The sequence below is a fragment of the Manacus vitellinus genome, unplaced genomic scaffold (genome assembly GCF_001715985.3).
Source record: "Manacus vitellinus isolate BGI_N305 unplaced genomic scaffold, ASM171598v3 scaffold_18_pilon, whole genome shotgun sequence".
Lineage (NCBI taxonomy): Eukaryota > Metazoa > Chordata > Aves > Passeriformes > Pipridae > Manacus > Manacus vitellinus.
In genome coordinates, this window is record NW_021939324.1 from 10115529 (window position 1) to 10259707 (window position 144179).

At 38.6% G+C, this 144179-nt stretch overlaps 1 protein-coding gene across 1 annotated transcript; it reads left to right on the plus strand.

Annotated features, from left to right (window-relative positions):
- The first annotated feature begins 40706 nt into the window (after nt 1–40706).
- Nucleotides 40707–119116, plus strand: SV2C (synaptic vesicle glycoprotein 2C). The gene is made up of 12 exons (XM_018070487.2): nt 40707–41403; nt 63352–63532; nt 74912–75063; nt 95299–95432; nt 95556–95645; nt 101118–101228; nt 102805–102893; nt 103144–103308; nt 106011–106144; nt 107365–107568; nt 108437–108596; nt 118543–119116. Exons 1-12 carry the CDS (start codon nt 40824–40826, stop codon nt 118724–118726), a joined length of 2184 nt encoding a protein of 727 aa, XP_017925976.1. The 5' UTR covers nt 40707–40823; the 3' UTR covers nt 118727–119116.
- The last annotated feature ends 25063 nt before the right edge of the window (nt 119117–144179 follow it).

Here is a 144179-nt window from a genome sequence, read left to right on the forward strand (position 1 = left end):
ACTCTGACATCATTGTCTGGGTGATGTACAAAAATATAAGACCACAGCAACTTGAACACGCGGGGTTTGTACCTTGCTGCAACTACTTTTGTTCAGTTCTATAAATACTGTTAGTTGCAATACAGGGTAAGAGACCTGTTTCAAGGATTCATTTTATGCTTATAGATTGAAATCTTAAACCAAATCTTATATTCTTTTCTGTTTCTTTCAGCTACCACAGTTTTTTGGAATACTTCCCTTCAAAGTGAACAATGAGAGGTCTTTGCCCATATGCTGAAGGAATTGCCTCCAATTTCAGGTGATAATTAATCTAAAGAAAGTAAGATTTGATTAATATATTTGATTCCTTTGAACTCAATTATTTAATAAAAGCAGCATTCAAAAAATCTATGCACTACAGCAGGAGAGGTTCGTAGAGGTTTGGTTCGGTTCGGTTCAGTTTGGTTTGGATCGGTTTGGAGAGGAGAGGTTCAGAGAGGTTTGGAGAGGAGAGGTTCCGAGAGGAGAGATTTTTGAAGTGCTTTATACTCAGACTGTTAAAACATTAAGGAAAGACTCCTGGAGTTGCTGAGCTGATGAGAACAATTCCAGGAAAATCAGATTCTTTTAATTAACTTAATCTAGAATGAGCAATGCTAGTGCAAAGCACGCTTGATGTGTTTAATGATGCTTGTTTTCTTCCACTTCTCACAAAAAGCTCTATTGTAGACCACAGTGAATCATCCATTTGCACTGCTGTGTATTTTATGTAGATCTACTTCATAACTCCTGTTATTGTTTTAGCTTCAGAATTGGAGTTTATTCTGGCTTGATTCTTTTCTCTGATTTGATTATACATACCTTCAAAGAATGGAAATGTAATACCTTCAAATGTAATGGAAAGAACCCCAAAGCTTTCTGTGGAATTTCTATTGATTACAGGATTAATTTGTTTTCTCTTGGAAATTCTTTAGGACAAATACATTTGTTTCATTTGTTTATTTGGGAAAAAAATCAGAAAGCAATCAATGAATGCGTAACACTGTTCAAATGTAGCCTATTACACTTGTTATATTTCCACATACTTTGTGAAACTAACATATCAACGAATGTTTCAGCTGTGTGATATGTTTCAGCTTCATACTACAAACAGAGCTTTCAAGTCTTCAGATGCTTGTACAGGCCACAGGGAAATTTCAGTCAACTGAATTGTGATTTATGTAGTTTTTTATTATTCCTTAAATATATATGCAAGAATCAACACTCTGGGGCACCATATGCATGACTGAGATATCTGCAGGAAGAATAAGCATTCATGATTGAACAATCAGATTATTTATATGATTTGCTTTCAGATTTTAAATTATAAAGTATAGTGTTCATTTAAAAGGTAGTCCTGGCATAATTTCATTGTATCTTCATGGCATTTACCTAGTCTCAGAGAATACACCTCAAAGGACGCAGGTGCAAATACCTGCAGTATAAAAATATCGGTTCTTTGCACAGCCTCTGAATACTTCAGCACCAGCTGTGGGGAATATGAAAAGGCATTTTACAATTTTTATTTAGATGGAAGGGGCATAATCTATATGCCATGCTATAGGTGAAAGAGCTTTAAAACTGCTTGTACTGCTCAGTCATGTCACAATAGAAACAGATTTCTGTTTGTCTATTTAAAAAAAACCCCAGATATATTTAAAAAAATAAAACTGAAGTTATCTGTATAAGATACTTGATATAACATATAAAAATGTAAGTTGCACTGTATCAGGGTTTACTATTCTGGATCATCCCACTGTGCACATAGAAGACATTATTTTTGCAATGCACGTTGAATTGTATTCATCAACTTTCACATTCATCTACCTTTTTTTTAGAAATTATTTTATTTTAATTATTTAATTATCAAACTGAATATCCTGAGATACTTTGTATTTGTTGCAACCCTCTTTCACTTTTATTGCTTTGAATAACTCCCCGTTCTCTGGATTAAGTTAATGTCTGTGTTCTTTGATCAGTAACTTTTCTTACCAGTATCTGCACACTGTCCCAGTATTGGGAACACTACATAACAATATAGACTGTGCTGTAGAATGATATAGGCTCTAATACTTTGTAAACATTAAAGAATAAGCCTCTCCAAACAATACCAGAAAGTATCAGAAATCACTTTAACAAGAGTAACCAAACACAGAAGTAAGACAATATTTGAAAGAGAAGTAAATTTCAAATTATGCTACATATGACTCAGAACTCATCTTAGGTTCAATATATGAAGCAAATCAGGATTTGCCTTGTTTCAAATTTAGGCCTTGATGCAGTAAATATCTCCAGCATTGAATAAAACTCCTTTTTACAAGGAGCATTCTCCAGGAGTTCAGCTGAATATAGTGCTTAGTTTAAGATCACGCTCTGGTCCTTGAGGAAGTAAGGCCTATGTCTTTTATACTTAAGAGACAGCAGTGTGTGAATTAAAAATAAATTACAATACTAACTGTGGCAGCAGTTATATATGTAGTTGTTGTGATACAACTCCTCCTTGGGCTGCTCTGTGATCTCAGGAATTCTTGTTAGGCCTTGGCTTTGATTAATGGCTCCCAGATGATAGAGCTCCCCTTGAACTTATCAGAGGTACTGTCCACAGTACCGACCTTCTGTTTCTTAACCAAGAAGGGGAATGAGAGATAATCAGCCACCCCAATAGCCTTGAGACATTACTTACCTGAATCATAGCTCAAGTAGAATAGTATTATTGTTATTGGACTCCAGAAAAATTCCAGTAATTACCATCTGGGATCAGTCAGGATGAAGACTGACTGATAACTAAAGTCAAACATCTTGTGACCCTATAAATGGTCTTTTTAGGTCTCCTGAGCCACAGCAGGCTGACTGGCATCTCCCTCTGAGTGGAACACCTTTCAGAGCTCACAAACTCTCATGTTTGAAATACTAGTAGGATCATTGCCAAAATCTGATAATGAGGCCTGGGCTGATACCTGTCCCCACTCCTTGAGTTTCAATGCTCACACCCTGAGAAATGCAGAGCATTCGATGTGAACCAAACCTAAGGGGGATTTTTTAATGTTATATATTTGTACATTTGTATGTAAATGTCTTTGTGTCTCTGTGTGAGTGTACAAATTGATTTAGAGACCTTAAAGCTAGTATAGGATGTTGGGCCTATATTTAAGCCACTCTTGTAATTGCAGTAAATCCCATTGAATTGCTCTGTAAATCTTAAATTAATCAATAATTAGGCACTGCTAAATACTTTAGACATAAACCATGACCATGTCTAGAATAAGATTCGACTCAGCCACACCTAGGCTCTGTCAGGAGTTTAGAAAGAGGATCCTCTCTGAACCTTGTGACTCAAGAGAAGGATCTCCTTTACCCTTTTGCATCCTTATCCTTTTCCATCTCTAGTCTCTGTGTAAATCATTCTAACTTGTGAACCTCACCATCAAACTTTGTCATGCTTTCTCAAATTTGTGTTAACCCTGCTTTTTAAGTACCTGTGATGATGATTCTGTAAGTGACCTAAATGACTCATTCATGACAGCACTGTGACCATATTATTCTTCACGTGTAGAGACAAAAAAATCTTAAATAAGTAAAGCACCAAAGAACACGAAAGGAAACAGTGGCTTGAGGAAATTATCTGTTTGAGGTCAGTGCAGCACGTCAGCAGACGACCTTAAACTAGGATTTAGGAGATGTATGTTTAATGTTCCTTCTTGTCCAGAAAGTCACTCACTTATGCAAATCAGATTTTGAAATTTAGACAGCATGAGACAAAAGGAAACAAATACAAGAAGGACCAAAAGGATTTAGATATTAATAGTCCTCCTGTTGACAGAGTACTTAGCTGATAAGGTTGCTCCTGCTTACATTAGATGAAGATTTATTTAGTGATTCTTCACCTTTAATTTTGGAAGAGGTAGAGGATCTTTTGATCAAAGGCAGCTTTAATCTGTCATGGTTTTTTGGTTGTTTTATGAGGCCACAGGAAAACACGGTCTGATATATATTTCTTATGTATATGAATCAGTACCATATAAACTGATTTTAAAAGTGATCTTCATTTCACAGTAAAGAAGTATCAGATTTTTCCCTTTCATTCAGTACTGTTTATATTTGTATATTTTTAATTGGACCCCCACTGCACGCAGCGCGGGGGCTGCCGGGGACCCCGGCCCCCAGGCACGGCCATGGTCGGCCGCCGCCCTAGTCCTGGTGGGTAAAAGGAGAGAAAGAGGGGGAGCCTCGCTGGTGAGTACTGCACCCCCGTGGAAGAGGAGAGGGGAGCTTCAGAGCACACAGAGGTTTGCCGTTCCAGGTTTGGGGGAGGGGAAGGATGTTGAGCGGGCGGTTGGGGTCCTCCGACTGGTGGGAGGGCGAGCAGGGCAATCCTGTATGAAATGTTGCAGGTGAGCAGTGTGCCTGTAGATATGTGGTAACACAGTGGGGGAAGGATAAGGTCAGGGTGGATAATGGGTTCTTTTAGAATGTTGGGGGTCCCGGTCTGGCTGGGGTCTTGAAAGGCACCCCAGCCTTGGATGGGCACAGGGGCCAGAACGGTTGGTTTGTCTGTCTGTTTTTGGTTCACCTGCGGCTACTGCCCAGGTTTGGCATGTTCTAGATATATTTGCTTTGCTCTGCTACATCCTGAAAGGGTGGACAGGACAAAGGGCTGTTCCTGGGTATTTCCTTGAGATTGTATATAGATAGGTGATAGCAAAGTAGGAAATGACAGACTTGCCCAAATCATTCCAATAAAAATGAAACCTGTGTACCCCTATGTTGTTGCGAGCTACGCTGGCGATGGTACATGCCTTCAGTAGGGTCACCCATGCCAGACAGGTCAAAACCATAGGGCCAGATACAATACATTCTTGGGCAGGATGAGCTTGTTAGCCTTCTGGCAGTCATCCTAGGAGAAGGACAACTCTCATCCCAAACCTGAGCAGATGAAGCTCGCTTAGCCCTGTAAGGCCATCCATCTAAGAGAAGGTCACTCTAATTAAACTTACGTCCTGAGGATCTCACTTCCTCCATCCAAGCTCGCTTGGCCCTGGCAGATGAACCTCAGGATTAAAGGGTGGGTTCAGTTCTGCACATAATGCGTCTCACCTAAAAAATTCATTGCGCAGGCTCGAAGGCTTTACCCACATGCAAAAAGCCTTGTAGCAACGGGCGAGGGTCGAAACGGCAGGCGAAAGGTGCACTGGAAGCTGCAGACCCAACCCTGCATGCAGGTGGTTCAGGATATTGGTCATTTCAGACTGACCGGAGATAACAGTCTCTTGGGGCAGCACCCTGAACGACCAAGCAGCCTTTTCAAGGACAGCACTGCTTGCTCCACTCGGAGAGGGGCCTAGAAAAGATGGCCTAGACAAAGCTCATCTCCACCTTTACCCGGTTAGCTAACCGCAGGCCAACAGGCATCTTCCTCCAATGCGGTTGCACAAAGATCAAGAGACAAAAGCATACACCTGCCTCCAAAGGTGTACCTAAATTAACTCTAGCATGTTGGAATATCAGAACCATGCTCGATTCTGTGGATAGTAGACGTCCTGAGTGCTGTTCTGCCCTAATTGCCCATGAGCTGACTCGTCTCAACATCGACATTGCCGCTCTCAGTGAAGTTCGCCTTCAAGAGGAAGGCAGCCTCAGAGAACATGGTGTCAGTTACACACTCTTTTCGTCAGGTAAGCCCAGAACTGAAAAACATCTCTCAGGAGTCGGCTTCATGATCAAAAACTCTATTGTTCCTAAACTCAAAAATCTGCCGACAGGTCACTCTGACTGCATTATCTCCCTACGCCTTCCACTCCACAACAAGCAACACGTTGTGGTCTTTAGTATATATGCCCCAACTCTCCAAGCTGACCCTGCTGAAAAAGATAAATTTTATGCTGACCTGCGTCGCCTTACCCAAAAGGTGCCTGCAGATGATAAGATCATTATCCTTGGTGATTTCAACGCCAGAGTAGGTAAGAATTTTGAAGCCTGGAAAGGAATATTAGGCAAGCATGGTGTTGGAAACTGCAACAATAATGGTCGACTTCTGCTAGAATTCTGTGCGGAGCAACAGCTCACCATCACTATCTTTCAGCAGAAAAATAGTCTGAAGACAACCTGGATGCACCCCAGATCTAAGCATTGGCACCTCATTGATTATGTCTTGGTGCAACGGAGAGATGTCCACAATGTCCACCATACCTGTGTGATGCCCAGTGCAGAATGCCAAACAGACCATCGGCTTGTGCACTGTAAACTCAATTTCAATCTCAAATTCAAACCTAAAAGGGGCAGTATCCCAAGGAGAAGACTCCAAGTTAATGATCTCCAATCACCCACAGTAAGAGACAGATTCCAGGCAAACCTTCAAACTAGGCTCAAAAACCATTCCACAAATTCTGCAGATTCCTCTCCTGAAACAATTTGGCACCATATTAAAAACCGCATCCTGCAATCCTCTGAAGAATCCTTAGGGTTCTCCCTCAAGAAGAACAAGGACTGGTTTGATGAAAACAATCAAGAGATCCAGGAATTGTTGAGGAAGAAGAGAACCACCCACCAAGCACACCTTGCACTGCCATCCTGTCACGCAAGAAAAATAGCCTTTTGCCTTGCATGTAGCAAGCTCCAAAAGAAACTCCGTGACATCCAAAATAGGTGGTGGATCGATCTAGCTGAAAAAAACCTCAATTATGTGCAGATACTGGTGATCACAGAGGATTCTACGAAGCCCTGAAAACAGCATATAGGCCTACATAGCAAGTCCAAAGCTCTCAGCGCTGATGGTCAAAAGCTTCTAACAGATAAAACCTCCATTCTGAATCAATGGTCTGAACACTTTCAGACTCTTTTCAGTACCAACCGTGTAGTTCAAGACTCAGCTATTCAGTCCATCACACAACAACCGGTGAAATACGAATTGGATGCTGCCCCAACTTTAGGAGAAACCCTCAAGGCCATACAGCAGGTGAAAATCAGCAAGGCAGCTGGAGTTGATGGAATTCCACCTGAAGTCTGGAAACATGGGGGCCTTGCACTCCATGCTAAATTTCACGAGTCTGTGGTGTGCTGTTGGGAACCAGGTGAACTACCATTAGACCTTCGTGATGCAGTCATCATCACTTTGTATGAGAAGAAAGGTATTAAATCAGACTGTTCAAATTACTGTGGTATTACTCTGCTATCCATTGCTGGCAAAAATCCTGGCAAAAATACTCTTGAACAGACTAATACCCGCTACAATAGAAGGAATTCTACCTGTAAGCCAATGTGGTTTCAGAGTCAACAGGAGCACCAGAGACGTGGTATTTGTTCTCAGACAACTGCAAGAGGAGTGTAGGGAACAGAACAAAGGTCTCTATGTAACCTTTGTTGACCTCACCAAGGCTTTTGATACTGTGAGTCGAAAAGGTCTGTGGCAGATTTTGAAACATTTAGGTTGTCCCCCAAGTTCCTTAAAATGATCATCTCACTCCATGAGGATCAACACGGCCAAGTCAGATATGGCAATATATTTTCTGAGCCCTTTCTAATATCTAACGGTGTGAAACAAGGCTGTGTTCTATCACCAACCCTATTCACAGTCTTTTTCAGCATGATGCTCCAAAGGGCCACGGCAGACCTCGATGATCAGGGCGGTATCTACATCCGATACCGTACTGATGGAAGTCTATTCAACCTAAGGCGACTGAAGGCCCACACTAAGACCTTAAATCATCTTGTCTGGGAGCTGCTTTATGCTGATGATGCTGCCCTTGTTGCCCACACAGAAGCAGCTCTGCAGCGACTAACCTCCTGTTTTGCAGACGCTGCTGAGCTCTTTGGGCTGGAAGTCAGCTTAAAGAAGACAGAAGTTCTCCATCAACCAGCACCTCAGGAAGTCTTCCTTCATCCCCATATCAACATTGGCAAACCAGAGCTCAAATCAGTCCAGCAGTTTAATTACCTAGGTAACCTCATCTCCTTGGATGGTAAGATTGACGGAGAGAGAGACAACAGGTTAGCGAAGGCATATAGTGCTTTTGGAAAGCTTCATAAAAGAGTTTGGCAAAATAAACACCTGAAGAAAAGCACCAAGATCAGTGTTGACAGAGCCATTGTGCTGTCTACTCTCTTATACGGATCTGAATCATGGGTCATCTACCACCTGTGTCTCCTAGAACGCTTCCATCAATGCTGCCTCCACACAATTCTAAACATCCACTGGTCAGATTATGTGACCAATACATCTGTTCTAGAACAAGCAGGAGTCACAAGTATTGATGCCAGTTGCTGAGAACTACCAGCTGTGCTGGGCCAGGGCACGTCCAAGGATGAAGGACCACCGCCTCCCTAAGATCTTGCTTTATGGTGAACTTGCCACCGGCTGCCACAAGAAAGGAGCCCCAAAGAGAAGATACAAAGACTCCCTGAAACAACATCTCAGCCTTGGCCATATTGATCAACATCACTGGTCTACTCTGGCCTCCAATTGGGTGGTCTGGAGACATACCATCTATAATGCTGCTGATGCTTTTGAGAAAGCACTCAGGGTCACTCTCGAGGAGAAAAGACAGCACAGAAAGAATCGTGCCTTGCAGAATACACCATCTAAGGAGTCTTTCTGCTGTGCCCTTTGCAACCGGACATACCTGTCTCGTATTGGCCTTTTTAGCCACCAACGCACTTGCAACAAACCTGGGTAGAGCCCTTCCCAAATCTTTGTTCGCGAAGCCTAACCATGAGATGAGATTTCTAATTGCATGTGGCTAAATGTGATGGTGCACAATCTTTAGGGTCAAATTCAGGCAAGTATCTCATGTCTAACTAAAGAAAACTGAATTATTTTTCTTTTCTTTTAGACAAACTACAGATCATTTTTCTGTCTTTGTCACCTGAAACCATAATGAATTCCATCTGTACATTTAGGTGGCATTTTCCTGCTGTTACTTATACCAAATGAAGAGGAGTCCAAATGTCTCTTTCAGGACTCTTGTGGTACGTCACTGTGCATAGATGTGGTCTGAATTGTTTATATACTGCACACAATAGAATCCTGAAGTGCTTTGGTGTTTGAAGAAAGCTGTTTACCACAGCAGTTCAGAGGATTCCTGCGGGTCCTTTACCCCTTACAGAAAATTAACCTTAAATGTTTCTATGCACTTTATATCTACATTCTATTCATTTTCCATTGCCCCATTTAAGTAAAGGAAATTTTTTGTATGATTACATCAGTGATAAAGGTGGCACTTGTACAAAAGAAACGTGGTGTAAGATTCTGGTTCTATGAAGGATTTAACTTTGTTTTCAAGTAAAATAATATAAATCTTTGCTGGTTTCTATTTTAAGTCATTATTCTATAGCCAGATATTGCTGTATTTATACCCTGAAAAGCAAATAATGGAGAAAAAAACTAATATACCACCGACAAGCATTTAAGGAACAAGTTAAAATAAATAGAAATAGGAATAACAGCAAACTGTCTACAGTATTTTAACACAGACATTTGTTTGCCATGTACTTTTAAAGACAGTATGGAATAAATAATTTCGAAGAATCACAGGGTCTGCATTTTTCGATTCCTTTACAAAATAATGTTACTAAGGTTTAGTTGCTTTTCAACCAGCTAGAAACAACATCTTTGGTTTTCTCCTGTTGGAGGAGGAATGCAATATGCATGTGGTCATATTCTAGAGTAGTCCACTAGCCATAAATACATATTGTGTTTTTGAGTCTATGATAGGTGTAAATGAAAAAGCCTAGATGTGTCATGTAGTCTGTACAGAAAAAGGACAGAGCAGCAGATATGAGCTTAATCAAATGTGTATAATGATAAAATTTTATGTTTGATATGAAAGAGTAGTCTTGAGAGCAAATTTCAGAAAGGTATAAATCATCAGATCCAGTAGCAGGGAAGACAGAGGTATTCTGTGTAAAATTCTCAAACTCGAGAGATATTTTTTCCATCGAAGTTGCTGGTGTGCAGACAATTAACCTCAGTATGCATTTCCTGGTGGTAGGAATGAGACCTGCTTCCTGCCAGGGGGAAGTTTGGGGTGGAATAAATTTTTTCCTTTCATATATAGATAGAAAACAGAGCAAGAAAATATTATACAGTTTTACTTCAATGATGCTACATATTCCCATAACAACCTATCTGAGCTGGCACAATCAGTCCTGTACGTGTGCTGAAGGTTCAAGATCAGCTTAACTCAGCCTGAGACAAGTGAGTCTGTCACTGGTCTAGCTGAAAACCTATCACACTTTGATATACTTCCCTTTGGTTTCCAGTTTTATTCTGCAGGCAGATCTACTCACCGACTCATTTTACCCAGAAACCACACAAACAATAAAGCTGATGGTAAGAAAGTGACAGAATGAAGAACAAATGGAAGAACTGATCTCTGCAGTAGAAGCACAATGTTAAAATCAGTTTAATCTAACTACAAAACCACACACTTATTACTTCTGTGGACAAAATTCTCTGTCTAATCCTTTAGTCTATCTGCCTGTTTGCTACAAAATGCCTACAAATCTATGTCATGAACGTCCCTGTCCCAAACACAGTAGGTGAGGAGGGAGGTGGCTGCTGTAGTGGTCCTTTCTCAGTGAAATCTGAAGGTAAGGTTAAAAAAACTCCTGAGTCCATCCATTGTGATTTTATCACAGTGATCTATTTTTCTTAGCATTTCAGTCCTGTGTGCTCAAAACCTAAATGTGGTGGTGTTTTTTTCTTTCGTAGTTGTTATATTTGCTTAAAAGCTCACAAGGAGTGTGCCTTTGTCCTAACCATTTTATTTCAGCAAAATACAGTAGGGTTGGATTAAGATGCATTTTATATACATACATGTTCCTTTTAGATAGTCAATAGTAAATGGATGGAAATTACATTTTACCACCATTCTTATTTTTGTAGCACAGATAGCCTTTTCTTTTACTGCCATAGGAAAATTTTGGAATCTTTTTTATTCTTCTATATCGTTCGTGACAAGTTTAGTCTATTTACAGGGAGGTGCTGTTTTGTAACACCAGGTGCAATTTTCTAATGCTAGGATTACTGAAAGGGACAGAAAAGTAATAGGTATTTTTATTCTGCTTCTCTACTTGTGTTTCACACTTGACAGCACTCCATGCATAGTTCATTCAATTTTCCCCTGGGTAGCCAATCAATAAGCCGATTTCCTTTGATGTTTGAGTCTTCTGCTCAACAACAGAGGAAAAGAAAAATATTTCAATACATAGGAAAACATGCATATAAGCTCACAAATATTGACAGGAAGACTCAAAGGCAGATGGGGGATCAAAAATTACAACTCTGTAGAAGACACACACTAGGCATGTGCAGGGACAATGATGGTAACTGCCCATTATCCTACCTTTCTACTTATAGGTATTAATCATGGTTTAACATATTTTGGAAAGATGAATCCAAGTCCCATGTTTGTTAATAGAACTGGTTGAATATTTTTGCTGGTTTTCAAAAGTAGTTTAATATGGAATCCTACCTGCTCTTTTCACTTTCTCTCATGTCTTCATTTTGGCAATACCACTGTGTTTGTCACATTACACGCTTTGCCAGTGAAATTGCAGGCAAATGTACATAAACAAAAATGAGCATTAAATCCATATTCTTTGCTCTACAGTGGATATTAACACCTAGTGTGACAAAGTTATGATATAGCTTTCAGTCTTTGATACCACTGCATTAAAAATATGTTGATCATGGTAATAAACATAACAACATCCTGCTCTCTAAAAAAAGACTTCTAGTCTATCCATTTGTGCCAATATGAAAAATTGCCTATACACATGTATTTTTCCAATGTTTTCTTAAAAAGCCATGTATAATATGGATCCACCATCACTCTGGGCAATCAGTTCTAATGCTTCCCTCTCCTTCTGGTCAGGAATTTTTTCACTCAGGAGGGTGAATATTGCTCCTGGGACTTCCTACACCACTTATTTTCACCCTGATCTTCAGTCTCAATCTTTGCATGTGGAGTGCAGACAGCTGTACACTGTTGCCGCAAAGTGTTCACAGCCCGCTCCCTGGGACAAGAGTAAGGAGGGATGCAGTGATCTCCGGGTGTTCATCGGGCCTGTTGCAACCTGTTCTGAAACAAGCAATTTCATATTCTCTCCCTTGTCCTCAGCTCTCATAAAACACTATCTTCTGAAATAAAGTGCATGCGTGAGAGTCACTATTTCTATTTTTCCCTTCCAGGGGGAAAAAGAGCCCTGTTGTGCGGAGGCTTCCTAGCCTTGCCTGCGGCGGGGGGGTGGTTCCGTGCCTCCCCTCCTCCGGCTTCGGCCGCTGCGTGCGGCGGGGATCGCCCTCCCCGCACCCCACGCCTCCGGTTATTGATGGTGGCGGCCGCCGCCCGCCCCGCGCCTCCTGCCGCCGCGCCCGCTCCCCCCTCTCTCCCCGGCACTGCCGCAGAGGCTCCACCGCAACGCGAAGCCCACACAGCCGCTCCGGTCCGCCCCTTCTCTGGTCTGTCACGCTCGGCGGCTCCTCCGGGAGGCTCCTCGCTCCCTCCCGCAGCCTCACGCCGCGAGAAGGAGGCAGCGGCAGCGGAGGGAAGTGCCGCGGCTCTCCGCTGCCTGCCCCCGGTAAGTGATGCTCCGGGCACTCGGGCTGCCGCGGCTGCTTCCCCGCAACTTTTCCTCTTTTTTTTTTTTTCCCCCTTCTTTTTTGCATGCTTGCTTTCAACTTTTCCACGGAACTTAACAAGGGGCTTGCTCACCGGGGGGCGCGGGGGCAAAGCTCTCTTCGGGGCAGGTCGAGCGCTGGACGGGAGCGCGGGGTTCCCGTTCATCTCCGCGGTGAGCGTGAGCAGTTTGTGCTCGGCTGCTGCTCACTCCAGCTCCATCCAGATCTCGCTCGCTCTTTGCACAGAGAGAGCAGGTTGCACAGATCCGAGGAGGTGTGAGCGTCTGATCTCTGCTTTAGAAGCTGACTGGCATATTAAAGCTGGCAGAACTTTTGCACGCTAGGGGAGCAAAAACAAGGGGTGTCGAGGTTCGCAGACTCCAGATGCTTGAAGAAAACAAGTTTGCAGATGTCCTAGCAGTAAGGATGGCGAGGAAAATCAAAGGTACACAAAGGTTGTCAATTCCAGCTCCTCAAGGAACCAACACTTTCTAAGATCTGTTAAGAAGGGAACAGGCAGGGTTTCATACCTTGCAACAAAAAAGGAAGGGGGGAAAAAAAGGAACGAACGAACGAAAGAAAACAAATTTAAGGCTTTTTGAAAACACCGTTGGTTTTGTCACTGTGGGTTTCCTTCAAGGATTGTAGCTCACATTGACTGCGTTGGGAGAATAGTTCAGCATTCGTGACCCGTGACGGGGAGCGGGGGACTCCCTCCCCTGCAGCTTCAGGAGAGGACTTTTCCAAAACACACCAAGTTCCTACTTTGCAGGGTGCTTTGGGAATTTAGGTCCCCAGACGCCTCCGATAGTATATGGGGAGGGGAGTGTGGAGAAGTCACAGTCAAGAAAAGTATAATCCAAGTCCCAGGGTTAGGAAGAGCTATTGGATGGTGAGTTCTTTTGAGGCAACCCCCGCCTCATTTAAACAGTGTTGCAGGGTAGAGGAGGCATACGAGCTGGTCTGGCAGTGCTGAGGGGAGGCAGGACACCGCAGGGACTGGAGGGCTGGGTAACATGGAGGTAATTGAACATGGAGGTCACTGATTAGTCTTGGGACCCTAATCTTGCAAAGCAGTGTGGATGCAGTGTGAGTAGGGGGCGAGGGTGGGAGCTGAGTCATGCTTGCTGGGGCGGCCATGGCACATCTGTAGAGAAAGGAGGGGGCTGAGGAAAGAAGGAAGAAATAAGGAAGAAGCACATAAAGACAGGTGGAGAGAAGGAAGAACGTCTCATGGAAAGATGCTGAGATCACCCAAAGGCTCCCCTGTGATTGACGGTATCCTTCTCTCCTTTCTGTAAAGGATTAGGACGCTGATGAGTGTATCTCTGATGTAGGGGGGGCTGGATTGCAGAGGTTAGTACAACACAAGAGAAACCTATTCAGATAAACACACTTGGTACTGCTGGTACTTCGGCTGCATTGCACTGCAGTGCAGGGAGCTAAGAGCAACTTCTGCCTTAGGAGAGAGAGGGAGCTGCTGAATTGAACTGTAAAGGTGGCACAAACAATGCCAAAAATTACTGCTTCACAAGGGAATTGCAGATAGAATTGGAAGTAGAGCTGTAACGAGAAATTGGAAGGACCTTCCTGATGAATTTACAATTAACCAAGAGGGGTTTTAGAAAAAAAAGAAAACAACACTCAGACCAAATAAAGGTCTCTGATTAGATTCATTGTAAATAGTATACTTCTGTTGGAAGTTGTTTTCCTCCAAGTGCTCCATGTGAAAGAGTCTCATTTTAACTGTGCCATATATCCTCCCAAATAGAAGTTTTACAGTGATCGTTCTTTTCATGGACTGAAGTGAGAACAAAAACTACCATTTTGCTGTTTTGTTCAGTATTCATAGTTTTCCCTGTAACTGATCTTTTATCCAGTATTTTTGTAGAGAACAAGGCACCATGGTAAACCAGAGACCCCATTCTTTCCCTTTCACCTAGAATTTTCTGCAATTTACCTAAATTTTCTTTAGTGTTTTGGTGGGTTTTTTTATCTGTTTCCACAATGTGGAAGCTAGAAGAATTGCTTTTCTGTATTACAGAAAATGGAGAATCCACGAAGAAATAACCATAGTAAATTCCAAGTGCAATTTTATTTAAATTTGGAGGAAGGCTTTTCATAGGCCAAATATTGAGAAAAAGACAGTCTGTCAATTAAGACTATTGACACACATCGAGCCTTCAAACATTTTGAAATGCTACTTGAAGAAAAAGAAGAAACAATCAAGTAATGCCTTCATTTCTGAAGCTGTATTCCTACTGCTTTTTCAATAAAGATGACTCTGAATATCAGTGGCACAGACTAGACACAGACTTTCTCTGATGGCAACTTGATGTTAAATTACATGTCATTGCTTTCTGGAAAAACAGATTTGAATTTGGCCAAAAGAGATAAAATCAACTGTTTTCAGATTTTATACCTGAGAAATCTAATTTATTTTCAATAATAAAGAAAAAGTGTTAGTTCTGAGCAACATGCAAGAAAGATGTTTGCAACAAAGAAAAATCACATGAAGAATTGTTATATTTGCAAAATATGATGTTACCTCAGGTGATAATATGAAACCTGTAATTCAGTTTATGTCTGCATGAGCGCATAAGATTGTGTAAGTTGCTTACAGTAATGGAAGATTTCAAATTAGTTTTTTTTAATTATGTGTTCCAAAGCACAGAGGATAAGTATTTATTCACACTGGTTCTGATCATTCTATTAAAATCAGTGTGAATTGAATTGTAGGTTTCAATGGGAACTGGAGTGAGCACAGCTATATAATAATTAAGGGACTTTGGTTAGGGGTTTTTTACTGTTTTTATTGTTTTGTTGTTGCTTTTTTATTTGTAAAAGTACATTAATAAAGATATTTTGCATTCTCAGTCATATAAAAGTTGTTTTAACATCACAGGCAGATCACTTGGGCTGTATATTGCTCTGAATCCTTGAAACCATATGCGTCACAGGATGCATATCAATGAATGTTTAAACAAAAGCTCATCAATTAGATTAGATGTGTTTGCAAACCTGTGATAGGGAACCCACAGCTGCTACCACCACTTTTGTATTATGTAGTGCATAACATTTTCCTATCAAAACAGAATGGCATCCCTTATAAAATGATTTAGAGGACTAGATTTACAACTTGTCTTCTTTTAAGTGTTTGTAAGCAGTATAATGGAAAAAATTAATTGGAATTGTGCTCAAAGTATTGACACTGGGAAGAAAATGTAGTTAAATTTCTCTTTTAAATTAGCAGACTGTTTCAGTTTTAAATTAAATATTATATATTCTCTAGTATCTACATTACAAAACGTGGTGGGCCTTTTTTTCCTTAAAACAATGGCTGAAAACCTAAAAAGCTTTTATTCATCTTTGATTTTGTGTATTGCTACATGAGCTTCTAGAGACAGTTTAAACATGCAGAGTACCTATTCTTGTGTAAATATATATGATGCAGGTCAGTGATACATTAGTCATGTTTTTTTTCAAATTACCGTTGTTATGTCAACAAAAGATAAATAAGTTGGATTAAATATAATCAAATGCAGATGTTTTCAGCATGACTATGATTGAAGCTGTTGTCCTCTTGTTAAAAAAGAAAGGGCGTAATGCAACACCGAGCGCATCCTTTCCTTCTCTGTGGTTCCAACTCTCAGTCATTTTCGCACTCAGAGAGGCTAATAGAAGTTTAAATGTTGCATACACGACGAATGAAATTGCTTAAAGCTAAAGTGTAATACACTGTAATACAATTAACATCTTTTAATTTTTAAGACTAAATTCTTACCTCTGTTTATCTGTATTTCTGCTGACCAACTGCTGACAGTAAAGACTTACCATGCGTCAACAAAATGATTAGGTGGGCATTTCATCCACATATTTCTAATTGAACTAAAGATGAACCATATTAAAAATAGAAACGACATCTACCACATAATATAGCTGGTTCAGTGCACAAGGCATATAGCTTTATATTGATCTGGGACTCATGAAAAATATGGTGTTGTTGTAGCTTCATGTTTCCTTGCCAGCTGAAATGTTTGGGTTTTTGTTTTTGGTTTGGTTTTGTTTGTTTTTTGTTTTATTTGTTTGTTTGTTTGTTTGTTGTTATTTGGATTTTTTTAAGATAAAGCAGCATCCCTGTATCTGTCTCTCTCTGCAGGTTATCTTTGTGGTCATGGCTGTGTGGGTCTAGTTATGTACTTTGTTCTGAAATGGTAATCTGTGTCTCACAAGCGTGTCTTGAATTTTGACTGAATATCCATGTTACAATTAATACAGTTGGTAGCAGCATTAAAGCATCCTGCAGGATTTTTTCCCCCTTTAATGATCATTTGAGGGTTTGTGTACGAAAAAGCTTCATGAAATACATCATGCATACTAATTATTCAATCACTATTTTACCATTTAACCATGGTAACCATGGAATGGAGAGATGACTTTGCTTATAGCAGCTTATAGGGCCTCTGGGTCTTTAAATGGCACCATATTCATTCCCTGTAGAGCTGGAGGATAAACTTCCCTTTCTGAAAGTGTAGCAGTGCTTACCCCAAGAAGGTGGTTTCAGAAACTGGATCCACCACCCCCACCTCCCTTGATGATGTGTAGGTTTTGCTTTTATCTGGGAATCCCAGCCATTGCTGCAGCCTTAAAAATGAAGTGGTACTGTACTGTTCCTAAGGCTGAGAAATGAGCAGAACTTTCCATGAGCCAACAGTGTGCTCTTGTGGCCAAGAATGTCAATATTATCCTGGAGTGCCTTAGGAAGAGCACTGCCAGCAGATTGTGAGAAATGATCCTTCCCCCCTATTCAACCTCAGCGAGGCCACATATGGAGTACTGTGTCCAGTTCTAGTTTTAAGAGAGACATGGAGCCCCTGGATTGGGTCCAGCAGAGGGCTACAAAGATGATTAGGGGACAGGAGCACCTCTCTTACGAGGAGAGGCTGAGAGAGTTGGGCCTGTTCAGCCTGGAGAAGAGATGGCTGAACATCAGAGTCTATTAGTACCTGAAGGGGCGGTGCCAAGAGGATGGATCCAGCCTCTTCTTGGTGGTGCTGAACTGTAGGAAAAGAGGCAATGGGCAGAAACTGCTGCACAAGAAGATCCACCTGAATATGAGGAAGAACTTCTTTATTATGTGTGTGATCATGAACAGGAACAGATTTCCCAGAGAGGTTGTGGAGTCTCCCTCACTGGAGATATTCAAGAACTGTCTGGACACAATCCTGTGCCACGTTCTCTAGGGTGAATCTGCTTGAGCTGGGAGGTTGGACCAGATGACCCACTGTGGTCCCTTCCAACTTGACTCATTCTGTGATTCTGTGATTCCAGTTGGAAGTCACTGCTCTCTATCATGTAGCTTTGTGTTGTTTCTTTTTTATCTCTGTGAATTCTTTAAATTCTGCCTTTTGGACAGCTGATGGTATAAAAATGCTGTCTATAATAATGGGGTAAAGTATTTATTTATTTCCATTAAAAAGAAATGAACTTGAAAATTCCATCACAAAATATATCCAAGTACCAAACAATAAAGATAAGATCATCAATGTATTTTTCTATTTCCTGATCATGCTGAAAGCTCTCTGCAATGTACTTAGGATATCTTCTTTGTACAGATATGAAGGCCTAGATACTAATTGGCATTTCCCATTTTAACTCTCAAGCAAACAGAGTAAATTTCTTGGTACAGAGTATGAAAGGTCCTATAGTGGTGGCTTGTTAGTGCTTCTCGAGGGAATTTATGTAACCGTGAATGTTCTTCATAACTCATACGAGGCCGATCCTGAAAGAAAAGGTAAGACCAAGGATTCCCATGGTCTCCTATGAGTTTAGAATATGTATATTCTTGATGTTACAGTGCAAATTTATCAGTTTTTACTGAGTTATTTTTGACCTGATTTTGATCAACAAGTCAAAAGAAGATAATTCTAAATGCATTAGATGAAGGTACCAAATATTAGCATTTCACGTTAGCTTGCTCTCCTGCTTTTCATATCAGCACATAGCTGTGCAATTTATGTTGGCTTTTCTTTGGGGCAGTATTCTTAGTGTCTAGACATCACTTCTTGTGAGTAGAATCACTGATTCACTTCCTGTGTAGCTGGTGCACAGTCTGCCGCTGACACTGGATTCACTTACCCTTTGAACATCCTTTCTCAGCATGTATGCAGCGCCTCAGCTTCAAACAACTCAACTTTATTTCCTGTCAGCTTTGTTAAATAAATCAATTTCTGGAAATAGAGCATTAGATGAAAATGCACTTAGTGATGTAAGACACATAACTAAAAACCTCCTTACTGTGCCTGGAAATTTTGCAAGGATGATCTGTTGGGGGGAGGGGGTAGGAAAAAAAAGAAAAAAAGGAGTACTAGGGCTCGTGGGAGTCTCCGCTATGCAGATGTAATCTGTTCTTTTCCTTGGTATGCCATCTCATCACTGGCTGCAGTATACTGCAGACATAATGAAGATGTTTAAAATAGCTACTTTCTGTTGCAGTCTAGTACACCAGTATGATGCTCTAAATGAACTACAGACATGCTTGAGATTATCCTACAGTGTGAATCATGATGCTTATAGATTGTCCTCCATTCATCTTCCTTGAGGCTGTATACCTCCCTCATAAAACCTTATAAAGGTTAGAAAAGTATAACTTCACCTTTAAAGATAAAAAAATGTATTTTCTGTATGTACCTTTTAATGCTTTTGTAGACTCTACATTCGCCTATTGAAAAGGTAGTCTCTATGGGTGACAGCAAGCATACACTTACAAGTTCGTTCTTTGCTGTTCTAAACTAACAAATGGATTACCAAGTTTAACATATTTCATAGGGCTTTCTAAGTTGGGTAGGCCGAGATTGTTGTAGCAATTGGGAAAACTGGAAAAACATTTCTGTTAGTCTTTGATAATTTCTTTAGTCCATTTCCCTGGAATACTAATTCCTTTCCAATGCTCTTCTTGCCTTCAAATGAAATCCTGAAAAGAAAAAAAGGAACAACTTGGACATGGAGATGTGAGGATGCTTTTCCTAAAACTCATTAAAAGGTGATATAAATCTATATGGTTAGACACCATATAGAAACATCTAGCAGTTGCCTACTTAAATGAATTAAATTTTGCTTAATTTTTGTCTCTTCAGATGAAATTCCGTATTCAGTTCACATCTGAACTTGGGAGAGTCTCAGTCCTTATTAATTGCAAAGGTCTTAAAAGTTTTGCTTAGTACATGATATTAAGGATCTGAGCCATCTTCTACTCCATAAGTGAACTCCTTAAACTTTGAATATCTAAATAGAGACATTTAGGCCCCTGTTTATAATCATTCTCACTGGAAGACATATTCCAGTTGAATGCAGTAGACACCTGTATTCAAAATATAATTAAGATACCAGTTCTTGTACACCTTGAACAACCAAGCACAAACTCCCAGACGTTAAAAGATAATGGCATCGTGATAGTTCTGTGTATTTGCTTATAAAAATTAGAAGGCAGGAAAGGAAAAAAACCTCTAAACAATTGGTCAAACACATCTTAAGAAATAGATGTTTAGAAAATGAGTGTTAATTAGCTAAAACGAGTTATTTTTAGGTTCTGTATTGAACAGAGCAAAACTTGCTCCTACCTTAAGAACTTTAGCAGCTAAAATCCAAATTAATAAAACATAAACATCTCATGTGGTATTTACTGGAATTATGCCTTGGCTGTCCACTGTCTGTCCCTGACAATGTCTGTCCATGAAGAGCTGTCCAAGATGGGACACTACTCATTAGTAGTCTGGAAGCAACCTTAATGCCTTAGTCCTGGACACCTTACCTCCTCAAGACAGTTTTGGGTGAAGTGCTGCTTGTTTTCGACTAACTTCATTTGTAGGAATAAGGTGACACTGGAAATTCTGTTTCAGTCACATTTGTTCAATGGTTAAAACAATGAGCACACTGCTGCCATTCTACTTAATCATTTAGCAGACAGGAAAACTGTTTCTTCCTAGGAAAGAAGTTATTTCTCAGAACAGGTTATCACTGGAGAAATTGCTCGCTAATTTCTGTATTACAGTAACAAATGAATATGGAGACTCCCTGCTCCCCTAGTCCAAAGGAAGAAAATGCATTTTCCAGTATCTGGAAAACTATTGCAAACCAACTTCTTTCAGTTATGTTGACTGCTCTCTAAAGTAGATTTTGTTCATAGAAATCACCAAAGAGTCATTTTATTGTGTATATTTCCTGAAATATTAGCAACTCAAGGGTATGACCTGAAATGTGCTTAACATTCCACTTGGTTTTTTAAGGGATGAGTGTTGTTGTGGCAGGGATAGGAATAAAATGTTTCCTAAATAGGCTTCTCTAGGCTTCTCTGTGTTTGCTCCAGGTACAGTTTTCCAGAATAGAACAACTACAGTTACCAACCTGTGAAGAAAGACACTGCCAGACTGACAGTCTAGCAGGCGGTTGGGGCATACAATGCTTGAGGAGGGGCTGTGTGTTTGCTCAGCTGGGAAGAGAAGGCCAAAGGAAGATAGGCAAATCTAATTGCTGTCTTCCATCATCTAATGAACGATTAGTACGAAGATGGAGTCAGGAAACAGAATGGAAATTTGAATAAGACAGAAGGAAGAAATTCTTAACTGTGTGGGTATTGAAGTACCGGAGTTGATGCACGGGGATGCTGTGGACATCTCTGTCTTTGGATATGTGCAGAATTTTCCTGGACTTGGTTCTGAGCAACCTGATCCAATTTTGAGGCTAACCTGGCTTTCAGCAGAAGTAGAGTAGATCTCCAGAAATTCCTTCACACTTTCATTTTTCTTTAACTCTACTGATATAGGAGACTACTGGTATAAAAACCATATATTACTAGAAGTTAATAAATCCTCTAACTTAGTATCCCTCCTCTGTGAGCCCTTCTACTCACATCAGAATAGTATCTGCCTAAGATCAGGGCTTCTTTTTACAAGTTGTATACAAATTCAGAAGATGCACAACTGGGAGTGAAGAATTTACAATTTGAGAGGAAATTTGATTACTAACAGCAAAATACTCCATCCTGTTAATCTGTATTCTGTCAATTTTCTCTTATTTGGCTAGAAATTCTTATACTGGCACAGACTGAGATGCAAAATCTAGATGATAATCTTAATCAAAAAATGACTTCAGCTGATGAATGACATTATTTGTTCTACGGTTAAAAGACCAAATTGTAGAACTGCAGAATAATATAATTATCTATTTATTTATGGAGATGTTGTGGCTTATAGTGGCCATGATTTAACTGTCTGGATACTTTACTCTTCTTAGGGAACTGTACTTTGGAATACAGGGGGAGAATCTGAATAGAAATTACCAGACTTCATAGTAAAATACAGTTATTCTAAGATGAAAACAATATATTGAATAAGTCTCCTCACATGAGATCAGAAATCATGAAGGCTGTAGTTTGAGGTTTTTTTACCAGCCTAAGTTGCTTTGTGCTAGTGGTTGCTCATGAGATAGAAAGTTTACTTGCAGTATCCAAGTTCACATCCGACAGCCATAGTTAATTCTTTCCTTCTCTGAAAAATGCATAAGGGTTTCTGCATCCTGGGCTAAATGGTTTTCCCTGATTGTAGTGGCACAAGAAGTTTGGCATATTTTCTTTCAAATTTTCTTATATGATTAGTTTTAGAACTAATGCAATCAGATGCACTAGTTAATTTTCACCAACATTCACTTTTACTAGCTCTATGGCCAGTGTTGTACAGAAGTAGATTGTGAGAATTAAAAACAAGAAATGTCATTTCCAAAGAAACATCTAGTGGAGATGTTCCCCGTATATGTACACATATACATTTACATACACAAACATATATATACGTAATATATGTAATCTTGTTTATTGCTATAGGGTTGTTTACATGGATTTTTTACTCAAGAGAATAGGTTCTTGCAGAAAAAGGTCTCTTGGCTGATAAAGTGGAAGTCTTGTGGCAAGTAAGTGTTGACAAAGTCTCTGCCAGCAGATTGGTAGGAAATAGAGCTAAATTATTGATTAAAAATTTTCAGTCAAATGTTGATGATTCTTTATTAAATATAATGTGATTTAGGTCACTTTTATTTGTGGTTATAAGGTAGAGAAGTATTTTTCCCTAGATGTGAGAAGCTCTTTTATATTGTACCTCTTATGTGTGAAATAAATGGAAGCCTTTATGTATGTCTGTGTTTCAATATGTAAGAATAGTATGAGCTACAGGTTCCAATACACTGCACTCCTCCACTCCTGTGATTGGGAAAATAAATTTCTGTGAGAAGTATCATAATGTCTGTGCAGAAGTATTCTTTCATTGGCTGAATTTTATGCTAGCAATTTTCTTTAAATTATTGCTTTTTTTAGAACATTAAATAAACTTGAATTCATCTTTATTTAATATTCTGAAATACTGGAAGTGGAAATTCTATGATGTCTTCTGTCTTTGATTATTTTAGTAAGGTATGTTTTTAATTAGGAAGATATTTTTAATCAACGAAAGTTTTTGAGAAAGTGGATGGCATAACTGGAATAGAATTGATACAAAAGGAACCGTTGCTGTACACCATAAAGGATCCATAAACATGTAGAGGTTTTTAAAAAGATCTAGGAAAATGTTAAAAATACTATTAAGAAAAAAACCTGTTACTTGATGATCTAACAGTGCTACAACAGCATAGAACACAAGGGTTATGTACTGAGTGTGTGAACTGTACCACTGAAACCTGTGGAGAGGTCAGGAGAGCAAGAGCACATGCAGTGGACAGAAAAGATATACAGATTCAAATTCCTGGAAATTTTTTTAAATTAAAACCTGAATTTCCTTAATGGGAAGGTCCCTTGCTTTAATGGTGCAAGCACTGAATGTTGCATCAACTGTACAATTTGCAAAACTGTTTTCAATGAAACCAATGCCCACACATTCAAGGAACTAAGCACTTAATCAATATGATGTATATCCTGAAGCCACCACAGTGTGATACTTTTAAAAGCTAATTGTGAGCTATAATCAAGAACTAATTGGCTGATGAAGCAAGAATTTCTTTTCTAAAATTGCTTTGCTTATTAAATTTAAAAATGTATGACATCTGGGGTTTTTTATTTTTTTTTTCCCTAGAAAAAAAAAAATATTTTTAGAGCATGTCTGCTATGGTATACTGGGCCTTAATTTGAACTTAATTTGCTGTTTATTTGGCCAGCTTTGGACCTATACCTCTACACACACATGAGTGGGTTGCTCCTTCTTATACTCTCTTCAGATTTCCCAGCCATGGAGTAGTCAAGAGACCTGCTTAGAGTATAACGCTAAGTTCCTTCATTAGTCAGCTGGCACTGGTGGCATACAGATCATTTTCTGTCTTTGAACCAAAAATATAGTCTGATTTGAGTCATCCAGGGCCTCCACTGTTAGTGAGTAAGGGAGGAGTCTTAATGTTTCTTTCAAATAAAAAAAAGGGATAATAATAGACCAAGTCTGAAGAGGAGAAAAATGGAAATTCTTATAAATGCCTATTAGTAATGTAAAACATTTAAATAGTGCATGGCCAAGCATGAAGATAAATGAGAACCCACTGAAGGAGCCATCCAAGTGCAAATACTGGTTCTTCAACATGGTCTGTGAGTGTGTGTATTTGAGGTGCTAATAAGGGTATGATCCATGTCGTCTGTGGCATTCAAGGGACGTTATTGATGTGGCATTGCTTCCCTGATTCACTAACAGTAGCAATATCTTCAGTTAAACAAAAAGCACATGTGAATATGTACCACCGTAGTGGCTTTTGTACTTGATTACCTGTTGAAGAACCATGATTGGTTTTGTTTGAGGGCAGTATCAGTAAAAAGCCAGGGTGCAAAAGAAAGATAATGATTAATCTGTTGGAGACAGAAATTCAAGGGAAATTACTTCAGAACACAACCAGGCTGGGTTGCTACCTTATTGACTTTTGCACTGTCAGAGAGTAAGAACACTGTTGCTATAAGTCTAGCAAAGCTAAAACTAAGTTGGTGACAAACTTAAGCAATTCGTACCTCTTGGAGAATGTATGTTTTTTAGGGATTGAACCAGTGTGAGTTTTGGCTTCAGGAAATTGCCTGATACTTTTTTATTTTGTAATATATACTTTTGACATATTTTTTACCTTTCCAACTACCAGATTTAAATATTGACAATGTTCCACATTTTAAAACGTGGAAATAACTTGAAAAATTAAATAAGGTGTCTGTGTACACTCTCTTTTAATGGATTGATTTATTAAATTATACTGAACTGTGGGGGTTAGAAGAAAACCATTAATATGACTGTCCATATTGCTGTAACAAACAAGTAACACTTTTAGCCAATAAGAAGGAGAGATTTTTTCATTATTAAGCAGCTATTACTGATTTTGGCTCTTTTCCCCCCCCATGTTTTTATTCCAGTTTCTTTTAATGAAAACCCCTCTAATGTGAACCAAGAAAGCAGAGGAATTCATGCATTCATTCTTAGCAGCTGGCAGAGGTACTTGTTATCCACCCTTCAGAACTATGAGGTTAAGTTTTTCTCAGTGTGCTCCATACCAAAGACTCAACCAAATTTTTGACACCACCCCCTCCAGAAAATGTCTAATAACTCTTACTCTGCTCTTTATATATGACAGAATAGATCCTACTACAATAGTATTTCTAATATGCTATTTGAATAGCAGCACAGGAAATCAAACCCATGGCCCCCAGTACTGCAGTGTCACAGAGATCCTGCTGTTTCAACCTTTGTCCTTTTAGGGGTTTCTTTCAATTACATTTTTCTCATTGAGTATTCATTCACTATTTAAAAAATGCTGAACTGCTATAAATTCATAATCCCAGTCAATGTTAGAAGTTGTCCAGAATTTTGACTTGTTTCTTGTATATTTTTAGCATGCACTCCTAGCAAACTGAAGATAATCATTCTATAAAAGGTGGTACTTGTTCACTCCAAGTCTCACTGGCTTCAGTGCAAGCATTTTAATTATTTCTAATCTAGTCCTAAACATGCTCCTTGCAAAAAGCTTTTCAGACTTGAGGGTAGCATTGCTGCTTCATGTGACAGAACATAAAAATGAGATCACAGATGGGTAACAGAGGCTTGATGCTCAAAAGGGCAGTTCAGTAGCTGAAATGCGGTGTGTGTTCTCCTTGCCAGAAAGGAGAAATAAGCCAATGGCTATTTGTAGACTACACTCACCACGTATGTCAAAAGTGAGGTTTCTACTAGACACTGTGGTAACAGCTATAGTCAGTGATTGCTAATGAAAAATACTTCCACATTTTCCAGCGCATATCTTTGGCTATTTCTGGTGCTCTTCCAGATCATAGTTTTGGTCCCAACAGGCTTCCTATTTTTGGTTATACGATTCTGTATGCATTAAACAGTTTTCAAACTTTTGATGTTCAGAGATGGCTTTAGATTTTTCAGTGAAGGGAAGAACCTATGTGTTAAGAATTTCAGCCTGCTGACAGTAGTCTCACTGTCAGCTTTTAGTGAGGTTTCATGGTCCTAAGGGTAGTCTGCAAAGCAGGTACATACCCTCATTGTCTGTGAGAACCCTGAGTGACCAAACAGGCCTTGTTTGCCCCGATGAGTCTCACCAGGACCCCTCCCACAAGCACCCTCTGCCTGCTGGTTCAGGACCTCTTGTTAAGCTCAGGCTTCAGCCTTTGTGAGAGCTTCCAGGGAGTAGCAACCATGAGACTGCTCCAGGAGGGAAGAGAAGACAGAATCTGAGAGGGACCACAGTGCAGCCAGGGCAGTGCCTTCACTGATAAAGCAAGGCATGGTCCTCAGACGGAGTGTACAGAGATAGTGAGAGCAACAATTTGTCAACACTCTGATGCTCATCAGACAAGGTGGGGCAGTGTTACTCCAAGATCAGTCAGGAAAATCCAGTCTGGGATTCAAAAACATGTCGATAGGAGACAGAAACCCTACAGAGAAGCTCAGGCAGATGTGGGTTGGCCAGATCTGAGTTCAAAAGGGAAGCTGAGCTCAGATTCCTTCCAGGATCTGAGTGCCTGGAAGGGGTCCCAGGTGAGGCTGGGCAGGTGGTTTAGACCTACTGAGGCACTTGGAGCCCTCACAGTCAATTAAAACTCTATAAGAGAGGAAGGACAATCAATTTCAAAGCAGGGAACCTCAACAAGATGGTAAACTTCACTGGTGGGTGTCAAGCATTTCAAGAACCAGGCTAAGAATTAGGCTAAGAATAAGCTGGAATACTGATGATCTCAGTGAACCAGAGTTGTCCATGTTCATAAAGCATACACAGAAAAAAGGCTGCCAGGTGCCTTTCTGCTTTAAAATAAAACAGAAAATGTTCTGTATGACAGGATTTACTTCTGAGACGTTTCATCTCACCACACCGTTTTGCTGTGCAAATTCAAACACAAGGAACAAAACATTTTTTCATATTGGCAGGTGGGTTGCTTCCAGAATAAGTTGCAGGAAGCTTACTGGAATTGAAAAAAAAATATTTACCAGCTCTTCTATCTTCATTTTGCTGCCTTTTCTGTGCTTTCAATGGCAGAGCACTGCGCTTATTCAGTTGTGCCATCCACTTCTACATATTCTACCCAAGGGAAGAAAGAAACACTGAGGTAGTGCTCAGATTGCATAATGTACTCTGAGATACAGATAAATCCTGTCTTGTCAGAATCTAAGTTACTGAATCTGAAAAAGTAGGGACTGCTGCATTTTTAGCACAGACTCTTCATAGGCCCATTATTTTCATCTCTTTTCGTGATACCTTCTCACCCACGTTATCAAACCTACAAAATAAAGACTTAAGCAGTTTAGTGAACCAAGCAGCAATGTAAAATATAAACTGCTAAAATATTAAATTTGTGTTTTAATGGGAGCCATACACCTGCAGGCACTTAGATTAATTTACTTGAGGAGAGAAGTTTTCTTACACTTGCTGAAAAACTGCATGCACTAGGGCACATATCATCATCATGGCCAGTCTTCGCGAATGAAGATTTGGGAAAGGTCTTTACCCACCTTTGTTACAAGCGCGCTGGTGATACAGGGCTTTGCAAATGCAGGTAAGGCCTTCGAGCCTGCGCAGTGGATTTTTTAGGTGAGACACAGTGTGCGCTGAACTGAGCCCACCCTTTAATCCTGAGGTTCATCTGCTGGGGACGAGCGAGCTCGGACAGTGGCAGTGAGGTCCTCAGGACGTAGGTTTGTTTAGAGTGACCTTCTCTTAGATGGATGGCCTTACAGGGCTGACGAGCTCCATCTGCCCGGGAGGGCACATATGCACTGAAGATGTGTTGTCAGCATATGATGCAGTTTGAATGTAGCTAAAGCATGAGTTTATGGTAATCTTTACAAAGTCTTTTTTTTCCAGTGTGGAATAAAATTATGTAAACAATTTGTACAATAAAAGTGAGTGCAACCTTAAAAAAGTGCAGTCAGGTTTTTATCAGCAGCTTTGTATTTGGGGAGGTTAGACCACTCGTGATTTCCTTTCTTACCTAGTTAAGACCTGGTAGACAATGAGTCAGCCATAATTGTGCAAAAAGTAATTTCCATCTGAAACTGTGACATTTTCCCCCAGGGACATGGAAGATTTTATGAGTGTGCAGAATCACTTTTTTTAGTGCTGCAGAACTAGCACTTTATTTGAATATCAGATTCCATAATCTTTAATAGCTCAGGCATATTTGAAGCGGAGCAATACATTTCTGTGATCACAGGCCTCTAGTAAAAACACTGCACAGTGCACAGTGCAGGAAACAGTCCTAGGAAAATCCTAAAGTAATGGGATGACATAGTAAAGTACATCATTTGGAATATCCACAGTATAGATTTTTTCAGCCAAATAATTTAGAATATACTCTGTTCTTTAAGAAGAATAGAGAAAATGTGGATGTAAAAACAAATCACTTTTCGAGAAGAAATCTAGCAATCTTGGTTGCACTCACACAAAAAAGAAAATAATGTAGGACTGCAGGCTACTTCCAAAGAAATCTGTACATTAACCTCCCCTTTCCTTCATATGAGATACCAAGATGTTTGGAGAGAGATCATAAACTTTTAATTATTTCAGAATGAAAAATAAAGTAAAACTATATAAGGTTTTTAAGTTCAATCCCTATTTAAACTTGGAGGAATTTTTTTTTTTTTTTGCTATTTATAAATCTATTTTGAAAACACTGAAAATATGTTTTGCCTAGGTATCTGTTATCTGCATATTACCAGGCTGTTTTTCTTACCGCGCTCTATGGATGCTCTTTCTGTCATTTTTGATTATAGTTGAGTTCCTATATTGATGAATTTCCATGTCACAGACTCTGAAAGTCATTGTTATTTCTTATGTGCAAGTATACTTCTTATCAACTTTGTTATGGTCTTATTCTCTGTAATGATCTGTACCTAACACAACTTTTACTTCTGTAGTTATGCAGCTTTCTATTTTTAGTTCAGATTTTTCTGAGTTGTTTTACTCTCAGATGTAGTAATTTTATGGAAAAATACAGTTCAAAGGACAGTATGTTGAAATTACGGAATACTAATTTAAAGACATATTTTGATGCCTGCCTATGTCAAGATGGGCAAGTGACCTAACTGTAGAAACCACCTCTCTTCTACAGTCCACTGAGGTGTCCCTTACTCTCCCTCTAGTTTTCCAGTCTTGATTCTAAACCTTTTTTGTTATTCTGTGAAAGATATATTTGTACACTGACATATCCATCACTTCATGCTTAATTTTCATTTATAAAAAAAAGAGCTCTTCATTTAATGTAGGAGAATGGATTAATTTTTTTTAATGTGTTAGAATGATAGAGTAATTTGGGTGGAGAAGGACCTCCGGAGGTCATCTAGTCTCAGACCTGGACTTAAGTAGCTCAGAGTCTTGTCTAGTTGTGTTTTGAATACCTCCCAGGCTGGGATCCCCAGGGCTCATCTCTGTAGCCATGCAGGTCTGGAGCCTTACCGTGAAGAATTTCTTCCTTGGAACTGGTGGGAATTTCCCTTGCTGCAGCTTGCAGCTGTTTCCTCTTTTCCTTTTGTTCCTTACCTCTGGAAAAGGGCCTGTCCCCATTTATAAGCACTCATTAGTTGACTGGCATTGGTTCTTTTGGACATGGGGGAAGCTTCTGGAAGCTTCTCACAGAAGTCACCCCTGTAGCTGTTCTGTTACCAAAACCTTTCCATACAAACCCAATACACCCACCAAGAACAAGTATTTATTTTTTGTCTGAACTTGTGATTTTTTTCTGCCCAGAGTTAGTTGTTGCTAATGATTTATTACTAAACACTAAGTATAGCTGATTCCAGCGGACCATATGACATCATGCTCATTATAAAAAGTAGGGGGAAGAAGGAGGAATGGGGAAGATGTTTGAAGTGATGACATTTGTCTTCCCCAGTGTCACGGTTTGAGATAGCCCCAAAATCCAATTCCCTAGCTCCATTCCCCCTCCCACATCTCAACCTAATGTGAGATGGGTTTTTCCAGACAAAACACACCAGACTCAAAGTGGGGGAAAGGGAATATATTACAATGACTGCACAAATAAATACCATATCACATTACATTATACACATGATCACAAACTATCTCTACCATGACATATGTATTTACAGTGGATCAGATCTCTTCTCTCCTCCAAATAAAAGTCCAGGAGGGAAAGAAGGACAGATCCCTTCCAGTCTCTTAAGCAGCAGCATCTTCTGAGGCAGCAGTCTGTCTTCTTCACATGCATGCAGCAACTGTAGCTGGCTTTCTGCCAGCACTCACGAGGGAGGTATTCAAGCCTCTCTCGGCCCCATCGCCTCCAACCGAGGGGTCTTCCGTGGGCTTCGTAACCCCAGACAAGGTCGTATCACCACGTCATATCACGAAGACACAGGGGGGTCTTCGTGACGGTCTGGTATCTCCAGGAGACTCAGCTCCTTGCAGGGCCTCTGTGCCCTGTCTCTCAGGCTGCCACCGTGGCAGCAGTGCAAGGGGGGGGGGAGCCAAGGTCAACTCCCCCCGCATTCCTCTGGCCGTCCCAGTCCAGGCTCCGGGACGCTCTGAGCTTCTTAGCTCCTCTCTCACTCCGGTGCTGCATGTCTAAAACTCTTCTCCTTAATAGGAGTCCATCTCCCTCTTCTCCAAGAGGGTCTCAAAGGAGTTTTGGGGGGCTGGTACAGTCTTACCCCCAGAACTCTGTCTCTCAGGCTGCTGGCTCTCTTTTTCCCGGCTCTCCTTCCAGGAGTCCTTCTCTGCGGTGCTGCATGTTGCTTCTGCTGCTCCTGCAGTTCAGGTCTTATCTCTGGCTCTCTGCCACCGTTTCTCTGGTCAGTGCCGGCTGCTGCTCTGTGCCCATGGAGAAAACATCTCCTGGCATAACTACAGGCACCTAGCCCAGCTTTATGCTGTTCCAGGTCCCTGCAGCCCCCCAGCCAGGGGCTGGGAGGCCCCAGAGGGCCCAAGGGGCTCAGAGCCCCTTCCTCGTGGCTCTACAACATGGCCACCTCTCCAACAACAACCAAAAAACAACTCATCTCTTCCGGTGAGATTGTGGAATGTTGACATTTTTGCAGGAGCGCCCATTGGCTAGAACTCCAAAACTTCCAGGGGTTTCCACCCCTTGGGGTCTACCACTTTTCTTAGCCTCTGGGGGAAAACAAGATTCAAACCATAACACCCAGTAACTGTTACATGCGATGGGGCCCTGTTTGCCTGGGGATGGCTGAAGACCTGCCTGCCCATGGGAAGCAGTGAATTAATTCCTTGTTTTGCTTTGCTTTTGTGCATGGGTTTTGCTTTCCCTATTAAACTCTGTTTATCTCAACCTACAAGTTTTCTGGCTTTTACCCTACTGATTCTCTCCCTGATCCTGCCGGTAGGGGAGTGAGCAAGTGGCTGTGTGGTGCTTGGTTACTGGCTGGGGTTAAACCACACTGATGTAGTAGGGGGAACAAGCAGGAGTGTGCAGTCACAGGGCTTTGATCTTATTGCAATTGCAGAGACATGGTGGGACAGCTCATGTGACTGGCACATTGTCAGGAAGGGCTACATGCTGCTTAGGAAAGACAGACCAAGGGGGCACAGTGGTTGTCCTCTAAATGCTTGGAATGTATTGAACTCTGGGAGGAGTGGCTGATACCCCAGAGGGCTGTGCAGCCCTTCAGAAGGACCTCAACAGATTGGAGAGATGGGCAGACAGGAACTGTCTGAAATTCAACACGGGCAAATGGAGTCCTGCAGCCAGGAAAAAATAACTCCAGGCACAAGTACAATTTGTGAGCTGAGATGAAGGAAAGGAGCTCTGCAGAGAATGACCTGGGGGTCCTGGTGGGCAACAAACTGTCCATGAGCCACTAGTGCGCCCTTGTGGCCAGGAAGGCCAGTGGTATCCTGGGGTGCGTTAAGAAGAGCATTGCCAACAGGTCGAAAGCGATGGTCCTGCCACTCTGTTCAGCCTTGGTGAGGCCTCATCTGGAGTGTTGTGTCCAGTTCTGGGCTCCTCATGACAAGAGAGACACGGAGCTCCTGGAGCGAGTTCAGCAGAGGGCTACAAAGGGGATTAAGGGACTGGAACATTTACTGATGGAACTGGGCCTCTTTAGCCTGGAGATGACTGAGAGGGGATCTCATAAATATATATCAGTATCTGAAGACTCAGTGCTAGGAGGATGGAGCCAGGCTCCTCTCAGTGGTGCTGAGCAATAGGACAAGAGGCAAGGGTCAGAAACCGATGCACAGAAAGTGCCACCTGAATATGAAGAAGAACTTTTTTACTGTGCAGGTGACCATACATTGGAACGGATTTCCCAGAGAGGTTGTGGAGTCTCCCTCAGTGGAGATATTCAAGAACCACCTGAATGCAATCCTATGTCACGTTCTCTAGGATGACCCTGCTTGAACTGGAAGGTTTGACCAGATGCCCCACTGTGGTCCCTTCCAACCTTAACCATTACATGATTCTGTGATTTCATTACATTCCTAAAATATTAATTATATATGCATATTAAAAGAGTTATACATAGCTTTGACTATATACCTTTTTTTTTTTTTTAAGCTAGAATCACTGGTGTATTTCATGTTTTCCACTCAGGCTCATTTAATTTTAATATTCTCCTGGAATTATTCCACTTTTTGCCTTACTTTTTAGGTCAAATTGATGAATGCTCAGTTTCTTCTCAGATTTCCATAACCGAAACAGTCCCTCACCAGAAAAGCTTACTAAGTCATTCTTGCTCTTAGTATTTATCTATTTTCACAACATATTTTGATAAGGATTTTGGCTGAAGTTCAATGGGAAAATGGGCTTTCACTCACAAAAATCACTGGATATAGTTCATCACTGTTTGCTCAAGAGAGGCAGTCTTTCACTGAAGGAGAAGCAGGTCCACATGAGTGCTTGGGATTCTTATATCTACCATCAGTCTGCTGTCAAGCTTGTGAAACAAAACAATAAAATTGAAGTAGCAAGTTCAGCAGTTGCCATACTGAAAAGGTAGGAAACCAAAACATTTAGGAAATGAGAACTATGGAATTCTAAAAAAGGATTTATTTTTTCCAACTTTTCACATCCAGTTACAAACAATAAAAAGTAACAGATGTTAAAGAAAAAATAGTATCTGCTTTGAGTGAATAGCAAAGTGTCTGGAAGGCAGCATGGATTAAAAAAACTAGGATCTTGAAGTACCTTTCAACATTGTGCCAAGAAATCACTGCTTTCTTACCAAGGTTTATTGACTGCAACAGCTGATCCCCCATGAGGAGGCCACTGTAAACCAGCATCAGAGAAAGATGGAATTGGCAGAGCTGAGAAGAGTCTTGGGATTTTCATTCTGCAGGTGTGGGGATGATGTACCCCAGAAGAAAGCCAGCAGAAAGGGAATCTGATTCTTCTCAGAAAGTTTTTCCCAGTGGGATCTGAGACTGTAACCCTGTATTTCCTCCTAAAATGTAGAGAACACTTGCCCTTTTTATTTCAGGAAGAAAAGAAAGATGCTTAATTCCAGCTCATAATACAGCTTGCTCTGTAAGATGTCCTTCAACCTTACCGAGTTCTCCAAAGCTCCAGCGCTATTCTGTGGCATCTGTCAGTCTAGTATTTGTACAGTAGCTGTTTCATAGTACCTTCACAGAAATGGCTGCTTCAGTGGTTGAGGCTTGTCCTACTGCGTTTGCAGACTTTATTCCTTGGAGACTTTCTACAATGCCTTGTTTTTCTAACTTTTCTTCCAGGGTAGGACTCCTTGGCCATTTTTCTTAGAACTTCACTTCAGTCTAACTTCAGTTAAAAAGCATTTTTTTGTATGCCTATCCCCTGGTTTTTATCTGTCTTCTTCATTGGGAGGGGAATTATTTTTCTGCCTACTTTTGACCTTGAGCCATTCATGACAGCTGATGGGCCTTTACTTTCAGAGAAGACTCTTATCTGCTTTCTGTACAGCAGCAAACCTGACCATGGCAGATACAAGACAGAAATTGTTGTGGGGTGTGGCTTTGATGGTGGGGGTTTTTTTGTTTGCCAGTATTGTGCAATGAAAACTTGCTTGTGCAACTGCTTTGTGCTATTCCCTCATTACATGCAGAATGATTGTTTTCACTGTGATTCTGACAACTGAAAAGTACAAAACATATTGGAAACACGTATCCTAAATTCCCTAAAGGGAATTTTCCAGAGAAGTAGATATGAGAAGAGGCATAGCTCTTGGCTCGAGAGGGAAATACAATTTTCTTTTACTGAGGCAGCCTTAAAAGTGCAGAGATATATTTAAATATGTTTGGTTAAAAATAAAGTTTTAAAAATAACGAAATTTCAACTTTTCTAAGATTTGTGTAGTCACTGTTGGTGGTGTGGGTACAGTCTGAAATCTCATTAACTTTTACTGAATAGACATAGTTTATGTCATCCAGTCTGGATGAAATTTCTCCTTGCTTGATTCTTGTCAATACTTATTGAATAAGCTGATGCATTTCAGTAACCACCAGTCAACACAAATTCTGAAAATGCTCATTTAAGGGGTCCACAGGAAGTATGGTAGAATATTCAAAGTGCAAATTAAAACCACAATATTGGAGGAACATTCCAATCAGCCTTCCTTGTCTTTAATGAGAATGAATTTTTTAGTATTTGCAAGGTAAAAACAACATGTAGAAACTTCAAGAAGTTAGATAGTGAGGAGACATATTGCAAAACTGACAAAAGCAATCAAAACTCTAGTATTTACATACAATAAGGCAAAATAAGTAACAAGCATTGGATTAAAAAAAAAACAAAACCAACTCAATAATACTTATTTTCTTTGAATGTGCTGCTCTCTGTTATTAGTTTACTCTGTGAAAGACAGCAAGAAATTTCAAAGTATGTCCTGTGTTTTGTTCAGTCGCCTTTTCCTAGAAAAATAAGCTTTTATTAAAAAAAAAAAATGAAGGAAAGGATCACTCTTCTGTAGAGTCTTTACAGTTTTGCTGCTATAATTTAATTAGTTGATATGGCTATTTCAGTTTTGTAACATTATCTAGCCTTAGTGTTAGGGGTGCATTGAGCTGAGTCTAATTCTAAGGAATTAGATGATATAACAACCCGAGAGTAGATAACGTCTTCCCTTGCTGCCAGTAATAAAGCTATTTTGTAGGTCAAAAGAAAATGTGAAGAAAGCTTAACAGGAGAGGGTGAACCATAGATGAATCTTCAGTCCAGACTGTGACCTTAGGTGCAACTGTGGATCAGAGGGGTTTAGAAGACTGAGTGTATCTGGATGACAATCAGCTGAATTAGACATGTCTATGTAACTGTTAGAAGGATGGTGGTCCTCATAAAACTTACGAGCATTGTGGCACCCTTCTTCAGGATATTCTTTGAAAGATATTTCGAGCATAGAAGTAATGTAAGGTAGGACTAATATAGTGGAAGTAAAAAGCGAGAATATCCCACCTCCTAACTTTGTACCTACAATTTTCTACTCTGGCTCCCTCAGAGAATTAATTTTTACAATATTATTGAATTTTTATAACAGGCCATTCAGCTAAGATTTCCTGATTTTCACTGGACAGAATTTATAGTTTTTGTCCTACATATGCATTTGGTCTGACTTCACTGTAGTATTAGATTTTTGGTTTGTACTATCTTAAGCAGAGCCTTTGCAGATCCTGGTTTCATGCTTATATATCCAGCTCTAAGTGAGGAAGAATTAGGTCTGCAATCAAAAGCACTGTGAGAAAAGAATTAGGAGAAATATTTGCGGTTGCTGGTACTTTAAGGCTCTAAGAGTCAGTTAGAGTTAGTATTTTTTGTTAACAGCTGATGTCTACGTATATTTTGCTTTCAGGTAAATACACAATTTTTTTCTGATGAAGGTTATCCTATTTCAAGTAAAAACAAGCTAAAAACAATTCCTCCTGTTTTATTCTAATTAGATAAATCAGTTAGATATTTTGAGAGGAATGGGGCAGGTAGAGCAGAAACGCAGAAAGTTATCTTTGCTGGTTTAATGAGGAAGGAAAGTAATAAATTGGGAAGAGTATGATTGTGGTATACTATGAAACCCTGGTCTCTTCTGAGCTCAGGATCTTTGATGTGTACTATAATAATGAATTCCCATGCTCATCTTTTGTACATGTTTTGTGGTTGCAGTGAGGATGCAGTGACAAATGCTGGTACAGGACAAGTGATGAGAATGCTGTCCAAATGAGGAGAGAGTTGAGGACTGCTACTGCTGGTGGCACAGCAGCCTTGCAGTAACTTACACAGCTTTGACAACTGCAACCTGAGCTAAAAGCATTGCAGCCTGGGTGTGTGACTCTCAACGTGAGAGAAAGAAAATTTGCTTAAAATATAGAAACTTGTATTTTAATCTGTTAACATTACCCAAAATTAATCTCATTCACACCAGCTTTGGTGACAGCTCTTATGTATTTTAAAAAAAAAGTGAATACCTCTACAAAAAAATACACTTTATTGAGGAATCTACTCTTTATTGAGTCATACTGAAGCAAGTACTAACCTGCAAAAATCAAAGAATGCCTCTTCTGGAACAGCTTTGTGCATGAAGAGATTGGGGGGGAGGTTTGCAGGTATACCAGTAAGTTCAAGAGTGGGTTGTAACTCTGTCTATATAATTCAGGTCTGCCGTCACTTGTAGGATTACATCCTTTATGTTCTTTGGACTGTACCACGTAAACATTGTTGGAGAAATTTAGTAATTTTTTCTATATCACAGTATGTATGGTATGTTTCTATTGTTTTATTTTTCTTCATCTCTTTACCTCTTTTTTTTTTTTTTTTTTTTTTTTTTTTTACTGAGAGGATTTTCAAGACAATAGCATTTTCTGGTTTTGAGTTAACACAGTTCAGGTGCCTATATTTAACCTGGGTTATAAAATCGTTTGACACGTCAAGGCAGTATAATTTGAAGTCGTTATGATCTAATCAAGGATTATACCCTCACATGATGACTAATTCGGAGCAACTGATAAACTCAGAAAACAAAAAACATCTGTATCCATGATAGTTGATAATAAAAAATGACAATAGAAAACCAGAAATTAAACCAGAATAAAAATGCCAAGAAAAACCTGCATTGGAACTTTGTATCAATGTGCAAAATGTGCATCAACTTTGATTAGAAAAGAATTTTACTATTTTTTTTCTTTGAAAATCAATTACAGATTCAAAAGAAAAGCAGGAAAGATGCTATACTAAGTCCCCAACAGTATGTGAAGGGCTCTATATGCATATAGTTAATATCACTGGTAGTGCTCAGTGAGTCCTCTTACAGCAGTGATGTAAGCCTTGGTGGGAATGAGTTTTCTGAAACATCATAGATGTATATCTTCGTGGGATCTCACTGATTTAGTTTGTAATGTCCAACCCTTATTTCAGATATATCACAATATATATGAAATGCTATATATACTGAAATTTGTGCAAGTAATAGAATTGAAAAGAATAAATATCAGAGCAAAAGAACAATTTGGTTTTAGGATTTTTTTTTTGGTGTATGCATATATGAGTGTTTGGAAAAACATGTTTTGTGGGTATTTCTTGAAGTAGTATTTCCATTTCAGGTTGAATCACTGCTTTCCTGGGATTTTTTTTTTTTTAATTAAAAGAATTGAATAGGAATGTGGTGTTTAGTTTAGTGAAAGCCAGCAAACATGTATAAGGAGACAGTTGGTACAAACGAGTATATGTCTAGGCTATCATCTGTGCTTTTGCTGCTTTATGCTACTCAGGTAGTCATTAATCCTCACTCTTTCAGACTTTGCAGTTACTTACTTGTAGTCAATCAGTTCAACATAATTAAAAGGGTGGGGAGCTATCATGCATGGGTGGTAAATTATTCCACTTTGTAGTTATCACCTTAAGGCAGGGATTTCAGTTCGTTGAGAGAGTAAAGCTGTTTAAAAGAACAGTGTTCAGATTAGGTATTCTGCTTGGAAACTTCGGCATGATAAAGAGAAATTTCTGATTTCTGCCCTGACATAAATTTTCCTTGGTCTATGTGCAGGTTTTTTGCTGGCAGAGCTATGCTTTTAATGAGTTTGAACAGGTGTAGTTGCTTGTTGACATACCTGGTCTATCATAAGCTATGATGTAAATTCAGTTACTTTTGCAAATTTGTGTTTTTAGGCTGAACTGCTGAACTCATGAGGTAGGTGTTCTACAGAAGAGCGAAGTGTGGTTATACCAGCACTGGCATTTAGACTTCTTGTTCATTGGGTATTACTAAATTCCTACTGTCTTCCATATATATATATATATATATCTATGTGTATCTATATATACACACACCCTGCAGTAATAGGAAATTTGACAAATAAAAATCCTTAAAGGAAGACTGAACTCACTGGGAAAACAAAACAAACAACTCCCCCCCCCGCCAAACATCAGTCTAAGAATTAGAGGAATTCAGAGGTCAGGTTAAATAGGTTGTGTGGACACTGTAAAATAATCTAAAAGTATCAAAATCTGGGAACACACTGTAATCATTAACCCTCAGAAAAGTGCCTGTTAGAAGTTCTTTAAGTTCTTGAAAGTGTTTGCAGAAGGCTTCAGCAAACCTAATGATTGTTTTGATGCAATGCATGTTCATTAACATCTAGTAGGTACTGCAGATGCATATAGGTAAGGATAAGATACCTAATTCAGTACAAAAATTGCACCTTGAAAACTGAAAAGCTGTAATTAGAGAAACTGCCTTAGCATAAAAGTTTCACCAGGATGACCTACTTAGAAGGATCATCATGTATCTAAAATCAGGCTACAGTTTGCAGTCATAAATATTACATCATGTCTTTCTTTAAGGCTGCATTTCTCTTCCAGTGAATGCTTCAGTTCACATTAAAAGTTGAATATTGCCATCACGTCTGATTTCTCTGAGAAATATTCAAAGTGTATGAAATTAATCTAGAGGAAGAGACTAAAAATAAAGACATTTTCCACCATAGGTGAACTTCTATTTTTAAAAAGCTGGGAAATACCTTTCAGCTTCTAATATTATGTCTGTGTGATTTTAAGTTTCGTTTTCTTCTATCAGAAGTACATCATGCCATTAGTTTTTCTAATGCAGTCTATAACTCTTCCTATTCCTCAAAACAGTATCAGTCTTAAAACTGATATCTGGAATATACTTCTGGAGACAGTGTCTACAACACAATGAATAAAGGACAGCTTCTTAAAGCATTACCCTTGTCTTCTCCCATGGAGTTCAGAGTGCAGCTCACACTACTTTAGAAAGGGAAATAGGATTTGCTTCAGAAATTTCCAGCCACTTTTACTACTGCATTGTGTCTCAGCCTCCTTAGCTGTATTAATGCAGTTTTTCTGAGGTAATGCTGGAAAATAGATCATTAAAATGATCATGGTTAAAAATAACCTTTTCCCCAAGATGGAAGGAGACATTGTTTTCTTAGGAGCACTGCTACAGAAATTTTAGCCTGCTTTCTCTGAGAGGGGAGGCTTCTGCAATCTATTGCAGTGCCCAGATTCACACACATACACAAACACACACACACAGAGCCTTAACTTTAGACACAAGTAATGATGCAGTTTTCTAATTGATTTTAGCTCTTCTAACTACTGTTGCCAAAGAAGGATCCTGCATTTCTTCCTTCCCTTTGGCTGCATGCTGCTGCCATTTCTTTCTCCTGCCCCTAATGATAGTGCAGGTGTGTGATGAGCAAATTGCCTTACAGATATGCCTGAAAACTGCACAGAGAAGAAGGGAATGGTTAGTCTTCAGTCTAATAAGCAAACTGCTCTTGACTCATTCTGTCTGCATTTGTGACCTTGGGGCTGCACAAGATAGGAAGGTGCAGCAGGGGAGCAGGGAGGGGAACTGGGGCAAAATATCTTGGTGCTTTCATGCAGATAGATTAGCAGGAACTCATGCTGGACTTACCCACTCTGGGATGAATTAGCTGGTGACATACAGTTGTTCCAGTCTGCCTCTACTGTCACTATGGACAGGGAAGAAAGGAATGCGTCTGTCCACAGTTTAGGTACTGGAAATCTTTAAAGTGTGAAAGTGCCACCACTTTTGTCCATACAGCTCCCTGCACTGAATTTTTTAGGGTGGGACTTCGTATTGCTAAGACTCTGTGTGAATGCAATGGTCAAATCCAGTCAGCTTTGAGACACTGGTGCAGATGTGAGGAATATTAGCTTCCTATAGGATTTGTATTAAGCAGCAGGCTGGACAGAGGACAGATATTTTATGGTCAGTCATTGAGAGAAAAGTTAGTATTTGTAGCCCTTTCTTACAAAACAGGGAGTTCACATGGGGAAGGACACTAAAGATAGAGTCAATATGATGTGTGGTGCATGGAATTGATTGGTTTCTTTCAGAATAAAACCTGGTATCCAAGACTAGAGGGTAATAAATTGAATTCTGAAAACCATAGAGAGATTAAATTTATCTTCAGCATATTTTCCTTGTAACCTGGGGTATTTGTGTCTCTGAAGAAAACACAGGTTTGTATATTGAAAAACCCTGTACTTTGGTGTCCAGTGTTTAAATGAAGATTCGTATGGTACTGTATCACTGTGAAGAAACACCTAAAAAGGAGTAAACTTTTTTCTCTTATATTTTGCAGGTTGAATATTACAGCTTCACATGTACTTGGGCTTTTTCTACTGATGTCCAACACAAAATAGATATTCCAAAAAGTATTCAGCCGGTACCTCTGTGACATAACAACAGTCTTTCTTTGATACAAGATGGAGGACACATACAAAGATAGGACTTCACTAGTGAAAGGAGCCAAAGATATTGCCAAAGAGGTGAAGAGACAAGCAGTTAAAAAAGTAAATAAAGCTGTTGACAAAGCCCAGGATGGTTACACACAGAGGTCCTACAATCGATTCCAGGATGAGGAAGATGACGATGATTACTATGTCCAAGGAGGAAATTATGGTGTAGAAGCTAATGATGATGAAGGATCAAGTGAAGCAACTGAAGGACATGATGAAGATGATGAAATTTATGAAGGGGAGTATCAGGGAATCCCCAGCATGGGGCAGGAAAAGGATGACGTGGTGGCCTTAGGTCAACCTATGCATGATGAATATAAGGATCGCCATGAACTGGAAACAGAGAGAAAAGCTGATGAAGAAGAGCTAGCACAGCAATATGAATTAATAATACAAGAATGTGGCCATGGTCGTTTCCAGTGGGCCCTCTTCTTTGTGTTGGGAATGGCCCTGATGGCTGATGGGGTGGAAGTTTTCGTAGTTGGATTTGTGTTGCCAAGTGCAGAAACAGATATGTGTATACCGAATTCTGGATCAGGATGGCTTGGTAAGTAAAGTCTTTTTGCTATTACAAGAGTTGATTACAGTAAACCTAAATATGTATTTGTCAACACCAATGCTTATATAAAAACATGTTTGTATTGAATATAAATAAGAAATCCACAAAGTGCAGTAACATTAACTAACATTAATTATGGATTCAGTGAAGATTATAATTTCATTTTTTAGATGGTTGTTTTCTTATTCAGTCAGTAAATAAATCACCGAAGAGGAAGTCTGCACAGTAACGCTTAAGAGGAGAAGGACACAGTTTGTTCTCATTTACAAGACAAAAAAAACCCAAAACACAAAACCAGCCCAAGGTGGAGTACTACAGTTCTGCTGGATTTATACAAGCGTGATAAAGAGCAGATAATACAACTGTCCAGCAACATTGTCATACTGTATGGGAACTTTCCCCTTGTGAGGTGGAATGCAATGTGGAAAACAAGAATTCCAGAGAAAATGCTGTATAGTACAGCCTTTCCCTCTTTTTGTCTTTAGTCCTTTTATACCAATGACTGTTCTCTAGGCATCCAAAAAGAAAAATGTTTACTTTGGGACAAATGACCAAAGGTGAGCCTGGGCTATGCCTTTTGTGTTCATTTTGTTGATGGGGATGGGCTGTGTCTCATCCTCTTGCCTATTCCGTCCTGTGGTGTGGCAAACAGGCAGGCTGAGCCAGCCTTGTGTGACTTGCTGAGAGCAGCAGTGCTGCAAGCAGATCCGTGCTTGCCCTTCCTGGTCATGACTGGGCACAATAGGTTAAAGAAGGCTCTCATGGGGCATGGCAGTGGAGAAAAGGTGTAGAAATGGTTCCACAAGGAAGAGGGGAGGGACATGCTTTTTATAATATGATTTTTTTATTCATTCCTTGGCGGTTGAGGACAACTCTACTCATCAATTTTTATAGTTTTTGCAATTTTTATATTGCTTGAACAAAAATTATTGATCTCAATTCCATTTTTTGATTACTTGTAAAGTTGTTTGTTTTACCATTTTCTCAAGACCCTCTGAACAAATGGTATGGTCAAAGTTTTCTTTATTCTCCAAGATGATAACAATATAAGGGTAACCACCAAATCGGTCTCCAATTAATTTGTATTACATTGTATTTCTAAAATATAGTGTTTTATTTAAACAGCTGCAGTAAGCATTACAGAGGTGTCTGGAATTAGGAATGGGGAGTATTGTCCCCACAGTAGCAGAGGCAATGGGAATTCACATCCACCTGTTGAGGTCTGACCCATGTCAAGAAGACTGTTGAGAATTTCCCTGTCACTAGACCCTTCATGATGCTGACTTGAGATATATTGGAATGACTCTGTCAATGTTTAACTAAAATTCAGTACAGAAGCTGTTAAATATCTCATAGTTATAAATATGCGTGTGTGTATGTATGTATATACATGATGATTGTTGACAAAATTAACAGCTATGGAAAGCTTAGGTGTACAAGCAATGTATTTTCATACCTAAAGTATAGAAATTGTAGTGTATCTTTTTTTTGTAATAATATAACGCTAGCCTCTGTGTTGTGGTGTTAACAAACAAATGTATGGCCAGTCTTCGCGAACAAAGATTTTGGGAAAGGTCATTACCCTTCGAGCCTGCGCAGTGGATTTTTTAGATGAGACACAGTGTGCGCTGAACTGAGCCCACCCTTTAATCCTGAGGTTCATCTGCCGGAGCCGAGTGAGCTTGGACAGTGGCAGCGAGGTCCTCAGGACGTAGGTTTGTTTAGAGTGACCTTCTCTTAGATGGATGGCCTTACAGGGCTGACGAGCTCCATCTACCCGGGGGAGTTCCCTGACCGGGAATCGAACCCGGGCCGCGGCGGTGAGAGTGCTGCATCCTAACCACTAGACCACCAGGGGGCCCCTTAACAAACAAATAATTCTGTGCTAAAAGATTAACATACAAAAGCAGGAGATAACAGAGATAAGCAATTTCTGTCCCAGTGTGTGTTGAAGGCATTGCAACACATGGTCATTTTATCAGTAATTTCACCAAAAAAATATATTACTTTTCCATTGGTAATAGAAATATATCATTAACTGCAATTCGTCAGTACACTGACATACATGTTGCTTATAAAGAAAGTAGATACGCTGCTTGCAGACAGCATAATCTTAATTCCATTGATACAAAATATTCATTGTATCAGTGAATGCTTAGTGAAAGCATTCTTATATTGTCATAACTAGGCCCTCACAGCCATGCATTTTAATTATTTTGCTGTTGTGATTTCACATCATAATTACATCCTAACTGGGGTCTTCCAGATATACAGGAAGACCAGGCATAATTTTTTTTCATGATTATAATTCCATGATCCAGAGGGCTTAATGTTGTTAGAATACTAAAGTCATAGGACCAGTGCTAGGATTTATTAGGTAGAATTGTCACAAATACTAGAATTGTCACAAATACAAAATATCCGTTTTTCAGGCAATTTTCTAATCTGTTAAAATATACTAAGAAAGTGTTAATTTGTCTTTGAAACAGCATCATTGACTCCATTGTAAAAAATGGTTTCTCATATATCATGCCATGATAGTTTACTAGGGAACATGAGCTGACTAAAACCATGGGACAAAATTCACTGAGCCTCTTGGTTGCATTTTTTTATTTTTTAAAAATTTACTTGCACGACAACAGTTTCCTAGATTTCTTTCCTATTAACCCTTGTATGAACTTGAGGCCTCTGTTGATTATCACTAGCAGCATTTCAGAGCCTATAAAGTCACATGATGACTATGCTGATCAGAGTCATGAACTAGCTTCTGATTGGCTTTTAAGTTAAATAGTAAAATAATAGGGTTTCCATCTCCAAGAAGTTGCTTCACTAAAAATAGGGAAGCTGACTTGCTAAAATTCTCCAATATTATAGTGACATGTCACTAAGCATGAGGGAAAGGTGCAGTTCAACCTGGCTGTACTTGCCAACTCCTGCATGTGGGTGGATTCACACTGACCTCTTGGGTTCTGACATGACTCTACCTTCATGAGACAGGGTGTAGGCTCAGGTCTAAAGACGGCATTTCAACTCTTTTCCTGCTTACATCTTCTCTTTGCTTTTACATGCAGCTCAGAAGTGGACTGGTATTAGGTTAATTCTCTGGCCTCTGATTATACTTTTCTACATAACTTTTTCTCTATGTTTTTGCATTCAAATTGTTCTTAAGTTTTATTGTGGAGGTTTTTTTTTTCTATTCTGTAAAATTCAAATTATGGTCTTTACTTTCCTCAGCATCTCTGTATCTGAAATACTGAAATATTGTTTTCTCTAAGCTAGGCAAAGCTAGACCTTCCCAGCATATCTGTTCTGGATACCATACCACTTCCGAGCACCTTCTCACTGGTTCTCCCGTGGGACCTGTAAGTGTTCACTCTCATGTGTAAGATCCTTGGCAGCTGCACTGCTGTCACCATTGCTAGCAGTATATACAGGCTGACTCCTTCTTGACTGACCCATGATGACACTTTTCATAGCACCAGTTGGCACATTTTTCAGACAGATATCTCCATCTCTTTTTCATACCTTGTCAGAATCCTAGAATCATATAACAGTTGGAGTTGGAAGGAACCTCGTAAAAGTCATCTAGTCCAACCTCTTTGCAATAAACAGGGATGTCTTCAACTACGTCAGGTTGCTCAGACGCCCATCCACCTCAGTACTGAGAAATATCAGGATCCCAGGCTTAAGTTATAATCTTTAATTTTTTTTATTTTTTTTTCATTCATACCAACAAAACCTGACAACTGATTAGCCACTCATATTTGCTGATTGCCATCCTTTCCAGAGGCCAATTGTTCCTCAATGATTTCTGATAGTCTCTCTGATCTGTTTTGAATCCTTATATGATCCTCTGTATGAAGTTTAGCCTAAATGATCTCTTGAGGGTGAATAGTCTTCTATTTTGTTCTGTTTTGCTTACCATTGTGTGAAGCAATGTGTTTGCCAAGACTTTGATACAGTTTCACAGACGGGACAGTAACAAACCCAGAAATAATCTTTATATGTTAAAAATATTCTTAGCTGATGATTCATACTGGCAGTTTCTTCCATCTAAAAAAACTCAAGTATTGTGGTAAATCACTGGACTGATAATGCAGGTATTGTGAATAGGAATAGCAAGGAACAGCTTGCTTTGGAAGTCAGATTATTTTCTGAAAATGCACATTTAGTGTCTAATAATGCCTTGGTGTAAGGTTTTTTCCTGATATTATCTGGATTTAATATTCGAATTTTGTGTAATATTTGTAGAAAGAAGAGTATCAGAGGCATATCTAGGTCTTTTGGGCCAAAGTAGTTTTCAGTCTAGGACAACAGCCTCCAATTCTGCAATTCTGCATTGGGCAGCTGATGCAACACGCTTCTAAGCTCTGCTAAGGATACCAGATGGTCACTGAATTTTTCCCCTCCCTAGTTTAAAAAAGTACTGACTTGCCAGATCCTTTCTACTTAACTTGATTCTGGTTTTGCACTGATCGTTTTCAACAACTTTATACTCAACCAATACCTTCCTAGGAACTTATCAATGACAAATGCAAGGCCTTCACCTGGGATGGAATAACCCAAATCACTGGTACAGGCTAGACAGTGAACTGCTGGGCAGCAAGCAGCTCTGCAGAAGATCTAGGATTTTTGGTAGCAAGCAAGTTAACATGTAACAGCAGTACCTTGAAGCTGCATTGGCAAGGATGGCCACTAGGAAGAGAGGAGTGATTATTTTCCATTCTGAACACAGGGAGCCGAGATGTTGGATTTTCTGTCCTGTTGTGGAGGCACCTGAAAATAAGAGATTAACAAATTTGGGGGAAATTCAGTAGGGGCCCAGTAAGGTGATTAGAGGATTGGAATATATGGTGTGTAAGAAGAGGCAAAAGGACCTGGTGTTGTTTAGCTTGGAGGAAGGATGTCTAGGAGGGGAATCTGTCTGTACTATTTGGTGAAGTAATTGAGGGAAGCTACAATGAAGGTGTGCAAGAGGTCGGAATTTATACCAGGGATCATCTGGTATAATGAAGGAAGTTAACATTGTGGTGGTCAGCCACTGGGAGATGTTGCATAGAGAAGATGTGGGATATTCTGGAAATTTTCTAAAGAATACCTGAAGCAATGTAATCTTGTTCTGAAGGTAACCTTGCTTTTAGAAGAGGTCAGACTAGAGCTCTCCAAACGTCCCTCCCAGCCCAAGCTTTTCTGACTTCATAAACCAAAAAATAGCTGTCTGCAAATATATAACACTTCCACTATCCTATAACTAAAATGGATGCTGCAAATGTTACACCTGAGTAAACTTCTAAAGGAAAGGAATATTCTGAATTAATGGGTACACAGGCTTGCTGTTTCAAACACAAATTGGAGTCCAAATTCATTTAGGCAAAATCATATAACTGTTCTCTTCAATATCTTCAAAAATTACTTGGATACAGGACTGGGAGGAACACTAAGCAAGTTTGCAGACAATACAAAACTGGGAGGAGCTGTTGATTCCCTCAAAGGCAGGGAGGCCCTGCAGAGAGGGGATCTGGAGGCCTGGACTGGACAATCATCAACCATATGAAGTTCAAAAAGGGAAAGGGATGGATTCTGCCCCTGGGCCGGAGCAAGCTTGGATATATGTAAAACTGGGGAATGAAAGGCTGGAAAGCGGTGCTGCAGAAAGGGACTTGGGGGTCCTGGCTAATGGCAATATTATCAGTCAGCAGTGACCAAAACTGCCACAATATTCAAGGTGAGGCAGGCCCAGTGCAGAGCAGAGTGGGACAATCCCCTCTCTTGAGTGGCTCGTGATGCTTTCCCAGATGCCCCCAGGACACAGTTGACCCTCCTGGCTGCCACGGCACTGCTGATTCATATTCAACTTCCATATCCCTTTCCAAGAGGCTGTTCTCCAGCCTCTCATACCTTTTATTTAAGTTAAATAGTTACGTGCTTGTAGTTATCTTCAAATCTCTGTCTCAGAGATTAATTGTGTCTAAAATAGTTAAAAATCTTTGGGCTGCTATTTTGCTTATTATGAGTTATTTTATATCTCTGCCTATCCCTTCACAGATCAGCAGTTTTACCATTTATGTCACACAAATTTGTAGTCTTACAAAAATGGCAAAAAGAAGAAAATGCCTCCCAAAGGAAAAGCCTGAGGGCTATGTTGATTTCACACATTTAATTTGGCTGTCGCTTTCACTTTTTCCTCTCTGTATCAACTGCCTAGGGATCTCTGACTGACAATACATCACTTCTTAAATCAATATGTCAAATGGAGTTTTTTAACCAAACTGAATATTTAAAATATGATGGTGCACTCTTTTCCAAGTCTCTGTTTGGTTAGTTCTGCAGCACAGTTTAGTTATCATCCGCAAGCTTTTGCCTTTCTTGTGCGCTTGTAGCTCTGAATTTTGTATCTTGCATAAAATACTGAGCCATGAAACAAGACAATGCATAAGTTCCTTGTCAAGAAGAAGAAATATTTTCACAAAGAAAGTGTTAATGAACTACATTAAGACGTATAGCAAACATAATTTAATGGCTCTTCATCACAGCTGAATAAATTTCTTCCTATTTCTTGCCCACAGCGCCGAGGGTGTTGGGTGGGTGCAGAGAAGAGAGGAGTCACGGGCACATCGTCCCGGCAGGGAGGCGGGGAGGGAGACGGGCGGCGGTGCCCATCTGGCGCATGCCGCCACTCTCCGCGCGGTAATACGGAGTTACCGATAGAATAGATACATGAATACAACATGTGTAATTTTTTTAAATTCTTCATGCAAAACTTGTTTAGTGGCAGCTATAATGATGGTTAACAGTTTGTCCAGGATACTGTTATTTACTGACATTCATAGTAGAGTCTTTTTTTTCATTTATTCCTATCCATTTTTCAGTGCTTTGTCAGCCCTGTAGAGAATGGGAGGGCTTGATATGAGGGAAAATACAAGTGCCAGTTTTTGTAGTTTGACATGCTACAGAAGAACCTGACAGCAGCCTGGGAGGAGTTACTCATGGATTTGTTATGTGAGCAGAACTATGGGTGACTTAGGGGAGTTCTGGCCATTTTTTTTTTCATTAAAGAATCTCAGATATTACCCCCAGGCCAACTCTACTTACTAGTTACTCCACTTATTTACTGCTAGATGTGCACTTCCCTACTGCTAACTGGAAAATGTTGTTCATTGGCTCTGATAAAACTATGGCACATTTACCCAGCATCTATCAGTCTTTATTCCAGCTAATGGAAACAAAACCTAGTGGTTTTGATGACACATTACTTATATTAAGTTATTCTAGCATTTCTTAACAAGTAAGCTTTTCTCGTGATAAATATGTAATGGACAAAGTGTTTTCGAAGACTCACAGAAACCTGTTTAACAGACAGACTGATGTTTTGACTTCTTGAGAAGATTGTAGAAAGTCGGGAGAGTACTGTAATGTAGAAAAATCAAGCAAGTTGTGTAAAGTGATAGTGGCTGTACATCCATAGTATTAAAAAAGATCTGAATTCTCAACGATAAGTGAAGGTGGTCCATTTGCAAATTTCTTTATGTCATGCTATCTGGACTGAAATTGTTTGCTTTATACTGGTTAGCAGTGGAGAGTCTCATATGAATTCGAGGGAATATGGGTGAATATAACCTATGTGATGTGTAATTCTGTTGTGGCGTGTATTGCTTTTGTCTGGCATTTGTCAGACCTGCTCATTTTCACAGAGCACAAATATTTTCCTAATCCACTAGAGTTCAGGGAAATTTTCAAGGTTGGTTCTGAAGCTGCCACTAGCAAGTCTTGTTAAATGGATATCATAAACCGATAGATGTAGTCATCTAAACAAGTTTCCATCTAGACATTATAACAGCGCCTCTTGGTACTATTGTAAATGCATAATTAAAAAGCCTGTTTAGCTTCACCAGCACCTGCAGGTGTATTGGCACCACACAGAAGATTATTCTGATCTGTTATTCTTAATTCTGACATTGGATTGTTCTGTCTGTTTCACTGACTCTTAATGGGAAAGCAGAAACATGGGATCAGTAGCAATGGAAGTTTCCTTTTTCACCTGCATGCAGCTGTGTAATAGGTGAGGTAGACTAGGTATCTTATCAGGCGTGTTGGGAGATATGTGACTTTCATCACAACATGTGTGACTATCAGTTTTTGTAACCAGTTCCTAAATAAGTTAGGCCTAGTTCAGTGTCTCTTTCTGAAAGCAAGAGTTTTGGTTTGGGTTTGATTTTGTTTCTTTTATTTTTGTATGATTTTGTTCTGATTTGGGTTTTTTTTAGTATAATTTCTCTTCCCCTACCCTTTCACTTCACTGGAACAGTGGTAGTAACAGCCATTGTATGGATGAAACAAAATAAAAAAGAACCTATTTCCTCCCATTTACAAGGAAAGAACTTTAAACAGTATTGGAATATAGTTACACAAAAGAGAGTTAATGGCTGATTAAACACTGAAGAAATAGTCAACTGTTAGCTTTAATATTGAATAGAAACCTTCACTAGAAGCATAGTTTTATTAATTAGATCTTAATATCAAGTGCTTTGATTTGCTGAGTTGGAGGCATCTCTTATAAATTTAAATCTGTATATGTTGGGATTTTTGTTTCAATTCAACATTAATTAAAAGTTAGTGATATTCATGGGCTGGGCCTTGCTTTGAGTCAGAAGCAGGACTAATTGAATAAGAAATTAACATTCAGGCAATAAAACATGGCAAAAATGAACAGTTTTGATATGTAATGAGATGATTAATGTAGATGACTGCATGGGCATTTTAAAGCTTTAGTGAAATATATTTTTAGGCTTTGAAATTTAATTAATCCTAGCTCATTGCCCAGTGCTTTGCACTGTTCAATGATATGCAGCATTTATAATCATTCTGATTCTCAGGATTGCCATTGAAGTGCATTTCAAATTGCAGAGTTGCAGCAATTTCTGCCATGACAGGGTCAATTCAGAGATGGACAAAGTGTTCATTGAATTTAGCATCTAAATCTGAAAGCAGAAAAATCCAGAGGAACCTCTGCAGTTGCAATGGGATAAAATAGGAATTAGGGGGGTTAGGACAGCTTAACTAGGTGTGTTTTATCCAAAGGTTGCCTGTTAGGATTTTCTTGATGATGCCAGAGGGAATTGTTGGATCAAAGGAAAAGAGTGTGAAAATAGTGTCTTCAGCAGTAACACTTAGGGAATCTGTCAACAGCTTCATGTCATCACCTGGGATTACCTGAGTATATGTTAATATCTGTGCTCTATATATTGTGTATTGGTAACTACCACCTTGTAAACTATTGTTTGTATGGGAAGAAAAATACTGAAAATTGTCTAGTTTTTACAGTTCCATGCTATTAAATTTGAATGCTGATTGATTATTTCTGTTGTGATTATCATGGAAACCGTGCTTTAGTTTTTTTCTCTGTAATGCATTGTCGATTTATCTAACCAAGCAATAGCTGTATGAAATAGCAGAGTGCTGCTATCTGCTGAAATAATTACTATTAGTGTTCCATCTGTAAATTATTCCAATGAAGAAATGGAATAAATCTGATAATTTTTTTTTATTCTGTTTTGGAATAAATAAAAATGATGCTAGCTTCTGGTATTAGATGACACTTTTTTAAAAGACTAGTTATTGACATGATAACATTTTTAAAGCAGAAGTGATGATGACAATGTACTGCTGCCTTATCAGAAAATACAGCTGTGAAGAAAATTCCTCATCCTAGCAAGTAATCTATTACCTGTCACAATCTCTGCAGCTACTGAGCTTCTTCTATTAATTTATTAATTTATCTGATTAGGATATAAGGATAAGCAGAAGCAGTTATTCCTTTTGTTATCACAGTGTTTCAGTTAAAATAGTATCTAAAAAGTGTATGTTACCAATGAATGATATTCTGAAATCAGCACATCTGCTTGTGTAAATTTTAGATATACTGTAAGGTAAATGCCACCGGAAATGTAAGGAGAGTTAACAGCATATGGAAACTGAGAGCTAGAAAATATTATGTTTTTCAAAATTAACAGATAATGTAAAGGTCTAAGTATATAAAGCAGAATTAGTCTCATTAGCCCAAAGAGAGGAAACATGGTGGCAAAATGCCAATTTTTTTCCTGCTGGAGTTAAATTGAGCCTTACACCACAAACACCTCAGGTTGTAAATCTCACAACTGAGGTACAGGAAGCAAATTGAAATTAGGCATATGAGGCACATAAATTTAATACAAGCATACCAGAGGAAACAAAAAAAAATATCACTAATACTTGAATGAAATTTCTGTGAATGATTGTTGTGTGACCCATGTCAGTCCTGTGGACAGTATTTCTTTTTAGCACTGGAAAAGCTTTGATCAAACCTTTCCAGCCATAAGTTTTCCTCTCTGGAATTTCCTTCAGGGTGGACTCACACTGCAATAGACTCCTGATTTGGAACTATATGCAACTATATGTTTTTCTGTGAAAAAAAAAGAATAAGTGTTTTCTGGGCTTTTTTCTTTATTTCATGGAGAAGACAGAACTGGTCTCAATTCTTCTTTCCTTCCAAGAAAAAAAAATTTCTTGGTTTGTCTTTGACCTTTAGAAGAGCACAGCAAGGTGATGAGTTTGGGTAGCCATGCCATGAGACCATTTTTATTTTAGTCTCAATGTTAAATCAAAGTAAATAAATGGTAGGTATTTGTTCGTCTAAAATTTTTGTGGCCTAAAATCTTATATAGCCTAATTTTGTCTTGCATTAGGTGTTTTCTGCTTTCTAAATATGCTGGAAGACCCATTCACTTTATTTCAGTTGCTTTCCAACTATCTCCAAGGCTCTATACTGACTTCAACATCTAGTTCCCTTTTTGAGTTACGTTCTCTGGAAAATTTGGACTTGATTCTTTTGAAAAGGAAAAAATATGGAATAAGCCCCCAGTTTTGTATTCTTTTTAATTTCCATTAAATGTGTTGTTGTTTTTAAGGCTCTGTATTTGTTTTGTATTTGTGAGACTTCTCTTTAGAAGTATGGTACTTGGCTACCTCACAACAGTTTTTCTTTTACTAAGTCATCAAATTATACCTGTCACAATATTACAGACCTGTATTGTTTGAGTTACTTGTGCTGCAGATAATGTTTTTCTCATTAGCTTAAAGATTGTAAATAGGTTTGAATGAAGAACTCTTGAGTTACTTACTCCTTCCTTTTCCTGTCTATGCTGGCCAACTGAATATGATACTACTTTTGCTCAGCTTTGCTTTAAGTTCCATCTTCCTGATTTTCATGTTCCTCTATAGTAGTTCAACAGTATTGTTTGAGAACAGGATCATTTTGTTTGAACACCAGATAGAGTTAACTTGATTTTTATTTTTGTGGAGCTTCTAGGTTGGTATCCGACCTAGAATGAATGTCATCTGGTGTTTTGTAGGCATGTTTGAAATTGGTGCTTGGGTTTGATGGAGGTGTTTCTTGTTTGTTTGGGGTTTTTTTCCTGTTGATGGAGCAGAGGGGCTATTTCTTGTATTAGTTAAAATTGATTGATGTGAGCTATGAATTGTACAACATGTATTTTTTATAGCATTTACATCAGAGAATATCCCTGATTTGTTTTTAGTAAATACTAAAAACCCAGAATTATATAAATTCTGTAATGAATTAATATTTTAAAATATTTGTTTTGAATTGAAATGATATGTTTTGTTTTCTTGCCTTCATGAAAATGCTAATGTTTTAGTATTGCTCAACATGTTTCAGAAGAGGAGATTGTCTTTATTTTTCCGCTGATCTCATTGGAATGTGGTATTTTCCTTTGTGTGAATTCATATCTTTCTCTAACTATTACAGAGATAATGTTGTCATTTTTTTACTGACTGTGAAGGATATCCAGAATGTCTTGTGCACTAAGCAGCTAAAAAACTTTGCAAAAGAGAAATGATCTGTCATGTGGAGGCTTGTCACTTTGGAATTCTTACTATCAGAGAACTAAGCATACAGGTTACTCAGGTGGAAGTCGCACTGCAAGACTCAAGAATCACTGCAGTGAGATAGACATTGCGCAAACTTTTATATCAATACTTTGATACCTTTCAGGTATTTAAACAGATAAATCCTATTACTGTGTTTTCTAAAAATAATTCTAATAATCCAAGTAGAACTTGACTGTTTGTAAATATATATTAAGCCAAAGAGCAAAAAGTTTCAAAACAAGATTAGGCAACTGTGCTAAAGAGTATGAAATTTCTTACTGAAGCCTGTCTGCAGCTGTCCTGAAGGTGAAAGCGGGAGGAATGGATTAGTCTGAAGAGTAGTAATAGAAAAAGAGCCTGATATGCTGTGCCATTTGGGGATTTGCATACATTGCATATAATTAGGCAAAAAGAGTCATTTAACATCTGAAGTTAAGACACAAAATGATTGCTGTGAGAAACAGCTAGCATTTAGATAAAGGAAATTCATGGCTTGAGAAGGCTTGAACTTGCAAAGACTCATGTACAATTTTAATTTCAGTTAATATGGTGGCTGTCACACACATTTGTTGGGAAGCAGTACTTATCAACTTTTTCATATGGCTGAACAACTAGTATTTTGCTTTAACCACTTAGATCTACACCTTAAAAATTTACCATTGCGTAAATATAGAGCTTGCTGTTCCACTGCTACAAGCACCATTTAGAGAAATGAAGAAATAGTTATTACAGAGGAATATTAGATTGTGGCAGTTCTTTATGTACAAATATCACAGTGGTGGTACATCTGAGGAGATGAATAGCATAATATAACAAATAAGAACTGAAGATCTAATATGCTGAATATATAGACGGTTTTAAAGACATCCAGTGACAGGATCTGTAGAAAATTTGAGTCCTGTCAATTCTGGAGTTATTATAGCTTTCTTATATTTGTTGTCTTAATGGAAAAGTATTTGCTTTAATTACCTCCTGTTACAAACAGTTAATTGGAGGTTATGGTCAACGGTTGCTGCATGGGTTGCGATTATTTTCAAAGTCTTTTCTGATCAAAGAAACTATTAATGGATTATAATTAAGTATAGGTCTGAAAGATTATCATCTTTGAAGTCCAAATATACTGTTTATCAGTGTTAAAATAAAGACAAATCTGGATATTCTTATTCTTACGTTCAGTATGCTACTTATAAGCATTGGAGTCCTTCACTATGGATTGTTATATTCTAAACAATAGCGTATGGGAAGATCCTAATACAAGTAAATAAAACACTGATTACAATACAATTCTTATGAAAGGTGTTTTTCTCCTCATGGAGCTGGCTTAGGACCACGTTTATAATCATGTTTTCCAAAATATAAGCAGTATTTTAATCTTATTTTTAAAATATTTTTTGTAATGAGATTACTCTTTTCAGCTGTATGAAATACATTTCTCATTCAGACAAATGACCTGAACAATGCAACAAGTAAAAAACCACTTCATGCTATTTGCGCTAACGCAAAAAAACCACCACCAAAAAAAATTCCACAGCCTCTGAGTCTCTTTGTTGCAAGGAAGCCTGACTTTACTTTCATTGCAGTATTTTTTCCTGGTGAAGTATACTTACAAACTAATTTCTTAGAAGGTTATGTCATCATTTAGATACCAGGCTGTGAATTACAAGAGATATCAGCAAGTAATGAAGTTAGGCAGCACAAAGAGTAAAACACTGTTTAACTGAACCTCAGTGACTGATCATGGATGTAATGTTATGTTATTGTTTAGGTTGTCCATAACTAGCATTTTAATACTTAATAACTTCTTGGTCAACTGCTTTGTAAGGCTAAACTACTGCTAGCAGTCTGAAAGATGCTGTGTGCACATCCATTTAAAAAATACTCAACCACCTAGTAGCCTAAGTGTGTGCATAGTGGAAAACAATTCCAAACTCACATTCCCTCATCTGAAGAGGATGCAAGCATACATTCTGTACATGTGTGCAATGGGGCAAAATTGGTGAAGTATGTAGAATTTCTGCTGTGGAGAGAAAATACAGGTTGTTAAAACCTTGCAAAAGAACAATAGAAGAGAATATCTTAGCATGGCATAAGTTTCTTTTCAGCTGCCATTTGCAGTGCTCTTCCATTCTCAGTGCTTTTCCATCAGTTAACACAGTTTTAGGTTACACGAGATTTTACCTTGTGGAAAAAATCAAAGACATATGTTACAGATATCATTAGAAGTCTTTGTATTTTGAAATAAATTTTAATTTTTAAGAGTATGTTCTAGCATCAGGCTGGATGTCAAATCAGTGTGTCTCTTGTGCTGAATTAGCTAATTTCTTTAGAGGCACAAGTGTGCTGTACCAAAAAGAAAAAAGAAAAGCAGCCAGTCTTGTGTTCAGTAGTAGCTGCTCAGAAAGGGAGTACTACCTTCAGGATGACACGTTAGGTGGAAATCTAGATACATATACTTACACCCATACAATAAATTTTTTTTGTGATCAGTGTTTAAAGACAAATAGAAAAGGGAGCAAGGTCTGACCAACAACAGGGTATTTAATTTTTATATATGTGAATTTATGCAAAATATAATATGTGATTTATGAAAGGTGTACAAAAAATTTAGTGTTATTCTCAAGAGATTTATGTTCTGACCAGTGGAAAGCATAGTAAACAAGAGCTGCAAAGGTTGGAAAGGACGGGCTTATGATAATTTAATGATAATAAAGCGATAATCTGATCTCATTGGTTATTTGCATTTGTTGTGTGGTTGTTCAGGCCGGAAGCCCCGCACTGTGCATGCGCAGCCCCGGGCTTGCCCGGAATCCCTGTGCCACGCACGCGGAGCCCTGGGTGTGGTACAGCCCCTGGGCGCGGCCGTGGCGGGAGAAAGGAGAGAGAGGGGGAGCCTTGCCAGCAGGTACTGCACCCCAGTGGAAGAGGAGAGGGGAGCTTTGGAGCACTCAGAGGTTTGCTGTTCCAGGTTTGGGGAAGCGGGGGGAAGGAGAGGGGAAGGGTGTCGAGTGGGCCGAGGGGGTCCTCCGACTGGCGGGAGGGAAAGTGGGACAATCCTGTATGAAATGTCGCAGGTGAGCAGTGCACCTGAAGATACGTGGTAACACAGTGGGGGAAGGATAAGGTCAGGGTGGATGGTGGGGCCTTGAAAGGCACCCCAGCCTTGGATGGGTACAGGGGCCAGAACGGTTGGTTTGTTTGTTTGTCTGCCTGTTTTTGGTTCACCTGCGGCTACTGCCCAGGTTCGGCATGTTCTAGATATATTTGCTTTGCTCTGTTACATCCTGAAAAGGTGGACAGGACAAAGGGTTGTTCCTGGGTATTTCCTTGAGACTGTATATAGATAGGTGATAGTAAAGTAGGAAATGACAGACTTGCCCAAATCGTTCTAATAGGAACGTAGCCTGTGTACCCCTATGTTGTTGCGAGCTATGCTGGCGATGGTACATGCCTTCAGTAGGGTCGCCCATGCCAGACAGGTCAAAACCATAGGGCCAGATACAATACATTCTTGGGCAGGATGAGCTCGTTAGCCTTCTGGCAGTCATCCTAGGAGGACAACTCTCATCCCAAACCTGGGCAGATGGAGTTCGCTTAGCCCTGTAACACCATCCATCTAAGAGAGGGACCTAGAAAAGGTGGCCTAAACAAAGCTCATCTCCACCTTCACCCGGTTGGTTAACCACAGGCCAACGGGCGTCTTCTTCCAATGCAGTTGCACAAAGATCAAGAGACAAAAGCATACACCTGCCTTCAAAGGTGTACCTAAATTAACTCTAGCATGTTGGAATATCAGAACCATGCTCGATTCTGTGGATAGTGGACATCCTGAGTACTGTTCTGCCCTAATTGCCCATGAGCTGACTCGTCTCAACATCGACATTGCCGCTCTCAGTGAAGTTCGCCTTCAAGAGGAAGGCAGCCTCAGAGAACATGGTGCTAGTTACACACTCTTTTGGTCAGGTAAACCCAGAACTGAAAAACATCTCTCAGGAGTCGGCTTCATGATCAAAAACTCTATTGTTCCTAAACTCAAAAATCTGCCGACAGGTCACTCTGACCGCATTATCTCCCTACGCCTTCCACTCCACAACAAGCAACACGTTGTGGTCTTTAGTATATATGCCCCAACTCTCCAAGCTGACCCTGCTGAAAAAGATAAATTTTATGCTGACCTGCGTCGCCTTACCCAAAAGGTGCCTGCAGATGATAAGATCATTATCCTTGGTGATTTCAACGCCAGAGTAGGTAAGAATTTTGAAGCCTGGAAAGGAATATTAGGCAAGCATGGTGTTGGAAACTGCAACAATAATGGTCGACTTCTGCTAGAATTCTGTGCGGAGCAACAGCTCACCATCACTATCTTTCAGCAGAAAAATAGTCTGAAGACAACCTGGATGCACCCCAGATCTAAGCATTGGCACCTCATTGATTATGTCTTGGTGCAACGGAGAGATGTCCACAATGTCCACCATACCTGTGTGATGCCCAGTGCAGAATGCCAAACAGACCATCGGCTTTTGCACTGTAAACTCAATTTCAATCTCAAATTCAAACCTAAAAGGGGCAGTATCCCAAGGAGAAGACTCCAAGTTAATGATCTCCAATCACCCACAGTAAGAGACAGATTCCAGGCAAACCTTCAAACTAGGCTCAAAAACCATTCCACAAATTCTGCAGATTCCTCTCCTGAAACAATTTGGCACCATATTAAAAACCGCATCCTGCAATCCTCTGAAGAATCCTTAGGGTTCTCCCTCAAGAAGAACAAGGACTGGTTTGATGAAAACAATCAAGAGATCCAGGAATTGTTGAGGAAGAAGAGAACCACCCACCAAGCACACCTTGCACTGCCAGTGTGGTTTCAGAGCCAACAGGAGCACTAGAGACGTGGTATTTGTTCTCAGACAACTGCAAGAGAAGTGTAGGGAACAGAACAAAGGTCTCTATGTAACCTTTGTTGACCTCACCAAGGCTTTTGATACTGTGAGCAGAAAAGGTCTATGGGAGATTTTGGAACGTTTAGGTTGTCCCCCCAAGTTCCTTAAAATGATCATCTCGCTCCATGAGGATCAGCATGGCCAAGTCAGATATGGCAATGCACTTTCTGAGCCCTTTCTAATAACTAATGGTGTGAAACAAGTCTGCATTCTATCACCAACCCTATTCACAGTCTTTTTCAGTGTGATGCTCCAAAGGGCCACAGCAGACCTCGATGATCAGGACGGTATCTACATCCGATACTGTACTGATGGAAGCCTTTTCAACCTAAGGCGACTGAAGGCCCACACCAAGACCTTAAATCATCTTGTCCGGGAGCTGCTTTATGCTGATGACGCCACCCTTGTTGCCCACACAGAAGTAGCTCTGCAGTGTTTAACATCCTGCTTTGCAGACGCTGCTGAGCTCTTTTGGCTGGAAGTCAGTTTAAAGAAGACAGAAGTTCTCCATCAACCAGCACCTCAGGAAGTCTTCCTTCATCCCCATATCAACATTGGTGAATCAGAGCTCAAATCAGTCCAGCAGTTTAATTACCTAGGTAGCCTCATCTCCTCGGATGGTAAGATTGATGGAGGGATAGACAATAGGTTAGCAAAGGCATATAGTGCTTTTGGAAAGCTTCATAAAAGAGTTTGGCAAAATAAACACCTGAAGAAAAGCACCAAGATCAGTGTTGACAGAGCCATTGTGCTGTCTACTCTCTTATACGGATCTGAATCATGGGTCATCTACCACCACCACCTGTGACTCCTAGAATGCTTCCATCAATGCTGTCTCCGCACAATCCTGAACATCCACTGGTCAGATTATGTGACCAATACATCTGTTCTAGAACAAGCAGGAGTCACAAGTATTGAGGCCATGTTGCTGAGAACACAGCTGCATTGGGCAGTGCACGTCTCAAGGGCACCTCTCAAGGATGAAGGACCACCACCTCCCTAAGATCCTGCTTTATGGTGAACTTGCCACCAGCTGCTGCAAGAGAGGAGCCCGAAAGAGAAGATACAAGGACTCCCTGAAACAACATCTCAGCCTTGACCATATTGATCACCATAACTGGTCTACTCTGGCCTCCAATCGGGAGGCCTGCAGACACACCATCTATAACACTGCTGATGCTTTTGAGAAAGCACGCAGGATCACCCTTGAGAAGAAAAGACAACACAGAAAGAATCGTGCCTTGCAGAATACACCATCTAAGGAGTCTTTCTGCTGTGCCTTTTGCGACTGATCATGCCTATCTCGTATTGGCCTTTTTAGCCACCAATGTGCTTGCAACAAACCTGGGCAGAGCCCTTCCCAAATTTTCATTCATGAAGCCCAACCATGATGTGGTTGTTCAGCTGTTTTAACTGTTCGTAGTTCTCCTTTGCGTTTGTCGCTTTTATGACTTCTTGTGAATATTGCTGCAGGGGAAAAAGGTCTTAAGGAATGACTTGAAACGGGGCTTCCTTTACAGGCTGCAGACAGGGTTTAAACTAGAATTTACAGGGGAGGGGAACCTCAATCTATTCCACTCCTAACAATTTGATACCGGTGCTAACAAGAGATGCCCAGAGTTTGGAAAAGGTTCAGAAGCCATCAGGTTTAGATAAGGAAGAAATTCTTCACTATGAGTGTAGTGAGGCACTGGAAGAGGTTGACCAGAGAGGTTGTGGATCCCCCATCCCTGGGAATGTTCAAGGCCAGGTTGGATGGGACTCTGAGCAATCTGGTCTTATGGAAGTTACCTTTGCCCATGATGGGGATGTTGGAACACGATGAGCTTTATGGTCCCTTCCAACTCAAACCATTCTATGATTCTATGATGTTCTGTATAAAGAAAGACAGAAAATACGAAAAAGAAAAAAGGCAGGAAAAAGCATTGAAATAAGTGTCATTGGTAGCTACAGTAGGTTCAGGATGGAAGAGATACAGATCTTTGGTCAGGGAGATGGATTGCGCAGGGTCTGCAAGGGAATTAGAAAAAAATTCAAAGTTAATATAATGGGAAAGAATAAGTTAATGCTGCAGCTCAGAGAGCAGCCTATTTATAGCAGTTTATTGACAGGATGAGAATATTATTTTTAGCAACATCTTTTGAATGCTCTTTAGGAGAATTACACCAACGTAAGAGTCCAAAGCACAGTAAAATGACCAAAGGATTTGTCATCTAAAAGGAAGGTTAATGTTTTTAAACTCTCAAGACTTGGAAACATTTTTCTTTCATCATTCATAGTGTTTTGATATTTCTGTGCGTTGCAAGGAAAGAAATTACTTGGTAAAATTTAGATTATTTGCATAAAAATATTTCAAAGTTATGTATATTGTCCTAGTCAGAACAGCTGAGACCAGTTCATCATTATGGGTGTAACCCAAAACTGTATTCTATAGCCTTCCATACCATTTCCCAGAAACTGTTATCAATGAACCATTTACACCCTCTGCCCATAGAGCCTGACTCCTCAGGCTATAAACTGGGTGTTAAGAGGCCTGTGAGATTAGGAGGGTGCTCTTGTCCTCACACCCATTGGGGAACCCCCTGCCCTGAGGGAGGTACTGGGCATTCCTGTCTGAACTGGAGGATATATAATCTTGGAGTCTTGGGACTTTTTTAACCACTTGTGGGATCCAGAGGAAGACTGCAGATCACCACTCTCAACCAGACTGCAGACCACCACTCTCGACCGGACTGCAATCACCACTTTTGGCCAGACTGCAACAGCACTCTCACCAACTGGTTTTTTCCCCCTCTCCCTTTACTTTGGACTCAGGGGGCCCAACAAACACCACTGTGTTCATACCCCAGGGTGCTGAGTTATACATTTGGGTTTTGTGGGTTAAAACCAATTGTTTGTCTGTATAATCGTACTTATTGTATTATTTTATTAAATTGTTATTCTGACTTATAATCTCTCTTTTGGATTGAGTTCATTTTCCCCTGCTGGTTTACCTTTAAACCAATACAATATAAAGACATATTTGATTGGCTTTCTCTATTTCTTATATTAGAGTGATGATTGAAAAAGCCCAGTGACATTTATATATGAAAGAATATAAGGAATTTCACTTAAAGAGTAAAAATCAACCATTTTCTTTGCTTTTTTGAAATTGGTCTGCTGGCAATGCAGCTGTTTAACTATATTTTTTTTTATGTTCTTTGAACTGCTACTGACAACAGGATCTTGTGGGATGGAGTTTCCAAACTGCTAAAAAGCAGTGATCCACCTGCAGCATGGTACAGTAACCTTGACCTCAGGAGGGATTTTAAAGCAGTTGAGTGAATATGCTACCTGAGTCATCAGTCTTTTTCTTTTTAGGACTAGTAAATGCATGAGCTGTGTGCATTCTCATGAAAATCTCAACTAGTGAAATAAAAATTTCTGATCAGAATGGAGGAACTACTTGATAAATGTCTGCTCCTAAATGCCTCTAAAACAAAAAAATTATTGTAATATCTGTGTCCTTCTTGGGCTAAGAGAAAAGTAAACAGAGATGTCTTAGTAATTCTGCAGATTTTGGATTTACCCACATTCTCATCAGCATTCTTTGGTGAAAGACTGAGAACCCAGCAACACCCAGAAAATGTCCATTGACAAAAGTTATTTTGAGAAGAGACTTAGCTGTTGTTCTTAAGGAGTTTGCTGCTTTCGCAATTCTCTTGTGATGAGCAGCAATGGATCTGTTATCCTGTGCTGAGATTAGATGGAGTTTTGAACAATCTGGTCCAGTGGAAGGTGTCTTTACCCATGGGAGAGGAATTGAAACTGGATGATCTCTGAGAAGCCTTTTAACCTAAGCAATTTTATGATTCTATGATCTTGCTAATATACATTTAACACGTGTGTTTTATGAAATAGTTTTAAATTATGTCTCATAAGGAGCAGTGAAAACTACTTGTACAAAACACAAGGGGAAACAGGGACAATTTGGGGTGCATGAGGCTTCGCAGATGCCAGCACTTCAGATGTTATCATCTGGAATTCCAAGCATGGAAATACTGATGATTAACCTCTACATTAATAAGTCTTTAACCAAGTCCAGGTATTTAAATGTTTTATTTCAGCTTCCTTTCCCATCCAACCACCTTCTTCAGGGCAGAGCTGATTCTTTGGAAGGCCAGAATTTTAGACAACAGCAATTAAAGTTCAGCAGAGATGCTGGAGAATTTGTCCATTCTTGAGACTTATCAAAAAGAGACACAAAGCAAGGATTACTAGTATTTTAAGTGCTTCCAGCACCTTTATAGTTAATGTCTGCTCTCTAGTAGATGTATAAGATGGTAGCAATATGCTAGGTGTATAAAACCCAACCTGGGAAGTTCAATAAGAAAGTAGACAAAAAAAGAATTACATATATCAAACAAATTTGATGGTGCTATCGAAAATTTGGCAATTGTTTTTTCCTTCTGACAGCCTGCTCAATGTGTTGTGTATCTTTGTCGAGTGTTCCACTGGGAGTTTGTCCTTGAAAAGGAAATAATGTACAATATGCTATAATGTGAATGGTCAAAATGTTAAATATTTCAAGAAAGTACTTCATGTGGAAAACATCATTAATGTTAAAAAAAAATCTCAAAATTATTTTTACATATGTCATTTTAATATATATAGCTAAACTGTAATGTACTTGTTCAGAATTCTTTGGGGGGAAAACACAAAAGAAAAACCCAAAATAATGAATCAAGAACAGTAGAGTGCTTTTGCTTATAAAGGACATCGCCTTTTTAAATAAAGTAATACCCTGAAGAAGGACTGAGAAAAAGACTGTCAAGCTGGACGTTTTCAGTTCTGTAGATCTCAAGTGGAAAGTGTGTGTTTCACAATCATCTTTCTTTAGATTTAGACATGTTACTCCTAATGATTAATCTCCTACAAGACTACTTATTTTCTGGAATTTCTATGCAGTGAGAAAGGATAAAATAATTTGTATACTATTTTTTTCATAAATATAGAAGATTAACTGGTTTTGGTGTCATCAATTGTGGTCAAGTTATGATGCTCACAAAATAATATCTTTTTTTGTGTATTACAGGTAGCATAGTGTACCTTGGGATGATGGTGGGGGCATTCTTCTGGGGAGGCTTGGCAGACAAGGTGGGAAGGAGACAGTCACTCCTGATATGTATGTCTGTCAATGGATTCTTTGCCTTCCTTTCATCATTTGTCCAGGGCTATGGCTTCTTCCTCTTCTGTCGCTTGTTTTCTGGATTTGGGTAAGCTACTCTGGTTTTGTTCATTTCCACAATTCCAAATGTTAATAAAACTTTCCTGTTTGCAAATGTATTTAATGTATAAATACAGTCTGTGTCAGGGGTGAGAGAATTAAACAACTACTGTGTTGCTACTACACTGCTAAATCACAACTGGAAGGGGAAGAATAATGATTTTAGGGGAAAGACACAGACTGAAAACTGTGAGATTAGGTTTGTTCTTTTTTGCAAAGGATTTGCTTTGTATATTTGATCAACTTGCTTAACTCTTTTATGCCTCAGCTTCTCTACATACAGTATCTTTTTCAGTCAGCAAAATAATACCCTTCCCACAGGTGTACTCTATGATCCAGACAAAGTCCAGAAGCTTATTGTAATATCGCTCACCCTTCTTAATTCACTGGGACAGTACCTTGTGCTACTAAGCTTTGCCTTTTGGCTGACAGTTTTGTGACACTGTTGCCTTTCGCCTAGATTGTCCCTATTGGGACATACAGCAAAATAGGTATTTTCTGTGCCTCATAACAAACTTACCTGCAGGGTCTCCTCCTTGCTTTTACAGTAATGATCAGTGTCTGTAGCTCTCCTTGTGATAGATGTACATCTTGAGTTGGGAATTGTGTTCTATTGTGTACACAGCTTATGATTAATGCTTTGAAGGAGCATGCCCTTCGTATCTGTATCCTGTATCTCTTTGTGTGTCCCCACTCTGTCCAAAGTTCTCCTATGCCATCTTTGAGAGCTACATGAACAGGTCATAGATAATTTATCACCATGTACTACATTTTAAATGGACCCTCCAAACCAAAACCAAAACCAGCCACAACAAAAAAGACAGGATGACCTGCAGAGTCATTCCTCATAGCAGTTACTGCAGAGAAAGATGCATGGCTGGCTCACATTCGCTGTGTTATTCGAAGGTTGGATTTTTCCTCAGAATAATCTCCTTCAGCTGATATCAGAGCTGCAGGAGGTTTCTAGAAAAGAGAAAAAGCCACTGGGTTTCTAGAAAAGAATCTGTTCCTCATTACCTCAAGATGAGAGAAGGCACATCTTAATGAGATGTTTCTCCTTTTCCAGTCAATGGGAACTTCACCAGACTGTCACAATTTCTCAAGTATGGTGGATAGTGGCTTAGAAACTTCATCTTCCAGTTCCCTCATGACCCACCGATGTTTCTCATCAGGTCCCATCAACTTGTGCACCTTCAGGTTTCTTAGATGTTCCCTAATCTGATCTTCTCCTACAGTGCAATGTTGTCATTCTCCCAGCCCCTGCCTTGTCTTCTGCAACCAGTGTGGCTGGAGCACTCAGTGATGAAGACTGAGGCAAAAAAACAGCCCTCATTTTTCCTAGTCTTCCTTTTCTTAATAACGTGCCACTGTGCCTTTGTTAGCAAGAGAGGAGGCTTTGCTCCAGTAATTTTGTGTGAATCAAAGAGCCCAAATATGAAATTGGAATAATTTTAAGCAAATAACTGAATGATATGTTTTAAAGGCAAAATAGTATTATTACTCAGATAGGAGAAGAGTTTTTTAAAGGGGCAGAGAGTTATCAGGACAATTTCATTAAATTAAAAATCAATAAAATATTAAGAACTATTCAAATTAAATAAAATCATTGAAGTATATAGAGTTTAAACTGGTCTGTTGGTTTCTAGATAATCAAAAAAAAAAAAAGTTAAGAAACATGAAAAAATAAACCCGGTATCTGATAGAAGATTGTACTTATTTTAAAAATACTATGAAATATTCCCTTTGTAGTCAAAATGTGTTTACAGAAGTAAACAGCCCAAGGAAAGAAAATATGCCTTCACATATTTTTTTAAAAGTTTTATTTTTTCATCTGAAAAAACCTAAAACTAGTAAAACTTTTGCAAGAAAACACAAGATATTTTGAATACAAACCAGTATAAATAATATTAAGATGTTGCTGTGTAAAGGGCATTGATATGTATGAAAGTCTGAAAGATAAACTTAAGCTAGAGAAAAGAATAAAGAAATGTTAGAAAATCTTCAAGATCATTTCCTGTTACAGAAAATAATATTATAACTGTGATTCTTCCATTGATTAATCCAAAATCAAAACTGAAAAGGAAATTGAATCCAAAAGCCTGATAAAGGTCTAGGAGGGTTTTAGACCTGTTTTCCTACAAGGTAAAAAGACCTAGATGAGAAACTGTGAGCTGTATTCATCATTAGCCATTGGAGGGAGGTGCAAAGATTTTTCATGAAAACACACCTTGTTATATCTGTTGCAAATTGTCAAAGAAAGGTTTCTCTGATACAGAACATGACTCACAGCATTGCTGTTAACCTGAATGGAGCTGGAGTTGTCTATTCAACACTACTGGTGTGAAATATTCTTCTCAGCTATAGAGTTTTATCTAATTTCTATTACAAAAAAGTAATCTAAGCTATTAGTTTGTTAGTTGTGATACAGATAATTTTAGTTGCAGCCTTTTTAAGTACAACAACTCAGTTTAGGATAAAGTGATTAAAAGTGCACTACAGTGCCCTTTTGTCTTAGCCCCGCAGGTTTCATTTTGGTTGCTTTGGAATAGCCAGAGATGATACAATTTGGAAAAATGTATCATGCTTATCCAGCCCAACTGTTACTTCTAAAAGTAATCAAAGTTTCCATGCAGCAAAAAGCTAGCTGAAATAAATATCCTGAGATGAACCAGAGTTTAGAAATTTTTCAGAACAACCTCATACGTTTGCTCCTGGAAGAAACTTACTATTTTTCATGAACAAAGAAAAAAATGCTAAATAAATATGTCCTATTTTTAAACCACACATTATTCCCGGAGTCCGTATAATAAAGTCCTTTCAATTGCTGTATATCCTTTTCTGCTCCTGAAACCGCTCCCATCCTGATTCTTGCTCCTTCACACTACAGAGATTTCTTTCAATTTGCCAGAATTTCCAGACTGACCTTCAGACAGCTTTCTTCATCCTTCCTCAGACAATACCTCTAAATCTTCCTGCAGTACTCCTTCCACATAATTGGAATCTACCACAGAGTCCTTGTGTCACTGTAGTAGCACTAAAACCGTAATTCAGGTATTTTCTCAAATTATTCACACTTCTGTGGGAATCAAAAGTTAGCAATAATGGATGTAGTTTCTTGTAATTTACAATTTTGAGGTGATTGTCTGTGCAAGTCCACACACATTGCCCTTTACCACCAGTTTCGTATATTATATGTAATGGCAAGAAACTCTTAGAGGCCATGACAAGGAAGGATGTGCAAGAAGTCTATATACATAACAACTGTAAAAATGTTCCAAGAGAGATATAGACAATGTGGACACAGGACAAAATGGTTGGTCTACACAAGCAGTTGCCTTCAGGAACTTCAGATCTAGACCAACAGCCTGCCTTTATAATTGTATGTCATCAGTACTTTGTATCATGTTGTTTTTATCTTTTACCACTTCATACCCACTCGTTCCACTTCTTTTTCATGAAGCATCTTGTGTCCTCTCACCCTGAAAAGGTCATAATCTTTCTGCCTTTAATTTCTCTCCAGCATCCAGCTGTCTCCCACTCAGGGCTATCAGTGTTTTTACACTGCAAGCTAATGAATAGCTCTGCTGGTGTTTGGCTTCAAAGCTAATAGCCTATGCCAAAAGGGATATATGCTTCTCAATGAAGCCAAGGAAGCAGCTGGCAAGGTCTGAGCTTTCCAAATAGCTTAGATTCCACCCTTGCAGCTTCAGATGTGGCTAAAAGTTGACTAATCTAAACCTTGGATAGCCAGGTGAGAAATGGTCTTCCCCTTGCTTTTGAGAGAACAGGACAGTGTTCTTATGAGGAAAGGAAGATCATACAAAAGGGAGAGAAAGGCTAGACAAGGGAAATATATAAATAATATAGAGAGACGACATGACAGAAAAAAATCAAAAGAAATGTAATAGAGTCATAGAATCATTTAGTTTGGAAAGGACCTTTAAAATCACTGAGGCCAACTATCAACCCAACACTGCCAAGTCTACCATTAAACCATGTTCCTAAGCCCCTCACCTACACATCTTTTAAATCCCTCCAGAGATGGAGACTCCACACTTCCCTGGTCAGCTTGTTTCAATGTTTTGCAAATGTTTCTGTGAACAAATTTTTCCTACTATACAATCAAAACTACCCTGGCAAAAATTAAAGCTGTTTCATCTGTCCTACTGTTACTTGGAAAAGGAGACACTGATCACCACCTGCCCACAACCTCTGTTCAGGTGACTGTAGGGAGTAATAAGGTCCTGCCCTAAGCCTTCTTTTTTCCAGCCTAGACACCCCCAGCTCCTTCAGCCACTCCTCATAGTAATTGTGCTCCAGATGCTTTGCCAACTTCATTGCCTTCTCTGGACACATTTCACCACCTCAATGTCCATCTTGTAGTGAGAGGCCCAAGACCAGACACAGCACTTAAGGTGCAGTATCACCAGTGCTGAGTACAGAGAGACAATCACTATCCTGGTCCTGCTGGTCACACTATTTCTGATACAAGCCCGGATGCCACCTGGGTCTTCTTTGCCACCTGGTCACACTGTGGCTTCTGTTCAGCTGCTTTTGACCAGCACCTGTGGGGGTGTCCTTTTCTGCTGGGCAGCTTTCCAGCCACTCTTCTACCAGCCTGTGGTACTGCCTGGGGTTGTTGTGACCCAAGGGCAGGACCCAGCACTTGGTCTTGTTGAAACTTATACTGTTGGTCTCAGCCCATCAACTCAGCCTGTCCAGATCCCTCTGCAGAACCTTCTTAGACTCCAGCATGTTCCCATTCTTGCCCAGCTTTGTGTCATCTGCAAACAGACTGAGTGGGCTGGGCCTGATCCCCTGGTTGTCCTATATATGCTGTGTGATGGCACTCAGGATGATCTGCTCCGTGACCTTCCCCTGCACTGAGTTCAGGCCTGTAGTTTCCCAGATTCTCCTCCAGGCCCTTCTTTTAAATGGGTGCCATTTTTCACAACCTCCAGTTGACTGGGACCTCCCCAATTAGTCAGAACTGACAACAAATGATGGAAAGTGGCTCGGTGAGCACTTTCACCTCCCTCAGGACCCTTGGATGGATCCTATCCAGCCCCATAAACTTGAGAATGTCTAAGTGGTGTAGTGGGTCACTGACCATTTCTCCTTGGATTATGAGGGCTTTGTTCTCTTCCTTCTCTTTGTCTTACAGATCAGGAGGCTGGCTACCTGAAAACAACTGGTCTGACTATTTATGTCCCCTCATGTAATAAAGGCTGGATGTTCTCCTTGGCCTGTCTTTGTTGTTAACATATTTATAGAAACTTTTTTTTTTTTGCCTTTTACACCAGTAGGTAAATTAGTTTCTATTGAGCTTTGGCCTTTCTGATTTTCTCCCTACATAAACTTATGACATTCTTGTAGTCCTTCTGAATGGCCTGCCTGTTTTTTCGAAGGTTATAAACTCCTGGATTTTTTCTTGAGTATGACTCTCTCTGTTCAGCCAGGCTGGTCTTCTTTCCTGCTAGCTCAATTTTCAGCACATGGGAACAGCTTGCTCCTGCACCATTAGGTTTTTTTTCTTTAAGAATGTCCAGTGTTCTTGGACTCATTTGCCCATCAAGACTGCCTCCCAAGTGACTCTCTCAACCAGTTCTCCTAAAGACGTCAGTCAGCCCTCCAGAAGTCCAGGGTACCAATTCTCCTTGACACCTCTCCTTACTTCTCTGAGAATCAAAAACTGTCATTTTCTGATCACTGTGCCCCAGACAGCCTCCAACCATCCTATCACACCACCCTTCTCTGTTCAAACAACAAGTCCAGTGGCATCTGGCAACTCCTTGATGGCATCTTGACCAGCTGTGTCAGGATATTGTCTTTCACACATTCCAGCTGTCTCCTGAACTGTTTCTCTTTGCTACGATGCTTTTCCAGCAGACATCTGATAAGTTGAAGTCCCCTGCAAGAACAACAGCTAGTGATTGTGAGACTTCTCCCAGCTGCTTATAGACTATTTCATCCACTTTTTCTTCCTGGTTGGCCTAGGTGGTCTATAACAGACACCAACCATGGTATCTGTTTTTTAAGTAAAAACTTGAAAAGATGAATGAAACAGAAGAAGAAAATCTGCAAAAGAATGCATTAATAAACAATGATTTTGTGATTACCAATACTGACAGATGTGGAAGTAATTTATCTGACATATCTAGCAAATTGTTTGCAATTATTCTTTGCAGTATGCTTGAATTTGACATCATATTAGACTTGATTTTTCTTAATAGTGTGGGGCAAATTTAGGGAAAGAATTATTTACTCATCAGTTCAGCTTTTATCAGAACTGACAGTACGGTAGAGTTCAGTAAATAATCACATGAATCTTTTTTACAAGGACTCTCTTGCTATTAATAGCATACAGGCCCCTTATGTACCTGCAAGGCAACTTCTTTAGCATGCATAGTCCAAGGAAACACTTGTATTTAAACATGGATAGAATGATCAGCAAAGCTTAGTCTATAGTGTGCTGCAGTTTTCTTGGGTTTTATCCAGCAGTTCTCCAGGAGAACTTGTCAGTCTGGCTGCTCACCCTTAGATACTTTGCCAGTCTGATACTTTGGCAGTTCTGAAAGGAAAACAGTGAGACTTCTGGTAGGGGGGTATTGAACTGTTAATAGGAAGAGAGAAGAGTAGATGCAATTGAATGGAAGGACAAGGGGTGATAGGTTGTTTCCAAATCTCTGAGTCTGTGTCTTGAGGTCTATCACTTTTTAACAAATTGCAAATAACAAGGTGACAAGTTGCAAATGCAATCTCACACAGACACAATCTTTATTTTTAGTCTGGAAATTGTCCAGCTTTGAAAGAGAAGACAAGGTATTTCAGAAAAGCACCATCCTACCTTGTGCACTTAGCATTCTGTACAGGTTTGGGGTTTTTTTCTAATTATCTCTAGTCCTTGTATGCTTTTGCATGTCAAGCCCCTTTGGCTAGTGAATCTGCAAATAAAAAAAAGCTTCTATCTGAAGCCAGAGGTTCCTAAATGCCTCACGGACATGTTTTCATTACAGCTGTCACACTGTGCAGTTGCCAAAGTCTGTTGTGACAAATCATAGCTCTGAAGGTAGATTAGCAGACATTTATCATCTTTATTTGTGACAAAGAAAATGCAAATGTATCTTAGCTGATTGTTTGTTTCACTGAATCCTACCGTCCTAACTTGCATCACTTAAATCTCCTTTTGGTTTCTCCTTCCCCATAATTTTCCAGAACAAGCGTGAACTGAAAGTGTACATAAATATATAATTATGCATTCTCTCTTGCCCTGCCTACTTCTGATGGGGTTTATCATGTAAGATGAAAAATAAGTGGAAAATGTTGTAGCTGACATTTGTAATTTTTTTGACTGAAATTTATGCTATTCTCTCACATATGGAGCAATATATGCAGGAGCAAAAGGTTCTTGCTCTTTATTAGGTGTTGTTCTTCTATATATTCTCATATAGTTACAGAAAAAGCAAGGCTGAAGGCATGCATCCTGATGTTCTAGGTGCAGAGACTGACCCTTATAGTGAGAGAGTTTATTTTATGATCTTGAGCCAACCTCGACAAAGTTTTGCCTCTTGCTGCTATTGGGCTACAGAATCTGTTATTCTGGAGACACTTAATCACTCATGATCATCAACCCTGAGGTTTACATTAGTGGGTTTTTTTAATCTTTTTAAAAAATGTTCAGATTCCACACGATTTATCTGTGGAGGTGTAAAAAATGCACGTATTCACAATATGTTTGCACCTTGTAGACATTTCTTGTGACCCTTTAGGAAGTAATGCATGGACTCCCACTGTGATCTATGGATAACAAGTTTATGTCCCCTGCTTTGGCTATGATGACTGAAGAAATAACATACATGAATAAATAGCAGATGAGATGTACAAATTTCAGCTTGCTTGAAAAATTTATATTTAGGAAAGTTAAACTTCTTCCTATTTTTAGAATGAACATTCTTCTCAAGTCAACACAGTTCTCACAGGCTTTTCATCTGCACATGCAGACATATCAAGAGAGGAATATAGTTTGATGTATCAAATTATTTTCTACAAATGAGGATGAGCCATATAATTTATAAACACACTAACAGCAGACAGCCCACTGTATCAAACCAATTCATTGCCAGAAGCAGACTTGATACTGTGTCATGTGGGAAAATAGCATTTTCATTTCCCTTAAAACAGAAGATGAAGTCTTCCTACATAAAAAATTAGTAGTAATTCTGCTTTCAGTTTTATTCAGAATTCCCTCTGTGCGTGCCACCATCCATTCCACACAATGTTGGTAGGCAACAAAGAAGAAGTCTGCTTTTAAACTTACAGTACAAAAATGTTGAAAATCGGATTCTGTTCCTTCCATGGATTTTTTTTTTCCTTTTTTTATAATTAAAAGTGCGTTTTTCCTTGCAGTTATTGGGTGATATTGGGTGATATTTTTAATATGAACATTTGATAAATTAATTCATATTGTGCAATAGCTGATGAAGTATCTGAAAGATCCTCACAAGACAGTGATGGAAGATTTCAGAGATGCTCCTATCCTCCCTTGCCCAAGTCTTTGAGAGGTAGTTTATGCTTCTGCTAGCAATGTTTAGTATACCAGATACCATATTAGTTCTATAATGGAAAATGACTGTAGTACCCAGCACATATTAAAATTTTTGCAAGAGTCAGGCAGAAATTTCTTTGCTCCCTAAATGAAAGTTCTTTAGGTCCATTCAGTTTTTAAGGAGTTTTCTCATTGTTGTTTGGTGTGATTACAGTTGTAGCTGTTCCTGCTCTACCTTTCTGCTATCACCTGATCTGAATTTAGGAGCAGGTTTTAGGGAATGGAGACATGGCAACTGCAACCTTGAGATTGTCCAGCATAAGAGCAAAAGAACCGGCTTCTGCATTTGGATGCCTCCTCTCCATCTCCCTCCTCACTCCTCCCATTTCACTGTTGATTAACCTCCCTAAGATTTTCATAGCAGTTTTTTAGTCCTTGTAGTAGATTTGTGACATAGGAAGAGCTTTCTTGGTACTGGTATCCTAAAAGCTTGTAGCAGTATCATTCTGCATTTACATGAAGAAGAGTTTAACAAGCTGAGAAGCAAATTTTCTGTTCACAGACTCAAAGAATCACAGAATATTCTGAGTTGGAAGGGACCCATAAGGATCATTGAGTCCAACTCTTAAATGAATGGCCCATACAGGGACTGAACATACAACCTTGGTGTTATTAGCACCGTACTCTAACCAACTGAACTAATCTCAGGGTTTAAGGTGCAAAGAAGGAAACAACATGCTTTACTACACTATTGCTATGAAACAAAGACCTTCAACTCTAAATAGCAGCACTTGCCTATGTGATGGAAGTGCATCCTTTATTTCTTATTTAAACAGTAGACAGATTGTTTTCACTGTTCAGTCAATATGAATGTAGTATCTGAACTTTAAGCTTTTCTTAGCCTCTTGATGTACTCACTGGAAATGCCAACTTAACCACATCAGTTAAAACAGAAAAATTGTGAGTTTTCAAAGCTGATTTTTTTTCTTGGTTATTTGCATATCCAAAATAACATTTTAGTTTGTTGGCTCCAAAATTTCTCTTACATGTCCAAAAGGTCTACTTGGTAGAAATGTCATTCCATTAATTTGGTCAGTCCAGACAATGCTTCTGAAATCTTGGAGAACCCTTAGGATGTAGGATATATGTCAACCCCCCTGGAACAGTCTTAACTGCTAAAGCAGCATCAACCTCCCATCCTTCATGGTACCATTGGTTCATGCTGAAAGGTAAGAGATGCCTTTTTTGCTGCTTTTGATCAGGTTCTCTGTGCATTTTATGTCATTGAGACAGGGTAGGTTCTTTCCACTTGAAGCATCCACCCAATGGATTCCATACGCAACCTATTAAATTAGATCTTCTTGAAATAGAGCACCTGTAACTACTCTTTAGCACTTTCCAGCTTTGGCAGGAAAGAAGAAGATTGTTTCTTGTTCTACTAGTGAATTTTCAACATTAGAGAAGGAACTCTAATTAAGTGCACAAATAGTCTATTTGGGCATTATTGTGGGAGTGCAAATCAAAACTGTGTCTGAGGCCTGGAGGGTAAGACATCATAACTGTAATCCATTTATATTTTAGGAACTGAAGAGCCCTGAATCCATAGTAGCACTGAGACAGCAGGTCTTCCCCGTCACAGAAAAATGACCTGTGATTTCACCCTTGGCCATGTCCCTTCCACCATCCCTCACTCGGAATATCCAGGAGAACCTCTGAGAACAATGTCTCTTGTTGCCTGTGACAGGGCAGTTTGCAAGGGAAGGCTTTCAGTATTTTCAGTCATGAGAAGAAACAGGATACAGCCCTTGTTAGCTTCATATGTAGCAAGAATTCCTGGAAGTGTAAACCTGCATTATTGGCAGAGCCTGTAAGAGCTAGCAGGCTCAACTATGAGAAACATTCATTGAAAGACTAAATAAATAGACTAAATACCAGCAGTATATGATAAGATGATAAGGCTTCAGGATGACCTAGTTGGACTTTCACTACCTGAAGGGAGACTACAAGAAAAATGGAGAGAGACTTTTTACAAGAGCATGTTTTTAAATGAACAGAGAGTAGGTTTAGGTTGGATATTAGGAAGAAGTTCTTTCCTGTGAGGGTGGTGAGGGGCTGGGACACATTTCCCAGAGAAGTTGTTGATGCCCCATTCCTTGAAGTGTTGAAGATGAGGTTGAATGGGGCTCTGAGCAACCTGGCCTGGTTAAAGGTGTCTTTTTTTTTGTCCACCTGACCTTCAGAGAGTGCTTATTTTGCCATGTGAAAAAATGAATATTATATGAATGCATAGGCTTTTTGTAAAAAGTTAAGTAAAAAACCAGCATGAGCTTAGCCAGACATGAAGTGCAACTGAATAGAAAATGCTTTTAAATATGTATGAAAAAAACATTGACATTTAGTTACTTCCTGATTACCTAAATAATGGGAGGCAAGACTTAAATACCAATTACTCTTTGGGAAAATTATTATTTTACCATTAATAGCAATGTATTTTGGCACCTGTCAGTAGGCTGCCGTGATTTTGTAATGGTGAAATTCAGGACTTTGTAATGGTTTCTGTTCCAGTGACTGACACACTGACAATTCCCTTGAAACACTGAATGCAACAAATAGTACATAGAATTTTCAAGGAAATATTTGACAAAATTTGTGTCCAAACTGACAAAAGTTTCCTCTAATGTTCTCCAACACATGGTGCAATTTTAGAAAAAACACTTGTGCCAGAGAAGCTGTTTTTAGTTGATTTTTAGAGGACTGCAGCTTGTTCAAACTTCATCTGGCTGTTACTCTCCTGCTTAATCCATGATCTGTATCTACTTTTAGGATCGGTGGAGCACTGCCAACAGTCTTCGCCTATTTTTCGGAAGTGCTTGCTCGGGAGAAACGAGGTGAACACCTGAGCTGGCTCTGTATGTTTTGGATGATTGGTGGTATTTACGCTTCTGCAATGGCTTGGGCAATAATTCCTCATTATGGTAAGAAAACAGCACCTTGTGATTTGTAGTTCTTCTAGTGTGAAAGTAAAGCTCTTGAGGTATATCTTAAAAGGGGGTATTCATGTCTGTTCTCAAAATACTGACCCCACTTTTGGTGAATATAGTAAGAATAGGTTGTACCCTAAATAAGAAGTAATTTATTAAAAGAGACAAAAATTAGCCAATATCCATGTTTAGTCAGATTCTTTAAATTACTGAAAACCTGAACACATGAAAATATAATTGGTTTTACTGCTGAATCTGGGGAAAATAGATCATGTGGAGACTTGCATCAGAGAAAATAAATTTTAAATTGCTGTATGTCAAATTGGTGCTTATTTTGATACAGAGATAAATTGTCAATTATACATTATTGAGAAGAAGAGTGAGAAATTTCTTAATGTTTGCAGTGCTGAAATCTGAAATTAGTCTGAAAAGAAAACTGTGCAGAATGTTTCTTAGTAGATCTTTTTAGTGGTGTAAAAAAAGGTATATGGAACCGAGTGCACTTAAATGTGGTAAGGATGCATAAGGGCAATGGCTGAAGTTATACACACACACAATATAAGCTACATTGTGAAAGAGCTCTTTAATTGCCCTGACATGGTTAAACATAATATGGAGGTACAGATTCAATTCTGAGTCTCTTGGGCTTGCCTTTCAGAAGAGTTAAGTGCTCAAAGGTCTCCAGTGTTGCTGAGACTGCTCAGGGGTTCTTAAAAATCAGCTTCTCAAGCACTTCTCCCTGGCAGTCCTCAAGTGAGTAAAGCAGCACACTGAGTTAGCTGGCATCCAGAGCAACTTTCTTTAGCCAAGCAGTGCAGTTTATCACAGTTAGATTGTGAAACAGAGGACAACTTCATAAGGTTTGCCCAAAGTCATTTAAACATTTAGCAAGTGGTAATGTCCAGAAACAAATTACAATAATGCGGACTAATCAAATACTTAGACTGTTGCATTAAAATTAATTTTAGAGTCCAGTACACTCAACCTGAATCTATATCTTCAACCTTGCCTTTGACTTTGAATAGTTGGAATCAAAGAGAGGAATTTTTGCTGATAAGGCACCATGCGGATTCTTTTTTTCCAATTAGTAAATTGCTTTGGTTGCCAAGTATGGTTTTGCTTTCCTATGGATTTTTATTTTCTTTATCTTTCAGTTGAAAATGCAAACATTATGACAGACTGATTTACAGAGGTTGTTTAAATATAAAATTGTAGATTTTATAAATAACTCAATATCCTCTACTGAGGTACTTCTAAAACATCACATGGCAGTATATCTCAATGAATAATACAATTCCTTCTACCAAAGCAGTGGTACTAGAGAGAAAAATTTTCTTCTTTCTTTAGCAGTGGAAGAATATCAACAACAAAAAACAATGCTGCACAGATTTTTTTTTTTGGTGTTGTTTTTTCCTCATGTGAAAATATTTGTTAAATAACATAAGAGAAAAGCTAGCCATATAAGTCACTTTTGCAGTTTATTAAGGAAAGTTGTAATAGTCAAGAGGAGGGCAAAAAAACCAAGCTGTAGACAAGAGAAACAATCCTTTCTCACAGTAAAAGAAGTTCATACATCATTTTGATGGCAAAATTGTTTATGGGTTCTGATGAAGTCTTAAAGTTGTCTTTACTTATAAACCAGATTTTTTTTTTTTTTATGTTGTAAAGTTTAAGACTAGTGTCTTAGTTCCTAGTGTAAATGCGAAACCATTCCAGTTCATGCATAATGTGTTGTTGTCATGCTACTGTGCTGAGCTCGGCCACTGCCAAGTGCTCGCAGAGCAAACCCTGCTCCAGCATTTGGAGGGTGTGGTCACACATTCCTATATCCTCCTGGAAACACTCCACGACAGAGGAATACCCGTGCAGATCTCTGCACCCTTTGTACAATATGCATTTAGGAGGCTCGTACGGTATTTTGTCTTTTACAACTTCTTCATTGTTTCTATGGATTTATTTTGCCAGAATTAATCAAAGATAAAGATTTTTCTCCAAATCACTTCCAGTCCATCATTTACATTTTCACTGACCAGGAAGCAAAACATAATTATAAACAAAACACCTGCTTCTAAACCTCTTTTATATAGTGTGTAGGGATTTCTGAGCTCTCTGCTTCTCTTTTGAGGAGTAAACCATGTTGATTTTTCTCAGATGGACTCAGAAGTTACTCAACAACAGTGAATGAAGTTGCATGAAGTTGAAAAGAGGTAAACTATCATTGAGCATAGTGGAATTATTCTTAAATTAATAGAAAGACTTCAGGTCGACACAGTAGAATAATTTCAAATATTCTTTTCTTCCCTCTTTTACAAATGTATACCTTTCATTTTTACTGCTTTTTATATAAACCACTTCAAAAAGTCCTAGATTCAGAAATATACATTATGTAGCCAAGGCAGTCATGGAAGCTATGCATGCAAGTTTACTAGTTGAACATTCAGCTGTATCTTTCAGTGAGAAAACAAATATTGGGTTCTCTGTATGTAATAGTTTACCTCTGTTGTTAAAGCAGAGCAGGAGTGTGTGAAATATGGGGAGAGAAGAGGCTCTGAAACACAAAATAAAGTGTAGCTAACAGTTGTCTTGGCATCAGCATGTCGTTAAGTGAGGAATTAGCATGATATACTGCTGCAGTGACCACATATTGAAAGGCTAATATTATCTGGAGGACAAGCATCACTGTAGTAGGACTTTTGATTACTGTATCTGTTGGGTGTTGTTTAAAAATTGAAAATGGATATAGACTTGTTCAGGGTCTCCTAAACCAGAGCTCAGGCCACAGAGAAGATATTAGAAGAAACATCTGCAGAGAAATGCTTCTAATTGCAGCTAATTAACAAAGCCCAGGTTAGGCTGCTACAAAGAAATTGTTTTATGCATACTTATATCAGGCTGGATAGGAAGAAGAATAATAATTTGATAAATACTTTTACAAATGCAACTTTAAATTTAGCATTATGTTTCAAGGTTACATTAGTTCAAAGATCTACTTGGTCTTACAATAGTCTTTAAAATGTTCATTTTCCAAATAATGAAGAATCCTAAGACTCAGAATTTCCATTTAAAATCTAGACAGTGATATCTTAAATTTTTTATACCAGATTTATGTGTTAGTCTGAAAATAGAAATAAAAAAGAACTATGAAAGTTGTTTTATCAGTTAAAAATAAACAAACAAACAAAAGTTGTGTGCCATACCCTATGTATTTTTGTAAAAATCAGTCTCAATTTTTATTGTAACATATCTCCAAACTAATAATAGGAATCTGGATAAGGATTTCTTTTATTAACTTCTTTTATTCTTAAATCTTATTCCTCAATAAGAAGGGGAGTACTTGTCCAAAAAGAAATTAAATTGCAAGGCAGACAACAGGATGGTGCAGGTGCCCAGGCTGCTACAGTGCAAGCTGCATGTGAGTTCTGAAGCTTTTCCCACACTCTAACACGCCACTTCTGGTAGGTACCAGAGGAAAGAGGAGATAGCCATGTCAGATTACTGTACTGAACGAGTCTCCAAAGTATGATCAGAAACAGAGACATTAATTCCATATATATGCACCGAATTCCAATTAAATTAGGCTGGATTATTCCCTAAAAGACTGTAAATTTAATAATACAGAATCAAGGAAATAGGAAAAATACTTCTTTCTGACACACTCAATGCAAAAAGCAGATACAAGTGTAAATATTTATTCAGACCAGTGTAATCACATTGCATAACAGATCTTCATCTAAAGCATTCATTTTTCATCACTTGAGTCTTTTTTCCCACTGAATTGAGGACCACTTACTTGTGTTCATAAGAGAGGTATTTAACACCATTAAGGAAACAAATTTGGAGTAGAAAGAACTGGAATAAAAAACCTAAGGGAAAAGCATTCAATTTCAGAAGTGAAGATTTCTTGCCTGGCTGCAATGTGTCTCTCTAGGTGTAAGTAGGAATGTATTAATATGTTCTCTTTTCCAGCAGATTTTTCCATTACATCAGCATACAACTGATGTTTTATTCTGTGACTGAAAGAAGACTAGTTACAAATTATATTTCTACTTCAGTCATCAGAATTTTACTAAACTAAAAAAAAACACTTTTTTCTGATTTTTTTTTCTTTTTGAGACAATAACTTCTTTACAGTAACATAGAACTTAAAAACGCAGACATAAAGGTGTCCAAAAGATGCATTAACAGTTGATTTGCAAAATGCTATATTTAAAATATTAACAATAACTTCTATTTTTAAAATGTATCATTATGTCTCCCACTTTCCTTACTTCTCCCATTCTTTTCCTGGTCTGCAAAATACCTTATTTCTACTTTTCTCTGAACATCTTTGCCTATTACTTTTCTCCAATCAATATAATTAGATGAGTTTAATGGACAGAAACTGGAGTTTAGTTTAGATAAGAGAGAAATTAAGTTTTATATACAGATGTAATATAGTACTGACATAAACTGACAAATACATTTACAGAATCTCCATCACTGGAGGTTGTTAAGGGCACATCAATTCACAGTCTGTTCTCAGTAGTTTAGAATCACATTAAATTCACCAGACCTACCGCTGGAGACCTGTTCTTAATTTTACTTTCCATAAGTAGATAGGTCCTTCCATAGGCACAGGAGTCCATAAATGGCTTCTATTTCTATCTAAGTGTAAATGTGATGAGAGTGGACCAATCTGTTTTTCTTTCTACTAGGAAGTGGCTTGCAGAGTTGCCTGAAAAACATTTCTCATTTTGTAGCAGAAGATTGTTGAGGTGAAGCAGATCAGTTCACCTGAAGAAAATAACTTCACTGACAATGAAAACAATCTTTTCTAATTAACTTTTTGGGTAGGTTGCTTGAGAATAGCTTTTGTAGTGTTTTACATGTCATGTTTGCTCTGTTCTTGTGTCATCCAGCTGGAGACAAAAAAGAAAAATATATCTTCAAAACTACAATAAAACCCCCTTCTGTATGAAACTGTCGTGTACTTTACTGTAGTAAAATAAGCAAGGAGGTAAGCAGAGCTGCTTGGAGCAACTATGCAAATGAGGAGATGGGAGCTACTGGCTCACTGTGCAACTCACAGCATGTACAGCACCAGGCGATGTTAATGGAGGAATTAATCTCTCAACCTGATGCAGATTTAACTGAGAACATGATGGCCTAAAACTGTGGAGTAGCAATGAAGTCAGTAAACCTTTTAATTCCCTTATTCTGTCTTGGATTTTGTTGCGTTAGATGGTTTCTCAGTGGCACATGGCAGCAGCAGTATCAGGGCAAAACATCCTATGCCAATGGTACCTAATATCAGTGTGTTTATAGCTGTAGGGCATAGTGAGTACTAGTACTTGATGAGTAATAAAAACAGAATATCTTAGGAGCCACCCATCTTCCAGCACTTCTGATGAGCAGAACTGGATCCTTTTGAGTGATGGGAGCTCTAAGTGTGAATTTACAGATTTCAGTTTAGCCTGCTGGTCTCCTCCCATTATAAGCAAAGTGGAGTCAAAAGGTGAACTATTGCGGTGATGATTATTCCAAGATGAATGCCCTGAAAAAATTGTTCCCCAGTACATAAATGCTAACGAGATATGTTTCAGATAATATGAGGAAGAAGTGTAGCTTTTTACATTTGTCAGGCTTTATTTTTATAGAAATTTAAAGGTTGAGGAATTATTACTAAGATGAAGGACTAGAAGCCAGATGCTTTGCTAGCTGCCTGTATAGGCTACATTTTTTTCAACAGTAACCCATAAACTTGGGTATCTCAAGGTCTAGTTCAGAATTGTACCTGGATGAGTATAGAAAATTCTTGACTACTTTGAAAAATTAGGGTCTTAACCTCATTATTACTTGTCTGTAAAAAAAAAACCCAAAACCACTCTTTACTTTTTTGCTGAAGTTGCACAGATTGGTATCTGGAAAGCTTCTCTGGACACAGTTTGCTCAAGTTTATCAACTTCAAAGCGTCAAAGTTGATGGTAATGTTGTAGATAACTGACTGTTACTTTTACAGTAGTCACCGTATTTCAGGTATTTATTGTAGAGCTTCTGAATTTTCAGCTGTGCATTAGAGGTGGGTCTGAGCATCACAGGAACAAGTTGATTTCATTCATGACTATTTAATCAGCTGCTCCCAGCATTTCCTCAACAGTGAGGTGCCCAACATCCTATAAATGTTTTATGAACCATAGTTTAGTCTTAGGGAAAGGACGACCAAATTCTTCCTTCTACCTATCCTTTACTGTAGTCCCCAGAGGGGAATCTGACTCTCTCTGATGCCATGTATCCATCCAATCAAAAGACAGGATGCACCTATGTGATTTATAATTTAAAAAATCACACTTGCCTGCTTTCATATTGCTGCATCCCTGCAGTTACTGTGACAAAAATAACCAGTGAAAGAAACTATACTCAGTAGTCATATCTACAGAGGTGACTTACTGTTGTTCTTTGGATGTCAACTCCTGATTAATGTGAGTTAGAAACAGGAAAAACAGTTATGTTTGGTTTCTTTGTTCAAAGTTGGAGTGTGCTGAAATAGGATGCCATGAATGATTTAGGCATGCAAGAGGTGCATCAGTGATGTCTTCTTTAATCTTGCAGAAAGCAAATGAGAGAAAAGTGTGATTAGCTGCAAAAGGAAAAGGAATAAACTGCTTATTGATGATAAGACAAACTGTAATGAGCTGAAATTTCTGTCAAGGGGAGGTAGTACAGATAATGAGAAGAACTTTATGATGGTGCATTGGTTAAGCATCTGAATAAAACTGCTATGGAAGTCATGAACTCTGTCATTGAAATTCTTTAAGAACATATTTCAATAATATTGCACGGGCCATTGTTGATTCTGATGGAACAAGTCGATACACTGGATGCTCCCTCAAAGTCCTCTCACCTCTGTTCTATTAAAGAGCTACTGTTGCTTCAGAGTGTGTTGGGGTAGGCCAGAAAAGAGCAAATGAAGAAAAAAAAAAGACAAAAGAAGGAGAGAAATTAATAAATTAGAATTAAAAAATAAACAAAACAAACAAATAAAAGTAATCCCCAGCCAACGTTAGACATTCCCAGCACACGTAGGAAAACACCTGTCTTTATCAAACTATTCTAGCTGGTAACTCCAGAAGGAAGACAGAAGGCTTCTCAGCCAAACAACCCTTCACTCATAGAAATAGGAATTTACAAGTTGACCCTTCTTTAATTTTTAAAATTCTGGACTCTCAATTAAAAAAAAAAAACCCAAACCAAAACCCAAAACACAGAAACAAACAAACAAATGAAAGCCGAAGACATTGTTTTTCTTACTTTCCTCAAACATTTCTCTAAAAATATGCCTTTTCATGGTAGTTCGGAACAAATTCAAGCCAAAGCAAAAGCCGTTTGGGAAAAAGCTGATCCCAGGGCTTCATTTTCTATTATATGGTAGTTTCTGTTCTTTGCAGAAGATAATCTGAATTTTATCAGTTGTCCAGAACAAAGAGAAACACCAAAGAAGATGGCCTGAGGAAGAGCTCCACGTTTCTTTTCTCAGTTGTAAAAAGCCCATGAATGCGTGAATCTGTAGAATTCAAAATCAATATTATGTCCTTTTTTTAGACTTGGACGAAACACGTGATCCAAATTTTAAAACCAAGAGCAGATCTTCATATTTTCTTTCTTATACAATTGCCTTTCTGATACATTTTCTGTCTTCGGAATCAACCTTAACCACTGAAAAATACCATTTGAGATTTTAAAAGTTGAAGCTTTGTTAAGGTAGAATCTGCATTTGCTATGAGACTGTCCTAGGCTGAATAAATGGAATAGATCAGACATAAAGGCATCTACTACATAATGCAACATCCGTTGATCTGTTTTGCATTCCTCTAAGAGACAAAATGATCCTCAATGTGCTGTGCTTCCACTCTGCAAATACTTAATGCACTTCCATTAATCTGGTATTCTGCAGATGAAGCTATATCTATACTTTTTAAATCTGAATTAATTGAAGTGTGTACAAGGCGGTTTTAAAGTTAACTTGAGTTATCAACTTCTATTCATGAATTGTTCTTCATTTGAAATGATCCTATGAATTAGATTACACTGAATGTGTACTTTAAAAAAATCTTCATCTTTAGAAACAAGACTGATAGAACATAGCATAATTTAGAACAACTGCTTATGCAAATCTAGCCAGGAAAGCAAAACAAATCACTTTATCAGTTTGCTATTTTCTGTGCCCTAGTGCAGGGTTTGATATGGTCATTTCAATGTTTATATTTGCAAATGTTAGAAGCTTAAGTAGCTTTTAGCACATCTACTTAATGAGCACTAAAGATGCTCATTAGTGAACTTCAAATATAACCTTTTCCTGAGCACTTCAGATTGAGGGCGAGAGAAAAAAATTGTTTATTGAGAGGTTCAGTAAAAATCTAGCAAATTACTTTGTGAGCAAAGACATTACGAGGCCCAGTGTCCAAGGGTTCCTGTCAATGACCCTGTGATCCTGGCAAACTCCTTTTTCTCCTTTGTTCCCCCATATTTCTTACAAGGCACTATGACAGTACTTCGAGTATGTCCTTGCTTTTTCAAGATCCCTTTCTGCTATAGTCTCTACAGTTACCCTTTCTTTTCCTCAGAACTGTGCTGTAAGAAACATTCAGATTCACGCACTCTCACCATACTCATGGCTGCATTACAGCCCTGCTCTGGTGTCAGGGAGAAAGCCACATGTTTTGACTTAGTCAGACCAGTGCCAAAGCTGATGGATGGTGTGGCTATGTTGTGGTCCCATTCCCCAGTTTGGCTGCAGCATCCCTGAAAGACCACTGACATCTCCTGCCTTTTCCTCCATCTTCTGATGGGTTCTCTCTCCTCCACCTGGGCACTACGTTTTACAACACTTTGGAGAATGTGTATTATCTTTGAGACTATTTTTTCCTGTGCTTTTTGATTGAAGTAGGTTAATAGCTTTAAAGGATGCTGGTGGAGGAACTGACAGTCAGGTGAATAGACTGTTTCTATAAACACCACTGTTCAATGCCATAAACATAATTTTCCACAGAAACCATTGTAGTAGTCAACCATTCTTATGACAATGAAAAAATGTCAGCTTCTCAGCCTCGGTTTTAATGAAAATTCAGTTTCACACAATGAATTGGTTTTGAGTATACTTTAAGGAAAATTATACCCAAGTTAACGAACCTGCCTTAGAAGCCTGGCCAACAGAAATATCTGCAGTCTCAGGCATTAACCTTGCTTTTCACTTTCAGAAATAAATAGGATGCTAATCTGATAAGATTTCTTTGTTAAAATTTTTTGTGTTAGAATGACAAAAAAAATTTGGTTTTGTGGTTGGTCTACAACACATAAAAAATTCATGTGATTATTTATATACAAAAAATATATTAATTTTCTCTGGAACTTAATATGGCAGTATAAATTTGTCAATCATACTTCCGTATTGTTTCTGTGACTTATAAAACTATCTGCTTTGAAGAAGTTAGTTATTGTTCTTTTAGAAACTGTTTCTTTTCACTTTAATAATATATTCTGTCTATGGATTGGTGGATATACAACTGGAACATAATTTGGATATCTCAAGGTCTAGTTCAGAATTGTACCCAGATGGGTATAGAAAATTCTTGACTACTCTGAAAAACTGCAGTGCAGTTGCCTTCAAAATAAAATTAACAAAATCAATTGCAGAATGACATTAGATTTTTTTTTCCCCAGGAATTTTTTTCATTCTTTTCCTCAAAGAAAATATTTTATGTTAGTTTTGAAAACCATTCCACCAAGGTGGAATTACTGTTCAAATATCCCTGCCTACCAGAGTATCTGAATACAGTATCTGACAACATTATTCTTTCTGCTTATAGTTATAGGGAGGAACCTGAACAAATATATGAAAAAACCCTTACAGTGTTGTGTGCTTAGTATTTTCAAGACAGCTGTGTTTTTACACAGTACAAAGATGGCAGCAGAAAACAGTATGAAATCAGCAATGAGAAACATCAAGATTTCATTAGTGAGGACTCTGGGCTGGGCTTTCCCTTCCTGGTATCCTCAGCTTTGATGATGGTCTAGGTGAGGAGGTGCTTCTTTCTACTTGCTCTCTGTTCCTTCCTTGCTGTTTGAGTCAGTATTATCTCGTTTCTGTGGCTGTCTGTCCATAGGCAAAATCCACCTCCCCACTGCCAACCTTTGGATATCTATGACAGACTATTACTGAGGATCATTAGTACTTGGTTTGTGAGTGCAAATAATATTTTGTTGGAAGTGTTTGACCAAAGTTTGAATTCAAGGCTTCTGAACCATGGTTCACAGTATGTACAGAAAAGCTCCACATATTCAGCTAACCAGGTTTGCTTAATTGACTGCTGTTAGATTAGAAGATAATTCTTAGAATGAATATTTGGTCTAATTGTTAGATCACATATAGTGCCTGTTCAGTCTGTCTCTCTTGCAGTGATAGGATATTATTCCTTTTCGTTTAAAATTTTTAAAAAAGAGAGAAAAAGAGGCAAATGAAATAGGAAAAAAGGAAACAAGACTTTAATCACAGCACTGAAATCCTCATTAAAAAAAGATTTTTCTTGAAACATCTTTCAAACAAATAAAATACAATAAAGTTAAATTTTGGCAGGGTTTCTTGAATTGCAGAGATGTTCTGTTGTTACACTGCAGCAGCACACAAAAGGTAAAATGTGTACACTAGTAAAAGACATGTCCTCTCTGTATTCTTCAAAAATTGTTTCAGCATTTCAATTAATGTTTTGTTCCTAAGTTAAGCTAGATAAGGAGGCCCCATTTTCTTTTCATAAGCAGCAGTGCCTGTTTCTGATTGTCTTTTTTGATTAATTGCATCTCTTTTCTTCTTCTCCATGAGCCCATCCTTTAAATACCCTTAGTGAGGATGCACATAAATCATGGGGAGTCCTGGACCAGGACAAGAACGCATTTTCAATTAGTTTCCACAGCTAATGGCTGCTATTAGTGGTGTCTACAGCAACTCACCACATCAAACATAGCACAATTTGTGAACTCAGAGTATGGTTAGGCTGTGGAGGCACCACACTAAATACATAGATATCATTGTATTGGTATTTTTCATATAGGTAGGACAACAATATGAAGTGATTTTCTTGCAGACAAGTGTTTCCTTTCAGACTCTGTTCATAATGTCTGCTGCACAGGGCATTTGACAATTTTACATTGTCTACTTACAAAAGCAGAGTTTGTCTGCTCTTGGCGATTTACTCTTATTGTACTCTTCAGCACTGTCCAAACAGATGCCCAAAATTCATGCACAAGTAATTTTCCAATTCTTAAATAAAGTAGTGGAAAACACTAAGTACATGCAGGAGACTACAAGTAGAAATGTTAACAACAAATCAAAAGTAAGGTCATAGAAACGAGGTTTGAAACACAGTTTAGTGACATTTGATTGCACGATCTCAGTGCTGACACTGGCCATGATATTTTGAAGCTCTGACAGCAGCATCTTTTAACATGTGGTCTCCTCCATTTCTTCTGAAATTAATTGCATCTCTTTGAAGCATCATTTCTGAAAAGCTTGACATGACCTTTTCTTCCTAGACTGACAAGCCTCTAAGTTATGATGTTGTCAGAGTTGTGACCAGCAGATTTTACCTCTTTGTTTTGCAGATTATGAAGTGCCTTCACTGAACAGCTGCACAGAGCCAGACCCAAGCCAGGACTTTGCAAAAATGCATGAGTACATAAATCTCTGGGGCCACTGACTCAGTCAGCCAAACAGTCAGATCAATTATATGCCTCAGCCCTTGTAATGAGATTTTCAGTAGTATCAAATAAATATTAACCCTTGGTGGCCTATTCTTGATAGGGTGATTTGTGCATGGTTTTGGTTGGGGTTTTTTTGTTTGGTTGGTTTTTTTGTTTTGATTTGGTTTTTGTTGGGTTTTTGGTTTGGTTTGGTTTATTTGGGATTTTGTTTTGGTTTTGGTTTTGTTTGTTTCTGGGTTTGGGTTTGTTTTTTTTTTTAATATCTGAGTACTTAGAACACCCTTTTTGTAGCTGTTAAGCTTCCATTGTAAGCTCAGAGTAGTTACTGAATAGATTTTGTTCGTATTGGAAAAACACGTTTCAGTTTTTAAGCTCACTCTTTATCTGGTTGTGAAGCTAAGAAAATTCAGCTACTGCTGTGGTTTTTGATAGCAGGGATTTCATAGAATGCTTTTAGATCATATAACCATAAAAAATTAAAACAAATAAATCTTTTATCCAGAGGTCTTAGTTAGCCACTTTACAGATCCATTTGAAAAATGTCTAATGGTCATTTAATTCAGGAAGGTCATAAACCACTGACCTATTGCATCCCAGCACTACTTTTGATTTTTTTTCTGACTCAGTGGTATTACAAAGGCATTGGGAAGTTTGCAACTGTATATATAAAAGTCTTACATCAGAGCACTTACAGCAAGTGTTGGTTTCCATAGGACTGAGAATGGTGCCATATGATGTAGCTTTATATCAGATCTTTGACAAAAAGGAGAAAATTTTCCAAATCCAATTTAGGTGCAGAATGTGGCAAAAGCAGACATTTAAAGGAAAATTAAATATTTGAGCTTTTGATTACATATCACAGCTGTTTTCATGTTTGGCATCTGAACCTTGGACAAAAGTTGGCTTGTGTCCATCTCCATAAATTTCTAGTCATCTTGGGCAGTTTTCTCTGAATAAGGGTCATGAGTGCCTATAAGGGAAGTGCAGAACCTTCTAGCCTGTAATATGCATATTTACTTAATTTATACTACAACATGGTGTTTCTGATTTTAAATTTCAGGAACATGCAATTTACATAAGTTTTAGGAGAGTTTTTGTCCTGATTTTTATTTTATAAACTGTGAGGTAGAGAGGAAGAAAGATATTTTGAGGATGCATGAAGCAGAATATTTTAGAAACACATATTTAAGATCTAAGCAGAAAATTGCAGATTTCCCCTGGCAAGCTTTCAAAATCTATGCTCATTATCCAGAGACTGTAATGAGTGAGGATATACCCACTTCTCAAGGAGTATAACGATGTTTGCATTCAGAATGAAGCCATGTTGAAGTTATTCAGACTTGATTCCTGGTAATAGGTGTCTGAAGTCTGGCAAAATTACTCAGGACAGAGGCAAAACTCTTAAAGGTGATCAAAGCAAAGATGTTGCATGATGTGTTGAAGTGCTTTGAGATTTGACAGATTTTCAGTCCTATAGGATAGTTACATTGCAACTGTGTTCAGAATTCCCAAAATACAAAATTTGAAAAATGGAAAATTCTCAGTGGCCAAACTTTAACAAACAGAAGTAGAGGCCTGCAGAGCTGTCTCCACTCCTTGTCAGTGATGTCCTTTGTTCCTTTCCTGTAAGTGAAACGTATTACTCAGCCTTATTTTCATGCACAGTCATACTAGTGGGTGCAATGAATAGTTCGAGTCAGGAGATCAATCTAGGAAAGGCTCACAAAGCTTTGATGATAATCACTCATCAGCCAAGTACATCTCCAGGGTCAAAAGTGTATTGGAGAACAACCCTAATGCTCTTAGAAGTGAGGTACAGGTGTAAAAAGAGACCATGCAGAAGGTTTTGTACAAATTTGATGTCCATCTCTTTCTACTCCCCTTAGGGGTGATGGTTCTGCATTTCATTTCCATGTCTTCCTTTATGGACTTTAACAGTACAGTCTTCTCCCAAACTCTGTCTTTTGGCTTTGAGTTTTCTCTTATTTTCACACCTCTTCAGTGTTACTGGTGTCTTCTAGCACTGAATTAGGAGTTAACCTGTGTATGTATTACTGTTACTGCTTTATAGATAAAAATACAGCACATAAATACACAGAAAACCATAATAAAACACTACCAATAACTTACCATGTAATTAGATGATGCTTGGGAGAGTGGTGTTTTCGACATGAATTAAAGTGAATAAACAAACATGTATACCTCTGTGTAAGATAAATAACTTAAGGAATGAAGAGGAATCTTCATCTCCTGTCAACTGTTTTGTCGTCAGCTGATTATTACAGCTGCTGTTCAAACCAGAATGTTTCCTGCAAAGTTTACTTAGCCAACACCACCTTTTTTGTTCCTTTTAACATGCTTTGTATATATAGAGGTAATGATTAAAATTTATTTGTTTCAGTGATACTTTACATGAGTAAAAAGAGAATTTGTCTAGTTCTGTGAACTGTACCTGAATCCTCCTGTTATCCTACCTTTCCTAGTTGTAGAGTAAGAGCGAAAGAGCCAAAACCAACTCTGAAAATGTCACAAGCTGCCTCTTGTGAAAGCTTTTTACTCCTTTGCCGCTGTTTGCTATAACTTGGGAATAGCTGGAATAGTCCACTGAGGAGGAGAATGTAGGGTAAATACATAGAAAATTTGTAATGGTCAATTTAGTTTGCAAGTCCTGTCTCTCTGGTTCTGTGTAGCTTCTCTTCTGCCCTATTAGACTTCATAAAATGTGAACAGATAATGAGAGATTTTGTCATACTCATATCTCTGTTTCATTTAGTTGGTCCAGTATCCTTGCCAGTAAAGAAAATTGAAGAGAAAGAACAGCTTCCTTTGTTCAAGTGAAATATTGACGTGCCATTTCCATTAGGATCTGTACTGGCAACAGCCTGCTTAAGACCTTACATATTTTAATGTTTATCATTAAAATGTGAGATTCTGATTTCATTATCATAAATAGACCACTAATTAGACATCCTTTTCCACCTCTAGCATCTGTGAAAATCAGACAGACACTATGGCCAGACTATTGTGTACCTGCAGTTCTCTTATTATGAATCACTGCTTTAATTCTCTTATATGATTACATCTGTTCATCTGCCATTTTAAAGATTAATTTCTTGACTATATTGGCTACTGTGAGTCACAGCACCCCGATACAGCTATACTTCAGGACCATACAAAAGTCAGATTTCAAATAGACCATTTTAAACCATTCAGACAATGACTTACAAGTTTCCCTTGCCTTGTCCCTACACCCACCTCCAGCCCAGCATTTCTAAATATTCTGATTTGAAACTAATTTTTATGCCTTTTTTTCCCTATCACACCTCACACCCTAGCATTTCCATGGTAAGGAAGCAAACCTAGCATCTCTGTATTCTGCAGACTATATGTAAAGTGAAAGGCTGACATATCATTTGGGCATGTATCATAACATGTAATTGTCTGAAGTATGGGTATACACAAATTCCCTCCTTAATGAAAAGTAAAACTAGGCAGTACTACAGCAGGTATTAGAAACATTTAAAAAGTGGATTGTTGATGTCACTGTTCAGAGGTACTACAGCTGGACTACAGTGCTGTGTTTTATGGTATTAGAGAGCAAACTATTTTCTACACAAGATCTGTCCTGTTTGCAGATGTCTTGTGGACTATCTGAATGAAAGATACTGTTGCTGGGGTGACCACAGACCTGATAATCTCAGGCCTTCAGATAAATACCAATTCCAGCACAGAGAAGTGGTCAGTGTCTGTGGCTACAGACACTCCTCTGTGGCAAAGGAAATGCATTTTTAGAAAATACCTTTTAATTACAGTTTTAAGTATCAGCAGACCAAGTCTGAGTCTAAGTGCATCTGTTGAACATTATTACTTACTTTTTTCATTGAACTTGTGATCCTCAAGGCTCCCAGGGACTAATAGCATCAGCTACAGAGCCATGCACCTTTTTTACGTTACCTCCATCATCACCTGTCACGCTTCAGCTATTTCATTTCCAAATTCCTTTTGCAGAAATTAACAGCAGCTGACCTGCTGAGACAGTGGGTTTGTAGACTATCTATCTATCTGTATAGGCTAAAAATAACACTTCTTTTCCCATATGATATTAATAATTTAATCACAGTAAAGACAAGTGTTCTACTTTGTGTTACTGGAATTTCCCATTAATACAACAGAGAATAATTCTGAAAACACATTATTTCTGCAATTGTTTGAAACCATGTTTTTCATCCAGTTTTGTAAAAATGTCTAACAGAACTTCCTCAGTTACATAACTTACTTTAATTTTTTTTTAATTTTTTTTTTAAGTTTCAGTGATGTTTTACCATTATTCTGATAAGTAGCACTAAAACGTGTATGGGCTCAAATCCTAGATGACTCTCACAGTTACACTTGGTAATGCCAGGACAGACAAAATATAAATGCAATAACAAAATATTAAAGTGCTGCAAGCTTCAAAATATTTCTAATCCTCCTTTTAATTTTGATCTAGATTAGGTTTGGGGAATTCTCAAAACAAGAACGTTTGGTAGTAAAAGTCTTCCTGCAAACATTCTTAAACGTGATATGTATTAAGTGCAGTAACAGTGCCACCGAGTGACAATTTAGAGCAATTACGCTTTTTAGGTACTGGAAGTGTTTCAAACAGAAACATTAAAAATGGAGGCCAGAAAGCTGACTTCGGACCAAAGATTTTGTGTAAAACAGAAATAAGAAAAGCTATAAAGTCATATTAAAGATTCTTCAGAAGAATCTATCGAGTTCATGAGTTCCTGTAAATTCCTTTGTTATCTTTCTCCTTCATCCTTAATTTTTAGGTGTATTCCTGCATCTACTCCTTCCTTTGATCTACTAAAAAACAGAAATTTGTAAAAATTTGGCTTTTGAAAATTTCTGAAACTGCCATGAAACTGGTTCCTCTTATTCCTATTGAATGACTAACAAAAATTGTCACGATCCTCAGTCTTTATCTAACCATGTCATAAAATCCCAGTATTTGATTGGACTTTCTTTGCCAACTTTAGTGTCTTAAAAAGGTGTTCACAGTTTTATTCCTCTGGTATTTATAAACCAATCCACTTGCTGCCCAGTATTTATACAGAGCCTGTAGGCACCCATGTTTTTCACTGACCACACTGCACTTTAGTGTAACACTCCACTTTGTGGAGATCTATCATGTTTCTTTTCAGCCCTTATTTTGGAAAGTGAAGCAAATAATTGCCATAAATCTGCTCTCTAGTAACTTATCTACTGTAGAGGATGTCCCTTGTGCTTGAAGATATTTGCTGCTTATCAGGTATTATACATTTATAAAATTCATCCTAGTGTGAACAGGTTTACCTCTATGAGATAAATGTTCTTTTCTGTCCTTTGTAGCAAAAACTTTATAATATCATGTTAATATAGTAATATAATGGAGTAGATGAAATGCCATGTTGAAGAGCGAAGATTTTGTTGACATTGAATTCAACTTATAAATTGGTGATTTTATATATATATATATATATATATATATATATATATATATAGGTTAACATCTTGAACATTTTGGTTTTGGTCTGCTGTGTGCTCCTGTGTTTCTGTAATCAGTAATTGCCATGTCTGATTCACCTGGCCTTTTCCAGCAGTCAGGAAAGCAGGAGGGTAGTACTCAGCAGAAAGGTTCTTGCAGCAGTTTCAGACTCAGTCATTACAGGGTTTGGGTTGGTCTACAGTACATTATTCCAAAGATGCATTTGGGCCAAGTGTTTTGCAATTCATAAAACATTGGGACTCGCCTCCATTTTCAAGATTAATGACTCAAGTACAGCATAGCCAGGGAGCAAGGCTGAACAGTGCACTGAAAACAACCATGTAGAGCTGCTCTGTCTTTGCTCTTGTGTCATAAATCAGGGAAGGGAGAAGGAGATTGAGTTACAGCCAAGAACACACTTCCATTTAGTTTCAAGACTTATATACACTAGGAATGAAAGCCACTTTGTGAGCTAAATTCAGAGCTACTCTAATGGCTCCATTTTCCAGATTAGCTCATGACCCAGGGAAAAAAAAAAAAAAAGGATGTGTTAAACGTAAGAATAAATCTAAACTTGCTCTGCATTTGAAATATATGTTTATTTTGCTGATCCAGTGCTGGTGCTGGAAGAGATGGGAGGAGCAGCCTCAAGAAAGCTGTGTTACTGCTGGCTCTTTTTTCTAGAAATTTCTTCTTATAATCCTGACATTCTCTTTTGTCGTTAATTTATCAGATAAATTAAATTACAAGATAAATTGCAGCAGCTAATACTGCACATAAAAAAAAAGATGAAATAAGAGCAGTAAAAGTTGTAATGAACCTTTCACTTGACATGTCCCTCAGATACTTTGAGGAGCTTTTGTAGGTTGACAGGATGACAGTAGGTTGAACAGTGCACTCATTCTTTTAGTTATATGTAGTATCATTCATTTACACCTAAAAATAAGTTACCACCAGCATTTTCCAGGACTGGCTACAGAGCACACAATGTTGCTGTTGCTTTATAACAGGTATAAAGCAAGGTTGGCTTCATTTACTGCAAACTGCCCTTTGTACAGCTCAATCTCACAAAACATAAACTAGTGCAGTGAAAGGCAGATTGCCTAACTATACCAGCGTTTCTGTGTATTTCTAGAACAGTTTCCAATAACAACAAAGGCCAGTACTTTGATACTGAAAGTTCTGAGAGATGAAAACCCTCATCCTGTGCTGCCCTCCCTGAAGTACTGGCAGTTGCACAGCTGTCCAGAGAGGCAGGTCAACTCACTGCTCTGACCAAATATTACCTTCATCAAAAGGAAATAATTTTGCAAATTCTTCATCAAGGAATTTTGTTCTATATTTTCAATTATGTAATGAAGAATATGATTCTAATTATTAGAATAAAATGTGTACACAATACCCAAAACACAGGAATGGTTTCTACTTGCCTCATTAACTCACTGTAAACCTTTCCTTCTTTATTTCCTTCCCTTAACAATTTAGATGTAATGTATGCCCGTATTATTTAGAACTTGAAATTCCATAAGATCAAAAATTGGCATTATTCAAAAATCAATAAAGAGTAAGTTTTAGTATACTTTTACACCTTTTCTTAAAAAAAGTTTATTCTTAAATTTAAATTCCAAGTTCTAGTTTGGAGTAAAATTTAACATTCAATTTTAGACAGCCTTGACTTGTTGGTGGGAAGTTTAGAGGGGTAAGGTATGTCTTTTTAAGCCTTACTTAAAAAAAAGTAATATGGCATACCAAGATCATTACCAACACTGTTATTGATTTTGCCCCTTTTTCCTGAGGTAAAGATGGCAGTGCTAAATGAGACTGTAGAGCAAGATGATATAATTTCAGAAATGCAGAAAGTTTACAGGAGACTAAAAAAAAAAAACTGGTCTGCTGATCAAAACATTTCGTGGAACTGTTGATAAAGAACAAAAATAAATCATGTATTGACTGTATTTTTCATATGGTAACACGTAAGTAGTTTAATGTGAGAAACAATTTTTTTTCCCAACAGTTTATTTATGGTCCACAGCATAGGATCTTTACATTCCAAAATATACTTTATATTTCACAGATAAATGCTACCTTTGAAGAACTACTTAATAGGCCATTTGGTACCATGTTGTGCAGTTATTTACCAACATTCAAACAGATTTAATTAACTATGTCTTTTGTCTAGAAAAATCAGTTAGCAAAGAAATATATCAGATTAATGTAGCATCAGCTCTTTCATTAGCCAGGATTCCATTTTCTTCTGATAACCTCTTCTGTCCTTTACCATTATTTTTATCTTACACTCATCTTTTAATAAGTTATCCTTGAAATTTTTACTTGAAAATTTCTACTGTATTGAAACCAGAATAAAAGGCCAGGTAGCCGCACAAATAATATTTTTCTCTTTCTTAAGGTAAATTCTTAGGTTTCTTACAATTGTAACATTTTAATAGTCCAGTCACAATATACTGAACAGTCAGATATTTTATGAAAAAGCTAAACCATCAGCCTTCCAGTTTCACACAGGAAACTGCTAATAAAAGTATTGAAATGAATTCTGTAGAAAAAGTTAATAATAAAGAAAGCTATACAATTCCATAAAAAACATAATTAGAGTGTAGATTTTTAAGTCTCCCTTCTTCTAGTCCTCACAGAAGACAATTTCTTTGTATGTGTACTCTTATGTGTGGTGATGATGTCCCTGTTTGATTCATGTAACTACCTTCATATAGATTTTGCTAAGAAAATTGAAATTCATCCCTGCGTAAGGAAGTCTCTTACCCTGCATAATACTGCTGTTTTCCAGCATGACTAGTCACATGCAAGAGGCTGAAATTCATAGTGCAGTTTTATTTGTTAGATGATGGATATTTGTGAAAATATATAAATCAGGCTTCATTTAAATATAGGCATCGTTTTGCATCTCCAAGAAGCTGCAGCATAACAAGTATAATACTCCATATTTCTCTACATTTTGTGAATTTCTTCTTTCACAGGATGGAGTTTCAGCATGGGATCTGCCTACCAGTTCCACAGCTGGCGAGTATTTGTGATTGTCTGTGCACTGCCCTGTGTCTCTTCTGTGGTAGCCCTGACCTTTATGCCGGAAAGCCCACGGTTCCTGCTGGAGGTATGACTTTCCAAAAGGCTTTTAGATTCCAGTCAAAATAACAGGCATTTAGATTGTTCAGAAACTACAGTGAGTATCTTAATTTGTACATATGTTGCACTTACATTTTGGTCTAACATTTAGGTTGGAAAACATGATGAAGCTTGGATGATACTCAAGCAAATTCATGACACAAACATGCGTGCTCGTGGTCAGCCTGAGAAAGTCTTCACAGTGAGTATTGCTTTTAAAGCTAATTACCTAACACGTCAGCAAGCCTTCTGACTGTCAAAGTGGAAGGCTTAAGCAATCAATATTAACACTCTGCATGGCAAAGCCAATTATTTGCATTCTAAATACCTAAATAAAAGATACTGTGAATTCCTACAGAAATTATTGTATATACAATAGATGTTAAGGTATCAGCCTTTGGCCAGCATATTCTTGGGTATATGAACCCACAGTGTGATAATTTTATCTGGTGTAGCAAGATTCCATCTGTGTTTTATTTATTTGTCAAGTTTACTTTGCCCTTAGTAATAATAGTTGGCACATAGGAGTCTGAATTAGTTAGCTATTGTACCTTAAAAGCTTTGGATTTTTTTTCTCTTTTTATCAAGTAAAACAATATTTTTTAAAAATGCATTTTCACTTCTGTGACATAGTAATTTCAGATATTTAGTATTCTTAAAATATCTTGGAAGCTCAGTTGCATCTTTTTAAGGTCTAATGATGAGGCCCTTTTTAAAGTGTTGATCTGTTTCAATTGGAGGAGAAATTGGAAATTAAGAAGTGGCACTTTTTTATGGCATCTTTATGAAGACTATACACAACGATCTTGTCTTCTTGGATACAGTAGGACCAAACAGCACCTCCTTGCTTTGAAATCCAGTCTGCCTTTCAAGCTCATGCTGTGCTGTGGCAGTACAAGCACTCAGCTCCCTCTTGGAGCCATGTGTGGGATGCTTTTCCTCTACCAGAGGCTTTCTTCTTATTATGATGCACATATAACTCAATTAAGAAATCCTCTTAAAGCTTCTGCATTTGCAGGCAATCTTGAGGAATGACCCTCTGACTCTATAACTTCATAACTTTATTCCATTGAGACTTGCAGTTTGTTGTCTTGGATGCAGTTTCCATTGCTTCCATTTAAATCTTTCCACAAAGAAGCTCAAGAATTCCTATATTTAGCTTGAAAGAAGGCTGGCTAGCACTTACCATGTTTAATCCACCTTTACTGGTACACCAGTGACCTACCACTAATCCCATCTAGCTTAATATTTTATTTTCTGATTTAATTTGTGAGTGAAGGGATTTGCCTAACACCATACAGGTACGGTGTAATTTCACAATTGGCTCTTGGTGATCTGAGCTGCTTTCAGACAGAATATGCCTGCTACTAGTAGCTCTGGGAGTTTTTTTCTACTCTCGTTGGTATTCATTGGCTGATTGCACAGTTAACCATAGCACAGATCCCGTGCCCCTTCAGTGCTAGCTTAGGCACAAGGAAAAAGACAGAAATGTGCTGGGAGAAAATGTGAGAGGAAGGATAAGCCTCTCACGTCACTTTGACGTAATTGTAATCACATCCTAAAGCAGCTGTGGAGATGAAAACAAACCGCATGCCTGTTGTATCCAGTTCTTGTGATCTAATAAGTCTTTCTACAATTGTTAAAATGTGAGACTCAACCACTTTATTTATAGTTAGTTTTGTTAATTGGTCAGCCATTAATTTTGCCAGTTTCTGTCTTGAATATTAGGAAAACTCAATTCCAGACATCAAAGAATTGAAAGATTAGAAATACTGTACTGTATGTCAAGGTTAGACATATATAGAATTCCCTATTTTTAGCTTGCATTAGTATGATTAGAAAATGCATCATTCTCTTCTTATTGTACAACATCAGCACTTCATTTTGTAAAACACAGAGAGCAAAGAACTTGTACGTAATTTGTTTGGCACATCCTTTTAGTAGCTTCCTTTTTTTTTTTTTAAATTAGTCCTAGATATTGTGACATTTTGTCTCAGTATTTTATTCACATACCTCTCCCAAACCCCTTTGCTTATTCAATACCATTCAATGACTTAGGCTCTACAATTTTCCTCCACTTCATATTACTAGTTACAACAGACATGCTTTGATAGTATGTTTTCTAATTCTACAGATGATATAATTTTTCCTTCACTACTCCTATGCTTTAAGTGTGATTTCCTTTTATATGTTTTCCTGTATTATATTGACTTAATCTTTTTCTAGAAGCTTTTTCTCACAAGTCATGTTTATTCTTGTTACTCACATTATCGAAGGGATTATCTTCAAACCTTCCAAAAAAGAAGTCATCCACTGATAAACAGTTGCTTTTAGAATTAGAAACCCCAAAATGGAATTCTGGTTACTGAATTGATGGGAGTTGATGGCACTTCATACTTTTGAGAATCTCTCCTGAAAGCAGTGATAGTAACAGAGATGGTAATAAATTAATAGTATCTTCTAACATGGCACCACCCAAGTGTAGTGGTTTGAATTTTGTTTTCCCCCAGAGGCTAAGAAAAGTGGTAGACCCCAAGGGGTGGAAACCCCTGGAAGTTTTGGAGTTGTGTCCAATGGGCGCTCCTGCAAAAATGTAAACATTCCACAACCAGACCGGAAGAGACAAGTTGTAGTTTGGTGGTTGAGGAGAGGTGGCCATGTTGTAGAGCCACGAGGAAGGGGTTCTGAGCCCCTTGGGGCCTCTGGGGCCCCCCAGCCCCTGGCTGGGGGGGACTGCAAAGACCTGGAACAGTGCTAGACTGGACTAAGTGTCTGTAGTTATGCCGGGAGATGTTTTCTCCATGGGCGCAGAGCAGCAGCCAACACTGACCAGAGAAACGGTGGCAGAGAGCCAGGATAGATAAGACCTGAACCGGAGGAGCAGCAGAAGCAACATGCAGCACCGCAGAGAAGACTCCTGGAAGGAGAGCTGAGGAAAAGAGAGCCAGCAGCTGAGAGACAGAGTTCTGGGGGTGAGAACTGATACCAGACCCCCCAAAAAACTCCCTTGAGACCCCTCTTGGAGAAGAGGGACATGGACTCCTATTTTGGAGAGCAGTTTTGGACATGCAGCACCAGAGAGAGAGAGGAGCTAAGAAGCTCAAAAGACGTCCCAGAGCTGGACTGGGACGGCCAGAGGAATGCAGAGGGGGTGACCTTGGCTCCCCCCTCGCACTGCTGCCAAGGCGGCAGCCTGAAGCAGGGCACAGAGGCCCTGCAAGGGGCTGAGTCCCCTGGAGATACCAGACCGTCACGAAGACCCCTGTGCTCGTGATATGACATGATGAAATGACCTTGTCTGGGGTTACGAAGCCCACGGAAGACCCCTCGGTTGGAGGCGATGGGGCCGAGAGAGGTTGGATACCTCCCTCCTGAGTGCTGGCAGAAATCCAGCTATCAGCTGCTGCACGTGGAGAAGACAGACAGACTGCTGCCTCAGAAGATGCTGCTGTTCAGAGACTGAAAGGGATCTGTCCTTCTTTCCTTCCTGGACTTTTATTTGGAGGGGAGAAGAGATCTGGTCCATTGTAAATACATATGTCATGGTAAAGATAGTTGTGATCGTGTGTATAATGTGTTATAGTATTTATTTGTACAGTCATTGTAATATATTCCCTTTCCCCCACTTTGAGTCTGGTGCGTTTTGTCTGGAAAAACCCATCTCACATTAGGTTGAGATGTGGGAGGGGGAATGGAGCTAGGGGATTGGATTTTGGGGCTATCTCAAACCATGACACCAAGTTAAATGTTTATGTATGTGCTTAATTAACTTCCTGGGCTCTTAAAATACATATTCATTAGATGTCTTGGTTCAAATAATAATAATAATAAAAAAAAAATTGTATCCTTAAACCCAAAATTTTCTCCACTCTTTCATTGTCATGTGTTAATTATTTTTTTCCGTGCAAATATTTTCCTATGAAGCAAGTCTTGATTTTGTAAAATTTAAAATATTGCATGTTTCTAGTAATTGCTTTTAAACAAAAGTGTTATTTTCATTAAAATAGGTATTCTTTTTTTTTTTCTTTCATTCTTCATATACTGGCAGCTGAATTTGCATGGTCCAGATGCAAATTCCTGATTCAATAAGATTTTTCATATGTTAAAGAACATCAAGGCCTGGGAACTTTTGTGCCCAATCACATACAGTGGTCCTAAGATATAAATAGTCCCCCAGCCTCCATGTCTCCAAATGAGTCAGGTGCCCAGTGTGGGGAAAAGGCTGCTCCTGAGCCTACAGGAGTGGTACTGGTTTACAAAGTGTAATACAAAAGGCATGCCCTTTCTGCTCAGAGGTGTAGTATGTAAGGATTTCTGCATGTAGGAGATCTCAGATAATCTTTGAGGACTCGAGTCAGTCTTTTCTATAACACATTTCATAAAAGCAGTTAGAATAATGTGAGCAGGATTATTGGAAGAGTCATGACAAGAAGGTTACAGGCTTTGGATAAAGTCATGATCTGGCAAGACAGTGAGCTGTAGTACTTCAGAAATGAGAGTGGTTATAGCTAAAACTGTTTAGTGGGCTTTTCTTTTTTCTTGTTCATGGGATGAGGCTGCTGGTGCATCTGTAAAAGCAATGGGCTCAAAACTAGAACTTCACCATCAATAGTGCTATTACCCAATGTCCTGTAATCCACTATGATACACTTGGAGGTTGAGAGGGGGGGCGTCCTCATTCTGTTAAGAAGAAACACAAGTTATGGCTACTTTCAGAAACTGCAGCCAAACACTGAACAGTCAGTCTCTTGGTCTCTCCTTCCTTCTATGTCAGTCCCTTTCCCCATTTTATTGATTTTCTTTCCAATCTCTATTTGCCTTCTTTGAAAATAAACTGTGGACGAATACACCACCTTTTGTGATACCGCTATTAAGCTGGGACCAGAGCAGAAGCCAAAACCAGAACCATACAATGCTACAAGTTTGTCAGGTCCTGTGTCTGGAAAGGCCATGTAACACATTCTTGTTCTGCTACCCAAGGGACTGCAAGCAAAAATTAGCATTATAGACAACATCACATTCTCTGTCACTGGTGATTCTGTATTTTTCTCTGATGTCTGTTTATCTTATTTCACTTTTGATGAAGTAGATGATTGTTCATAACAGCAATACCATGGTGGTTCCAGATCATTTCATCTCACTTTTTCTCTCTTCATTAAGTTCTCTGTTTAACACTACACAAAATAAAAACAAAATAAAGGGGGGTTTCAACAATTACTTCATGACATTTTGAATACTTCTCTTTTCATTGCTCTCTCTTTAATCAGTAGACTTGCAGCAACATTGTGATAGCAAGTCAGAAGCAATTTGATAGCAAACTCTGAACATGCTTAACTATTTGATGGTTTAAATCATGTTTTAAACTTTGTGCCAGTAGGGGAATATACAACACTCTAGAAGAATCTGACAGCAATAGCTTATTGTAGCCAGCGGAAATTTAATTCCTACATCCTTTGAAAGCAGAGCTTTTCTGGTACAGTTGCATCCATAATAACCTTTGTCATTACAGTGTGCTACTATTTCTTTACACATTTAAAGCATTTCTAGTGTAGACACAAGTTTAATATCTGCTCGTTTTTAGTAGATGGGATTTAATAAACCCTGCCAATACTCCTCTATAGGCAGCTAATGATTCAAGGAAATACAAATATTTGTGTTCTGTTTTTATTTCTAGGTTACCAGAATCAAAACACCAAAGCAGATAGATGAGCTCATAGAAATAGAGAGTGATACTGGAACTTGGTACAGGAGGTGTTTTGTAAGAATCCGCACAGAGCTGTATGGTGTAAGTATCAACATCTCTGTTCACTCTGTAATTACCTTTTTTTTGTTGATTAGCTTTCTGAAGTGGAAAGGATTCACTGAGCTCATGCTGTTGATACCTGCAATACAACTGATGCATTCAGGAACCAGTGTAAAGTTTTGGTTTCCTGACCCAGAAAAGATGCAGGTGAATCACAGAGGTTGGTCTCAGCTTCTGAAAATGAAAACGCTGCCTTGGTCCTTACACAAGTGATAGCTAATAATTACATAGTCATATGCACAAGCACCCCAAAATAAATATGTAGTGGGAATGCATATCAATATATACCTATGGAAATAGGTTACAAATGATGAGACGAAAAATTATTCAAGAAGAACTTGTGACAGCCACATTATTTACAAATGGTAAATTCATGAATAAATTTTGTAAATGTATGTCAATAAAACAAGAGAGCATTGTATCTGCATGAATTTTGTAGGCATGTCAAATGTTTTACCAGAAACTATGGTATCATATATATATATGTATCTAACATATCAAAACTATGTTAGAGATATTTCAGACTTTAATACAAACTTGTGGGACTGTGCTCCTTATACTTTTGTTACTTTTTTTGTAAAACCAAAATTACATTGTATCTTTGAATCTTATAATAAAAATTGAAAAATTAGCCTCATTGATTAATTTGAAAAAAAATCAAAACTGATTTTTCACAGCTGTTAAAAGTCTGACATCTTAAAGCTCTTCAGAACTACGATGACGTGTTGCAAACTAAGGTTTGTCACAAAATTATTTTGCTATGAAAAGTCACATTTTCCCCATGGAAAAAAAAAAATTGGGCAAGTTTTTATAGTTGTTGACCAAAAATGGAGTAGTTGGAGACTGAAATATTATGTGCTAAACCAGCTTTAAAGGAGTTGCAGCTTCATTGTCTCACATTCTTGTTGTCTCACTAGACTAGATCCTCAGTCAGAGAACTTTCCTTTTTGCATGAGGCGTGTTGGGACCTCTTAGAACAGTCTGTCTGTTCTCTTTTTTTAAAGGAGATCATCTTGAGATGAGAGAGAGAGAAATGAGAACACCATTCTCAGTCAGCTCTGCTACGGTGTCTCTGATTTGGGGGTAGTCCCACATTTTCCTCATATAGTTCAGGTGTCGATTTCTAGCCATGGTAGGTTATGATAGATCAAACTCTGGTTGTATCACTGTTGAATCATGGAACATATTTTGCCTAAATTTAAAGTACTGTAATACTGGGAAGTGAGAAGAAAACCTTTCTGAGAAGATAATTTTTTTATTTGAGATAGTGAAATGAAGCTGTCTAACTTTAAGAAAGTTTGAGTTGATCACAGCAGCGTGAATTAATGGGTGCAGTCCACACTGGTTACAGCAAAATTGATATGAGCCTGCAACATGTGCTTGCAGCTGAGACAGTGAATCATATCCTGGGCTGCATCAAAAAAAGTGTGGCCAAAGATCTGATCTGCTCTCTCTCATGCCCTAAAGAGGCAAGCAAATCAGGGAAAAAAAACTTCTATCATTTAAGAAAATTGTTCAAAAAAATATGTAAATAAATGTGTTTCCTAATGATTTGCAGATTTGGTTGACGTTTATGAGATGCTTCAACTACCCGGTGAAGGATAATACGATCAAACTTACGGCTGTATGGTTCACCCTGTCTTTTGGGTAAGAGTGTTGAGATTAAACCATTTTTTATACTCTTGACAGACAGAAGAGTCATCTGCATATAAATTTCTGTCACTATGATTATCTGTTTTATTCAGAATCTTTCCACAAAATGTTACATTTGTCAGTTAGTCTATTCTTGGTTGCAAGCCTGGCTCATAAGAAATATCTGCTTCAGAAAAACTGGAATCTTCTAGTGTGATTTCTGAAGGAGTGAGATTGGTGCCTGATGTTTTTCTGTTTTTCACAGCTACTATGGCTTATCTGTCTGGTTTCCTGATGTCATTAAACATCTGCAGTCGGATGAGTATGCATCCCGAGTGAAACATTTCCGCAATGAGGAGGTTTCACACTTTGTCTTCAACTTCACACTGGAAAATCAGATTCACAGCAATGGAGAATACATCAATGACAGGTTTAGAGATTTCCTTATATCCTGGCTTAACTGGAATAAACAGATACATATTTTAAATCACATCCTAATCACATTTTTTTTTCCCTTTAGGCTTTAGGTAATGATACAATGTTTTTGTTGGTTTTTTTGACAGTTTATTTCTGTTCTTGATTTCTTATGGTTCATGAGCATGGGGAGAAACAGACTTTTACATGGTTCCTGTGTGAGGATCCACCATGGAAACCCAGCTTCCTTGTCATGCTGAAAAACAGACCAAAAAGCCTAAGTCAATGGTGTTTCCTTTCACAGTGGGATTCAAAGGTTTTCAGATCCAACACATGCAACATATTGTAGAGGTTTGCGGAAGGATGTACTTTCATCTCTGTTGCTGGTTCTTTTTTTGTATTGATGAAAGACACTTCTGTGAAAATGCTGAACATTGAGAGGCTAGGATCTTATCACAGAAAAATGAAAGCTAAACATTACTGTAAACCAATAAAAAGCATGAACAGCTCCGAAATGGGAAACAACACTCTGGCAGTGCCTTTTGTGATTTTTTTAGCTGAAGCCAGATATATTAAGGCTTTATCTGGGCTTGACAGATAACTAGATAACTTGGGGGAAAATTAAACACAGCTGTTTTAGGTATCTGGTTTCTGTTAAGAAATATACAGAACAACCATGTGAATGGTCTCCTGGAAGTCATGGTGATAAGTAATTATTATTTCCATAGGAAAATCTATATCTAAGCGAATAAAATTAATGATTTTTTAATACTTTTTATTATTATAATTTTTTATAAGAACTTGAGTTTTGACAGAGTTAAAGGTTTATGCATTGCAGAAAAAAATAATAGTTATTTAATTGATCAATTTAAACAATATATTCTTGTAAAATGCTAAATTTAACATTAATCTATGCTAAATCACTAATTTACTCTTCCAAATGTGCAATTTTAATATGCTTCTGACAGTTATTTGAGATTCACAAAGCATTTTCCAAGAAGTATGAACTCATTTGATACCCTTCCTTCCCATATGTTTCAGTACTCTACTCACCCTCATTCTCAGCATTCTCTTCTTGTTCTTCCTTAACTAGAAAATCCATCAATACTTGACTTTTTACTACATTACATTCCTGTTGGGTTTTAATTAAAATCATAGCGACACAAATTTTAATGTAGTCACATGTTTCCTGTCCAAGGGTAAAAAGTGCATTAGAAGAACATGTAGTCTGTCATTTCTGTTCCAACTGACTAATCTAATCACTGATGTTTTTTGTTCTCCTCTGAAATTAGGCTACAAATTTGAATGGAAAGAGCTATATGAAAAATGATAATGAGTTGACACTGAACTCTAACCTAATTTTAATCAGTCTGTCAAAATGAGAAATGATATAGTAACTAAATCTAATGGACTGAAAACACCATTATTCTGACCAATGCAAAAAAGAAAATTCATTAGTTAATAAGTTGCTTACTGTAATAAACACTATTAGCTTTTCCCTCCTTTCTCATAAAGATGTGATTTCAACAACTTTATTTTGTTGAGTTTAATTCCCACTACTTTGTAGGTAGCATATATTTTTTTTGTTGCTTTTCCTACTATTACTCTTGTAATAATACAAATACTTAGGTAATCACACCAGGTCTAATTAGAGCAGAGACAGGTCTGTCTTGGGAAGACTTTGGGAAGACAGATCTTTCTACTGTATAACAATTAAAGCTCTACTTTCCAAACCGTTGCCACTTAGCGTGAAGTCTGCCACTAAAACTGCCCCTTTTCCACACCTTCATGTGAAATAAAAGACATCTCAAAAATAATGATGTACAACAACATCTTGTTTTTGTTGTTAGCATGATTTGTTTTTTACTAAAGAAGTCTTACAGCATTGTTTTAGTGTAATGACATATAGGTAGAAAGTTACAGTAATATATTTTGTGATTGATTTTTTCTATTAATATCTCAATTGATGGTCATAATCAAAGACCTATGTGTTAAATGAAAGTCAGTAGGAAGGAGGATATTCAGAAAAAAAGAAAGTCACCAACAAATCATTCACATCTGTTTTATGTGCATAGTAATTGTAATTGCATCCCCAGGCACAGGAGTAATGAAGACATACTTACAGTTAGATATCTAGTTGTATAACTGGCAATGTAATTTTTAATTCATGTTTTATTTTAACCATTTTGCAAAAACATTTTTTAAAATTTAGACCAGTATGTTTTGCATTTGAGCTTAACATGGTAACCAGTGTGTTCATCTGGAGAAATAAACATTTTCTGAAAAATTCTTTATTTTCAGCTTGTTGGTATTAGCAGGTGCTTGTTTATTCCAAGGGACTGAGTTTCTGAAGCATCTCCTAATTTCCAACTGTAATGTCAAATTAAAAGCAATAATGATTTTACAAGGCTGTTCCATGAACGTCATGACATCAGTTTCTGTTGATGATTAGGGACAAGTAAGAATAGAAATACTATCAAAGAAATTATATTACCAGTTAGGGCCAGTAACTATGTAGAACAATTTGTCTTACTAATTCTTTTTCTAAACAATAGTATTCTAGAATGAGCTAATCATTAATAACATCTGCAAAATGCATCTAAGGAATCGTTTTTACTGGGGTTGAGATTTTTTAGAACTAAATAGCTGCATCACCTTGATCTGTTGCTCCTTCTAAACCATGAAGGTAGACTGACAAGAATTATTTGTATTGGGCAGGTTTATTATGATGAAGTTTAAATCGGTAACATTTGAAGATTCACTTTTTAAGAACTGTGTGTTTGAAGACATTACTTCACTGAACACATACTTCAGGAACTGTACTTTTGTGAATACCACCTTCTACAACACAGGTATTATGAGAAAAATCCCTGAATGCCCATTGCTCAGCTGCATGTTCTTTTCTTACATTTATAATTTCTGGATTTCTAAGAAGGCATACAAGTCCTCTTGTAGGGAATAAAAATCTATAAAAAACAACAGACCTTCATAGTGTTATGACAGAGAAGTTAAAGGATCACACTGCAAAAGAGATACCACAGACCTAATATTAACTCACATAATAAACATCTCTTTGATTTCAACCATCTCTAAAGAGATTCAGTCTGGAGAGAAAAAAGCATATTTACTGCTTTACTGGTAGCTGGTAGGACTGGTGAAATACTTTGTTTATTGTGCTTCCTGTGGCAGTGGAGTCTGAGCTCAGGATTCAGACTCCCTAATCTATAATTATTCCTACTCTCCTAAGTGTTGTAAATGTGAATCCGTATCTTCGTATGTGGAAACAGAAGACTCTTTTTTCCAGTTAAATAAAATATAACTGAAAGAGAATAGGGCCAACTAAGCTTGCTGGAAACATGGGGCACTTCTTGCTGCTTTCCTGATTCTACAGCAACCATAATAATTATAATAATACAGTTAGGTTTCAGAGCAAACAATGCCCAGATTTCTTTGTGTGGAAGGAAGGTATCCTTAATTGAGGTTTATAAGGCTAACAGGAGGAACAAAAATTGGAAGTATAGAGAGAGATCTCTGAAATGGTATTGGCAGAAGATTGCCCTACATATAGTAACTCATCTATGGGCAAACTTAAAATCATTAGGCCTTCTCAGAAATGAAAATCAGTTTGAACTAAATTCTGTAGGAGTATTTTGCTTAAAGGAAGTCAAACCATACTGAGCACAATCGGCAGTCTCATCTAAAAGGTTATTTGATGTGGAAAGAGAAGGTCTGATACTGAGCAAGACTGACTCATAGAAATTTGCAGATACCAGTGCTTTTTATGCAAGACCAGCTGGTGCTGAAAGACCTTAACGAAATACAGTCCAAACAGGGCAAAAATACAATATAACCCCCTAATTCCAGGCTTTAGTTACTCTTTTCCATGAGCTTTGCAAATCTTTCTAGTAAGACTAAAAGCTATCAAAATTAACAGCAGTAACTAGTCCCCTTTTACATAGCAGTAAAAGCTCCAAGCTGTCATTAAAGTTGATTGAACTCGAAATGTTTTTAATCAAAAGCTGCACATGGAATTGGCTGCTAGCTGAAATGTTTCTTTTTCTTCTTTCCACAGATCTGGAGCAGTATAAATTTGTTGACAGTGAATTGATAAATTGCACATTTTTTCACATCAGGACAGGATGCCAGATTTCTTTTGATGATGACTACAGTGCCTACTGGATCTACTTTGTTAATTTCCTGGGAACTTTGGCAGTGTTACCAGGGAATATTGTGTCTGCTCTCCTGATGGATAGAATAGGACGGTTAACGATGCTAGGTAGGGGCTTCACTTTGAAACAGGGAAGAAGACCAAAATAACCTGTTCTCTTTTCAGGGAATTTGGCTCAGAGAAATGTAAAACATTCCTTCTGCAGATATTTCATTTATGTGGCATCATAACTGCTGTTTTTAAAAACCTTCTAGTGTTTCTAAACTAGAAAAAAAGGGTTCTGTGTCCATCTCTGCTATGTCACATTATCAGTCATTGTATTACTTAGAATGGTCTCATTTAGAATGAGATTTTGGAGAGTGATGACCATTGGGTTTATCTTTGCTCCAACTGAAAGGAAAGCAAGGTGTGCATATGTGACAGTCAGCTAGTGGAGCATATCCTTGGAAGTGTCAGGAGTTCTTTGTTATCTATTTTGCAAAGGAACACAGTTGAAAGATATCTCCAGCGGATTGTCTGCAATGAGAAATCTGTTTTCAATTTACTTAAATAACTATGTGATAGTTTATTGTCTTCACTTTCCAAGAGACTATCTCTATATAAATACAATTCCCAGTCAATGTTTTTACTGCTATAATTTATGAACAAGCTTCATGTAATTGCAAAGATGATGAACGAAGAAGAATGGGGACCTTCCCCAAGCAGCTTGCTTTGGGAGTTCATAGAGGGTTCCAGCTTAATGCTTTATGACATATCCTAATTTTTGAGGAGATATGTTTTGTTTTATGAGCTCATTCAGCATTTGTCTTCCTGACTGGTCTTACCAGCAGAGAAAGTCTCTTTAGTTTTTAACTCAAATGTTTGCATCACTTATTTAGCTACACTGTGTGTATAGAAACATTAGACAACACAAAGATTATTCTTTAAAAATATTCTTTAAAAATATCTCCACTTGTCTCACCTGCCTTGTACCTAGGTGGTTCCATGGTCCTTTCTGGCATCAGCTGTTTTTTCCTGTGGTTTGGGACCAGTGAATCCATGATGATAGGTATGCTGTGCCTCTACAACGGCCTCACCATCTCAGCGTGGAACTCTCTAGATGTCATTACTGTGGAGCTGTATCCTACAGACAGAAGGTATGTGCAGATACATATCCCCTAATCTCACTGACACTATCTCTATGTACCAGCAGAAATGGGAAATAGAAATGATTACATATGAGCTTTACTCATGATGTTTTGGGTGGACCAAATAAATAATTTTTCTTATGAAAAACAAGTGGGGAAAATGACATTTTTTGAGCTGTTTGGTATGTATTTTGCATCAAATATCACCTAATCAGAAAAATACCACAAATGTAGTTTTACATGAAAAAAGAAGGTCTAACTGCTACTCTCACTCAAAACAAAGCTAATGAGTAGTATTTCTGAAAAAGATAATGGAGTATTTCTGGGCTTCCCCTAGTTCAACTGGCTATGAAGGCAGTAATTGGTCCAAACCAGCAATATAACTGCATTTGTCTGTTGACTCTGAAATGGTGTGACTCATAAATAAAAATCACTGACTAAACCATCCTAATCTGCTAATCAGTCTGCTATGAATTTGTATGCAGGGCTGCTAGAAGTGTACATACTCAGCATTAAGTGGGCACAAAATTGTCTTGGACACTGCTTTTGACTCTTCAGGGCTTTCGGAGGAAGTTTCAGGACAATGTTCATGTCCTGAAAGCATTGCTGCTAGATGACATGGGTTGTTTGTTTTTTTTTTTCAGATACAGGGTACTTTTTAATCTTGATTTTATGTCATTTAATGGACCAAAGGAAGAAGTGTTGAGTCATATTCTGTTGTATGAGAATATAAAAATGTAAAAGCTGCATTATCTTGAATAGACTGGGATATTTCTCCTCTCTCAACTCCCTTGAAAAAAATCAATGGAAAATTGCCCAGATTCCTGTCAAGGGACAGTCTGTCCTTTCTCCTGTTGCAGTGCTGCTTGTTATGTCATTTATTGGAAGTTTCCAATGCAGTGAAAAATACTTCTATTTTATAAATGTATGATGCCTTGCTGGCAAGTGTAAATTTTTGGAAAGAGGTACAACTGGCTTTAGTATTGTCTGTCAGGAGAGGAAAAGTGTAGACTGGCTTCTCTGTTTTCTTTTCATTGGCATTTTAAAAATACATACTTCTTCAAATAAGAAATTGATGTCCAAAGTTGTGATTATGTCAAATAGCAATTATGTGCTACTGATGAATTCCAAGCACTAAGTTTTAGTATTAAGTGCTAATTTTTATTACACCTCAGAAAATTTTTCTTCTAGTAAGATTTATTTCATCATCCAAAATCTATGACATAATTCCACTAAATATCCTATAGAAATAGCTGTCTTTTTGGTATTCCTGAATGTAGCGTCCACATATATTTTCTTAAAATGAAATCAAGAAAAATAATTGGAAAAGCTACTGGTGTTAATGGAAGGAAGAAATTCATCATTACTAGGAATGATAAAAAGAGTGTAATTGATATCTATCTCTCTATATATATCTGTACAGATGTTAAGGCATCTGTATTGGTAGCTAGTGCTTGTTTTTAATAGTTTCTGCTAGCTTTGGGATTGTAGCAAGTTCTTACTCATTTTTTGCATTTTAAAAGCCTTGTGTATCCAGAAATAACTGCCTGGAATTCCCCCTCAGAAACTTACTTAAAGCTAAGTTGTTGAGTCTTTTTGGCAACAAGTCAGAGAGAAAACTTGTCTCCTTGTATTATCAATATGAAAAGGCCAATAGGCCAAATCTACCTGTGCCAGGAAAGACCTTGTTGACATGTACTGTAGGTTTGACTTTTTTCCAAAATTTCTGAAAGTGATGGAACCATGACTACAAGTTTTTGCCAGCTGGGTTATAAGTAAACAACCAGTTCTAGATGGATTTTTTTAGACTGGAACAAAGCTACTTCAGGTTTTGTACAACAATTTGAAAATCAATGCCTTCAGGGACTCAAATAACTTGCTTGCTAGAATTTTTTCTCTGGTACTTTTTTATCCAGACCAGCACTGCCCACCTCGGGTGGTCCTGTCCTTCCTTCTCAGACTCCTCTAATCTCCACAGCTGGGCAAAGCTTACCAGAGTTTGATGGGAATTTCCAGCTTCTGCAAGTAACTATAGGGCTCAACAGCCTTTCCAGACATATATAATGCACAAAGCTGCCTGATCTGTTTTTGCGTATGAAGTCCTTCATACTTAAGATCATGTCCTCTTTCACTACAAAGCCACATTCAGACTGAATCTGGTCTCGAAACTAGCTTTCAGTTTCCCCTGTAAAAGCAATTTAGGCACAAAATCTTTGCTCACTCTCCCACTGTTTTACATTTTTTTCTTACTCCCAGTTAGTGAAATGACCACAAACAAGCAGCAAAGGGCAGCTGGAGTTTGGGCTGGAAGCAAAGTGAGTGGAAAGAGGCCAGTTCAGGCTACTGTGCAGAAGAGACCAGGCTGGGTAGCCCCTTCTTTTCCTCCCGAGTGACTCATCTTGGATACCAGCCAGTTGCTGAATTGCTGGGTCTTTGCTGGTGTTGTGCAGTGTAATACAAGAGGTGTTTCATAAATCGTACTCTAGGTTATTTAGGGATCATACTGGATTTTTGCCAGGTATAAGTGTGGTGAGTACTTTGACAATGTATAGTCTATGTGATACAGGGCACATATTTTAGTTTCTTCCTCATTAACTGCCTGCAAGCAGAGTTAAGTTAGCTTCAAAATCTTAACAGGTTGGGTCTCTGTATGAATTCACACTCATCTTCATATTTATATTTTAGATCACTAATGCGTGGAATTGAAGTAATCACGTAGTGTGTTCTACTTTCTTGATGAGTAGTTTCATATTTCATGCCAGTATAGCTTAGTTTGTCCCTTCGTGTCCTTCGTAAAATCTTGATTGGTTTGTACAAGTGCTAACATAAGAGATGTTAGAGGCTATATAGATTTCAGATGGTTGTTGGGTAGATGACAAAGTTGTTATAAAATGGGAAATTATGTTACTAATGCTAGTCAGAGGTAGGTTTCTGTCTTCCAGGTGGCACACATGGAACAATGAATAATGACTGACAATATAATACTATTTTTTAAACCTTTCAGTGCACAATTTTTAAAGAATACTCATGATGACTAAGTATAAACTAGCTGATTTCCAATAAGAAAGTAAATTAACCCAGCTCGACAAGGTAAAAGCTTGTATTTTGTCTCATCTTTTGTCTTGTCTTTTACCTTATCTTCTTTAAGGGCTCTGCTGTTCTGGACTAGTTAGCAGGTTCTGAAGTCTTTGGTCAGTCATAAAGGCCTCTTAAAAGCCAAACCAAACTATTCTGTAGACTTGGAAGCACTGCTCTGAAGCAGCAGTGTTCACAATATCTTGTGAACATTTTTGGGTGCTCCCAAAATGCTTTCCTAATTTTTTTTTATAAACTTCCCATATTTTCCAAATACTGTTTTGAAAGCAGATGATGTAGAAATTGAGGCATAAAGGAAAATGTTATTGTTAAAAGTGGCTTTAGTATTGTGCATAAGGCGAGAGGAAAACTATAGATTGGGGTGTGTGGTACGAACAATTCCAGTCACTGAGCGTTTTAGAAGAAGGAATGGGTGAAAGTCTAACTTCCACTACAGGATACAAGTGCCTAGCACTTTGGTGGCATAAACCTGAAGGTGCTAAGCTGAGCACCCAGAAAATGTAAAATACATGCTTATGACAATTTAGTTAGCTTTAAGTGACTTGCATCATATGTGAATTCTGTGGCAGGAGTAGGGATTTTATCCTTTCTCCTGACAGCACTCAATTACCTTAACCATGAAACTGCTTTCTCATGTTGCAGTCCCCAGCCTTATTCAGAGAGCACCTTCCAACTTCTGCAGCAGATGAGGAAAACCAAATTTCCTTTACTACCTTTATATTTTACCCTCAAGCTCTCTTTGTTCTCTGCATTGGCAGAGTGATGTGGAAAAAAATATTGTGTGATGAAGTAATTAGGGCTTGCGTTGTAATGTGTCTGCCCAAGGGGCCTGCAATAACATTGCACAGTTTCCTAGTTCTACCTGTAATATAAATATGAATGGAAGAGAGTTAAAGTTCTCAGAAGAAGGAACATTAGGATATTTTTATGACTTCAAAATGCAATTGTTGCTTTCACATAAATGATGCGTATCTTCTTGTGAACTAACTTGGGAAACACCAACTGTATAAACCAGGATTCTCATTAGGGAGTTCATACAACAAATAACCAAAACCTAAATAGAAAGTGGAATAGTAATAGATCATCTCCCACAGAGTAAATCAAGGTCAGATTGCATCAGATAACCATCAATTCATCATTTTACTACAGCTGCCAGACATCTGGGTTTGAATCTTGTCCAGGAACATTTAGAAGTCAAGGTGTGCTATAAAATGAAGTCATCCTGTTTTGCCTTTTTTTACTACCTCTGAGAAAAGTTTATAAGTGTTTGTTATAATTAAGAAATAAGTCTCCTCTCTTCAGTTCATTATATTTAATTTTTTCACTTCTTCTTGATACCTGAGGATCTATTCCCAGAATAATAAATATTATTCACAGGGTCCAATTTTGTATTGTTGTGGCTGTCAGAAGAGTCATAACAGCAGTCATCAACTTACAGTAGATTTCCTGACAGCTATTTTCTACTGCCATCCTGTGGATGTAGTTCAACTGCATTTTGCTGAAATTTCATGATAATGTTTTTAAGGCATGGCATGCCAAAACTACACAATGCTTCAGGCAGTAGTCCAAGGCGGGAGGGCAAATTCCACAGTATTACTTGTACACTAACCACTATAAGCTACGATAAACATTTTTGTACTCTTTTTTTAAAAGAATATGAAATATCTGGAAATATATAGAAACTTGTCCATAGAACATTCTGAAGCTCTTTTTAATACTTTACATATTATCAACTCTAACAAAAGTGATATTCAAATGTTTTCTTGGAACTTGTTGGATAGGCTCAGCATTAGCTCTGGCAAGAAAGTTAATGGATATGTTTGCTACACATTCAGTAGCACCCTACTGCAGGACAGTGAAGTTTTTGGTGCTCTGTCAGCAATGGAAAAGCGGATCTGAACTGTTTTATGTAGAAATATAAGCACCTGGTCTAAGAAGCATATGTGGCAATCAGGAAACAAGCTCTTTTAATCTAAAGTCTTGGATAATCCCTCTATTTTTAACCGTTTGGACTCTTGCTGTTTTTGTGTGGGGCTTGGGTGAAAGGAAGCTAAGCATTTTTCTTTGTCACAGCTTTCTCAGTGGCAAAAGTAAAATACACTGGGGAAAATTCCTTTTCAGTAACATTCAGCTTTCTTTCAGCTCTGACGTTTTTATAAAAGACTTCTACATTTTTCTCCTACCAGTACTAAAATCTGTACCTGTTTTGTTTTGTTTTTTAAGACAATCTCAAATTGATTCACTAGCACTTATCTTATTTATGTTCCTGAAGGGTTTAAGGGCATTCTCTTGCTGGACAAGGGATTCTTGCCATGGATCTCCCTTGAATAGTAATAATGACTACTCATGGAGTCAAAATGACTTTTTTGTGTAAGTGTTTGCCCAGTAACTGATCAACAGAAAGAAAATTGGTGTATATACGAATAGCCCTATGCTCTTGGAATTTTTCATTTAATTGGTCCATGATGCTGAGATGACACATCACGTATCTTTGATCATTTGCAGACACTCTAACACTTTCATGAAACATTGTAGCGGAGACTGTACTAATGCTGCAAGAGGCGACTATGTCCATACATGTGTGTGATATTACAGCATGTTTATTTTCTGGCTATTTTTACTCCACTGGATTGAGTAGAACAATTATAGAGGCATAAATTAATAAAGATTCTAACCAATTTGAATCATGAATACTGTTCTAAGAAAGATGTTTAAACAACCAAGGAGCTTGAATTTGCTATCCCTAGAACTCAACAATTGCTTGAACACTTTGTTCTGACTACAAGTACACAACAAGTTCACATTCAAACACAGTATTAAAATTGAAGGGTATGAAGGTTGAACAGTGATAGTGCTTTTCAGGTACAGGTCGTAACAACTTTTATTTAAGCCTGTAAAAATCTTATTGTTCATGCCAACAATGTGCTTATTTTAGGCAAAAGGACATGCCTGAAATATGCCTAAAGATTAAAATATTGAACTTCTGCTGGTTTCATTTTGTATCATCAGGACAACCAAGGGCAATAAAAATGGGCTTATTTTGACTTACTTATATTTGTTTATAGTTTGATAGCACTAATGGGGCTAGGCTGATAATGACCTCTTCCAACTGGCAAAATTCTAAAAGTCCATTTTACAAACAGAAGTGTTTTTTCAGTTCCAAAAAATTACCTTAATTTTGCTCAGACACAAGAGGTATTGAGCAAATATTACACAAAGTTACTTTAAGCTTTAATAAGGTAATCTTGGGTATATAATCCATAATAGATCTAAAGCACAGGGACATCTGTAGAGCCCAGCACATGAAAAAATATGGTTCAAATTGCTCAGAAAATTATATTCAGACCCCTGTTATAACTAGTTGCTATAAGCAGCTAACATCTGTGAAACAGCTTACCTTTGTAAGGTAGTATAAAAACCCACTAAATATAAGTAAAGCATCCCCATATGTTTTGTGCTATTGCTTTTCCAAAGATTTCCTGCCTGTATCTCTCCAAATTTGCTTTAGCTGGATCTATATATTCTTTGGGGAGTTCTGGTATCTCTCTGAATATACTGAGGCTGCTGACAACCAGGTGTCTAATTTCTCTATGTGATCACGGTTAGGGTTTTTTTTCCTGTTACCATTATTTGGGGGCAAGTTTGATTTTACATCAGCACTGGCAACTGAAGAAGTCATATTTACATGTGTAGACACAAATCACAACCAGTCACCACCATAAGTTTTGAAATACTTTCTGTGCATAAATGAGTCTGAAATTAGAACCATTCTGACTCTTCTCTTTTTCTTTCCCTGGCCTGTCTTCAGAATAGCTGCAATCTGTTGGTATCCTATCACATGAACTCGGTTTTCTAGTCCAGTTGTGTTCTCTTTAACCTCTTTCTACGTGATACAGTCTATTTTAACACAGTCTTTCCTCTTAGTGATCCTCCTTCCCACCTGCATGCTCTGTGCAGCCCTTCAGAAGGACCTCAACAGGTTGGAGAGATGGGCAGAAGAACAGGCTGAAATTCAACAGAGCCAAATGTAGGGTCCCACATCTGGGAAGAATAACCTCCTGCACCACTACAGGTGCAACCTGCTGGACTAGGATGACCCTGCATAAGCAGGGAAGTTGAACCAGATGATCAGTTTCAACCTTATTTAGTCTGTGATATGTGAGCCCTAGAAGATGTGTCAGTCTGGAGTTCCTTCCCCCTTGGTAGCTACCCACCATCCTGCATCAGCTTCCTCCAGATATTCTGGGCTTTATCTACCTTTGCAATGCAAATGTTTCTGCACCAGAGTTTTGATTGTCTCCTCATAGGCTTTGGAAGATTATTCCAGTAGGGTGGCTCTTCGTTGCTTCCTTCAATGTATCTCACGCTCCTCCTTCAGACCAATTCCTCAAAGGGTGTGCATAAAATGGGCAAGTTTTAACTTGCTCATTCCTCCTCTGAGGAAGATATTTGCAAAAAGGTGCTGCAAATGTTTCTCTGTCAGAAATCTTCACAAGCAACACTTCCAAAATTTCGTCATCTGCTGCTCTCTCTGGCAGCCCTCAGGGGTCTGGGCTGTTGTGGGGCAGAACGTGTCATTTTCAAAATTATTATCCACAAGATGTACATGTTTAGCTTTCATTAGTACTAGGTATTCTGTAAAAGTACTGCAAGTTCAATCAAATTGAAAAGTGAGGGCTTTGAACATTCAGGAGGCATATCTGAGTCTCTTCTGTTTGGTTTTTTTCCGATGTTTTCTGAGTTGTTTCTGCTCTGCCATTGCAATGACCCATCTCTTCCTCCTTAGATATCATCAGTACTTATTGTCACGCAACATCTGGATGGATGCCATTGTTACACAATGAGGAATGGTGCTTATTTCAGAAAAATTTGTAATTTCTTTGCTAAATATGAGGTATTTTAGAGAGATTAAAATAGTGATGTGGATTGCAAGAAACATATTGCCAAACTAATAATAAATATGTTAGGATTATAATCACTCAGTAAAAAATAGTAACTTGTGTTTTGTCTCAGATTCAGAAAAGGCATATGATACACAGAGCTTACACTGGAACATCTGATTTTACAGAAGGTTTTAGGCAAGTGGGGTGACTTTGGTCTGCGACATACTGGAAAAAAAACCATTTTGAAGGTGTGTTAATTAGTCTGTTCCATGTCTTAATTCTGTTCTGCAGACATCCTTATAACTGATTTAAGAATTTAACAATAGAAGTACCATAATTGCAGATTTGACCCAGTGGGTTAACTAAAGCTATGTTTCTTAGAACAAACTAGAGTGATTTAGAAATATACCAGAAGGATCTAGACCTACCCACATCATTCTTTTGATGCAGGGTCCTCAAATGTACCAGGACTGATGTTATTCTGAAGCACAGTATTCCAGACAGGGCATGGTTAGCTCTGAAAACCCCTCTACCCCGGTCAACTGTACTAGAGAGAAGCTTTTACCTCTCTCCTATTATTTGGCTTGGAAGTAGGACACCAAAGGGCCTAACCGATCGACACTATTGAGATCCAGATTTGCCAAAGAGCAGAGGAGATGAACTCTGACACTCTGGGCTGTGGCCATGGCCATGAGTTTATTGAGACAGAGGATCTCTTCTCCCTTCTTATCATGGTTTTCTGTTTTCAAAATCAAAAAACAGTTCTGTGAAGAGCACTGAGAGATAATGTCCTTGCTCTCAGCTGGGATCAAGTCTGCTTACTTCAAGTTGATTCTCTGGGCTGCTCTTTAGGAGCTCCAGTAGAAATTTTTCAAGCTTCCTAGAAATTCAGTGTACCTCTGAGCATAAGACTTCTTCCCTCCCCTCACATGTACCTCAGTAGAATCTTTTTAGTCAGTCAGACCACTACCATTTCTGTTAATACCTTCAGTTTAGACTAGGGCCTTTTAATCACAGTACAAGAAAGAATAATTTTTTTCTGAAAATTAAAACATCTGTCTTCCTGATTTTTATTATTTTTTTCCACAGCAAACACAGTGTGAGCTCTACACAGTCCTTCTCTCTTTCATTTCTAAGAGGTTTGAGAAGTGTTAGAGATTCTACCATCATACAGGTATTTTTGTTAGGACACTTTTGGAAGAGGAATCTATGAATCATATGGTCATGTCAAAACACAATTTATGAAAATGATAGCAATTTGCACAATACACCTGTGCATGGGCCACCAAACAATTAGAACACTTTATTTCATACTACTATAATCACACCACTGCAATGCAAGAGCCCACCTGAATTGCTTGTGTCATACTTTGTGTTGGCAATCTGTTTCCTTTCCCTTTCCTCAAAGTTTCTCAGATACCTCTTTTGCAGCAAACAGGTTTTTATATGCCCTATCTTCTTTACCTCTAAGAGGTAAACATCCATTGTTATTGGAGGTCTCATTAGTCTTTTGAAAAAGCATTGATTTAACATGTGTACCGCCTGTAAGAAATTCATTTTTGTTTTTTATTTTTTATTAAAGGTGATCATCCTTTAATTCTGATGACTTCTTTCCCAGATCCCCAAGCAGTTCTCTTTTGAGAGCTGCTTGACGCATCCATTCTCTCCTAATCCAACCTTTTAACTCTTACTGAATCCATTTGCAAGTCCCATGTTCTACTCTAGAGCTGCAAACTCGCCCATTCTGTCATTAGTTTCACATTTTGGTCCCTGAGGCAGCAAAATGAGTTTGCCTCAACCAAGTACTGTAGTAGCTGAGCTTTGATTTCACATTATAAATACAAGCACAGAATCATTGTTGGCATAGACTGTGTGTGAGATATTGGGGCTGTACTGATTTATTCCCACTGAGGATTTGTCTCAAAAGCTTTACTCTTTCACCCATTTCTAAAATTTTCTTCTGTTTTCTCTTCTAGGGCAACAGGCTTTGGCTTTCTGAATGCACTATGCAAAGCTGCAGCTGTACTTGGAAACCTAATATTTGGTTCCCTTGTTGGTATCACCAAAGCAATCCCTATTCTTCTTGCTTCTACTGTTCTGGTATGTGGAGGTCTGGTAGGACTTCGGCTTCCTGATACAAGAACACAGGTGTTGATGTAAACGGGAAAAATGGGAAAAACATTTACTATTTATTTCCTTCTTTGTACAAATGTCAACTCTCCTGACCAATGGTGCAAAGGCTTCAGATTCTCAACATAGAGTACAGTGCTCAAATGTCAGATATCAAACTCGAAAGATACTTTGGAATAGCAGAGATTTAGAAACCTCTGTATGAAAATTTAAATTTCACTTTTGTTTGCTTGCATACATTAATGTTCAAAACCATTTAACTTCAAACTGTAAAGCTACCTCTTAAAACAGTTTTGGTGACATATCCATGAAGGTAAAAAATATACTGATTACCAGATATTTAAAATGAAAGCAGTCACATTGTTTAAAAATCACATGCTAAATTTGGCCATGGCATTGTGAGCTTTTGTAATATACAGATGTGCAGTATTGGTGCAGAGAATGTTAATGTATCAATGCATGCAGCATTTATCAGGAAACTCTACAGATTGCATCAGTACTGAGAACACTGATCTTCTGCAGCTGTGCTTAGGTGGTAAAAACTTGTGGCAACAATTCTTGGTAAACATTTTTAGGCAGTTTCAATCTAAAGTAAAAATTACCAACTACACCGCATGTTGGCTGAGGAGAAGGCAACAACTACTACAGGGAATTTAAAAGTCCATATGGGTATGCAGTAAAGAGAATAACAGAATGAACATTTTCACTCTTCACTGCTGATCTTCACTTGCTTTATTCTCACTTGTGGCATGTGGAATATTTTTTCCATTTTAAAACTGTGAATTAATGGAAATATTTTTGTTGTTTGAAGTGTGAATAAAGGAAGAATCAGGCAAGTGAACTATATGGTAAGTAAGATACTTTTAGAGGTTTGTTTGATATTTATATATATAAACAACTTCATATTTTCATAGTTTATACACTTCTTTATATAATAATTTTCTCAGCTAATTTTAAATAGTTCTAGAGATGTCTCACCATTTAATACTTTCCAGTGTCTCTCTGAAAGGCCATTAAGAAAGAAGCCATGACAAGGCTGCAGAGAGTGGTAATGTTTTTATTAGACCAAGAGCATGGATGGAGTGTAAATGGCAGTAAATCTGTTCCTTCTATGCTGTGGACTGTTATGGATTACAGTAAAGTTCCCCATCAGTCTTAATGCTATGTAAAAGGTTATGGAATCTGTTTAAAATGTTAGCATTAAAATTTAATACATATACACTGATATAAAGTTATCAAAGAGGCAGATCTTCTGATGACAGAAACTGAACTTGCTTTCAGTAGAGCTAAGATAACTTGTAGTAGCTGATTAACTAGCTGCAGTTTCAAGTGTCAAATAACAAATTTTCTATAAAACATACAGAAAAAAATTATCAATATTTTTTTTCTTACTATGTTTGACAACAATTATTAGGTATATGAATTGTTGCCAAAGAAATTGGCTTTCAGATAATGTCATTGTGTCATAAGAAAGATTTTTTTTCATTAATTTTTCCTTTGCTATTACTTGTGAACTAAGATTTGGATACTAGTATCTATCACTGCATTCTGTATCAGTCATTGTTTTTGTTATATTAAAAGACTCAGTAAAAGACTACATAAGAAGATCGCTCAATACATTTAAAATTCACTATTTAATCTACTGATTTTAGAAGTGACATTTCCAGTTACTAACAAATGCCTGTGTTACATATTGTAGTACAAAATTGTTAGCCCAAGATGTGGTTTTCTGCTATTAAATTATAAAAGTGTCAGAATTAAAAAAGCATGAGTATGAAAAACTAGGGGGCATTATTTTGATGGTGATAATTTAAATATGTTACAGTAGGAAAAAAAATTAGAAATTGTATTTATTTTGGAATATTAACAGTCAAGATATCTGAGATGAAATATTTTATGTTTAAATCTGATTTAAACACGTGTTTTAAATTTCTAGACTATGCTAATAAAGGAGGAAGATTAATTTTTTACTAAATTCTAGGATAAGAACAAAATCCTGGCCTCATTTTCGTGTCTACAGCTTTTGTCCACTAGTCATAGCCTTAATATTATTTCAAGGCTGTTTTCTGCAATGAGTATTGTATTTGAGCCCTATTTCTCTGTGCCATTCATTAGTAGCATGTGTTCACATCCTTGTACTTACTGCATAAGTTATTTTGAAATCTGAAGCCTCTGTACTTATTTGGAGTAAACATTAAAAGCAATGGTAAAATACTGCATTATGTTTCTATGCACTGTCCTCTTGCAGTAGTATATTCTGCCCATCTCTGCGTGTGATTCCCAAAAACATTCAGATACGCTTCATACCACCTGACCAGCTTGGAGGAAATGTGCCATAGGAAAATAAGATTCAGCTTTTGAGGGCTGTGGTTCAAATTTAACACTCTAAAATTTCATTACATGTAAAACTATGTCGATTTCAACGCTAGTTCTTATTCTAAATCCTGACAATGTCATGAGTATGTGATTAAGTCTGGATGAAATGTAATATAGCAATAACAGAATTAGTAAATGTTAAAAAATTCAGGATTATGGAGACCTTCTATAGTCCAGAATTAAGTGAATATTCTAAGGTAGGGGGGAAAAAAAGAATAATAATGGGTAGGAATTGGGAGAAAAAGTAAATGGAAGAGATGAACAAAGAAAAAAATCCACCGACATTTCCGACATACGAAGCAAAACCTAAAGTTAGAATTTCCCTAGGTGATGAGGTAATTGGGTCAACACATTTGAACTAGTATGCAAGCCAGCATCAAAGTTGTTTGAACAATCAATAGTTTTTTTGCTTGAGTGCAGTAAAGATTCATCTCACAAAGACAAAAGAAGTGACTGCAACTTCATGCTACAAATAACTTGGTGAGATAGGTGCAATCCACAGACTTGATCAGAAATCCTTAATTTATGGAGATCTGGACACAAATAGTACTCACATTATAAACAAAAGTAATTTAACCAATCTTTAGTGAATCTGTCTTTTTTTGCAGCCTCACAAGGAATCTCAGGTAATAAATACTGGATGGTAGGAATGGCACTTCCTTTCTATGTCTATTCACTTATATCTGAAACAAAGAATCACTTAGTGGCCTGTTTATATCCCTTGTACACCAGAGAAAATCAAACTTGATAGCATTTGTACATTACAGATATAAAACAAATGTAATCAAAACTACTTATTTATCTGCTAACTGGAAATTCCTGTCAGTCTAAATTAAAGTAGGATATAGAATCTAGTGTTATCCTATACAGCTGAAAACTCATCCCAACAGCAGCAATGACAAAAAGTACAATGGCCCCTGAAAACAGAGAAGACTGACAGTATTTAGAATGCTATTAACTATGACAATCAACTATTTTGAAATTTGAAAACTGCCCATGAAAGAGACCACGTTTTCATTTTTGGCAAAGAAATTCTGTTTGAATTAGTTTTACTCCTTACACTCCTGTTGTGTAACAGTAGAGTTTGACTTAGCGAACTCTTATTTCTTGAAAGCATCTTATCCATTATGTTTGTACGTTTTAACCAGATTGGCAATATCTATGTTAGCACCTTGTTACTTAGAAGCATGTGCTACAACATTTGGTGTGCATTGCATTGACTGCTGAGTGCAAGCTTCTAGCAAGGGAACCAAGAGTAGGTGTAAATGGTGGAGTGCTGAAGAGGATCGATAATGAATGATGTATTGGAAAACCTTCCTCCCTATGCATGATTTTAAGCAGTCCCCTTACAGAGTTGTGTACAACACGGCTTGGACACTGGTGAAAAAGGGTTAGCCTTCCTACCTGATGGCTCCTGTAGTCTACTCCTCCTTTATCATCTTGGGAAAGAGAGGCAAAGTTAAGATTGCTAGCTCAAGCTCTGCTCACTTTTCTCTTCATGCCATTCCATTTTTTCCATCCCAAATTACTTTTCTTACTAGACAACCAATCTTAATGAAAATCAAAACTCCTTCTGTTCTCACCAGCTTCTGACTTCCTAGTAACATTTGGTAAGAAGTTTTGCCACATATCTTTTGCAATTTGGCCATATCTTTTTAAAACAATATGGAAAGCAACCACAGAAGTCCTTCTGTGAATACTATCCTTTTGAGGCAGACAGATTCCACGTTTCCCTGCATATCCAGAAGGCTGACCTAATACAAGGAGAGGTATCCTCTCAGAATGGCCCCTGTTGGGGTCCTGCTGTGGGTACAGATATGGGGGAATCTTATTGTCTGTGCACCTAGCTCAGCCCCATTTGGAGGAAATAATATTCTGTATCCTTTTTTTCTTTTCCTACCACTATGGAGCCTTGTCTTCATCTGACTACTCCTGAGACACAACTGCTGATTCCAATTCTCAGCAATGTAATATAGTCCTCAGCCCCTCATATGGACAGCCTCTGTGTGCTGGGCTTTAACTCTCTTCCCCATTGTGTGTGTTAAATTAATCCTTATTAGTCAGAGAAAGATGTTTACATCCAGTCACACCTCTTTACCTAAACAAGATGATATCATGCTAATACAATGAACAAGCCATGTTTCCTGTTTAATAACCTGGAAATGCAATTGAAATTCCAATCACAATGTTAAAAATGAATCCTTGCACTCAGGGGGTCAAAGACACAAGAAGTGAAAACAGAAATACTCCACTTCCTCTGGTGTTTTGAAAGAAAACACATGTTCAGTAAGCATATTGCTGAAGAAAACATGTCTGAGAAACTGCTTTTCCTCTATATTTCCTGCCTTCTTGTTCATTAAACTTACTGCAAAATATTAGGTATTTGCCTGCGTTAGTACTTTCCGATGCTGCTAGTCCAGGAAATGCAGTATGAAAATACAGACTTTTGCCTGTAGTTTTAAGGTAAGCCAGGGATCGGGCAGTCATGTGGAATTAGAAAAGACATGTTAGCCAGAAAATCTGGAACTCAATTCAAAACTTGAATTAAATAAAATGCATCAGTTTATAATGCTCCTTGCAGATCTCCCTTACCTTCACTTAAACTCACACAGTCTACAGTCAGACCATGTGCTGAAGTCAGCCTCATTTGCTTTCTTCTAATGTCAGTAATTTCAACCAAGTGTTGCAAAATATTTTTGGATCCACTATTATCATCTGCATTTTTTATTTTTTTTGTAGTGGTAAATTCACTACTTCTTCCTGTAAAGGAAGGATCCTTCAACATTTAGTCCTACTCTAGATGTATAAGATTACTACGTAGAACTCCATCCACATTCAGGACTTGTCTTTGATGCAGTGACTTAGCATGTCAGAAACAGGAAAAAGACAAATTGGGCCTGATTGATTTACTTTTTTTATTTAATAATATGTTGAATTATCTACAAAGATGCTAGCCTGTAATACCTAACTCTGCTTTCTACTTTAAGTACATCCCATGCAACTAAAAATGAATAAAGTAGTAATTTCTGGCAGTCTTTTCCCACAAGATACATACAGTCTACATTTACTAGGACCAAAATGCTTAGGGAAAAATACAGTGCAATTGCTTTATGGAGTAAACAATCTAACTTGCTTGACAAAGATCTAGAACATGTTGCTCACTTCTGACTAGTACACAGTTCAATAACCAAAGATTTGAGAATACTTAACAGCGGAAATATTTGGATGAGGATGACCTGACACAAAAGTATTGTTCTTTCCACCCAGGCTATTCATGAATGCACCTTTTAATGCCACATAACCAAGAAGATTTGTAGAGAACTTGCCCCCACTCTGGCCATCAACACATCTGAGTTGTAACCAGACACATCAGTCCACAAGTGAGAGAGAAAGTGAGAGAGAAAGAGAGCTGGCAGGCTGGCCTTCAGCACTCTCTTCACAGCAAGCCACCTAAGTTCATTTTGCTTGGTTCCCAAGGATCTGCTTTTTTGCTTAGCTTCCTACTTTCTAATTTTGGTGTTCAGTTTTCACCAGTAGTCCTGACCAAACAATCTGAAACCAATTGCTGCTAAAGGACAGCACTCATAACTCACTGCAAGCACAGTACTCTGCAGGAGTCCAATGTCTTATATGTTGTTCCAGTTTCATTTATTGTCTAGAGCTGGAGTTGTCAGCTAGCATTTCTGTCTTACAATACTGCATGTATTCTTACCTGTAAGACATATCTTATATCCTCTTAATGTCTGCCTTGTAAATATATGCTTGTCCCCTCACTGACTATGTGATAAAAAGTAATTTGTGAATCTTACGTAGGTTTGCCTTATGCAGTTAAAAGATGATCCTTCAAAAGAAGAAGATCAGGAAAAATAGTGAAATGGAATCAAATTAAATGCAAACCATGAAAAGTAAGAAATCAAGATGTAGCCTTCAATTACTTTTATTTTCTCAGATGTTTTCTTTAAATCCTAGCCTGCAGCTATATAATATTGGATATTTTAAAGAAGTATTACACAGAGGTGAATACATATACAGATACACATGTGGGTAAGTATACACACATACGTACACAGTCACCTCTCTATAACACAGGTGGATGTAAGACTTAAAACCATGTTCTCATCTCATTCTGTATGACAGATTTATTTTCTGCATTGTGCATTATGCTTTGAACAAAAATAACATCCTGCTCCATTCCTTGTGCAGAAACCTTTACTTAATTGTGCAAAATTGTTGGGATGCCAAGATTCATCTCAACTGGCCATTAGCTTTCAGACATTGGAAGAGAATTCCTGAGATGGTCTGAAAAATGAGCTTTGACTTAGCTGTTGCCTTCCCCTGCCTGCCCAGCCCATCCTACTGCCCTGCCACACTGTGCCAAACAGCAAAACAGCATGCAAAGGCACTGGTTATGTTCCAGTGACTAGGAGACACAGCGCTCTCAGATACATAAACTCCTAAAAGCTATGACTTCTGTCTTATTCAACCGAAAGGCCTTCAAAATGGTCCATGGGGATATCAACATGCTAACTTCTGAGTAATGTATGAGAAAATGTCTGTGATTTCCTGTATTGTATATTTTTCATTGTTTCTGCATATGTAGTTGCAGTTGTTCTAGTGATGTGGTTAAAAAATTATTTGCTGCTGTTCTTATCAGCAATCTTTGACCAGCCTGAAACAGAGCCATTGCCAGGGTGTCTTTCAATTAATGATTAACACCCATGAAGATCTTCTACAGTAATTAGTGCCATATAAAGTCATGGTGGCTACAATTCAAGCACATTCATTGTGAAAATATCAGCACGTGCACACAGACCAATGATGGTGGAAAGAGCTCTTTCAAAAGCTCTGGCATCTGCTACATTGCTTCTTCCCTCTTTGCAGGATGCTCACTGTTTACAGTGTGCTTCCTTTGGTAGGGGACATGCACTCACGTTACAGAAGTAAGAAAGCAGAAGACAGGGTGTATTCCTTCTAAAGGAAGGAATGTATATTTGCTACAGGAAGGCCAACTCTAATAAGATTAAAAACAAACAAACAAACAAGCAGCTTGCTATTCTTTTTTATTCCTATTTGTTATGTAAGTTGATAAGCTGAATACTAGTCTATACCAAACCTTTGGGAGGAGACTCAGAAAGGCTAGCAGTGCTTATGTCATAGTACTTTTCAGAAAGTAGGAGTTTACAAGGAGAAAATACATACTCAGTGTATGAGGCCATAGCATATAGATTTTAATTGTGATCATGAGCTGACAGTTTTAAGTAGAAAATTGTTATTCACATCTATAGTAGCAGTAGATAATATTACCTTCTATGTGGCAATGACAATTAAATTGTATCACATACTTGGCCTCAAATATATACACTATACATAATTAGGTATTTTTTTAAGTAGGCAGTTTCCACTGCAGTGTAATGTCATATGTGCAGAAGTTGGGTATCAAGGATGAGGTACAGAAAGGTGAGCTTTTGTCTTCACTGCATTTTACTGGCATTGTCAGGTTACTGATTTTCTTTGTTAGTGTTTTCTAATGCTAAGCAATAGGAGAAAAACGTGTATTCTTTCCTAGTTTTTTCGTGGTTATTTTCTGTTTGCAGTTTCCCCTTCTAAACTTCCACTCAAATTTCCAACTGCTCTGAGTCAACTGGCAACACAATTTTTCAAACAGTCTTCAGTATACAAACACACAGGTATATTAGTGTGCACACGTTGTCAAGAAAATGATAACCATTTCTGACAGTCTCCATTTCTCGGTGCAAGGGAACATGTACATATTGTATATACGGGTAACAAGCTACTTTGAAGTTGAATTGTCATTTATGCAGGGGAATTCGACTTCAGATCTGCTAATCTGCAGCAAGATCTTGGCAATGGTCCTGACCTCGCTCCTTCTTTCTTTGTTTCCTTTACTGCTCTGTGTGATCTCCTGTAAAGCAAGTTACAGTCATCACTATTGTATATATGTGTTTGCATGTGTGTGCCTTGATAAATTCTCTCTTTCGGAGTTCTGAATTTTTCATTTCAAGTCCAGCTGGTACAATTGTGAACTCATCTTTCCAGTATCCTCCTCTTTGTCAGATTGCCAGCTTCCAAAATGTTTGACCAAGTGTTTTTAATTAAGTCCCCTGAGGAAAGCTGTCTGTATATTTGTGAAAGGGCATGCTCTGTGTAGGACGACTGTGTACATTATAAATCTGTAAAATGTGGAAGTATTTATAAATTTATCTGCAAAATATTTATCATCTGTGTAACAAATGCAAAGTTATTTAGTGTACATCAGATTAATAAATGGGGATGATTTTTGGCTCTGCTATATTAAAATAAAGATTTGTTCTCTGCAATGAACACATACCAGGTGTGATGATAGCCAGAACATTGTTCTTCTCTATCCACAAAATACTATGCTACCCACCATACAAAACTCCAGTTGTTTTTCCTTGTAACAGAGATTGAATATGCAGTAGAAGTAAACATGGACCAAGTTAATAAAATAAAATGAATTTACATGAGTGTTAAAAAAAAGGATAGATTAAGAGTTACTATAGTTGCAAGAGGCAAAGCTCTTTTGTTAACCATCTGGGATGCATATTTTCATGGTACATAACTACATAAAATGGGCACATGGCCTTTCACTACATAACTGCACTGCAGGAGTACATTATCACCCAAAGGGTCTAGTCTAACTCTAGATGAAAAGCATCCTGCTGCAAAGTATCATCATCCATGCATTTGAAAGGCCAATGGGAATGTATACAAAAAACTATGGTTCCATAAGAACTTAGTATTCACAGAAAAAAAACCCCAAACAAACCAACCAAACAAACAAAAACCCACCACACACACAACCAATAAACAACACAGAAACTCCCAATCTGAAGCAGTACAGCAACAATTTTAAGTTCATTGCATTTGTGTACTAGGGATTTCTAAAAAGTGTCAACAGATCAAATGTGGTAGCTTTAAAGTAACAAAAAAATGTTGAGTTATTTATATTCTGACATTTCCATGGCTGGATCAGAAATACATTTCCAAATATAGGTTATTCCAAACAGATGATGGACTACACAAAGAACATGAGCCCCTTTAGCTGTGTCACCAACAGGGAAATGTTAAGCTACATGTGAATTGAAGTGTTTTTTCAGTGCGTGCAAAGAGTACTGTCTGCAAAACCCAGTAATGAAGGACATACATGATTTTGTGATTGTTCTTTGGCAACTGGAGTTTTTTGTGGTACAGTATGGAAAAAAACCCCTTTATTTATTAAGTACTAATTCGTATTTTAAGTCTCCTTAGATGTACATCCTCATCTACCTGCATTTGAAGGGTGCACTGCTCTCATCCTCTAGTGGAGATGTGTCTTCTCATTCTGGGAAAAAATGCTGTTCTTATCTTCTGCTGTTTTGTGCAGAAGATAGGACAATAATCCCAAAGGGAGTGTGTGCAAAGATTGGCAGATAGTCTTCACAGTTACCTTTCAGAAACTTCACCTATTCTCTAGAAAACCTTCAGTAGCAAGGAATCTTGTTTTGGAGCACATCATCCTGCAAAAAAGACCACTTTGCTTATAGGGCAGCATTCCTCCGAAAGAATTTTGGAAGACATGTACACACTCCTGGCTGTAAAAACTATGCTATCAAAATGGTGGTGCTTAATTCATAGCACTTTGTGTGTGTCTGTCTACATGTTGTGCAAGATGATACAAGTGCATACAGACTGAGGATGCAAATGTAGGAATGGGAGGCATTTTGTGTTATCAAAATGTCACCAGAGAACAGATGTTAAATTAGATCGTGTGAATCATCCATATGTTTTGCTTTCCAATAGGATACCAGCTAGACTATAATTAATATTTAATCCATAGCAATTGTAAAGTTACATAGGTGATGTATTTGGCTTATGTGAGATCAGTATCTAGCCTGAATGCTCCCCATCCAATTTAGTCACCTCTGGAACTTTTTAATACACTTTACATTGGCAGCAGAGATAAGAAATGTTGGCTGAAAATTCCTCATAGACTTTCCTAAAAATACTAAGCTAAAGTGAAAATCATACCATTCTGTATGTTTTTTGGTGTGACCATATGTAAATTTTCAAAGTATATAGGTTAATGCACTCTTTGCAGATGCATTTCACATCATGTTATTTCTGGTTCCCAGAGTGAACCTAACTGGTCTGATTAGGACTTCAGTAATGATTTTGTATTACTATAGCGAACTAAAGTTATATGTTCTAAAAGCTTGGGAAAAACAAATGCCTGAACAAACTACATCTGGAAATGCCTGTACTAATCAATCCAGGCAATGTTTCCACCTTTGAAAATGGGAAAACAAACCTGTGTCAGCCATATCAGATCTTGAGTAAACCCTACTGCCCTTCAGAAAAGCCAGACTGTGGCATTTCTAGTCATAGAATAGAAATTGTCAAAGTATTCCTCAAACACACTGTTCAGTGCTGAAAAAGCAAGTATTTAAGAATCATTAGCTACAAGAAAAAGTGTGAAATACCTGCTGTAAAAACTTAAAACATTGCTTGGATATCCAAATAATTTGGCTGAATTTTGACCAAATGCAGCCTAGGCCACAGGTCTGATCTTCATTCTCCCCTAGGCAAAGAACACTTTAATTTAAAAAGTTTCATGATGATGTAGAGTTGGATTATTGCAGAACAGTGTTTTTCCTAGTGGTTACAATAGATCTGAATTGTGCATTTTAAAACAGGTTGTTTATAATGCATTTAATTGTGTTTTGTGCCCATACAGACTGCAGATAGTTAATCCCAGGACTCTCAGGAAGTTCCTGCCTTAAAATAAAAACGTTCTTCACTTTGCAGTTAGACTGGACTTTACACAGACTAGAAATGACAAATCAGGTAAAACTAAGAGTAATCCACCTTCTCAAGTGGAAGTGAAGCCATTGGTGGACTCTTATATTTTCTACATCATTTAGCTTTGAGTCTCTGTCCTTCCACATGCTCCCCCAGGGACCTCCTTGCAAACTACAGGTTCTGCCTACAAAGAGCATTGCAGCATTGGTGGTAAAACTAGACTATCTGAAAGGCAATCCTCCTAGTATGTAAGATTACATATCAGTTAGGTTCAATTTTCCCAGGTTTATTTCCCATTCAACAGTTCTGACCCTTCATGAACTGCTGTCTATGAATATGTTCCCCCCTCCTTCCAACTCCGTCCATAAGGAGTTACAGAAATTATTGTTTTGATACTGTTCAGTAAAAATGTATGAAAAATAAGCTCAGTATGCTTGAGAGCAATGACTTAGCAGCCCAATTTTCAGTATGCAAGAAGAGTTTGACTTTGTCCTTTGTCTTTAACTAAAATCAGGTTTTAAAATTTAAATAAAATGGTGAATCTCTTCAGAAAAAAAAAAAAAGAAGTCACTGGCTGTTAGTGAAGAGATTGAAGTAGAACCAAGGACATTAAGATATTGATATAATTTTGAGTTACAGCAATATCAGTATTACATTGTTAGTGTGACTAACTGTTTAGTAGGGAACTCATGCTGTGTTTTCTGATATATAAAAGTCGTAATTATTAAAGACAGGGATACAAGAACATATGAAGCCCAATTCCCAGGGTAAAACCCTGGACTTTGCTTGCCAAAAGCATATCAGAACTGTTGACTGACCATAAACCAAAAGAAAAGAAGGTGGGTAAAAGCACACGTCTGTTTAAGAAGTCATCTGTAATTAAATATATTACTTTGCATTGTTATTGTTACATGAATATTGAAACCAAGGAAAACTAGTTGTACATGGTGATATGGGATCTTCTGTCTGTGGAAACATTAACAGTGACCATGTCAGGGGAGCATATTTTACCATCAGTAATCTGGTTATAGGAAATAAACGGGTCCACACCAAAACAGTGCAATTGCCAAACTGACCTACAGGTGGAGTAGGAAAAATAACTAATGGAAAGGAACAGGAAAGACCTTATTAATAAGGCTCGCACAGGATTTCATCTGTCACTGAACTGCAGCAGACTGAGATCCTTCGCTTGCCCAGCTACCACACACCTTGTGAGACGGGTGATCAGGGACTGGCTCATCTGCCAGATGTTTTGGTGGGACAAGTCTTGAGTGGAGGGTGGCTTTGAGCCCCTCTGCAAGTGGTGCTGCCATAATCCAATGAGCCAGCATCAGGATAGCAGTGCTCCCCAACCTACACAAGCTTCTGAGCCTGCTCATTTTTCACATGCTCATTTTAATGCTACAGAAATAATTGATTTGGGATCTGATTATCTGAGGAATACCCATTTTCCCTTAGCAAAACAACAAAGACGCTTCCAGGAGCGTAATTCAAACTGAAGCCATTTTGATTTAAATAAGAAGAGGCTGCTGACACTGAGTTCCCTGTAAAGGGTCCTGGATGCTGGGATTAGCTGAGCCTCATGGAGCCTGAATTTGTCAGTCTTTTAGACACGTTCTTCATTTTTTTACACTAATGTGAATAATGAGGAGCTTTACAAAAAGCTGGAGCCATGCCAGTGGAAAAGTGATGGAAATAAGACCAGAATTAGTCTGGTGGAAATCTATGGGAGTTCAGCCTGTGTTTTATCTGTGGGGCAACTGTTGGCAGGCAAGAAATAGTTGTAGGGTTGCTTTAGCTGTCACTCGGTACACTGTAAATGCAAAGCTCCTAGCGATGTGTCTCAAGAGTCATAAATAAATAAAACATTAATGAGTGAATAATGCATAGACTTTCAGTGGAGTGGAAACATTGCTAAGCACATGCAATCACAAAGAAGCACACAGATGCTGTATTACAAAACCAAAAAAATGCCACTCAAAAACCCATAAAAATTCCCCCCAAAAGAAACACCACCACAGGCAGGCCACTTATCACTTGTGGACAACATGTGAAGAAACAAGATTTTACTTTTGCTACATCCAGCTCGATAAAGAATGCTTTTTTGCTGAATCTGTGAGCTTCAGCTAGACATAGAGGTTCTCTGCTTTCAAGCAGTTCTGAATTCATTTTTATGGTTATTCATTATGTCTAGATATAGAGGGTCACTCCACTCTGAAATACTCTGTTAAATGCATAAATATTTATTCCAACAGATAAATGGAGAAAGTTCTTTTCTGGCAGGGTGCTTGTTGAAAAATTTCCACCCCTGTCTTGCTACACTCATGCCATTTTTGCAGGAACCAGGGCATTTGTCCAAGACATTTTGAACAAATACTTCCTTTTTTTTTTAAACCTGTTCAAGCAGAGAAACTGGTTTCTTAGGTACCTTGACTGAAAGGATTTAACAAAGTCTTGCCAGGATGGGAAAAACAGAGGGAACCCTCACCTGATAGACAGGAAAAGGCATATAAAAGTACACCTTCGAAATGCACTTTAAGTAATGTTAGATGCATGGCATCTGAGCAACCAGGGGTAGACACAGCAAGCTATGATATAAAATGGTATTCTCACCCCACTGCTGCTTCTCGCTTTCACCACAGAACACATCATTTCAGCTTCTTTTACACTTAAGCAGCTTTTTGGGAGCTAAGTGGCTTCTGAAAAAGAAAACCACAGCTTTTGGGCAACAATGAGGAACATTAAGTCTGTTCAGTCCCATGACTGAGATAATGGTGTGACCCTACAGATAGCCCTGTGAACACAACTGCGTCAGCATGAGCGGTGCTTCCCAGTTTGTAACATGCAATCTGGGACCTGGGAAGAGTCACCGAAGAATCACAGTATTGCTTTTTCCAGGATGTCAATGTTTGAAATAAAAATCCTTGGATTTACTGCACTGAGTTGTAAATTTTGAGGTTCTTCTGACAAAAATGCTGGAGGATATGTGGTTTTCCGTATTTCCAGGACTGTATTTGCTGTATTTCCCTCAAAACACAAGGTCTATTTTTCTCAGAACAAGTGAAGGGCAGGTGCTTAAGCACATTCTTACTTTGGTAGCTGCAGCTTTAAGGCAAACAATATGAGATTTGCGAGTGGTAGAACAAAGAGATATTTCTGACACTGAAGTAATTTCTCTAAGCATATTCTTTTTCAGGTGTCACTGCTATACAAATACACTCTTCTGCAAACATTTAACTTAACACTTTACCCTTTAGCATGCCTTTTAATACACATCTTCTGGTTTCTTTATAAGTTTTGCTCAAAATTACTCATGTTTGTTTCTCCTCCATCCCACAAACTATTCCTTTTGCTTTTAAAAACTGGGGTTTCTATTTCAAGGTAAATTACAATGTAATTAGATTTCTTTTATTATATTGGTGCCCAGTAAAGCTCAGTTAGCACATTTCCAACTAACTTAGGTTACCCTAGCAAGCATTATAAAATCTGAGGAAGGTGTTCCTCTGAATGTTGAGTTTTGGTGTTTAACATACACCAACCATACCCCAGGACAATTCAGAAGTTAAAATCACTTCTTCAGTGGGAAAGAACAGTTGCTGCTGAGAGAGGAAGGCACTTCAGCTCTTCTGTTGCAGACCTCCATTTTACCTGGCATTCAGTATGCCATGATATTTTGAATTTGTGAAATCTCACATTTCTGTAGGATGCTTTGACTGACATAACTCCAGTCTAATTTGAGCTTAATATACCTTTTAAATTAAGGTTTCTGCTGTGACCACAGGCCCTCACTCATTAGAAAGGAAGAACTGAGGAGGGAGTTGGGGATGGGGAGTGCTGGGTTGCACCATCGTCTCTCCCTTCTAGGCACACAAGGAAGGGAGCAGAGGCAAGTGATGTCCCTCACTTGCTTTTCCCAAGCATGGGAGGTACAGTCTCCCTGCTGACACAGTCTGTGTTTTCTCCAGGATCCCTGTGGCCAATTATGTGATGATTTAATTGTTTACTTACCTCATGACAATAAATAATACATAAGATGAAGACTGTGCTGAGGGGGAGACTGTAACCCAGCACAGTTCACAGAGATGATCCCTGCAGCTGATCCCCTTCCCTGTGGAGGCAGCTGCTTGCAAGACCCACAGCAGACCATAGAGGCAGCTATTCTGATTCTGTGTTCCCTAACATTGCCTTGAGCACCTCTTAACCTTTGTGTTGGATTAATAAACAACAGTTGTGGCCTTTCACTGGAATTTATGCAAAATTATTAATCTAGGCTCATCTAGTGTTCCCATTGGTATCCTTGTCAGCATACAGAGACACCAGCTCTACTACCATGACCCCTGTGACTCACCATCCCTTTGGCCACCTCTGATGTCCAGCAGGACTGAGGGAACTCTCACACTATAGTGAGGCACTGAGAGTCCATCCCACTGGCCAGGGAAAGATCTGCTTGCAGCACAGGGGGCATAAATGCCAGCCAGACATTTTTGGTTACGACATGCTGCTGTTGGGTCAGCACAAGCACCTGTGTAGCACATCCACCTTAAGCTTGTCAGCCTTTAATTAGCTGTAAGAAGGAAACAACTGAAAAGGTCCTCACGGTAACTGGGAGCCTGCCTGGAGCTAATCTCCTTCCATATCGTGCTGCGCAGATTCAGGTTGACCCACCCAAGGAGCAGCTCCCTGCTCCCATTTACCAGGGTGCTCTCTCAAGTCCAGGCTTTCTTATCCTACACAAATAAAAATTATATGGTCTTTCTCTGCAATGCCTAATAGGAAAAACCAAACAAATCAAAACCAAAACCACCAAGTGAAACCTCTTTTAAGTTAACAAATGCAGTTTTCTTTCTGTAGAACAAATGCAGCCAGCCAAGGCATATGATTTAACCATAAAATTCAGGTATTGTCACAGAAAAAGTGACATTAAAGCTGCTGTTGCCAACAAAAAGCCTAGTGTCCCTAATTACCTACATGTATTTGCGTCACTACTACATAAGCCACCAAAGAATTTCAAATATCAATATCCTTCACCATATAAAATCCCTCTGTACACAACAAGACTGTCAGGAAACATGAAGTAGCAGTCCTCCTTTTTTGATCCAAGTACAGGCAAAGAAATGTAGGAAGGAAGGGTACGTTTTCAACCCTCCCTCCTTTGAGTTTTCTGTCAGCTTATTTCCCTGTTAGATCTGGAGCAGTCCAGAGCTGCCTCTGAACACACAGTTGTATTTAAATACAGACCACTCATCCGTAGCTTGCTCTCACGTTTTCTCCCTCTTTGGGCACACCGTTTCACTCACAAGCAGGTGTGGAAGCTGGAGCTGTGTTGTTAGCAAGAATGCAGTGGGAAACGTTATCCACAGCACAGTGTCCTTGATAATATGGTGAGGACATTGATCTTAAGCTCCATGAAAGGAACCAGCCTATGAACAGGAAATGTTCACATTCAAACATTTACTCTAGATAGCTGACAACACTGATTTCTTCAGTGCATGCTTCTTAGTAACTATAAAAGTGGAGTGTTCAAGTACGTAAAAAAATAATATGGCCCTTAGTGTTAGCTCTGGTGTAGGCTGACTAAAAGCCTGGGCTCAACTTTACACCTTTTACTGCAACCAGGTACCCAGGAGACAGTGGAAGAATGCACAGTGTTCTGTCTCTCTTGCAGGGAAACATTCCAGCCAGTTGCAGCTGCAATGGCACTTTGGAAGGAGAAGAAGTAGGAAGGAGAGGAAGGAAGTGCAGAGGGGCTGCTCCCCCAGCTGACATGCAGCACCCAGCAGCTTGCAGGGGCAGGCTGCAACCTCTTTGCCTGGTTCCTGCCAGAGGTGTCTAAACCTCCATGCCATGAACGGTTGACGAAGTTTGCCTTTTAAGTCAGAAAACCAGGGATTAACAAATCTAATGCAAAGTGTCATGAGCAGACCTGCGTGGCTGCTGCTTGTTACTCCAATATTCTTTTACCTGTCTCATTTCCTGCTGAGAGCAGTTGGTTTCTGTCATGCCTGTTGTTCTGCAAGGATTACGGAGGTTACTGTTGTCAAAAAAACATTCTTACTGCTCCCTACCCTAGCCTTTAATTTCTGCCCTCAGTGTGCTCCCTGCTCTGTGCTGGCACTCACATTTGAGAGGCAACTGGGTGAAAGCAATGAAGGAATCACTGGTTTAAGAAATAATCCTACTAAAAGAAAAATGTTAGTTTTCAGTCTGGGACAATTAATTGAGTACCCATGTGGTGACACAAATGCTGGTGCCAACCTTCGGCAAGGAGAGTCATGAGACAGATGAGGGAGAGGACACATTGCAGTCACAGAGTCTGAGAGACAGGGGTGAACATTTTCTCACAAAGGGGTGTCAGCATACATGCGTGTGACACCCCAGCTGCACCCTTGCCTTTCCAGCCATACCAAGAGAGGGAACAAGAAAAAACACTAGAGACTGGCACTGTCACACAAAGACTCTCTGAGGCTTTGTCAGACTGTTCCTTCAGGAGAGAGACCCTGTCACAATGTCACACCACATCTACACAACCAGCAGAACAAGCTGAGCACTTCTCAAGAGAGAAGTGTTGTCATTTAAAACATGATACCATCGTGTCAAAATAAAGATTTTCAGGGGAACAAGGCCACTTGCTTTAAGTCAGAAAAAATATTTTTAAGAAAACTTTGAAGTGTCTGATCATGACTAAAGAATAAAAGAGATGGAGAGAGAGAAAGTTTTCTACTGTGTATTCTTGACTTAGGCTAAGTATAATGGTACAAAAAGCAGTAGAAATGGTAATTTAAAGCAAATGTAACATTTCAATTAACTCAAGTGCACTTTAAAGCCAATTTCTTCTTTTCTATCATGGGTTTGATCAAACTTTCTTTCTTTTATGAAAGGAGAAGTAAGTAAATGGGTGATAGTTTAAAACTCAAGAAATCATTCGGAAAGCCAAGTGGAGACTGCAGCTCTACTTGTACCTGCATCACACACCTTTACTGTAAGTCATCATTCCTGGTCTGTAGGTATGGAGCAAAAGGGAAAGGAGGAAAAGGGAGCAGAGGAAATCAAAAGGACCTCAAGGAAAGTAACAGTGTTTGCTCTGGGTGTCATTTTTCTCCTGTACCCTTTCAGTCTTTTCCTCCTGAATAATCCACATTTTAAGTACTATAAGTGTCTTTCCCTACCTCAGCATGTTTGCAATCAGTGAGTTGTGCCCAGCACAGCCAGAGATAGGGAGTGACAAAACAAAGGCCTTTCAAACTAAGTACAGACATTCTCAAACTTCTAAAACATCACAGAGAAGACTCCATAGATCCCACACTATTTTATTTTGAAACAGAAATAACAGAAATCTTCCAAACAATGTGCAAATGTACATCAAGGGTCACCTGGCTCCTAGCGTTAAATCACAAGCATGCTCAGGTGCATTGTGTCCCACGGGCTCTGGGACACAGGCTGTGGCTATGCACAGGCACTACTTCCCTCTGCCTTCCAGAAAACTTAATGTCAGGGGCTTAGAGACTGCCAAGAGGATATTGTCCTGCCCTATATTACATCTCCATTTGAGAAACCCCTATCTCTGACCATCTCCAAGTGAATTTCATATGTGACCTTGGAGCCTGTGGCCACAGAACATGAATCTTTGTTCCATGGATTTGTTGCTCTGCTGTCTGAAATCAAGCCTGCTCTGGCAGGGACACCCCGCAGGGAAGCCACAGATGGAGGAACATGCCTAGCTGCTTCACAGAACCACTCAGAAAGGGGCACCAACATGGCACAGGCCCATGCAGGCACACTCCACTCCACAGGTGCCCTGCAGATTGTGGTGGTGGCTTTGTGGTCTGGCAAAAACACTGCTTGTAGGGAGTGAGAGTTTTTCAAAAGAGCAAAACTGCAGGAGGGAGTCCTGGGCTTGCTTCTTCATATGTCTTCAGAGTCCTCTCTGCCAAAACACCATAGGGAGGTGCCTTGGCCTTCCACAGTGTGAAATTTGATTTATTTTAATTGTTTTGTAGTTTTAGGGTTTTGGTTTTTGTTTGTTTTCTTTTTTTTTGAGGGGGATTGCATTTTATTGCCCTTTTTTGCATTTTGGGAGATTTTTTTCTTGGTTTTTTGCTTTTTGATTTTGGGATCTTTTTGTTTTGCTTACTCTTCTTTTCCTTTTTTTTTTTTTTGTTTTGTTTGTTTTTGGTTTATGGTTTGGGGTTTTTTTAGCTTATGGATTTTATTTTGAGGTTCTTTGGTTTGTTTTGCTTGCTTTTTTGTTGTTGGGGTTTTTTTTTTTTGTTGTTGTTGGATTTTTTGGGTTTTTTTATTATTATTATTTTATTCTTTGCTCTTTACGTTTTGCTTTGCTTTTTGTTTGCTTTGCTTTGGAGCTTGGGGGTTATTTTTCTTTGTCTGCTTTCTCATCTGGGTGGGGGGAGGCGTGCGGGGTTACGTTCATTCTTTCCCCCAGTTTTTTTCTTTCTCCCTTTTCGCTTGTTTTGGTTTTTTTATTGGTTGTTTTTTTTTTTTTCCTCGCTTTCTCCTGTTCTCCGTCCTGGCGGCACAGGCACACCCCCGGCCGGCAGTGCCCCCCGGGCCCCGCGACCGCCCCTGGGTGGCCCGGCCCCGCGCGGCGGTCGCGGCCGCGGGCGGCCAGCAAATCAGCGGGGCCCGGGTCCGCCACATAAAGAAGGGCGGGCAGGGGGCGGACGCCGTCCCCTCCCGGTCGGCGGCAGGATGCACCATGAGGAGCTTTGCACGTCCCTGCCCCAGCAGGCCCGCCCCCACTAACGGCTGTGAGCCTCGCTGAAGTTGGGGGTCGGGGGGGCCGCTTCGGGGCTTTTTCTTATTTATCTTTTTTTTTTTGTCCTCCTCCCTTGTCGGCTTTCTCTGTTTGATATCGAAAGAGCGACTTGAGGGGAAGATAAAACCCGCCCAGCAGACTGCGGCAGCTCGCAGCGCTCCGGCTCCTTTTAGGTTAGCTCGCAGCCGGCTCCGGCTGGGTTTTGAACAGGTTTTCATGGGGCTAGGTTTTGTTCTGCAACTTTCTGAATGGATTATAGCTATTGATTCCGCATTGCAGCTCGGTAGTTTTAGGTTAGAGTTAAAGCTTCTGGTTTAACTTTATAACTTGATGTTATAGGTATGGGTTTGGGTTACAACTTCGTAACTTGAGTTGTGACGGTAGGTTCGGGCTGTAACTTTGTAACCTTTGGATTATCACTTCGGAATTTCGGATTATAAAGTTAAACCTTGCTTTCTAATTTTATAACTTTGTTTTAGAACTTTGCCTGCTTTCTAGTTTTATAACTTTGGCTCAGAACTTTGTAACTTTAAACAATAACTGGGGTGACGAAAAGGACTGTGCAGGCACCAGGCATCTCTTTTCAGTGGAACTGTATGCACTTCCCAAACCTGCATTTAAGAAAAGCCCTGAAGCACCTTCACTCCTTCTGCTGCAGGGCTCTCTCGGCAATACTGTGACGTGCTGGGATCCTTCACTCGGCTGTGCTTTTTCTGGCTCCCATGGGGCAGAGCAGGGCATGTGCCAGCCCTCCAAGAAATGCCTCTGATACTTCAGGCATTGCAAAACGTGAACATGCAAATGATTTGCAAAGCTCACAACGGCCCTGGCATCCTGTGGTCTAATGAGCCACTTCTCAGTTCTTATCATAGTAGCTTTGTTTAAAACCGGTTCTGAAATCTCTTTTTAGAAAGAAGCACAAAAACCCTTGACAATGTTAGGAGCCGCTTTGCTTCCACCTAGGGCAGATAGAAAAGGTGGTACTTGGCAGTGAGACCTTCAGCTTGGAGGATGCCATGTCTCCCTAAGTGTTTTCCTCTCTTGATGCCTGCCAGTTAGGGCAGTTTATGGAACCTGCCTGTAGGTTCAACTTTTATTTTACCCAGTAGACAGATGAGAGCCTTGTGAAGGTACATTCACTGGCTACTACAGGCATAGTCTGAGTGCCCATGCTAGTGTGTTAGCAAAGGTGAATATTTTGCTTGTGCAACCCATCTCCCAGTGCTCTCATCTCCTTGTGCTCTGGCACAAGTGGTTGGGCAGTGTCCAGGTGGTGTGCTGCATCATGCTACAGCCTCAGTTCATCCACTTTCCTGAGGTGCAGAAATGTACGTGGTGTGCCCATCAAGACTCCAGCAGCTGGGGTTTTCCTGTGCAGATCTGGTCTGGCTGGTCTGAGAAGATGTGAGTCTGGAGAGGTGAATGTTCCTAGTCTGACATGAATTCCAATGTAGCCAAAGATGAAGCTTTGACTTAAAGCAAAGGGCTCATCCTTTGTGCTTTGATTCCTGGCTGAGTGCTGAGAATGATTTATTTTGGTGTCAGAGCTCCTCAGGGTATTTTAAGGATCATAGGCCTTATTTATTGTAGGAAAGAATGGCCATATTAAGGATGTTAAATAAAGTTTTAAAGATACAGTCTATCCTCTCAGTGGTTATGCTTTGCTATGAGGGTTCAGAGCATCTCGCTGTGGTGACCATGGAAAAGTTGGTGTTTTGAGTTGTAACCACTCTTGGTATTTAATCACCTGTCCCAGGGACAGGAGTAGATGCAAGCATCCTTCTTGTCTTTTCTAATGGTATCTCCCCTCTGATCAGTACTGTCTGCTTGTTCAGGCTCTAGTAGTTATTCTGGCCTTCCCTGAGTAAGAGGCTACGGCTGCTGTACTAAACTGCATCCACTTTTTTTTTGGATGGAGGTTTTTTTCTGCAGGAACCTTTGAAATTACATTCCTTTCAAGGGATTAGGCAAAAATTCCTTAAATATGCCAAGCTGATAGCTCTACTTTTTAAAAAATACACCAAAGAACTCCATGGAGAACTCCATATTCCAAAGAATAAGCCATAGCCTTGTCTGTAGTGACAAGAAGAGATGCAAGTTTGGCTTTTTAGCCTGTGTCTAAAAAAATAAATATACTTTATCTACACTGCATTTGCCTGCCCTTTTGGGAAGAGGAGCAAATCAGTATTTTAAGAAGCCAAAAAAAGAAAAGGCTACCTAACTAGAAAACTTACATTAGCACTATCTGAGGTCTTATGAAAGCCCATCATAAATTGTAGGTTCCCTGTGCAACTGAAACTGCACTTTGTATCACTGGCAAATGGTTCCCTATGTTAGGAACACCACATATATGCTGGATTTCCTTAAAGAGTTATTAAGTTGTTGAAGTTAGGCTTTCACTTTTCTGAGACTCCTTGTTTTACTGATCTAGAAGTGTTTTAAGCATTTAACTTAACTTGGACTTTTGACTTTGGCTTCAGGCTCCTGGTAGAGTTTGTATATTGGTCTGAAGAACATTGGCATTTTACTATGATAATCTTCTGTAAGGCACTATATGAATCAGTGCATAGTTATCAGTAGCATTTTGTCTTGATAACTAGAGAGGAAGACACATGCAGATCTCAGCTACATTTTGTAGACTGATGAATACCACTGGAGGGAGAAAAGCATCCCTGAGCATGAGACCTTGCATAAGAATTGGGAAGACATGCTTCTAACTTAAAAACTATCTTTTCATTACAAGCTTTGCTAATATAGTAACTCGAAGAACATCTAGAAAAAAAATTCTCAGAGGTGATAATTTCCATCTTTAAAGTCAGGAAATAGCTGAATGAAACCAAACAAGGCAATCCCTTTTAGAGTGGGCGCTAGTTCAGGATGAACATAGTTAATGGGAGAATCAGGAGCTCAGAGCAAAGTCTTTGACCCTTCTCTTATCCTGGTAGGGCCACAGTCCTTGTGGCTTCTTGGACTGCTTATTGAAAGGTGCCTCCAGTTCTGGGTCTGCCAGGTCGCCAGTAACTTAAAAGAGATGCGGTAGAGATTTGTGTTGGTGCTCCATTGAGCCCTTCAGACAGATATTCATCTCCAGTACCAACTCAAGTGAGAACATAAAATTACAAGAAAGCAGCTTATACAGCAGAAACCATGTTAACAGGAGCACTGCAACTGAATTTATGTAGCTGTTTTCCAATCTAGCTACAACTGTTGCCTGGTTTATTTCTCAGTCCCAGCATAATCAGGTGCAGAGGTTCACAGAATTGCAGAGAATTGGCACTTGTACTATAACTAGAGCTATGAGCCATTTTTACAATAAAAATGTTTGGTGCTGTGGAAGATTATGAAGAGAAAAAAGTATAAATCTTGGATGTGTCTCACAGATTGAACATAAAGTTTTGAACATAGGAAGATAGCAAATCAGGCAGTGATGTATGTTTGAGAATGCCTATTTCCTGACACTCTTAGGTCTTTTATAGGTAATTTTCCCTGAAATCTATGTGCAGAAAGAAATGCTGTAAGTTTTCATGAAATGTTTGAATGGCTTCACTGCACTTCCAGGAATGTAATAAAGCTACAGTAAGTGAGGCCATGAGTGTCTGGATTTGCAAAGGATTTCAAGCATTTCCATGCTCAGAGTAGCTGAATTAACATATGCCCCAAATCCCTGTGTACTGAGTGGGAGAGACACTTGCTTCATCATCATCATCAATCATCTATTGAAGACAAGCAGGTAAGAGTCTTCACCTCTCCTGCTGAACCCAGAAAGCCAGTTTCACTGTGCATAGGTGATGGGTAAATACAGAGGAAAACTGACTTCGGTATCCAGTGATGAGGGCATTGCTTGTACTTCTTTCTCCTCCTGGCTCCCAGAAGTGCTACTGTTTGGCACTAGGAGTTAGGAGATGAGACAAATTACAAACATAAAGCTTCATGAGGGAGCACTGCTCTGCCTGTGGTGACAAGCAGGGTAAACCTGAAGTGAAACATAGCCCACGCCTCTCTGTGAGACTACACCTAGCTTCTTTATTCAGCAGGATGTGAAAGCTTGCAAACCAGTGGCTTTTCAAAAAGCTTTTAACATTAAAAAGCTATAAATTTTTCTGTGTGCCTTTTAAGTGCAGGGAAATAAATGACTGTTTTTCAATTTAAAAGCAGGGAAAAAAATCTTTTGGTAAAGGTTCCATAGGATTTTTCTAAGTGAAAACAGATGGGATTTCTTTAAGCTAAAAAAAAAAAAAACCAACAACCAACTTTACTCTATTCTATGCATATATACTCTTTTGGGTGTATACTTTCTTGTAGTGCTTGTGGCTTGTGAGAACACTTTTCTCCTTTTTTATTGATGGGTGTTATTTGGCAACCAACTACACTGTTTATCTCTTCCACTCTTTTGTAGGTTGCTAATAATTAAACTGCTGAATGAGAACTCAGAAAGTTTAACTGCTTTGTTGAACCAAGCACACATAATTCACTTGGTAGGAGTGGTTCTCTGTGTGCTTTTTGTACAAAGCAAGTTCATCTCCCCTGAACTCTCACGGTAGGGAAAGGATAGAGCTATGTTACAGCATGCTTGAAACTACTTGAATGCTGTTGAAACAGGAAATCTTAATATTGTGCTGGAAACAGGATTTATAGCACGTAAGAGTGTGCTAGATCAAGTCCAATACTTAAGGCAGGGAATAGGAAGCATGCAGATTTGCTGCTCACCTATTCTGTTAAGTGGCATTTCATTTTTTCTAGATCAAGATTTGCTTGATACTGTTGCTGATTGAAGCTGACTATGATTTACTAGGAATAACTTTACATGTAAGGCAGAAAAAAAAAGCCTGGCAGTGACAGGCGGGACTGGTGGGTCATATTTCAATGGGATGATAAGCAAGTGTGCTCTCCTGTGCTCTGTTCCTTGCAGGAAATTATTAACCTGCTGTGTTTGCTTCATTTGTTCAGGCTATTTCGTTGTTTTTTTGGAACAAGTATCCTTGAACTACTGTGTGTTATGGAATGAAAGTGCAGGTGCTGGACAGGGCAGGAGCTGTACTCACCCTGTCCTGGGGCCCATGATTGTGGGGGCGAGGGCCATGATTGTGGGGGCGAGGGCTGGTGCCCCTATCTGGGGAGGGGTGCCTGCTGTGGGCACCTCATTTGTTGATCTTGATGAGACAGGGCAGGAGCTGTGTCCTGCATGGCTTGTTCGTGGGTCAGCACTTCCTGCACCTTGGCACTTGTGCTCACCTTCAGAAAACAATAATGTCCTCTTCAGCCTGGTGTGAGCTGTGCTTTCAAGACGATCGACTGCTGGACACATACTGCCTTATTTTCACTGCTGGGGGAAGAAGGAGGCTGCTGAGTGTCTGACACAGGGACAGGGTTGTGCTGGAGAACAACACATTGCCCCTGGCACTACTCCAGTTGTGTTTTGCCAGTTACTGTGGCAGAGGACAAGAGTTAGGGTTGTGGTCTGTGGTGGTAATGGGCTGGTGGGGCGGGCAGTGCCTGCAGGGTTCTCTGTGGTGG

Excerpts from the sequence above, each read along its gene's own strand:
- SV2C (XM_018070487.2), top strand. The coding sequence starts at position 40,824 with ATGGAGGACACATACAAAGATAGGACTTCACTAGTGAAAGGAGCCAAA. Across the intron at positions 106,145-107,364 it reads TACCACCTTCTACAACACAG|ATCTGGAGCAGTATAAATTT; the intron begins GTATTATGAGAA and ends TTCTTTCCACAG. Across the intron at positions 108,597-118,542 it reads CTGTATCCTACAGACAGAAG|GGCAACAGGCTTTGGCTTTC; the intron begins GTATGTGCAGAT and ends TTTCTCTTCTAG.